Below are 116,719 nucleotides of genomic sequence, written 5' to 3'. Positions count from 1 at the left end.
TAAAGGGAATCTTTCTCCAGGCTGCTGCACAAAAGAAATCCCACCTGTGTGTACAACCCTCCTCCTGCCTGTTCCACTGGGATGCTGCAAAACTTCCCATTTAACTGTAGTGTTGACTTCATTGTGGGGAATTCAGACCAGAAGGAGCTGGAGGTCCCCATCATCTCTTGGAAAAGTCTTGAACTCTCAGGCAGAAATCCTCTGGCATCTCCCTCCTTCTCCCTACATTAATTTTGCCAGTATTTGGGATGTCAGGTGTTTGGGATGAGCCAAGGATTATTTGTGAAGCTTCACAGATCATCACAGGGTTCTTTCATTGCCAGAATCTGTCCTTATTTATGGCTTCTTGCTGGTCCAGCTCACCTGCCTGGTGTCAGAAGTGTTTCCTGCTCTGTTCCTGAGCCCTGGGCAGGCTCTGTCAGTGGTGGCAGCTCTGGCTGTGGCTGTCAGGCAGCAGTGACAGCCTGGGGACATGGGGCTCCCCTTTCTTCTCTGGGTATTGATTTTTGCTCTGCTTTTCTTAAGGTTGATATTGGCAGCTCTGAGAGGAGTCAACAGCAAGTAATAAGGTGAGTTATTAAACCTGGTGATTCCCCTTTACACACAGAGGGAAGTTATTTTACAGCCCATGGGTGTTCCTGCCTCCTCCATGCATGCCAAGCCTGTGTGTTTCTGGCCATGTTCTGTGCAACAAGATTTCTATATTTGCAATATCTTAGTTTGCAAACTCCTCCTTAGTTTGAAAAACAGCCTTGGTAATACTTTCTTACCCTGCAGGGATCCAGAGGATTAATCAGTAAAGGTGGCAAGGTGCTCTGATGTGGAAAAATTAAAAAAAACCCCAACAAACTAAAGAACCATCTATAACAGGGTGGAAGATGGAGCTGAACCCTGGGGGTGATGAAGCTGAAATCTTAATAAGCTATTGACACTCTCTGGAAAGTTACACCATCATCCCACTGGAGTAGCAGTCCCTCAGTGTGGCTGGCTACCGCTTTAAGATGTATTTCCATCTATGACTGTGAAAAAATTAAAGGAAAATTGAACACAGTGTTCCTCAGCAGGCCAGGGATTGGGGAGTTTAATTGCTTGTGTGCTTCCTGATAAAGAAAAACAGTTTTGTGGTTTCTAATTTGTCATTCAGAACACTCTGACTCAAGAAATCACATTGCTTGCTTTTAACTCCAGGGTCTTTTTGATGCTATGATAGAAGCCTCCTCTAAAACACACAGAACCCCTCTGAAAACAGGGGATGGTCTGTCCTCAGCAGAGACCAGGTTTCCTCCAGCTGAAATCTTGTTTGTGTCCTAAGCTGAAGTAAATTATCTGTAGGATGGCAGAACAAAAACTTTGATTCAATTTCTTTTTATGAAATCCTTAACTGAGAAAAGCAACCTCTTGCCTATTTTTCTGCTCTCTGAAAACACCTGCAGATGTACAAGGGAAGGGTAAATAAATCATTTCCATTCCTACAGAAGAGTTGATCTCTAAGATTTGTGCTGTTCACTGAAGATGCTTACCCAAAAAAAGAGACAAAAGGCTCTTAGACCTGTACATCAGGTTTCTATGTCTGTTTATTCCTTGTTCTGGAGTGGAGTCTGAATCCCAGAGAAGGATTTGACATTACAACATTGTACATATTTCCATATTGTCAGCACCTTCTGTTTCAGCTACATTTTATTACAGAAGTGACAATGCAGTGTCCCTGCATGAGCAGACCCAGCCTCAAATCAGATGAAATTTTCCTGGTGATGCACAGACCCTGCATCCTTGTTCCTGTGAGAGGATGCTGGTGAGCCCTTTGGGGAGAGGCAGAAGAGAAGAGAGCCCAGCTGCCAGGGAGGGCTGGAAAACGAGACGTGTGTGAGTGGGAAGCCCAGCTGTCACTGCCTGCAGCAGGGAACCCACCCAGGGTGGCACAGCTCGCCCTTGTGAGCGCTCTGTGTCCTCTGTGTCCCTTCCCAGCTGTGACAGCTCCGTGCCTGGCTCTCCCTGCCTCGGGCTGTAATTAGCACTAATCAAGGCAAGGTGCTGCCCACGCTGCCACAGGGATGGCAGTGCTGGAGCAGCTGAGCTTTGGGGAGCCTGGGAGGAATCTCCAGGCAGGGCCATGAGCAGGGGCTGCCCTGGTCCCCATGGCCTCCCCAGCAAATCTACTCCGCAACTCCGGCTATTGAATGTACCTGGAAATAAAATCTATCAATGTGTGACAAGGGTTATTTCAATAATCTAAAATCTTATTGCTTCTGGAATGGCTGCTCCTTCATGGAGCAAGAAGATTGGTTTTAATTTCATTGCCATAGTTTCACGGAAATAAATTTGAGAAACTCAAACTCCGCTATCAGTTAGAAAAACTGCATTTTCTTTTTCCCCACCTGTAACAGTGCTCATAAAACTGCATGAAATATAAAGCAAACAGAAATACTTGCAACTAATTTCCCCCATTAGTAAAGTAAAAACTTGATCTGGTTTTTAACTTTGCAGGGGAAATCAGTGTTAGCAAGAGATGGTTCTTTTGAGGTGATGGAAGATCTTGTTACTCAGTCGTGTTCCTTGCTTAGATAGAAGCAGATACATTCCTGATGTATTTTAATTAGTTCTAAACCTATGCAGGTGAGGAGTACAGAACAGTATTGTTATTAAAATTCATGCTTCATAATCAGAACAGTTAGTGCAGTCTCTGAGAACAGCAAACCAAAGAGCTTTTAACTTTGGTTAACAGTGGAATTATCTAACTCCTGCTATCATTTAGCCCATTGCTAAGTTTTTAAGTAGATAGAAAGGTTGTGATCATAAAGTGAAATTGCTGCATTAAGATCATAAGGAGAAAAGCTGTGATCCTTCTCAAAGACTACATCAGGCCAGCCATTAATTATGAATGCTCATTAATTATAATGGATTTTCTGCCACAAAATCTCCAACTGCTCTCTTGAACTGAACTTCAGTAGGGCAGCTGTGACAAATGTAGGAGGATTGCCCCCTTTTAAAAGGCTGGGGGTTTCTCTCTTGTGGCATCCATGCTGAAACTGAAGCAAAATGACTAATGAAGTAAAGAACCTCATTCTTTAGAAGATCAAAGTCATAAAATTCTGTTAATTCCCTTTGAGACAAAACTATCAATTATAGCAAAGAGATTTTTTTCTCTGTAACTTTTTGTTGCATTTTAAAACTCCCTAATTGTTCCCCAAGCCCATCTTCCTTTGTATTCTGCTACAGACTAATTTACTGCAGTGTCAGGAATCTAAAAAAGGTATCTCTAGGACAAAACATCAATTATTCTTCTTAAGAACAGAAGTAAGACCCAATTCCTCTTCAGCAGAACCCAGCACAGGCTCTTCGGTTATCAGGGAGTGTTCAGGTACACAAGATCCATGTTCCTAGAAAAGGGGGAGTAAATTTGATATTTTTGTTTAGTGTTTAAGCTTCTCATTTTTCCTTCCTATCTGAGCTGCTTCCTCCTTCTCTTTTTGGGGTTCAGGAATTTTTGCTGAATTTTTGTAGGGTAAATGTCATCTGAACTTCTTCAAATCACCCCTCCCAAGTGTATTTTTGTGTCACTATTCAGTTTTGGGGGAAATCCTGGAAGGTAGGGAGGGCTAGAGATATTTAACTGCATGATTCCAACACAACTAAATTTGGCTGCAGCTTTTAATCTCTCTTTAACTGCAGTTTTTAACTCCTCCAGTGCCAGGCTGTTCCTAGAGCTGCCACCATCACTTTCCACTGTCTTGTGCTGCATTTGGCAGAAATATCCCAGATCTGTGTAGTCCCCACTCTGTACCCTGGGGGTGCTCATCTCTTCCGTTAAAAATTTCCACAGAAGTGTTTTTTTCCTTTGATATTTTAGAAAAAAAAACCCCAAATGTAGGATGAAAATGTTGCATCAATATTTTCAATGGTTATTTAGAGAACGAGGCGTTTGGACATGCTTGAAAATACTGCTGGGCACCTATTTGCATGTGTAGGTGCCTAAATATCTGAGAAAAACAACCATCTGGTGTCTCTGGACTCAGATCCTCAGAAAATATGTAGTCTACTCAAACAAAGAGAATTTAGGCACATACATTTCCTTTGATGATCTGCTCAGCTCTTAATATCTCCCTCTCTAATGTGCAGAGGAAGAATACACAAAAGGCTTTGAAAGGCTCTGATGCCTTTGCACTGCCTGTATGTGTTTTACAGATAACATTATGGAAAACTAGCAGGAAACCCCATATATTTTATACAAGTATTCTGCTCTCCAATTTCAACATCCCTTAGAACTCTTACTTTATAAAATGAATAATTGCCTACCTGGTGCCTAGATAGCATTGCCAGTTATTTCAAAAGGCAATGAATTTCTGAAATTATTTTCAGCTACCTCAAATTGCTTCTCCTTAAACACTCATTTTCTTCCATCCTGTTCAAGCAGAATTCCAGATTTCATATATTAATTTCTGTAGAACTCCTGGGTTGTCTATAAGAGAGAATTTGGCCTCAGCATGCCAGAACAGAGCAAGTACAAACCTTTCTGCTGCACACTTTACCTGGGACAGAAGACAGAAGCATCAGCAACTGAATGCAGAATATTTTCTGATCTGTGCATGGTGGAAATCAACACAAAATCCTGTAATTCTGAGCAGAAGACCATACTGTGCCAGATTTGGGTTGAAGCTCTTGCTGACATCAAGATAATTCCCAGTGGGTGACTGCCAGCAGTCAGTTTTAGTTTGATCACTATTTTAAGTGGACACTGAGAAACACTGGTTTAAAAAACCCCAATCCTCAATATAAGAACTGTTCCAGCTTCCACAGGGCAAAGGCTGGGACAGGGAATTAGTAAAATTATATTAATTTCAATGCTGATTCTTCAAATATAGGGCAATGTCTTGATTCTGAACCTGTTACATGACTTTCTTCCCTCAGTGTTGACAGTATTTAATGCCAAAATTAATGAGATACTCATTGATGCTGGGCCAATTCCCTGACTTGCACATTGTCAATCAGGTAGAAATCCAAATGTTCACCCACTCTCTAAACCATTTAATGTCTCTGACTCCATCAGAAGCACATGACACATCTTGTGGATCATGTGGAATAAAATCAGATATTCTTTCCTTTTCACTCTGATGGAAAAGAAAGCACCCCACGATTCTCAACTGTGTAATCGTTTCCTATGAAATAAATTACTTTATCTGTCTTAATGCTGTCACACTTCTGTTCTCCAGTGATCTACTTCTTCCATCTGTGTGCATAACTGCAATCTTCTCTACACCTACTCTATGTATGCTCAAGTGTCAAAATCCAGGCTCAATCATTGCTGTCATCAGTCTCTTGTTCCTGCTGGGGTAGTGGGTAAAATATCACTGCCCCTCAGACTTCTCTGGGAGATTTCTGCGCTCCCCTTGCAGAGCCTGCATGAGCTATCTGAAACACAGTGTGACTGAGTTTTGCTTTGGTTTTTGTCACCTGAAATTTTCCACTTATGGAATGACAGGGTATTTTCACTGCTGTGTGTCTTGTTTCCATCATGACGGATGCTGCAGTGAAGCATAATTTCAGGAGATATCCACATCACCCAAATCCTCTGAAAGTTGACTTGCTGTTTCTTATTGAGTAATTCTGTGTGACTCATCCTTTGTTCTCTGATACAAATTTTTTTTCACTCGTTTGCAGAATATTGTTCAGACAATTGAGCTTGCTTTCTGAAATCACCATCTTTTCTGGTGAGGCAGCGCAATCACCTTCCCCTTTCACAGAGCCCTGTGAGAGAACGAGGCAACCCATTTGTTACCACCATCTTGTTTGCCTTAAAATACAGATTATACTTGGCTAAACAAAACAACTGCAGGAAAAATGAAAAAGAAACCCTCCTGGAAGTTCTGCATCTCCATAGTTTGACATGACAGCGTGCCTCTCCCGCTGAGCCATGACTGGCTTTGCTCACAAAATGCTCTCATTACCTTCCCCCAAACATGAGGCTGTGGGAGCCCCAGGAACTCTGTACCCCAGGATCTGGAGTGTCAGGCACTGACAGTCCTGCAATGTGGATTTCTTGTGAATCCTGTGCCAGGGGCCGTGCTGCTTATCGTGTCTCATGTAAATAAAATAACCCCTCTTCTCCTGCTGCTGTTGGTATAATTTCCTGTCTCTGGCCCAGATTCCAGGCTGCCCTCAGCATCCACTCCTCAAATTCACAGCTGGATAAATTTTGCCATCTCATGAAAGATTTTGATACTTCTTTGGACTGATTTATTCATCAGCCTAATTAAAATGTTTTGCTCTGGTAGTTCAAAGCCTTTTTTCTCCTTTTCTTTTCTTTTCTTTTCTTTTCTTTTCTTTTCTTTTCTTTTCTTTTCTTTTCTTTTCTTTTCTTTTCTTTTCTTTTCTTTTCTTTTCTTTTCTTTTCTTTTCTTTTCTTTTCTTTTCTTTTCTTTTCTTTTCTTTTCTTTTCTTTTCTTTCCTTTTCTTTCCTTTTCTTTCCTTTTCTTTCCTTTTCTTTTCTTTTCTTTTTCCTTTTCCTTTTCCATTAATGGAAAGGAATCCTTTTTCTTTTACATTGTAAATACAAATTTGTAAATATTCCAAATATTGGGCAAATAGATTTTCCCAATCTATTGTGTTCATCAAAACTTGGTAGGATGCCTGCTCATGGAGAAACAGGAGGCAAGAATTTAAGCATTAACAGCTGTGGGAATGACCTACAACATATGGGACATTTGGTAATTATCCAGTCTGTATTATGTAAGACATAATATCACACGGTTCTGCTAAAACTTGAAAGTAGAGAGAATGAAAATGATGGCAAATGACTGATTGCAAAGATAAAGATTCTCAACTGCATATTCATATTGTTTGGATCTTTTAAAAAAGCCTAAAATTTGCTTGTTGAATTCAAGTTGGTTACAGAGCAAAGGCTCGGCTTTGAAGGATGTTTATTGATAGAAGAAGAAATGTCTGAATCATAAATTTCCACAGCTGAGAACGATTTACAAATGCATGACTGCAGGGACAGGCTGTGAAGGAAGGCTGTGCTGTTTCTGTGCTGCAGAGTGAGCAGGGAGGGTTTCTGATGCGTGTCAGGAGACAGAAGGGTGAGCTTGGACTTCCCAAAGCCCCCCATCCCCAGTGTGTGGTGTTTGATGGCCAAATGAGGCAGCAGGCGTTTCTGCTTCCAGGGGTGAAGTCATCAGAGCAGAACCAGCTCAGAGCAGGGAGAACTGTGCAGTTGTGTGCTGAATAGATCTCAGTAATGAAAAATTAAGTCAGTCTGTCCTACCAGATATGGATGTTGAGTTGGACACTACAGGGAAAGACTCTGTGTTGGAAAGGCTATCCACTCCTGGGATTTCTACAGGGAACTTCTTTCCCCAAAATTATTCACTGTTGTTGAGCCTAGTAACATACTGGAAAACCAGATCACATGCACAGTGTTTAGGGACCCCAAATGAATTTACAAACCCTCTCTGGGAACTGGTCCAGTATGTAATTTCCTCCCTGACACTGGAACTTTGAGTAACATTAAGGAGTCTCACTGCACATTTATCTGCTTGGAATTTGGATACCACTACTCTTGGGAAGTAGAGCTGTTCTACAATAATATATATCATAATTTTTGAAAACATGTGTCTTTGTAATTCTGTACAGAAATGGCAGAGTGAGGGCCAAGGTATTTAGAGAACCTGTGTTTGACACTACAGCCCAAATGATGAGTCTTGAAGAATTCTGTTTCATTAGGGCATAATCTTCCACATTTAAATGCTCAGAAGTTGCCATTTGCAGTAGTTCTCAAACTCTTTGCTTAGTACTTACAAATTCATTTTGTGTTGTATTTTGCCTCCTTATGGAATTGCTTCACTTGGATTTACAGAACTCACCCTTGCATACAGAAGGAAGCTGTTTGTGCTGTATCTTGTAATCTCTGTAATCTGTGTACTTGAGTAAATACATCTTTTATTATTCACAGTTCCAGACATTCTGCTGGTGAAATGTACATTCTGAAAGCAATGCCTGAATCAAGGATGGAAATTGTCCTCTGAGTTATGAGAAACACACACAGCCCAGCCCTGCCTTCTCAAGAAACTCCCTGACAGCTGCTGAAGCCTTGCTGTGCTGTCCCTCAGTGCCACACACTGTGTTGAGAGAACTTTATAAAAAATAAGTGACATATATAGTAAATATCTCCTCTCTGAGCTTGCAGGCTCCTCCAGAGCCAAAAGATGATGATGTCCTGTGCTGTTCTTACCATTTGGCTGAGGTAAAAATCTGCTGTGATACGGAAAAATATAAAAAGGAGAGGATTCTGCTTTATGGCTGAAACCACAGCCTGCCACTGGAGGATATTTATTAGAAGTGGCTCAGACACTGCTTACCCTCCTCATTTTGAGTTGTCCCTTTCTCTGCAGTAGAGTTCATTGATTTCATCAGGCCTACTCACATCCTTAAGTACAAACACTTCTAAGTGAGGATGAGAGAATTGTACCTTAATCCCTAGACTGTTTCAGACCTTTTTGTCCATCCCCTAAAATTTTTATGCCACCAGAGTAAAAAAAATTATTTGCATCAAAAGTCTTCATCTTAGATAAAAGATTTGAGTTGCTGTTTAAAAAAATAAGTGACACCACCTCTCAAATAGCTGCAGATTCACTTTTCAGATATGCAATTTTTGTTCTATTGAATTTTTTGACATATGGTTATGTAAAACATCTAAAGCAAACTCCATCCATTTACACCCTCCAGAAGGCAGAGACTTCAGGAGTTAATGTGGGATTATTTTTAGCATGTATTCAAGTTTATTCATGCTGAAAGGTAGTACTTATCTTTTGTAATTTTAGAGTAGTTATTTGAATAAAAACATGAGTATAATTCTATTTTAACTGTCATGTGACATCTGGGAACTGGTTCAAACCTCTCTCTTTTGAAGAGGTGGAAATCTCAGCAGTTTTTCCTTCCAACATCTCTGTGGTACACACAATACCTGTGTATGTGTTGAGACCTATGTCTGTAAATAATATGAGTAACAAAATATGAGTAATCTTCTATATGCTGAGAGAACATTATACCAGAAACAAAGAAAGCATCGACCAGAGAAAGTGCAATTTTCAGTGTTCTTTGTAGGAAAAGCTTGTTGAAGTTAAATTATCCCTTAGAGTACAAATTCCATGTTAAGCTGTCACTAGAGACACTGTTAGATAAAAATCTGTGGCTGAGTATTTTCCCTTTAGCTGGGTAAATATTTCTGTTAGCCAACTAACTGAGCCCTTTTGCAAGTTCAGAGATGATCTGTGCAGAGGTTGAGAGTTTCTCATGTTTTGGGGTCACTCCTTATATAACTCTTATGCTGTTTCCACTCTGTAATGGAATAATGAAACACAAGGGGGCTGCAAATTTAGTTTGTAATTTTGGTGGAAGGACTTGGACTGTTTGTCCAAGAGGACACACAGGGATTTGGCTGGGGCCAAATGCGGAAGCAACAGCAGGAGGTCAACAAAATTTCACAAAATTTTATTTGTTCCAAGTTTGATCTACAGGAAGAGGAATATAAACCTCTTAGAGATGATTGTGGGTCTAACACTGGGAAAAGCTTTGCAGTAAAAGTAATAATTAAGTTACAATGATAAGAAGGCTGCAGTCACAAAATGTCAAGTGATCTTTTTGCCTTTGCAGGAGATGCACAATTGTACATTTTGATATTCAAGATAATCTGGGTTGCTCCAGCCTTGGGACTTGCATTGATAGGTCTGTGCTGTATCATCCTGCAGAAAAAATATACCTATATTCACAGAATAATGCCTTTCACAGTCTCTTTCTCAAGTAAACATGCCATAAAAGTATTTGCGAGACTGGGTCTGTTGACAGTGATATTCAAAATGTAATTTTTGATGTATTTTGTGGTATATGGGTAAACCTGACAAGAGAAAGGGATTGTAAAATCATGGTTCAGGCCTTGCTGCTTTGGCTGGGTACAGCTAACAGCTAGCCTGATAAGTTCCTGTGAGAAAGGAACTGAACAGTGAGAATCAGCTTGGATATCAATCTATTCCTGTGGGAACCAATTTGCACCTGTGAGAAGAAAGAAAGATTCTACCCGTGTGAAGCATCTTTTTCCCAGGAGATAAGAGTGTAAACATCTCTGGAGAGGAAAGTTTTTGATGGACACGTACAATAAGCCGTTACTAACCAATGAACTGAATTGCCATAAGTTACTAACCAACTAGAATTAAACATGATGCCTTAGAAAACCATTAAAATATGAGCTGTGAAGAATAAAAAATGGATATTCTGGATGAAGACACAGGTGTCATTTTTCCATCCTTACTGTGACAGTATTTCTTCTACTGATCTATATTTCTCTTCAGTGCAGTTTGAAAGCATTTTCCAGCTCTGAGTCCCAGTGACCCAGCCCTGAATGTGCCACTTCCCTGGATGATAACTGAACCCTGAGGCAGTGTTTGTCACACAGCTCAGCCCATCAGTGGAGAGCAGGTTCCTGGCAGTACCCAATGCACAGGAAGGAGGGAGTGTGCTCCGTTTTGCCCTCACAGCAGCAGAGAAGTTCAACAGAGCCATTCCTGTAGGATCCCCCTGTTTCCTTCTGGCGTGAGCTGTGTGTGGGGCTGGGGTTGCTCTGGCAGGGGAGGTTGGAGCTCAGCTCCTTCCCAAGGGCTGCACCCATCTCCTGCTGGGATCCCGGCCCCTACATGAGCCTTGAGATCTTCTCAGCATCTGGTCTGACCCCCAGCAGATGTGGGCAGAGTGGGTGACTCCTTCAGCTCCCATAAAACATGAACCAGCCCTTAATTTCAGCTGCTTGAACCCACAGCTGGCTGCAGATTTGGTGGCAGGGCGGAGAGGAAATAATAATTTTGTTCTCATGAGCTGCTAATTTTCACACTGAGTGTGTGTATCTTCTCCTAATCCTTTGCCTGAATGGAATATTTCCATCACTTGCTATTGGAACTAATTCTAGAAGACTGTAAAGAGATCCTGAGCTGAGTGATCTATTGTAATTCACTGAGAAAAGACTCAGCAACCTATATGGATACAAAAAAAACCTGAAGTAAATCCTCTTTGTCTCAGTTACAGGTCTTTTCTCTCGAGTTTGGAATTTCTTAGTGAGAAGAAGCTCCAAGAGATGTTCTGTCCCTCTTAGCAGTGCTGCTGCATAAGAAATAAACTTTGGTAAAAGAGTTATTTAAATGAAGGAGCCATTTTGCATGGATCCTGTCAGCTTTGTTACCATTTCTGATCAAATTGGTCTGGTGGGAGCTGTCCCTGCCTGTGGCAGGGGGTTGGAACAGGATGATCTTTAAGATCCCTTCCAACCCAAACCATTCTGTGATTCTGTGCTCTTTAACACTTCTCTATCCTGCCTCTCATTTGGAGAGTGGCCACTTGGGCAGGCTGTTCCTGGGAGTGTCAGGATCCAGCCCTCTAGGTTTTACAGAGATGGATTGAAAGGAAACAGCTCTGTGCCCAGCTGTCCATCCCTGCTGCCAAGCCAGGACAAGCACTCCCCTGGCCCTGGAGAGAAATCAGACCAGCATTTCTCCAGTTGTTTTGGGAATAACTACTGGTACAATAACATGATGGAGTCTAATAACTCTTTGATGTGATAAACAGTTGTTTTGTGTTGTGTCTGTCTTCCTTGGGAAGGTGTCAGTGCCATCCCTCCTGCCCCTCCAGGGTCCAGAAATGCCCTTTCATCCTCAGACAGAAAGCACAAAAGAAAAGGTCTGTCACTGACCCACCCTCCCCAGCATTGGTGTTCCACCCTCACAGGTCCACCCTCCCCAAAAGCCAGAGCAACACCCCATTTATCTGAGAACTGCACTTTTGATCCCTCCTTGAGAGCATCTCTCCTCTCCAGCCATCCCTCCCCATCACCCACCTGTGCCCTTGCTGGGAGCCCAGCACCCCTGCATGACCCAGCAGGACCAGCAGAGCTCAGCAACAGCCAGAACTTTATTTCTTTACCCCCAGGCCTTCCCCATTTTGGTACTCTGTTCATTGCATCAGTAACTGATAAACTGAGGCAATCTCCTTTCTCCTCTTTCCACCTGCATCCTTTGCTTCCCTCAAGGGCTGCATCACTGCTCCTGCATCGCAGAAATTGCTCTGTTCCTACTGTTGGTCTCTGCATTGTTTTTCTGCATTTCTGAAGCAGAGTTTTGGGTGGAATTGCCTAAATCTGAAGAAACACCCCCATGAATCAGACCCATTTTATTCTTTTGATTGACTTCTTTTATAAATGCTTGGTGGGAAGTGACATGGTGAGACAGATCCAAAACCCAGCAGTGACTTGTCCCCAGAGGAAGCCCTGCTGCAGCTTGTGACTTACACACCCTGGGCCCTGCCAACCCCTGCACTTCTTGCTCCTGACAATTTTAAGTCTGTCAGTACTGAAAGTAAGGCAGGAACTTGTCCCTGACCCTGTTAAAAAAGTCTTAATACAAAAATTCATCCCTGGTGGGCTCCAAGCACATGGCAATTGGCAGGAGTTGCTGGCAGCAGGTGGATGGCAGCTCTGGGGCTTTGGAGACCTGTGTTACACATTACTTTTGGTGTTTGGCTTCAAGAATCAGGAGAACAGCCCAACATCTGCTTTTGCAGTGAAAATTATGTAAGCTCCTGGCAGTGCCAGGGTGTTTCTAAATTGATTCTTCCTCGCTCTGTTTTCTTGTGTGAAATAAATTGATATAATTTGTTTGTGGATTAACATAAGGTGGCTTTAGAGATACACAAGGTCTTTGCCAGGCTTAATCCATTTACAGCTCATGAGCAAATTGTTTAATTAGTGGGAAATATTTATACTAAGTGCATGTGGGAACTTCAGACAGGATCTTATTCCAAGCTATGGGCAGCCCAGAGTGAGCCCAGGATAAAGAGCCACGATGGATCAGGTCCTTCCTTGGACATTTTCACTCCAGATGAGATCTGGTGTCTGGTATGTTAGACACAGGTCCTTATTTCAAAGGTCAGGATGAAAAGGGATTTTTCTCCACCTTCCTTGCAGTGCCTGGAGTGCTGGGCAGGGATGACCCTGGGGCTGAGCTTGTTGGCTTGAGGATGGGCAGAGCCCACCAGGGGATGGCTCTGGCCAGAAGGAACAGGGCTCTGTGGTTTGGGCTGGCCTCAGTGGCTCCCAGTCTGGTGTCCCAGGGCCATCCTGGGATAAGGAGGGGACTGCTCCAAGAGCCCTGGGACCCCCCAGCTCCAGCCTCACCCCATCCCCTCCATCCTCTGGCTGCATCTGAGACAGGACATGGGGATGTGGTAGGAAGAACCCCAAAGACAAAGCAGATCTGCAATGATCTTGCAGGTGGTGTCTTTTCTTACCTCTACAAGACACCCAAACACCTCAGAAGTTTTAGGAAAAATAGAGCTGTTTTATTTATTGACCTGCATCTTTGGTAAACTAAGAAAAACAAGGAAAAAAAACCTAGCCCTTGGTGTTTTTTTAATCTCTCTATCTGGCTTTATTTATACAATCCATCAAGAGGTACCTCATCAACAACATTATTTAAGCTGAAATAGGAGACTCACTATTAGACTTAAAAATTCATAGAATAAACAGGTTCTGACATTTAATTTGTTGTAGCCAGTAAAAGAATAATTACCGGGCAAACATTATGCAGAAAATATTTAAGCAAAGTAAAAATCAGTGTTCTTTATATGGGGACTTAAACCAGAACCATATATTTTGTGTGTTGTGTTTATTTTTGTGTTGGGCAAGATGAAGTGTGCAGTTTGTATTGTTTGCTTAGGGAATAATTTAAGCATGGCTAAGAATGGAGCATCTGTCGAACAACTCTTTGGTCAGTAAACAGTGTAAGATATTTTTTATTAAACATAGCCCTGCCCTCCCCCTTTGCAGGGATGGATGGGAACTGCAGGCACATGAATTTTCTCCAGCAGCAGGACCAGGCTGAGCTGAGCAGGAAGAAATGGTTGCTCTGGTTCAGAGCTATGCAGGCATCAAAATGATTTGTGCTGTGAGGAAAAGAAATGAGGGGTAGAGCCAATGCAGCTGGGCTCCAGAAAAAGGAATGAATGGCAAATTAGTGAATGCCTGAGGTAGCATCCTCCAAAAGAAAACAGAGTGGAACTGGGCTGGTGGATGATAGGATTTCCATTAGTTCGCCCAGACTCATCATTTCGCTGAGTTGATTTTGGTACAGAAAGGACAATCATGTCTCATTCAGAGATCTGCTGAAACCCATGAATGGCCAATGCAGAGGGAGGCCATGCAGGACAGGGTGTTCTCAGGGGCAAACACATGGAGAGAACTCAGGAAACAGCTGGCTGTGGTGTCAAAGGGCAGCTTGGGGCTGGTGGGACTTCACCCTCTTCATCAGAGAGTGTTGGAACTGCCTGACTGCAGTGCTGCCTCCTCCTGCCCTGGCTCTTGTGCCAGAAACCACCCTGGCCTCAGTATCTGTAATAAATCAAACATCATGGTTATGGTTTTAAAAGCATCTTCTTTAAAATTTATGAATTGTTGAGAAAATCTGTTGTAAAAAACAGGTAAGACTGCTGGAGGTAAACACACTGCTCTGATTATTTACTTCTGTTTATATTTCAGTAGCTTTTAAAAAATGTTAATAATGAAAACCACACTCATATAAGTGTGGTTCTTATTCAAAGGGACACATGGTATAAGCCTTGGAATTTTGCCTATCTTTCCCTGTTTTGCTTTCCCATCCCTCTATTTATTCACCTGCATCTCTCACTTGGTTCTGAGCTGCAGAGATGATCTCCCAGGGTGAGCTGGGGCTCCTGGCTCTGCTGCCCTGCAAAGAATGACAAGACATGGCCAAAAGGTGTTTCCATAGAGAGCAGAGCTACTTTGATTATTTCTAACCATGTTATTTCTAACATTTATTTAAATATGTTTCTCAGTGAAACTTCCAAGTTGAGGTACAAATTAATGAATGTGTTCTTGATTTGGTCTGATGGGAGCTGTGGTACAGGCAAGAGAGAAGAGGCTGGGGCTGAGCAGCCTGGGCTGGGATCCCAGGGTGGGCAGCAGATGCTGGAGGTTGTGCTGAGAGATTGGATTCAATTTGCTCTTCTGCACTGAGTGCTCTGAAATTGGGAGCTGGGTGAGCCAGACCAAAGCAAAGAGGTGGCAGATGGGATGAGGGCAAGATGATTAATTGAAATATACCGGGCAGCCCTGTATCAGCTCCTGCTGCGTGTTCTGAAGTGTGAGATTGTGGAGATCATCTCTGGTTTAGGGGCAAATCTGCTGCTCTGTGGTGGCAGTTCCTCTGTGGCCTTCAGAAGCACCTGGCTGTCCACATTGCTTATCCAGCTGGGAAGTGAAACTGGAAAAGGAAAAAGGGAAGAAAAGAAAAGAAAAAAAGGAAAGGGAAAGGGAAAGGGAAAGGGAAAGGGAAAGGGAAAGGGAAAGGGAAAGGGAAAGGGAAAGGGGAAAGAGGAAAAAGGAAAAAGGAAAAAGGAAAAAGGAAGAAAGGAAAAATAGGAAAGAAAAGGAAAAAGGAAAAAAGGAAAGGAAAGGAAAGGAAAGGAAAGGAAAGGAAAGGAAAGGAAAGGAAAGGAAAGGAAAGGAAAGGAAAGGAAAGGAAAGGAAAGGAAAGGAAAGGAAAGGAAAGGAAAGGAAAGGGGAAGGTACACAGGAACAGTCTCCAGCTCTCTGAAGCAATCTGAGAAAGAGGGACAGGAGAAGAGGAGCTGCAGTAGGAAAGCGTTAAATAGAGACCCAGACAGGCATAATGATAGAGACAGACTTTTAAATCAGTAAGAAACTGTGAAGAAAAGCCTGTTCAATAAAAAAAACTGCCATCAGCGAACCACAGGGACAGTATCCACTAAATGACATCATTTACCACTCTGCTTGTTATCACTCATTATGCTGTAGATCCTATTATGTGCTGCTTGATGTGAATCTGGCCCCTGCTGTGTCAGGCACAACACACAAAAAGAGGGGAAAAATGATTTCTTGCCCCAAGGGTTTCATGGTGGAGAGTAAGGAGTATTTCTATGAAAGGTTGCATTATCAGTTCAGTGCTGGAGGTTCTGGAAGACAGTGACAGGTGGACAATATGCTTCTCAGAGTTTTACAACAAAAGCAAATTATATATATGTAAAGTAGAAATTAAATTGGCTGAGTGCAAGAAAACCTTGGAGGTATGGCAGTTTCATTTTGTTCAAGGGAAGTGATACATTTAGTGGCACAGGGATGCTGGAGATTTCATTAGATCTTAGATTTTAGTAGGCTACAAATCTTCACTGCTCTAACTCCTGTGGGATTTGGGCTTTCATTTGGAACCCAACAATCCTTGGTAACCACTCTTGCTTTTATGTGGTTGCTGCTTCTAATGAAGAATTCAAAAATTCAGCAAGTGATAAGCGCCATAAAACACAAGAATTCAGGAAAAGTCTTGTAATTCAAAATGATCTCTTTTTAAAGAGCTAATAGGAAGGCTTTATAACACCACTGCAGTCTCAGGGAGCAGCAGGAGCCACCAAGAAGGATTGGCCAGGAGGAGGCTGCAGTCAGCCCAGCCCTGCAGTACCCACAGGTTGGCTGAATTTGGGATAAATAAGGCTTAGCACCTCCTATGAAAGTCCTTGACTTGTCCTCCTTAGGAGGGGGTTTGAGGGTATGTTGTTGGTTTTAAGCAAAATTTGTTTGGGTTGTTTTTCTGGGGTTTTTTCCTATTGTTTTATTTTGGGTTTTTTTTGTTGTTTTTTTTTTTTTTCTGTTTTTTGTTTGTTTTTTGTTTGTTTGTTTGTTTGTTGCAGGGAGCTTCATTTCAGTTAACAGGGATCTATTGATGACAGCAGGGAAGTGAATTTGTGAAGGAATGATAGCCAGCAGATGGCTTGTAGCTGCAGAAGGATGCATCCCAAGGCTGAGGTGTCCTTAACTACCCCAAATGACAAAATTATCCTGAGACCCAAGAGTGGCTTTCTTCTAAATTCATCTACTATGGTAAGAGGGGTTGGGTGGTCTTTGCAAGAATGGCAGGGTAAGAGACAAAGCTCAACAAATTTCAGGGTATAAATTAAATTCCACAAAGCTTTGTCAGGCTTCTCCATATGTAAATGTATGTTTAATTCATACATCTAACTGAACAGATTCAGGAATGTGTAACAACGCAGGACTTGGCTGCCCTGGACTCTGCTGCCAACTCCTGAAAGGAAACCCAAGCCTTAGGCTCTGCCATTTGCATAGAAAATGTATTTTGGAGTCGACCACTGAATGGGTGTGAAGAAGGTGCAAATATTTCAGAGCAGAGGACTTCAGAGGGAAATTCACACCAGGACCCTCCAGCCTGGTCAGAAGAAAATTCCTGCTCAGGAGAGAGAGGCTGAGGCCAGACTAAACCCCAGTGCTTTGTTCAGTCATAGGGACATTGCTCTGACTCAGTTTCCTTGATTTAGGGTTAATTTGATTTATTTTGAAAAAAGCACCTTTTTCCATAGAATTTACCATATTCCATTTATTTCCAGAAGTCCCCATCCACTGCAGAAATTTCCTCCTTTGTTTCACTGCATTTGACAATAGAACAGAATTTTCCTCTCTCCACTGGCAGATTACCCTTTGTAGTTAGTGAAAAATACTGTCCAACAAGGTTAAGTCATCCCACTCAGATGGCTTTGACTTTGCCATGCCAATTACTAATTTCCATTAAATTCAAAATATGTTTTATGCTGATAAAGGGTCTTAAAGCAGTTTCTCTAAAGCTGCATTAAAGAAAGTGACGCTTACATAAGTCCTTTGGAATACCTAATGTGCCATGACTTTTGCTATAAATATGTGCCAGTTCATTATTTTCACTAAAGTTCACAAGTGGGTAGGTATAGATTACTTTACAGTTAAAAGAGAAAAATCTTGGATACTTGCACATGGTCTGGATAAGCTCCCAAAGCAATCTGCTGTTTTCAGTCTGGCCAAGTGGGTGATTATTTTCCTGGATTTCCTACTTTCTGTTTCCTCTTGGGTTTTTGTATATTTTTTATGCTGGCCAGTAATTTGCTGCCTGTAAAAGGTGCTTTACTGTTAGGATTCAACTAGAAAACTCTCTCCCCAAAGTCCAAATAGGTTTTTCACACCAGGGAAGAACTTAAAGAAATGTGAGGATGAGAAGAGCTTTACAAAAAATGTGAAGATGGGGTGGGGAGGGCTGGTTGTGGGTAGAGCTGCCCCACAGTAAATCCCTGCTCTCTGGGATGGACTGGATTTATGGCTCCATCTGCACAATGGAGCATCTCACACTTTGCCCAAATTTGTCCTTGTTTGTCTCTGACTTCTCCCTTAAAGCTCCTGCAGCCCCAGGGTGATGGCTGGTCCAGCCTCCACTGTGGGCTGAGAGTGGCTTTGGGGTGTTAGTCCACAATATATATCACTTAATTAGCCTGGCTGCTAATTGATTCCCTGTTCCTCTCACTAACAGGCCCAATAAAGCCGGTGGAGGGCTGTCAGTCTGCTGTGTTTGACACCTTGGAGCAAACGCAGAGCCTGGCTGCTAATGAAGCTGTGTCAGCTGAAGGACACTGTGCCTGCTGCTCTGGGGTGAGCCATCAGCTCTGGGGCACTTTGCTTTGCTGCTTTGCTTTTCCCTGTCATTTTCTCACACAGAAATTATTTCCAAGGTCTCGTGTTTTGTTATAAAAGTCTATAAAATCATCTTTCTCTGACAAAAATGATTCAATGCTGTCCATGGTCTTCTCACCTCTTCCCATGGTTCAGGGGGTTCACAGCCATGCTGGATGTGACCTCCAGTTAATCCTGAGATTTTAGAGTGTAATATGTCCTTTATTTCTGAATACCAGAAAGGAATTTGCTAATTAGGGGGGAACCAAGGTCTCTCACATGGGAAACATTTTAAGAAATCAGAAATGTCATTCTGCTATGACAAATGACACTTAACAATGATAAAATAACATTTCATAGCAGCAGAGGTTATTTGCTGCTGATATTGCAGGAGTCTGGAACTTTGAAGGACTCAAAAAGAAGGAAAAGTAAAGCATGATTCATTACTTAAAATAAGAGAGGGGTAGGAAGTGAAGAAGATGACATTCCCACCTCCACAGGGAAAGATGTCCAAAGACCAACCTGAAATGTCTGAAGGAGCAGCAGAGCTGATCCTGCCAAGTTGCAGCTTTTACACTAATTTCCATCACCACACCTTCCCTCCACTCTGAAATTGCCTTTGGGTCCCTGAGCCCAGTTCACTGTGTATCTGGGTTAGGCTGAACAGGGAGATGTTAATTTTGGTGGGGAGGAGGAGGTCCTAAGGCAAAGGCTTGTGGCACTGGTAATTCACATCCTGGTAATTCACATCCTGGCTGTGTTGTATTGGTTTCTCGGTGGAGGCAAGCCCTGGGGATGTGACTTTGATTATCTGAATCAGGCAGCTCCAGATTACCTTAATGTGGGGCTGCCTTCATCTGGAGTGCTGTGCAAAAGGGTGAATAACCACCCAGCCCAGCTGGATCAGCTCCAGGAGCTTGGGGAAATGCTGGGAGATGGCTTAGTCTGCTGTGAAACTGCACCAGGGCAGGCTGCAACAGCAGCATTTGCTCTTGATGGATGAGCCCTAATTTATTTCCACTGCAAGAGGCTTTGGTGACAAGTTTACCCTATAAATAATGCTTAAATTGGAATTTTGTTAAGTACCTTTCTCCTGTAGGGAAAAAAAATAATTGCTGCCTTCTTTGATTATTCCAGGTATTCAGTAACCCATCCTCATGCCCAGTGCTATCAGTTATTTTATACATGTGGCACAGTGGCTACAGACTTTTCTCTGTTGATCCTTGAGAGTGATGGTTTCCCCAGCAAGTGGCTGAGACCTGACTGGTGTTTGGTTTAAAGGTTTAATTTTTAATAGAAATTTGGCACTTGATTTTGAGAGCAGCTCATTGTGAAATGCCTGCTTATGTTTTAAAATAATTTTTTCTATTTAAGACCTTTGTTCTTCTTTTGTAGCCTCACTAGGGATGTGTCAGCCAGCAGAAGGCTGGCTGATGTCTCAGATTCAGGCTTTTTGCCTTAAAAAAACGAGAAAAATTAACATAAAATCAGGAAGTAAAAAGTGTTTAATTTAAACAAAGTTGGTGGGGAGGGGGAGGATATTTGTTTAAGTTTGTCTTCAGCACTTTAATAGACAGGTTAGATACCTTTGTGCCTGTGAGCAGCTTTGCTGCAGCATGATGTGAGCTTGCAGCAGTCCTGCCAAAAGCAGCATCGCCTGTTTTACGAGTGGGGGTATTGCAAACTCGGTCTGGAAAAACTGTTCAGAAAAAATGTCACTGGGGGTGTTTCAGCCAGGATGACACCTGGGGTGGCAGGGTTGGGGACACACCAGGATTGTTTCCTGGGCTCTCCCAGAGGGCTGCAGCCCCCTTTGCCTGAGGCTTGCCCCATCTGCAGCCTCACACAGCGCTCACACAGCTCCAGGCTCTGCCAGGCTTTGGGATCAGTCTGTGGGGTCATCTCCCCTCGGGGATTTTGGCAGCTGCAGCACACACCGTGCCTTGCAGTGAAGCAAGTCTGTCTGCTTTTCCCAGCCCGGGGCTGTGTCTGCTCTAGGATCAGACTCTGCCAATGATTGCTCCTTCCCCAATGTCCTTAGAGAGAAGCACCGAGGGCTGGATGGAGATTTCCTGAGGAGCACCAGGAACTGGCAGCAGCAATTGCTCAGCATCTCCTCAGAAGCCTGCCCAGTGCTCAGGGGATGTGGAGATGCACATGGCATGACAAAAGCCAGCAATAGCAGTGGGACATGGGGATGGCAATAGTGGGGCACTCCAGATACCTACTGGGAATTTATACTGGTTGAGGGGAAAGCAGTGTGCTGATATTAACAGCCATTAACTCCCTTCTCAGTGGGAAATATTATTTACATATTTACCTCAAAAAAAAAAAAAACCAACCAAAAAAAACCAAAACCAACCCTTTCCAAACAATCAAAAAACCTTTGTAGGGAAACCAAGGAATTTCTAAGGGGATGTAGCAATAGGGCAAGGGGGAGTGGCTTCAAATAGAAAGGAATAGCTTTAGATTAGGTGTTGGGAAGAAATTCTTGCTTGTGAAGATGGTGAGACCCTGGCACAGGCTGCCCAGAGCAGCTCTGGCTGCCCCATCCCTGGCAGTGTCCAAGGCCAGGTAGGATGGGGCTTGGAGCAATCTGGGACAGTGGAAGGTGTCCCTGCCCATGGCAGGGGGGTTAGAACAAGATGATCTTTCAGGTTTTTTCCAACCCAAACCACTCTGTGATTCTACACTTCTTTGAAGTGCTGGTACTGACAGAAGATGCTTGCAAAGGTTAAACAAGTGAGTTGTCTTGCCCTAGAGAGTCAAGGAAAATTCAGCTGGGTCATGATTGATTTTTGTCCATGGAAGAAGTCTGAGACAGACCCTGACAGACACATTCTGTCTACTCAGACACCAGGGAAGGACTCGTTTCAGTCTCAGGGAAGTGACTGCACAGGACTCACAGCACTGAGGGCTTGAGCTCCCTGATTCACTGCAGTTGTCTAATGGGGAGAGTAACGTGAAAGGTGGGAAGGGTTCTCAATTATCAGTTTATAGAGCTTTAAAGTTCAGTCCTGCCTCTCTGGAGCCCTGCTGCAATGAGACAGTCACCGAGGAGCAAAGTGCAGAAGTTTTGGTTCAGCAACTCCCATCATTGCCTGGTTAGAAGGCTGGAAAATCACAGGTTGCAGAGGCAGACTGCCCTAACCTAACTACAGATGTGCTCTGTAATTACAGGGCTGTTCATGTGCAGAGCCAAGTCTGCTGTGGGACACCTTTCTTGGCTGGAATCAATGAAAGAATCCAGCAGTCTCATTGACTGAGCAAATCAGGAGCCAGGTAAGTGCATTCTGTCAGCACAAGGAGATTTTAATGCTAGGCTTTGGTCTGTCATTAATTAAAATAAACATCTATTATTTGGGTTTGAGATTCTTTCCAAGAAGGAAAATAGAGTCTGGAAAGGTTTTCAGAGCTGATTGCTGTGCACAGCCTGGACTGTGCTTGAGACAGGCACAAAGAGGATCTGGGGAAGGAAGACAAGGATGAGGAGGAACAAAAGGTGTTGAAATCAATGTCAGAAATTAGAGAAAGAACAGGCAGGGAGGGAACAGAAAAAGAAGCAGAACAAAGCCAAAGAAGACAGACAAAATGTGATTGATGGGGAGGGAGGGTGGCAAGAGACGGCTGAGTGACTGGTGGGGGTGACAGCACAATGTGAGCTGGGGAGGTGGCTCTGGGACATTGTCCCTGGGGTCTCTGAGGGCAGGCTGGGCAAGCCTTTGCCAGGCTTGGTGTGGTCCCTGAGGTGGAGATGGATGAGAGGACCCTGGACTCCTCCAGCTCTGGTTGTGCTCAGGCATCCCATGGCCCCTGTGTCTGCCCTCCCCTCACCCAGAGGGGCTGCAGGTGGAGATTCCACAGGTCACATCTTCTCCTGGGTCCCTTTCCAGTTCACACAGGAGGCAGACAGATGCAGGAAGGGCTTGGAGACTCCTGCCTGGCCAGCATCACACACACAGAGCCCAGGGCCAGCTGCAGCATGTGCTGCTCCAGTCCTGCAGGGGTTCTCTGGCAGCAGACACCAGGTAAGCACATCATTCTGCTGGGAGTGGAGCAGAAATCCCTGGCAGCTCCATAAAACAAATTCATAAAGCATCTGTGTGTGCAGGGGCTGTCAGGGGAGTGCTCCAACCCCAAACCCTCATCCCTCAGAGGCTTCCTTCACTGAGCAAATGAGCTGCTGTGGTCCTGCAGGGACCTTGTGTCTTCTCCTGTGGCTGCAGGAGAGACAAGCCTGCACTTAGCCGTGGTTTCTGCTCTCTGTTTAGCTCCCAGCAGAATAAAGAGCTGCTCTTTTGTGGGAGGCATAAGGCAGATTTGAGGGCAGAAGGAGGAAAATGTCACAGAGCTTCACACCATCTCTGTAGACACACACACACACAAAAAAAGCAACTCCCTAAAATCACAGTTTTTGTTACTGCTTGATGCTACACCTATAAAAATCAGAGGAGAATCTACCACTAAAACCAGATTAAAGGCTGATATTGTAATTTTGGATTTTATACTGACCAATAATCAAGAGTAGACCGTATGTAGAGACTGCAAGGCCTGTAGGCAGAGAGAATTTTTTAAAAAATTTATCTGGTATTATGAGAAAATTCTGAGGGCTTTTCACCATCCCAGTGCTTGTGAGTAGGAACAGCAGCCTTCAAAATGAAATAGGAATAGAGAAGATTTATTAAGAGCTTACCTGATGTCTCTTAGGCCATGGTGGGAGGGGAAGAAGCAGGGGTAGCACTGGGGAGCAGTGAGAGCAACATCTCATCTCCATGTCTTGTGTGATCTTCTGAAAGTGCCTCAGGCTCCTGTAACCTTGTGCCTGCTGGGAGAGACAGGCAAGCTGGAAATGGGAAATTCAGGTGTGACCTTGGGCAATTGAGGTAACCCAGAGGGGGATATTCCAGTTAATGGGATGGGCATGGGATCCAGCCTGGACTGCTGCCTCCTGCCTGCAGCTGGGCACAAGATGTCCTGAGAGAGTGAAGGGCTTGGGATGTTCAGGTGGTTGGAGGATTGGAGATCCCGTATCCAGGTGCAGATTTCATGGACTCACAACCCCAGAATGGCAGGATATTTCATGCCTTCCAACTTCCACCTGCTCATTCTCATTCCTGAACCCCCTGGGACCCTCAAGCCCAGGGAATCCCATGCTGTGTATGCATCCATGTCACAACTGAGCACGTTTCCAACATTTTCCACTGCTGCAGAAAAGCCTTCAGGGACGCCTTGAGATTCCCAGGTGAGTAAAATACAGCCTGAGCTGTGTGCTCACATGCCATTTGATAAATTCTTACATAAATTCCTTAACAGCATTTAACTCCCATGGGGTTTCCAGTCTTTGGTGTTGGAACTAATGGACAACAGTAGCAAACCACAATATCAAATGTGACATCAGAGATGTGGCATTTCTTATGTGCTCTAAACGAGTGACTAATTTCAGAGCATTTGCTCAGATGTCCTGTTGATGGGGGAATGTTTTCCTTCCTCCTGTAACTATTTCACACCAGAGGGAAATCAAAAATCTGCTCTCCAAACAGCTACAGACACCGCCTGTTTTCAAGAAGGTGTGAAACAGAAAAGAATAGAAAGATGCTCAGCACCTCCTACGTGGTTCCCTGCTCTCCTTGAGCAACAGCACCGTGCAGGATGAGGCCCTGTGTTGGCACCAGTTTCTGAGTAAACTGCCTCTGTAGAAATCGAGCATCTGTTTCTATTAGCAACAGCTGCTTCTGCATGTAAGAGTGTGTTAGTGCATTTAAACACCTCATTATTAACTGGAGTTTGTTTGTGGGTTTGGAAGTGGTGAGGAAGGGGCTGGTACAGGTTACCTTTGGTGGGAGAGCACCATTCCTACATTCACCTGTGCAAGAGCATCCTCTGCAAAGCTCCAGTAAAACCACCTGAAAACAGGCTGTTCTGTCAGGCAGGGATGTGCCTGACACACAGAGGCTGAGCCCTGAGCCCTGCTGTGTGTCCTGCTCCCCCAGCCAGCCAGGACAGACGGGCACCATGGGTAGCAAAGGGAAAGCACTGATGGGGCAGTTCTCATTCAGAACAACAGGATGCTGCTGCCAGGGTGTTCTGCAGCCATTCCCAGCAGGTCCAGGGGCACAGAAATGCTTTGTGCCATGGTGACTAGAGCACCAGGAGAGGAACTGTGCCTTTCCCTGGCACGGTTGTCGCCATGATATTTTCTGAAAAATCCCTTTGCCAGGATTTTTCTCCAGAGAAGTAGGGAAGCCTCAGAGGAAAAGAAAAACAATAATTATCTGCTGCTGTGGAATGCAACAGGTGCATCTTTGATTGGTCCATCTTGGTTGTTTCTAATTAATGGCCAACCACAGTCCAGCTGGCTCGGACTCTGAGAGTCACAAACTTCTATTATTGATACCTTTCTATTCCTTTAAGCCTTCTGATGAAATATTTTCTTCTATTCTTTTAGTATAGTTATAATATATAATTTTCTTTTAATATAATATATACAATAAAATATATATTTTTATTTATTTATTTATTTGTTTGTTTATTTATTTATTTCAGCCTTCTGAAACATGGAGTCAAGATTCTCGTCTCTTCCCTCGTCCTGGGACCCCTGTGAACACCATCACACACGGTGCCTAGAGCAGCATGGAGGAGCTGTGCCTTTCCCTGGCACAGTGGCTAAAGCAGCACAGCCGGGCAGGGTGGATGGGACTGAGCCAAGCTCCTTATTCACTCAGAGCAGGGATGGAGCTCAGCATCTGCTCTGCCCCGTCTGCCGCCTGCATCCTCAGCAGGAAAATAAACACACCCTGGGGACAGGCTGGGTGTGGGAGGTGGGAGCTGCACAGCAGGAGCAGCTTCAGCAAAAGCAGCTCCTGTTGGCAGAGCAGCCAGCCCAGCCAAAGGAAAGGCTGGAGAGCAGCCACAAAGCAGCCGGAGAAGTTTTTTCCTATTTAGCTGCGGGGATTTTGTTGCAAGTCTCAAGGCGACTTTTTCATTTCCTTTGGAAAATAGGTTGCGATCCCCCAGAGAAATGGCATGTGACAAGATTAGGGCAGGAATCACTAGTGAGATGAGCACCCAAAGTGAGCTAAAGGCTGCATGAGCATGCATCACTAAATGTTTCACTACAGGTGTGAATATTTCATTCTGCTGTGCTAAAGCATCTCTTGCAGTATCAGTATTCTCTCACTGAAAAAACAAACCCGTGAAATTTGGAGAATGCACAAGGTGAAAGTTACATTGAGGTTCCTCTCAGGCTCTGAACTTCCTTGCAGACAAGCTTGGTCCAAATGGAATTTATAATTTTCTGCCACAGGAACACTAAATTCTTCTGACTCAGAAAGTTGTGCTGGAAGGAGTAAAACTAATCAGACAGGGTTGTTTGGTAGCTTATAACAAACCTTAAAAGCTGGGCCAAGCTTATAGCAAATTCAGCTAAGTAGATTAACATGTATGGGTCCTGCAAGCTGTCAGTCCCTTTGGTAGGATTTGTGTTGGGCAATTTGGAATCCTTGGCGAGTCCCTCCTGGCTGACACTGCCTGCTCACTCCAGATTCACTGAGCAGGAAACTTTTCTGTTCTGCTTGGGCTTTTGTACCTCAGCTAGTTTCCCTGAGAAGGGGGAAGGGAAGCACATTTACGTATTGCCATGGTTGCAAAGTCTGGCATTCCAAAGGAAAATCAGCTCCCTTTGTGTGTTATTGGGTCAGCTGTGATGAAATGAGGGGCAAAGAATGTGTCTGAGCCCTTCAGCTTTTGAATGTTCAATGAGAGAAGCATTTAAATGGCACCAGGAGGTCGGCTGTGATCTTGCAGAAAACATCTCCACTTGATGGTCACATCTCCTCAGCTGATAATAACCACTGTCGCAGCCAAAGGTGACAAAAAATACATAAAGGCTACTGTTTCTGCACAAAACCAGCTGGTTTATTTTGGCAGCCTTCATTGGTACAGTTGGTGACCATAGCCTGCGAGCTGAGCTCGGATGGAGGGCTGGGAGGGGGGAAGGTGTGCAGGCAGTGTCTGCATCTCCAGGTCACAGCAAACAGCCCTAGGGGTGGGCTGGGAGGAGGCAGGAATGCAAACTCCTTAAATTCCTCCAGGCAAGTCTCCTCTGGAGAAATCTGGCACAACAGGGATGCTTTTAAGGTGTTTTAGTCATCTTGTAAAAACAGCACAGTGGTGAGTGCCTGGAGAGAGCAGCACCTCTGCTCTTTGGGAAGAGGTGGCAGCTGACTCCTGTGGGTTCCTGCTCTCTGAGGTTTGCCCAGCAGGCAGCTGAGGGAACTTTCTGATATGGTTACTGAAAGATCTTGCTTTTGCATGATGTTAAAAAGATAAGAAAAATTGCACCTTTCAGGTACTCTGGCCTTGTTGCTGGTTTTCTCTTCCAGCGCTAATCCTGCGCCTTTCTACTGACTTTTATCAGCAGTCCCTCTGATGGATCCTCTGCCCAGTACAGCAGGTGATAGCCATGAAATCACACTCCTGTGAGACCCTGCTCCAGAAAAATACACCCGGAGGGTGCTGCCCTCTCTGCTGCTGTCCACAGCCTTCCCCAGGGGTGGAGGACAGTGATGCAGGCTGGGAGCACAGCTGGGATCACTGCTCCCACGTATCCATCTCTAATCACCCTCCACCGTGGGAAGGAGCTGATGTTGGAACCCTTTTGCCTGGAAATGAGCTTTTCCTGAGCAGCCTAATGCTCAGCTTCTAGGTGAGCTACTATAAATGTGTTTTTAATGATTTACCTAATTGCAAGTGCTTTCACAAACGATTTTGGTAGCACTTACTGGGACTACAACAACATCTGAGGTTGTAGTAATGAAAATGTAATGTGATAGCATGATAACACCACCAAAAGGACTGATTTGAGAGGGATTAACAGCAAGATCCTAGTTGTGGGTGCTTAGTTAGGAGCACTCAGTGCAAGGAACAGGCTAGAGCCATGGGGAAAAGGGAGATGGTAAGGATGTAGGAAACCAGGATCCTTTCTTTGAAGCATTGTTAGAGGTCATGGGCACTGACAGAAAGAAAACATTTTTTTTAAGTGACTGAATTAGGCATCCTGGTTTTCCTTGTCTTTTTCTCCTAAAATGACATGAGATTGCAGGGTGGTTATTGCTGAATAAAGACAGCTTCAGTCTAGAATGCAGAGCCCATAGAGGGGAGTTGTGTGCAGAAGGTGCAGAGGAGCAGGTATTGAGCATCACTGGTGTGTGACAGTGTTCACAGGAGTCTGAGGGAAGAGATGAGGATCTGAGTCCATGTTTCAGAAGGCTTGATTTATTATTTTATGATATATATTATATTAAAGCTATGCTAAAAGAATAGAAAAAAGGATTTCATCAGAAGGCTGGCTAAGGATAGAAAAAGAAGGAATGATAACAAAGGCTGACTGTGATTGGCCATTAATCAGAAACAACTCTATAAGACCAATCACACATCCATCTGTTGCATTCGACAGCAGCAGATAATCAATGTTTATATTTTGTTCCTGAGGCCTCTCAGCTTCTCAAGAGGAAAAATCCTAAGGAAAAGATTTTTCAGAAAATATCACGGTTACACTGGTGCAGGGCACAGCCCTTTGCAGGTGCCCCTCCCCAGCTGGTAAGGCTGGAGCTTTGTCCTCTGTGGGACACATTCAGAGGGACCATGGAAGGTGCAGAGGTGACATTAACCAGGCAATGAGGACATTTGGCCTCTGCCTGGGAGTGCTTTTGTTTATAAATGTGTATCCACTTCCCAGGAAAATATTTTTGATGTTGACTTCAGACATCCTCTCTGGGAGACGGCCCAGCCTCCTGCCTTGCCCCAGAGACAATAGAAGGAAAACAAGCACAATAGGTGCATGTGCTAAACACTTTAATGAGCACTTCCACACCATTCTCCTGCATTTCCCCACATGCCCATGAGTCAATAAGCACCTCATGCAGCTTTCTAGATAGTGTGCAATAAACTGACAGAGCCACGGACCAGCCCCACCATCAGCTCTCGTTCACTGAATAATTGATGGAGACGTGAACTGATTTTGTGCTGTGTGTGTTGTCTCAGTGACTATTCCCACTAATCCCTGTGCCTGTGTGAGCTTCCTACAACGAGATTATGCTTCAAATATTTCAGATACAATTATACCCATTTGTGCAAGAGGCACTGTGATAATTTTTGCACTTGCACAAATGCCCAGTTGGTTGATCTGCACCTGCAATCAGAAAAGGGCCCTTGAATTTGTTGCCCTGTGGCTCTGGAGGATGTGAGTCTCTTGTTTTCTCTGGTTCATTTTGAATGGTAAGTTAATGATAGAGCACAAATCCCCAGTGATTATGCTCTGGTCTCCATTGTCACCCAACATAATGTCCTCCTGTGGCTCTTTGTGATGATGCTCTGTGATGCACAGAGCATTCAATAGCAAATGCTGTAGGTTCTGTACTAGAAAGTCAGCATTTACAGTAGTTACTTGGGACAATTTTATCTCCTGGAGACAGGGCTTTTAAATTATGACTAATACATGGTATCTGGGAGTCTTTCATCTCCAGCTCTCTCTCAGATATTTAGCCCAGATATACTTGCATTACTCCCAAACCACTCAGCCTTTCTCTTTCAATGCACACAGGAGAAATTTTTATGATTTATGTAAAAGGAAAATTATCAGGCTTCAGAAAATTTATTTATTTTTAAATATTGTTTTCATACAACCAGTGGCAGGATCTGGACTGAGGGACATGGATAACAAAGTCTTGTAAAGAGAAAAGACAGCAGAGAGGATTTACTTTCTATTCATTTAGACATTAATAAATAATAAAAATGCTGGTTTGGGATGAAATTCTGCCTCCATGTGCACCAAGATCAGCTGTTTCAATAAAGTTGGTCTGACTCTGATCTCTGTGTTGGTTGCACCAGCTCAAGAGCTGTTCTGATTATTCCTGCCTCTCTGCTGACTCTCTCTGACAGTTTACCAACAGCTTTTCAATTACCTGAGCCTGTGAAAAGCTCATATAAGTATCTGATTTCATGTAGTGTTTTCCATCATGCTCTAGGTTATGCTCAGTGCTCATTATCTTTGCATGTTTTGGAATCATATGACTACAAATATAACTTAGTGTGAGTATTCAGAATGAGGGATTGTCAGGAATTTTTCAATGAAATAGCTTCGCAGAAGAAAAAGAGTTCTCAAACTGGCAATGCAGCACTAAACCCAAAAATTGTACTGGGATTGCTCAGGGTATTGGAGAATGGGATGCATTTTACAAACTGCCTCCAGTAAACACTCTTAACTGGACCTTTGCACACCTGGGTTGGAATCTAAATCAGCTGAACCTGTTGGAACAATTTTATTATTGAAACAGGGATTTCAACCTTAATCTCTTGGACTAAGCCCATGCTAATATAATCAGCAATGCTTCCTTGCTCTGGGCACCCCACTCTAGCAATATCCTTCCTCCTCCCCTCTGGTTGTTTGTTTTCTTGCAAAGGCAACCCAAGACTGAGGGCAGAGTTTTCTGCCCTCAGTGGCTGCTGTGATGTGTCTGGTGCACTCTCAGCCATGTCCCACAGCCTGCTGGCCTGGCCTTGCTGCTTCTGATGCAGGGACTTTCCATTAATTTCTGTTGGGGAAAAAGAAAAAAAATCTGGGGAAGTCCTTCATTTCATCCCTCTGCCAAACCAGACCTTTCTGAGTACTTTTGATGGTCAGAAGACTTTGGCAGAATGAAGCTGTTCCTCACTGCCCTTTGTAGCTTTAATCACTGTTTTCCCTGTTGTTCATATGATGAACTCCGAACCATAGCTTGGTTGGCAGCTCAGTATCTCTTTAAATCACTACTGGTTTCTCCTATGTCATTAATATTTTATTTATGTTGTATTAAATTTCGCATCAGTCTCCATGCCAACAGTTCATGCCAGCAGCAATGTCTGACAGAATAATTTAAACCCTCAGAGATATGAGCAATTCCTTTTTGAAAAGCATCACAAAGTTGGATTCATTTTGTCCTTGTTTAGCAGTGTCAAAGAGTCAGGCCTGGACATAGAGTCAGAGTGGTTGGGGTTGGAAGGGACCTTAAGGAACATCTCATTCCAATCCCCTGCCATGGTTGGTCCAAGCCCCTTCCAACCTGGCCTTGGACAATTCCAGGGATGGGGCAGACAGAGCTGCTCTGGGCAACCTGTGCCAGGGCCTCACCACCCTCACAGGGAAGAATTTCCTCATAATATCCAATCTAAACCTGATCTCCTTCAGTTTGAAGCCATTCCTCCTTGTCCTAGCACTGCAAGCCCTGTACGCAGCCTCTCTCCAGGTTTCTTGTAGCCTCTTCAGATGCTCAAAAGGCCACAAAAAGACCCCAGAGCTTTCCCTCTCCACACTGAACAATCCCAATTCTCTCAGCCTTCCATGTTCCTCCTCTGGCCCATGTCTGGGGACACCAACAGGAGCATCTCCTCATACAGGAAGAGTTGAGGATTAACACTCAACCTGGCACCAAATGTCATCTACAGCTGACACCAAATCTTCGGGGAAAGGCAGAGTTAGACCAGATGGTAATTCTGGGAAATCAGAAGGTTTTGAACAGAAAGTCCCTTCCTCAGGGCACTTGCAGATTCTTGCTTGTGGAGTTGCACTATTCTATACACCCCTGTTACTGCTCTCATTCCTGTGTAAATGCAATCCATGCAATTATTTTTATTGCATATTTATTGTTCCCATCTGCTTGGCTGCTGTCAAGCAGCCTTTGATGCTGGCCTGGAGATAAAGCCACTGAGAGGGAAAACCAGCAGCCAGCTTAACTCCCCCTTAACCATGTACAGTATGGTCTCAATTTGGATTCATTTATTTATTTATTGCCATTTCAGCCCTTAAGAGATCTCCAGTAAAGAGCAAGGAATTGTCCTCAGTCCCAGAGGTTCTGCAAGAGCAGACAGCTCTGTTGGGACTGCAGGGCATCCATCCTGTCCTCCTTGAAATGTCACACCAGCAGCAGAGAAATGCAAAAACCAATAATAAAACAGTGAAAAATTGAGTGGAAATAAAAAAGAAGAGTAAACTAAAGAGAAGAATATGCAGGAAAGTACAGCCAAAAATGGTTGGAGTCTCAAGGGAAAGATCAGCAAAAAAATGTGAGTGTGTTTCTTCATCTTTTCATTCAAGGGACCCCTAAAGACTTGCTAATTGAAATGCAAAGTCTGGATAAAATAATGTGTAAATGGGGATAATGTAATGCCACACAGGGAAGATTTGACACAAAACACTTTAGACTCCTGGGGCCTGACAAATACAAATTTTCTCCCACCATATTCTCAAATCCCAAATCTGCAAGACTTGGGGAATGCCATTAATCACAGGTGTAGCCAAAGGCAGAGATCCAGGAATCACAACTGCCTTCATAAACCTCTGCACAGAGGGGATTAGAGAGAAATGAGCTTACTGCAGGAACTGTGGAGTTAGCACATATCATCCCAAGGAGCAATTTGTCAATAAACAGCACATCTCTGCCAGGGCAGGGGAAGCAAAGAAAGACCCAGGCAACAACTGCAGCTTATAAACGTGGCTCTATTGATTTTCCGTGCCAATTAATGCCAGCAAAGAATACATCCCTGGAGACCACACAGCACGAACTGTAGGCAAAATTGCTTCTCCTGAGACTGCAGCTGCCTTTGCAGCCTCATGGTATCAACCCTCCTTGTTTGCTTCTGCTTCCTTTATTAAAAATCCACAGTGGGAAAGAGACTGGTGCATCTTCCTGCCCTTGAAATGTAGTTGAGGGAATATCCATCTGTTTCAACAAGCCAAATCTATCCTCTATCTTGTTATTTTTGTGGTTTGTTTTGTTCTTTGTGAAATATAATGAATGGTCTTGCTTATTTCTCCCAACTAGCAATTACTTCAGAGATCAAATCACAAGCAGACCTATAACCTTCTGACAGGGCAGGATTAGTTCTGAAAGACCTGCAGAACTGCCTTGCAGACTCTGCTGTGAAATCTGACAATTTAAGAGGTTCCATCCTGGTCCAGACAGTGATGATTTTTGATACCTTTTTAAAATATCCTTCCTTTTTTTCTGCTCTGTCGGGTATTGAAGAAATAAATGAAATCTGCAATCCTTTCTGCAGATGGGAGGGCATTTGAAAATTCACTGGCTTGGATGGTGCTAACAGCCATCCTTCACATGTCTTGTCTTGGTTTAATAGGTGGTTGCAGCTGTGGGATCATTGCTATATTTCACAGTTCTGTTCTATTATTAGATATTGGAGGAATATGAGAACATGGATAGCTTGTGTTAAACTACCAGTTCCTGTATTTATTGGCACCACCTGGGAGATTAAAACAGCTGCTGTCACTCTGCAGAGTTATCTTCAAAGCAGGGGAGACATCATGAATACATGATCAAAGCACCCTCACTTTGTCCCATTGTGCAGTAATTACAGATGGAAATGTTCTCTGAAAAGGCAGCACTGGCTCTCTGAAACAGCAGGCAGCAGCTTTGCCCTGATGTGGAAAGCAAAGCCAGCCTTGGAGTCACAGAATATCCTGAGCTGGGAGGGACCCACGAGGATCACTGAGAGCACAGGACAACTCCAGAGATCTCACCCTGTCCCTGGGAGGGTTGTGCAGGCACCCAATGAGCTCTGTCAGGCTTGGTGCAGTGACCACAGCCTGTTCCAGCACCCAGCCACCCTCTGGGTGAGGACACCCAACCCAAACCTCCCCTGACACAGCTCCATGCCAGTCCCCAAAGCTTCAGCATGGGGGATGCTCCATGGCTGTGCATGGGGGATTCTCCACAGCAGGAGAATCAGCAGTCCCCTCCTGGGCATGTGAACACCTGGGGGCAGAAAGAGGGCTCCTTATTCACAGTGACCAGGACCACATTTCTAGAAAAACTTCTCCTGTGATCTTTTGGATAATTTCAGCTCATTTTGGCCCAGCTGCTGAGCAAGGTCCTGCCTCTCCAGAGGCTGGTTGGAACCTCCATCCCCTGCACCCAAGGGAAAACATATTTACCTTGAAAACAGCAAGGTGATGTGTCCTTTGGAGGAGGATGGGAAGGAGCTGTTGGAGCTAGGATGGGGTATGAAATCTGTGGCTGAACCACTGGCTCATGTTCCTTGCGTGTGTGGGCAAAAGGGACTCAATAAATAATGCAGCAAATGCATAATAAATAATTTAGGCACCATGAGGCTTGGATGAGATACACAGGAACCCCTCCTAAATTTAAAGTGCCTCTCTCTTTTTGCATGGCAGGATGGCATCAGCCTCTGGGACCTGTGTTGGTGGCATCCTGAACCTGCCCCTGCCCATGGTGGCTCCAGTGCAGCAGGTGACACACACTGAAAGGCAGCACAGGCCTGAGTGAGCAATTTGAGTGGTAATTTGCATTTATGTAAATTAAGGCTCTGTCAGTGGCTGCAGCCCAGTGCAAGGCGATGAGCTGGAGGTGTGTGGTGGCTCTGGGTCAGTGAGCTTGTGGTGGGTCAGCTCTGGCACCTGCCTGGTGCTGCAGTTCAAAGTTCTGATGATAAGAAACTGTTGTGGTTAATGATAAATCTGATCTTCCTCCTTCAGAAACTGTGGGAACCACTGAAGGGATTCCGAAGCTGGAGGCCAGTGAGAGAAAAGCCAGACACAGGCAGGAGCTGGGTCCCTGCAGCCCCTGTGTTCTAACGGAGCCCTCAGAATAATTATGAATAAAGCACTGTTTTCCAAATCACTTTCTAAAATAAACCATCCAGATGGCTGTAAGGGAAGACCTAGTCATCAGTCTGAGTAATGCTTATTTTGAGTACATTCCCCATGAAATGTGTACAGTTGTGCTGGATTGTGCACAGTGAGGCTCAAAGGGATGCAGAAGCAGGAACATCACAAGTGACAGTGCTGGTCCCCACTGTCCTTCTGGGCTTGGTCTATGGGACAGTCCTGAGAGCTGTTCCAGTGTCTCACATGGAATGGTGGAGAGGAAGAATGTCTTTCTTTCCTACAGCTTTAGAGGTTCCTGGATCACTCAGAAATAGGGATGAGGAGATACTCGGGGCAAAGAAAAGGTGAATGTTCTCTCTGTCCTTTTTGGGAGAGGTGCACAGGATACAGACATCCTCTGATGGCCTGTGTGAACGAGGTTATTTGTCTTTTCAGCCAGTGCTGGCATTCTTGCCCCTCCTTTCCCCCAGGGCGTCCAATTGAATTTTGATAAAAATGCAATCTGAAAAGCAACACTGACACAGAAAGGCAAAAGCCTGGTGCTGTGCTAGGGCTGCCTGTGTCTGCTGTAGCACAACAGAGCATAAATTCACTATAAGTTCCCAGGGGTGTTTCCCAGCTAACACCTTGTTCAGTGCTGTTCTGCAGTGCCTGGGCTGTGCAGAGCTGTGCTTGGATGCTTTTTATGGGTGCACTCAGCAGGATGGCTGCCAGCAGCATCTGTGCCTGAGTGCTGAGCAGTTGTCACCAGGGCTGCTGGAATTGTCACCAGCCTGGGGAGTACTGGAAGGGTCTTGCTGGCTTCTGCCATTCCTCAAGCCTTGAGTGGAAAGCTCTCCTCAGAGAACACCCCATGGTGTTCTGGGGGCTGCTGGAAAAGTGCCCCCAGTGCCAGGACAGGTGGAGGGGCTGTGCAGAGCCCCCACCCCACTGGGTCCCTTTCATGGGGCCCACCTGCACATGGCTGAGAAAAATACCACCTGAAACTCGGTCTGGCCACTGCACATTAATTTGCATCCCCAGACTTTGTGCTAAATTGCAGCCTGAGTAATCGCAGCTGCTTTATTTATTTTTTTTTCTGAATACAATTTTTATTAGCTGTGAAATCAAGCCCTTTCTGGAAGTATGTGAGCAGCCCTTTATGTATAGGAAGATTATAATGGTATAGCAGAAAAACCAAAGCATTGGAAGCTCTTGAGGCATAAATTCAAACCCTCATTAATCTCTGTGGGCTGCATCTCAAACCTGAATTTTTACAGAACGTGGGTGGTGTTTTCTAAGTGAGTTGCTGGAATTGGTTGGCTGGGAGGATTGACTTAGATAACAATATGTTTCTGAACCACAGCCCTGTGCCTGAGCAAGATGCAGGCTGTGGCTCAGGCTGAGCATGTCACATTCAGGGGGTGGGAGCACTGGGAGCACTGGGACTGACACACAGAGCTGCTGATGGACTCATCCTGACTTTTCCGATCCTCACTAATTCAATTACGGCATGCTTTTCTGTCTGTTTTTTTAATTTTTTCAAGAAACAGCTGAACTTCTTTATCTGGGCCAGCTCAGCTCTTTTACTGTGACTACCCAATTTAAATTGATGTGTGGTGGATGTGTCACCCCATAATTCTGTATCACTCCTGCCCTGCACCCCAGCCCCAGAGGTGTCCCTTTGGCACTGCTGGAGACCTGAGCACCAGGAATAAATTGGTGCTGGCTTTGGATAGCTGCTCTGGGCTCCTGAGCCTTCCCCTGGCTCTGGTGCCTCTGGGAGCACCCAGGTTTGAGCTGTTCTCACACTGCCAGGTCTGAGCCACTGCTGCAAGCCCAGCAAGAGATAAACTGCTGCACCTAGGGGATCCAGGCTGTGACTGGAGTGCTGGCTTTAATTAAGGACAGGCTTTGTGTCCTTACAAAAAGGAAGGCAACAAGAAAGGGCAGCAAGAAGGAGGCTTAAGGCTCAATTCCAGCTCCAAGAAGGATGCATGCTGGAGGGATTCCCCTCAGATTTTGGAAAAAATGTCACTCATTCTGCTATCACAAAAATCTTGGTACCTCAGACTTAAGAATTGTCCACATTTTGTTAGAAATACTACTAAAATTGGAAGAATGGGTTAAGGAAACCTTGCATGTGAGATGATAGCAGAAACATGCATTTTTACTTTCTAATTTAAATTAGTTCGGTTGGTTTATGTAGGTACAGATTGAAAGAGAACCTAACCTCTATATTTTAAATCCGTTCAAGCAGCAGAATCCCTATATTAGGGAAGCAGCAGCTCTGGCCACAGTAGGTACTACAAAAAATTCAGCTGAAGAGGGAATTTTTTCTGGAGGTGTATATCTATATTTTGTGCAGGTACAAATGAGAGATACTGAAAGGTGTGTTGTCCTCTGGGAGCCAGCAGACACTTAAAAAAAAAGAGTAAGAGAGTAAAAAGCAGGAAACTTCTCTGAGTGCATCAAAGCCGGCTGAAGAAATATCGGCTTTCTAACAAGAAAACATCAGTTCATAATTTCTTTTTTTAAATAAGAGAATTTAATAAGTGCCAGATCCTTGTGGCTTTACGGGCTGTTAAAACACGTAGATTATAACGAGCTGGAGAAAAACCCTGCAGAAAGAGGAGTTGTTTTTATCCGGTAGCTTTGCTTTCACTGCGGGGCATCCCAGCGGCAGAGCTGCGCATTTCTTGTTCGTGAGCACAACCTGGTGGCTCCCACTGCAACCAGCAGCAAGAGACGGATCCATCCACCTCCCTTCTCTCCATCCACTGCAGTTTGTGTCTGGGAGTGCTCTGGGCTGTGTTTTCCCCTCCTGAATGCACATGCCCACTGAAATCCCCGTGAGACAACCGCAGCTCATCCTAAAGCACGGAGAAAATATAGAGGAACTCCTCACAGGTCTCTGCAGGCACAGGAGCTTTGAACTTTTACAGTTAAAAGCCAGGAAAAAAACTCCTGAAAAAAAACAAACAGTAAACAGTTTCTTCCTCTCTCAGCACCAGATACTGGGGGGTCTTTGGGCTTACTTCAGGCTGGACAACAACTGAAATTACCAGGCACAATTGTTCCACCACCTTATGATGATGTCTCTGAGCCAAAGCCAGCATCTGGGGCCAGGGTGGATTTTAGCAGGTTCTGCAGCTGTATTCTTGCTTTCTTTGTCCCCAGGGGTCAGCTCTGAGCCAGCACAGCTTGGGAAAAGGTGCTCACAGGCAGCAGCTCATGGTGGTGGCTGGAACTCCAGTTGAGAAAGTGCTATTATTTTCTTTTATTCCTGCTGACACCCACTTTTTCCTCTCATTTAATTATATTTTCAGTTGCACCTTTCCCTCCTCATCATTTTCACTTTAGGATGGGTGCAGAACATGAATCCCATCCCTCACCCCCCAAAATGTTTTTTTTTCTAAATATTTAAAGAAACCCAGGAGTAAAACTCAGAGTGCATGGAGTTCACCCCAAAGGACAATGAGGCAGAGGCAGGTGATGCACACCCCAGCCTCCATGCTACAGCTCAGCTGCCATGAGTGCAAAGTTCCTCCCTCAGTCTCATTCCTCTCCTGCCTGCATTCACCGCTCCCACCTTGTTCTGCTCTGAAAGCAAAACCTGCCCTAAGTTTGTGTTTCACCTCTGTGATACCATCCCTTCCATCCTGCCCTGGAGGACAGTGGCAGCAGATCTACCCCCGGACCCTGCTGGTCCCTGCAGCTCCTGCCACCACACCCATGTCCCCAAGGATTCCTGTCACAGCAGAGTGGTGACTCTTCGGGGCATCACCACAAATGTGGCTCTGCTGTGATGCCTAGATGGCAGCAGGGACCAGCCAGGTACTCCCAGGTACACAGCAAACACTACAGGGTGTTTAACAAGCACAAAAGTCTCCCTCCAGTCGTGTCTCTTCACTCTGCAGTGAGCCTTGCTTCTTCTGAGGTCTCTGTTATTCTCTCCCTGCTGTGCTTTGATCTCACTGAGGCTTTGCCTGAAAGCAAAGCTGGGGTTTCTGCTACTGGAGTAAGTTCTGCTCCTAGGTGTGCTTAGAGGCTGCCTCTGCTGGCCTCTCCTCACCCAAAGACTTGCCTGAGATCTGGGACCAAAATCAAAGTCCCTAAACTTATGGGCTGACTTGGCTGGCTGCAAATGGAGCTGGGAATCCTCCTATTTCCAACTTCTGAATGTGGTCTTCTGAGTATCTTGCTGAAGCCCTGTCTGTCTGTCCTGCCTGGCTCCAGGAATGACTGACAAAACCAGTCAGTGCTGCTTCTATACACACGAGCCCAACAAGCTTCTTTTTAGGATGAGCTCAATTCTTTAATTGTGTTTAGGAATCATGGCGAAGATTTGGCCCAAAGCACATTATTGTACAGAGAGAACGTTTGCATCAAACCAGCTTTTTAATTTCGTGGAAGATTTCATCTTCAAATGAAAACCTGGGAGTGAGTTCCTGCAATCCCTGCTGCAGTGCCTGCCATCAGAGGGGATGCTGGTACCAGGGCAGAGGCTGGGAGCCCTGCTGCAGGGCGAGAGCAGTGCAGGATGCTCTCAGCTGCAGGGCACAGGGACACCTTAGGATGGGTGCAGAACCCATCCCTCACCCCCCGAAATTTTTTTTTTTCTAAATATTTAAAGAAACTCAGCTATCAGCTTGCTTTCAGAAGCAGCTATGAGTCTGTGCCACCCACCTGGATGTACAAGGGAACAATTTTCATCTCCTGCTCCCTCCCACATGGGCTGGGCTGTGCTGCCAAAGCTGTGCTCACTCTGGGGCAGCTGCTGGGGAAGAGCCTGGGCTCAGGGCAGTGACTTCACACAGAAATCCATCTCCTCACCAGATCCCCCATGCTTCTGCTATGCAAGTCTAATTAAAACCTTGCAGCACAATAATTAATCATTAGTAAGGGAATTAAATATTAGTCTGTATTATAGTAAACATTAGTTGTATATTAACAGGATCATTAGCTGTTCATTAACTGTTGAATCCCCTTTGTCACACTGCAGGTTTGTGTTAAATGTCTGTAACAAATGACCTGAAGAGAGTGTCCTTTTACCTGCGGTAAAAAGCATCACAAATTTCAGAACCAGTTTAGTTATTTTGCTCCTTTGGTTACAATCTGCCTTTCTGTTTGACTTTATTTAAATTCAACAGTAGTGAAGACATATAATTGATATAGAGCCACTAAAATCTCCCAGGGATTGAATGGGGTGACTTCCCAAAATTATATATGATCACTGAGGCAATCATACTTTTTTTTTTTTTCCTGTTGCTCTTGTGCTGCTGGCATCAGGCATTGACAGATCCTGTCCCTCACTGAGGAGTATATGCTGCTCTACAAAGATGCAGAACAGGGACAAAGAGAGGGCAAAGCTAATGAGCATGTTTTCATTCTAATAAGATTCAGAACCACAGCCCCATTTTGGGCCCCTCCTTTCAGGTTATTAAGGCAAATCCCTGAATTTCTCTACATCTGCCTTCCTTCACTAGGCAGATGCAGAGAAATAGCTAAGGCTATTTCATTTCCCCTGTGCAGTAAAAATGCATAAAACTCCTCCTTTCTCAATAAAAGGTCAGTTCCTTAAGGCTGTAGCTTGTGCAGGCTGCTGTCCAGCCCCAGATGTGCTATCTGCAGGGTTCACAGCCCAGTCCCAGCCAGGGTGAAAGGGGAATAATGGGACCTGCTGCCTGCAGCACCTGACATTGCAGTGGTGAGAGATGTGTGCACAAAGCAAGGGCAGAACTGTTTATCAGGTCACAGGGGAGGTATTTATAGTGTCTGGATAGAGGAAACACCTGCCCTGCCCACCTGAGCACAGCCTGCCAGCCCTCCTGTTGCTGTGGTTCCCTTCCCTGGCTGTGGGTTACCCAGGGAAGGAACTCAGGGTTACTCATCCTCAGCTGAGGATGAAATGCCCTGTTTGTCAGGCACAGGGGTTATGGGCAGGTTCTGCCTCCTGCCAGGGCTGCAGCCAGACCTGGCCATGGTGCAGCAGAGATCTGCCCTCAGCTGCAGATGTGTTTGGAGCCCTGTCCAGGCTGCTCAGCTCTGCTGCCTTTGTGGTGATGGACTGTGCTCTGGCTTGTCCTCTCTGAGTGATCATTCATTTCTTGTATCTTTTAATTAGGGCAATTTCTTTTGGCCTGCTGGAAATGCTTTCCTCATGTAGATTAATTAAAAATAAAGCCTAGCTCTGACAATTTAATATGAGCTCTGGTCAGGATGCAGGCAGCCTTGTAAGCCATTATTCATTACACCATTCATATTCTTCATAATACTTACTTTTCAACCATGTTTTTTGGGAACTGAGGACAGTGTTTGTTAGTCATCCTCCTCAAAGTTCAAGGCAGAATTAATCCAGCTGGAGAGCAGAGATGAGCATGAAGCATCCCATCTGCCCTGTGGCAGCACAGCCCATCCATCCCTTGGTGCTGAGAGCAGGGACAAGGTGCCCGATGCCCCTGGGCAGCTCCTCTGTTTTGGGACCTGCCCCTCTGGGGTCCCTGGCTTAACACCAGGCACTTCAGCCCCATGAAATATCAACTCTTGTTAATGCTTCCTGCTGTTTTTTTCCTCTCTGTTGGCAGCAGCTGACTGGTTTGGCCTTTGCAAGGCGTGAAACAACTGTCTAGAGACTTGGGCAGTCAATAAATCAATAGTGGCTGGTGAATGACTTTGTTCTGATCCTCCTCAGGGTGTCTGTTCCAGTTCCAGTTTGATTGGCCTGTGGTATTTGCAGAATTGTGACCATCTCTTGGAGAATATTCACTTCTGTATGGAGGACTCCAGACTAGTTTCACTTTTATGTGACCTCTCTTATTTCCTATAAAAATTATAATTCTGTATCTACAAATAATTTGGGTAAAAAGTTCCATCCCTTCACAGTGTGAATTTGTCCAAGGACTACCAAGTCCTACACTACAAACCAAAGGTCAGAGGTGTTACAGACTGGAGGAAATCCAGCTCAGCAGATGTGGCACTGCTCTGCCAGGAGGTCCCCTGGTGATGGGAGATGGGACCCACATGTCTCAGGTCTCATCCAATCTGGGACTCACCCACCTTCATTTTCCCTCTTCAAACTCTCTTAAGTTCTCTCAGGCCTCTCTTTCAGTGGAGCTTCTTAATTTTAATTTCTTATAAATTGGCCTTGGAGAATAAACTCTGCTTCTGCCAACAGCCCATTAATACACAGTGAGCAACTTTCTTGGGTGTGTTACTGGGACCAGATGAGAAAAGTGCTCTGATGTAGTGGGATTTTGCTTGTCATGAATATTTATATAAAGTCTCTGTACTTTGATACTTTCAAGAATGTAAATGCAAAAGAGGAGGAAGCAGATTCTTTTTAAACAATATTTTTAATATTTTAGTCTACTTTTGAAGTCCTAGAGAATACTGTGCTGTTTCTTGGCAGGTTGCTGAGTGAGAGCAGTGAGCTGGAAAGGTGGGGAGGGGACAAGTAGTATTGCCATGAAATATATTCCTTCTTCTTATGGGGAAAACTGGATATATATTGTCAAAACTTGCTGTGGGAGACAGCTCAAAGTGCTGAGTAAATACCATTCCTGAGTTTTTCTCATTTAAAATATATTTTAGTTTAAGTGTTGCATTTTGGCTCTTTCACACTTCAGAATGACTATGGTAAAATTACTTTGTATAATGATTTCATTGTTCACATATTGCAGAAAAGCAAAACAAAACCAAAGGCCATGTAATAGGTAGTCAAAAGATCAAGCAAATATTTCACTCAGTGTACAACAAAATATTATGAGGTAATTTTATTTTTTTCCATTTTTAGGTAAAAATATTACAGTATACAAGATAATTTTATTAAAGGTAAAAATACAGTATTTTTTTCTCTAAACAGATCTACGTACAGTACACTTTTTTATTTTGTTTTCTTTCATTTTTGTACAAATATAACTATTATTCTAATAGGCTATATGTATTCTCATCTGGCACTTAAGAACTGATCACAGGTCACCTTCTGGCTCTGCTTGTTTGTCTCAGCTGAAACCTAGATGTCATGTTCATTTTTTAGGTGTCTCATGTAAACAAACAGTCCAGTTCCATGGTTCCCAAGTAGTAAGGTGTGCTTTAAGTAGTTGAGATCATGTAGCCAACCATGAAAACCCAAGCCATCCATGTTTGCAGTTGTGTTGCACAGACTTATAATTTTCCTGTTGAAAAAGTGTGATCCTTCTATTACCACAGGCTTAGAACACTTTGAATTCCTTTCTCATCCTCTGTAAGAGCCAAAAACATGACAACAATTTCTACAATGATTTTTTTCCTTTATTTCCTTTTTTTTTTGGTCAGAATGTTCGATTGAAACCTTTTTGTACAAATTTCAAGGCTGGAAACTACTGGGCAACGTTCTTTGTGATTGATCTCTCCCTATGGCTTGCAGTTTGACCTCTGGAATCTGAAAGCTGAGCTCAGTTGCATCGCTGTCTCTGGATTAATGTTGTTCTTTGAACTGAATACATTAGCACAAGGTGTTTTATCTCTGGGTATTCCTGGGAAGTGAGTTTCACATCATTACGAATATTTCAGTTCACTGTTGTTGGAGATGGGATCGACTAAAGATAAAAGAGAGGCTAAGTGCATACAAAGAGACCATATCCATCAGCAGACTAGCTAATACAGCTGGAAAAGGGGGACAGGAGTGTTTGGCTGGAAATCCTTTCATCAGGTTAAAGGATAATTTACCCCACAAGCTTGATTTCATTTTTCCAGTGCTGTCAGTGTCTACTTCTCGTTCACTGCCTTGGTCACTTCAACAGATGATTTCTCATCAGCTTTTCATTAGCCACAGTACTGATCAAAGTTATATTCAGGGTTGCCAAAGTTTTATTCAGGGTTCCCAATGTAAACATAAAAGGAGAGTACACACCCAAGAATAGGAATTTAAAATTTTTTGCAGGGAATATGCTTGGCACATTTTTTCTTCAGGCTTCACCCTTTCCTGGTCAGTACAGTACACTCTGTTGGTGTTAATGAGCACAGTTACATTGTCTTCTCTGGAGTCAGGTGAATGAAGATCTGGCTTTTTTTGCCTTTAATTGGAGGTGCCTTCTCTGTGGTGCATCTGTTTCTGATGTCAGGGGCATGGATTTTTACCATTAAGTCACTTTTGTATCAGAAAAGATTTAACTGGTAACTCACCAAGTGCAGGAGAAACACAAAATGCTTCTACCAACCCTTGCTTGTCAACAAAAGCTGAGTGTGCAATGCTCATCTTTCACATGTTTTCTGCCCTCCTTAGATGCTGGTTGAGAATGAACAATGTTTAGAAAACAAGCTGTCTTTCTCTGTATTCTCCATCAAATGTCCTTATTTAAGGTCTTCCCAAACTTGTCACTCAGCTGCTGTATTAGTTTGGCCAGCTCACCAGTAGCTTGGGACTTTTCCTCTAAGAGCTCATAGCGGAGACTGGAAATATCTTGTTTGATTTCTTTAAGTTCTCCTGAAAGAGGAAAATGTTCTTGTTAGCCATACTCAACCAAGTCAGTAATCCCTATGGTTCCAAGACCCGAGAGAGCAATAATTGCAGTGTTTGGTCAGGAATGTGTGTGGAGCTGCGTTTGATCTTCCTGCATTACACACTTAATATCTGTAGTTATAAGGAATAACCTGTACTTGCAGTAGGGGTGCCAACAGCTACAGCTGTTGGAGAGTTGTGGAGAGTTCCTGTTTCTTTCTCAAATTTGTTCTCTCTCCACAAACTGATCTCCACCTACATAGGAGGTAGGTAAGAGGTGTAGTTAGGAGGTGCTAGAGGTTCTTTTCCATCTGCACACAAATCCCACAGGTCACCACAGCAATATGTATCTGGATCACATTCAAAACAGGGTCCTTGGGGCAGGCTTGGGCAGGGCAGTCAGAAAATGCTTCACCTGGACACCAAGGTAAGCTTGGGTGTTGGCAATACCCTAGTGGTGGTAAAGGAAGGAGAGCTAGAGCTACAGGGGTGAGCAGGGCTGGGTGAAGGTCCTGTGAGATGTGTGTTCTGCTAAGGACAAGCAAGGACCAGGGCTGGGTGAAGGTCCTGTGAGATGTGTGTTCTGCTAAGGACAAACAAGGACCTGGAATTCCAAGGGCACAAGGGTGGCTCAGAGTCAGCCCTGCTCACCTGAGTGTGAGCATGAGCAAGCTCTCTCTACAGAGCATCTTAACTAAGCTCAACCCTCCTACTGGCCAGATCAGCAGCAATAACAGCTCATGCTCCTTAGGTGGGTGAATGATAAAATTCCACTTGCCTTCATTGACCTCGTCATTTTCTCGGTCAACCTGAGCCTTCAGCACGTAGCGCTTGATCAGACGTTTCATTATCTTCTGGAAGGAGAACAGAAACACTCCTTCAGTGGGAGGCTGTCCACATGCCAGACTTATTATGAGCAACTCAAACATCTGGTTTCACTAGGGATATTTTTTTTTCCCCCCCATTTATTTTACATTTTATATTGTGAAGATTGCACTACAGTAGTTGACTGACAGCCACTCAATCACTCAGCACTTGGGGGCTCTTTGTGGGATGCATATGAATCTACAGCATGTCCCACAGACAGAAAGAAAACACAGATGATCCAATAAAAAGCTAAGGAAATGGGTTCCAGAGCCTTCTTTTAGCATGTTGCTGTCTAATAGTACTTTACAGGAAGAAATAAGCGGTAATTAATGATGTTAGCAAACTCACAATGCAACTGACCTGAGGTTCACAGAAAGACTCTGTTAGCCTTGTCATGGGGTTTTTAAGAGAAAATAAATTTAGAGGACAGAGAAAATAGAGTCTGAACAAAGGTGGGGAACTTGGCTTAAGGGAGAAAAGTTTCTTATGGATGGTGGATTTTAAGAGATATATATGGGGAAAAATATAAAGCCATGTAAATTTAGAAAATGGAAGATGATTTTTAGTATGGAATAGTAAGTATGGGAATAGATGATAGTTATGGATATGAGCTTGCAATGTGCTATTGTTCCAAGAATATCTAAGTTCCATTCATCTAAAAGGAAAGTAACTTTGGCAGTTTTGGGCTGCACTCTGGGGTACAGCTGATAGCCTTATCTTCCCTGTAGAAAAAACACCCCAGTGGAGGAAAAAAAATCTCATAATAAAAACCTATAAAGGAAAAAAGGAATAAAAATATATAAACATAAAAAGAAGTGCTCTCTAAGAGACAGAGATTTACATACATCCTTTGCAAACACAAGAGAGCTCAGTGTCTTTGATTGACCAGATGTCCAGCGTTAAAGGAGAAGCCTCTCCCAGCATGGACTCACTTTTTCACAGAGCAATCTCTGCTTGGAACATCTGAAAAATGCTACAAAGGGTGTGAAATTAAGAAAACAGCACACCTGCTCTTTTTTCTGCCTAGCCAAATAAGAATTATAGCAGTGCAAAAGGCTAGTGGAGATTAAAGAAGGATCCAGTCATTTGTCTATGCCATGCAGCCATGGAATATGGGATGACTAAGACTGTCCTTTATGCCAGAGGCATCTGGCTAAGCAGGTGAGTCACTAAGGCAGCAGAGATGAGTACAGTGCACCTACGGTGTGCTGGAGATGGCCAAGGTAGTAGAATCCAGAGGGAGGTAGGGCTGTCACCTGAGAAAACATAAATGAAGTAATGTTTGGGGAAAGTAGGGAAATCTTGGATCCAAAAAGAAGTCATTTTTTTCCAGAGCAGAAGTCAGAGGAGATTTAGACTAAAACAAGGAATCAGAACGCAAGTTCTTATTACCTGTAAAAAAATAATACATAACCTCTCCTTACATCAGTTCCCATATTCTCTTTGATAAAGATATTATTTTTCCTGGACTAATTTATTCCCAAATCATGGTAGCTGTATTGACTTGCTCCTCATGCTTTTCAAAATATTACATGTTTAAATTCTGTATATAATTGTTATCCCTCTAGAGCATTGTTCATATGTAGTCTTAAGCACACAGACTGCAGAAATTGCAGATACATCCCTTGATAAACACTGCTAAGCTAGAAACAACTGCTTCAAGAGTTTTCCCAGTAGTAGAAGAAAAGCTTTCCAGCCATATTATCACACTGTTCCTTCTTCTTTATGTTTAGACTACTACATTCTCCTTATATTATTTGGGCAATTTCTTTCCACAGCAACCAAAATGTTCTAAGGTAGTTCGAAGACAAACCTGGCATTATTAAAACAAAATAACAGGTACTTATCTTTTTCTATCTATTTTTCACGGTCACCTTTGGCTTTTTCAATATTGGAAATAAAGGTCTAATTTACCACAATCACTGGGTGATCTCATTGAGAAATAATAGCTACAGGAAGAGAACCAGTTCAGCAGAGGCTGACACATCACCTGTGGGTTTGAATGGATGGGGATGTGTCAGAAGCGCTGAAATGCCACTTTGAGCAGGGCACAGTATCTCATCCCTTTTCCTTTGATAGAATAAAGCCAGCTGACTCCAGATGCCAGAGTGAATGCCTCCCATTTCTAACTTAGACTTTTAGATATCCCTCCTATTTTGGTAGAAAAGCATGAAAAAGTTTCAAAACCAGTAGAAATTGCTTACTGGTCTGCTGAACAGCTTGGGAACCCCTTGTGCTGTAAGGTGTACCAAGACAAGACAAACCATTTCTGGAACTGCCCTTGCACATTTTAGATGATTTAACTATTATTTTCCTCATCTGTCTTTAATGCCAGTCCCTTCAGACACAACACTTGCCATCAGATTCCTTTCCACTTTATGCTAAAAAAGGTAAAAGTCCTGTGGGGCACATTCTATTAATTGTATTGCCCCGGGACATGTTTGCACAAGAAATAACACATCTGCTGGCACCAGACTGGAGCTGGACAGACAGCTGTGGTACCCTGTGCCACCTCTGCAGCCACAGGGGGTTCTGAACCGTAGCACATTGCAGGGTTAGCTGGGCAGGACGAGCCAGAGGAAGCACATGCAGATGTTAATGCAGCAGCTGGAGAGGTGAGGGATGAAATGCTGTCAATGCAAGATGGGAGGAGTAAAGGTTGGGCGATATGTGTTGAGTTAAACACCCTCAGAGGCATTAATTAGCATGACAAATAACACCATGCGTGTTTCCATGGGGTACAGGCTGCCTTGGTTTCCAAAACACCCCAGCCCAGCCCTGAGCCAGTGCCCATCCAGGACAGCATCGCCAGGAGAAGGCAAAGGTGATTCCTGCAGGTGGGAGCTGGGCACGGGCAGAGCTCTCCCCTGGCTCCTGCTTTCATGCTCTGATTACCTGGTATCTCGTGGGCTTGGTGTAAGCGTTCTTCCCAGAAAAACTCTCTGTGTTTTGAATGCTAGAGTGAAAACGAACTTTCTGAAATTATAAAACATGATTAAATCAATGATAGCTTCTCATACCCAGACAGCCTCAAACCAAGCAGAGCTTTAGAAAAACAGTGGGAAATGGTTCTATGTAGAGTAAAAGCCAGAACATTCAAACCAAAAAAGGAAATTTTTGGAAGATAGAAAAACCAAAAAAATACACAAATTAATGGAAAAATCTGGATTCTAAATTATCTAGAGAGAAATGCTATTCACACACATGTTTTAGACAACAAGGTATAAAGAGGCACAAAATACTTTTATCTTAATGAGGCGGATGCTTATCCATTCAGAACACAAGATAACTGCTTGCGTTTGGAACGAACAGGATTGTGGTACAAAGCCAAATTCTGAAACACAATTGATTTTCACGGGTCCTTTTAAAACAGCAGTACCCTTTGCTCTTTCTTTTGGGTCAAGAAAAATATGCATTTTTTAAACAGACAATTTTATATTAATCAGAGGCATGACAGCTCTAGAAGCTTCCAAGGAGACTTTTCTGGACACTACACATAAAATTTGTCAGAGATTTCTTTGACTCTAATCCACCTCTGAGGTTTTTGATCCAATATTAACCAAAAAAATCACTTATTCAAGGAATAAATATCATAAACTTCTGCACCTATATACAATTGTATGTAGAGGGGAGGCCCTGGATAAGGGCTTTCCTTCCATGGTTTAACCAGAGATCCTGATTTTTTTTTCTTTCAAATTAGGATGTTTATAATGACTGAAAGTCTGAAATAATAGTGTAATTTTTAACAAATGTCTTTCTTACTCATCAGGTGTATCATGGGTTTACAGAGACTCTTGAAGATGATACATGAACAAAATCAATAGGCAAGCAAAAAATGACTGATATTCTTAATTGTTTATGCTAAAGCCATGGAAAATATGAATATTGCATGAGTTCCATGAAAAAAGACAAGCCAAACACTTTCCCTCATCAGGCTTGGGGAGCAGAGGCTTAGAGGAAATTTTATTACTTTGTTTTAGGCTTTGAAGCAGAAATTAAATTTCAAACAAAGCAAGCTTAGTGCAGTCTGATTCAAATAACATTTTAAAAGCATTTTAAAATCATTATTTGAGGTAGCTGAAGGAGAAACACTTCTTTCATTTTGAGACTCCACTGTTCTAGTGATTCTTCCAGTAATCAATAGCAGTGTTAAATGCATTTGTAGACATGCTTGTCTATCTCAGCAATGCTCCCCGTGTTGATAGTTAAATTATTTGATAATACAGAGTAAACACCATGGACAGACTTCCCCTTCAATTTAGGTGCTGGCAGAGAGTGGGTGAACACCAGACCTGAGTATTTCTCTCAAACTCCTGGGAGGATGATCCTCTTTGGAGGCTGTGGGCTTTGCCTGGAGCTGGATGGTTCCCCATGAGCTGGGTGGTTCACCATGAGCTGGATGGTTCACCATACTGGGGGGCCATGACTGGATGGTTCACGTGACTGAGGCTCACATGACTGGAGGTTCCCTGGCGATGGTCACCATGAGCGGGGGCTCCATGGCTGATGGTTCACTGTGAGCTGGGGTGCTCACCATGAGCTGGATGGTTCTCCATGAGCTGGATGGCTCACCATGAGCTGGATGGTTCACCATGAGCTGGATGGTTCACCATGAGCTGGATGGTTCACCGTAAGCTGGGGGAGCTCACCATGAGCTGGATGGTTCACCATGAGCTGGATGGCTCACCATGAGCTGGGGGAGCTCACCATGAGCTGGGGGCTCACCATGAGCTGAATGGCTCACCATGGGCTGGATGGTTCACCATGAGCTGAATGGCTCACCATGAGCTGAATGGCTCACCATGGGCTGGATGGTTCACCATGAGCTGGATGGTTCACCATGAGCTGGGGGCTCACCATGAGCTGGGGGCTCACCATGAGCTGAATGGCTCACCATGGGCTGGATGGTTCACCATGAGCTGGATGGCTCACCATGAGCTGAAGGGCTCTGTTTGCTCCTCCAAGAGGTCCAAACAGAACTTAAAGCAGCCTATATGCCCCAAAGCCTACATATCCCAAAGGCCAATTCTGCAAAGCCTCCTCCAGCTTCCCTTCCCTTCTCCTCAGTCTCCCTTCCAAGGTTACAGCTGAGGGTGACCTGCACACATCTCAGCTGGAGAGTGCCACCCTGTTGTCCCCTCCTTGGGCAGTGTCACACAGCTCAGCCGGGAAAGCTGCAACCATGGCCCTGAGCCAGACAAGTTGTGAGCCTCTTTGTGCCTCTGCTTCTGCCCCTCACTCTGACCTTGCTTATTTGGCCTTGGTGTGCCTGCTTTTACAAAAGTTTAAAAAGTGCCTGCTTTTACAAAAATTGCCCTTTCCCTGGTGCCTGGTGCAACGAGATCACACCTTTGGGAGGACACCCTGCTTGCAATGTGATAGAATAATGTGCAGTGAACCCTGAGCACCATCCAACCCTCTCCAGCAGCTCCCTGGCATGAATCCTTTCCACAAAGAAGCTGAAAAGTGGAAATAAAACATACCCGTTTTTTGGAGTTCAGCATCCCCATCTCAAGGTCATTTTCACAGTTTTTGGCCTTAGATTTGCAGAGTTTTATGAGGCACATTTTTATTCTCAGTATGAGATAATAAAATGATTTAGGGCTTGGCACTAGATTAAAAGGAGCAGGTAAAGTCCTTCCTTCATCAAAGTAGGATAGCCAGAGCTTGGCACGTGCAAACTTCCACTCCACATCCGCGTCCTCCTTGGGAAGGGGAGAAGGAAAAACAAATCAACACCCAAATTAGTAAATAGGAAGGAATTTAGCTCTGACCAGGACAAACATACAGGTAGGAGTTAACTACAACCAAATTCTGCCTCCCAGAACAAGGCCCCTGCACAAAATGTGTATTTGTAGGCTTCTCTGTGGTAATTTCAAAACAAGGAAGATTTAAACAAAATGATGCATAAACAGAACACATGTGTGTTCCAAATATTACACTATTTCCTTGTATATCAAAAGGTTGTCTCAGTAACAATCTGGTTTTTTGCTATGCTGACAAATGAATGTGTCAGAACATAGAGACATGGAAAGCAGAAAAAATTATATGAGCACAACAACAGCAAAGACTGTCTGTGATGAACTGCAGTGCTCTGTGCCATCTGTTACCACTGCTCTGGCCAGGAATCCCCTTAGGGAGGCTCAGACACTGCTGGATGGGCATTCTTCTATCATCAGCTGATTTCCTCTTGGATCCTGTCTGTATTCACTACTGTGTATCCCTAAACCCTTTAATTCTCCTACTGTTCACCTCCTGCCACTGATGAAGGTGGAGAAAAACTCCATCATTCAGTGTCTGTGAATGTCCTTTATGAATTGTCAAAGTGGGCCAGGATCACTTCCAAGTAACAAGGGCAAGGTTAGCAAATATTTTATGGAGGAAATCGTTCACTTGGCATTTATACAGGAGGATGATCAGGGCCATGTACCAGGAGCATTTATCAGGCAGAGCAAAGGATGAGATACAGCTGCTGTACTGCTGTGTTCATTGTGCTTTACACGGAGGGCAGAAGGAGCAGAGGTGTGGATCTGCCCGCTCCCTGTACTCGTGTACATCTGTGATCTGCTGGAATTCATACCCTCTGATTACCCTGAACCTCTGGAACCTGCTCAGGAACTGCCATGACACCATGGAGATGAATTCTGCCACAGAATTGTGGCTTCACCAGAGCAGCAGCATTCCCTTCTGCCATTTGCTGTTCTCATGGTTTGGGGTTGCACCTCACAGAATCCTTACAGAACAAACCACCAGTGAACAGTTCTAATGCCTTTTCTGTTAAGCAGTGAGAAGTACTACTGATGGGAGTAGTTCTGTTCTATGGCTAGCAAAAGGATTTCTTTCCATAAATCCAAATTTGTCAGGAAGCACCAATACTTGAGGTATAAACAGAGGAAAAGCATGAGCAGCTAAGAGAGATGTTAAATGGAAGACAGGAAAATATGGTCTTGTCACTCCAGCTAATAGCAAACCATCTGCTCACTGACCATAATGGAATTTAATTCCTCAGTAATGTCCATCCCAGGACATCACTGACATTGCCCTGGTCAGACACACACTTTGGCAATAGGGACTTCCTCTGCAGTCAGTCACCACCCCTGGGAATTCTGAAAGACGTGAGGATGTGACAATTGGGGACATGGTTTGGTGGTGGCCTTGGCCGTCTGGATGAATGGTTATATGATTTTCCAACCTATTTGACTCAGATTCTACAACTCTCTTTAATCTTCACAGAGATTCACAGAGAGTTCTTGAAATCTCACACTAGTGAGTACTGAAATTAATTACTATCAGAACTAGTTTTTCTTCAATTAGAAGGATCTGGGCCAAACTCTCACACTTGTTTTGCTTGCTGATAGTTACAAGTAATCTTTAACAAAATTTAGAAACTTTCCATGCAATCAAGAGGAATGACAAACCATTTTTTCCAAGAAAATGGCTTTCACAAAGTTTAAACTGGAAAGTCAATATGGGCCATCTATTCAGATATTTTCAGAGATCTTTTTTTCTTCAAGAGCATCTCTGTCTACTACAATAAACTGGAAAATGCAGTAAGAGGCTGAGACCCCTTTTGAAGTAAAACTTGTTTCAGGTGAATAGGATTCAGGGAATTGCTTGATCCTGTGTGATTAGAAACCTTTGGAGAAATGACTCTGGTTTCTGCAATCCTGAAAGGTTCTGGGGCAGAGAGCATGTGTAAGGTCTCTCTGACATTTAGACTCAGTTACAGCATGCACAGGATAGAGTTATATTTGTACTACAGTTCATGGATGAATCAGACATTACAGTGAGAAAATATTTTCAGCCCTGGCCTTTTTCAATGTCAGGTTTTGAGGGGAGATTAGGACAAGTAATTACTACAAACGCAACTGCAGAAGTTTGACATTTAACAAATCAGAAGTAAAAGGTGACTCAACATTAGCATTATCCAAATAATGTATTTTTTTCTGCCTTTATTTAGATTAGCAGAGAGTTGTTTATGTCCAAAGCATTTAGCAAATCCACTCTGCTAATAGCCACGCTACTGAACAGGACTGGGTAAACCCTGCAAAAGCCTTTCTACAGAAAACGATTAATATTCCTTGAGGGCTCTGTTTATATGCTTTAAGAGATGGATTTTGTAAATGTCCACAAAGTCATGTTTTGCAGACCCTAAAGAGTCTTCAAAAAAATTGTATCAAGTTTTATGCCTGGTAATTGGACAATATGGAATTTCTAAACATTTTCATGAATGCACATGAGTTTCATATCTACATGGGCTGGAGTGTTTAAGCAGTAGGGAACAGGGCAAAAAGTCAGAAGAAATATTACTCTGTCATAAGCAAACAATGCAGCTAAGGCAACACACATGGATAAATTATCGCAATCAACAAAAGGAATAAAAAAGATCACAAACCACTTTCATTGAATACATGTTAAGGAAATTTGGCTTACTCACAGAGGGTCATTAAAAACAAGGAAGCTGAAGTAGTTATAGAAATGATTCATTGTTGATTATTAATTAAATCATCATTTGGGGACAGACTCAGCCTTAACTGTTATATGATGTATGATATTTTCATGATTCTAACCTTGGATGTAAAGTAAACTACAGCGTCCTTGGGTTTTTAGCATTTTCATTATCAGTAATAATTAGGTTTGAGTTTGTAATCTGATTTATCTTACCTCAATTTCCTGATAGGAGTTGTTGATCATGGCTATTAACATGTTAAGCAGCACAACCACCATAGTCACATTATATACTCCATAGAGTACATATCCAATATTCTCAATGAATTTATGGTCATACTTCAGCACCACAGATATCACTTCAGATAAGCCAAATATTGACCAGAATAAGGTTTTAAAACTTTCTTCTACCCTAAAAATAAAACAAACAATCTCTTAATAGAGTTGACACTGGGTTAGCCAGGCCACATGCTAATAATAAAAGCAGCAATCCACAAATATAAATATATCTTGGCACAGTTATTGCAACCCATTATCCATCACCTAGGGATGTGCCAAATCACATTTCCTGATTTGATAAAGAAATATGATTTCTGATTAATACCACAAAGTTACAGACTGCCCTGATTTGCTCCATCTGTTCTTATCAGGTGCATTACACTTGGGTTTTGTGTCCCTAATAGGGATGACAAATCCATGGGCAACTTGCAGTCTGAAACTTTTTATGTAGGGCTTTTGCTTCTACTCACTCACTGTATTTTCATCCCAAGAAGATAGAACCAAGTCTGACCTCCTTCTCTGCAGTTTCCAGGGCAGAAGAGAAGCATGTCTTTTACCCAGGAGAAAGGATTGAAAAGTTCTGCATTGTGGCATTAATATAAAGAACACAGAGTGCAAATATAGTCAGACCATAGTGTGATTTTCTTCCCATCCTGCTTTGGGACTACAAACATATCAGACACCCAAGCATTCATAGGAAGAAATTGGATTTAAGGAGTGGTAGATTTTGCAGAGACGCATTTTGATTTGATTATTATCCTTGCTTGAAAGTAGGAAGGAGCAAGAGGAAAATTAAAAGGCTGAAAGACGGGAAAAAGGGGAATAAGCCAATGACAAAGAGAAGTGGGGCTGGAAAGAATGAAGCTGGATTGACAGGTCAGAAGGAGAGTCTGACCCAATGAGTTGGGGCTGTAACATGGGAGGGGAGCAGCCACAGCTGAAAAGGACAGAAGGAGGAGGAGGAGGAGGGATGCTGGCACATTTTGAAAGCATTTTGCCTAATATTTAACTTAGAAGGCATTTTGCCTTTGCTGAGCAATCCTTAGCCTGTTAACAGTTAATTGCCTCCCTTCTCCTCCTGCCTTCCAGGAGGGAACACCTTCAAATGAAACAATGCCATAAAAAATTATTTTGATGAAATTTTTCTTACTAGGGTAGTGTTTTACTAATCTTGCTAAATCTGTTTATAAAAACAGCTTATAGACACAAACCATGGCATATTCAACAGGAAAAATAAACATTATATCAATTCCAGTGTCAATTACATCATTCGTAAAAGCAAGAGAAATTAATTTCAACCCTTTGAAAGGCTGGTGCAGAATTCCTGGACAGCTCCTTTCTGCTGCAGCAAACTGGTTTCTAATTCTCATCATAATTTATGGTACTCCACAGCTCATTTACAAGTAGTAGTAAAACTGCAGTAAATAGTATAATATTTACTCTGTATATTGTTTTGTGGGGACTAACCTTGAGTGATGTGATTGAAGGAGCGCTGCTCCTTCAATAGATGTTGTATTTTCCAGTCCAGGAACACATATTACACCAATGATCTTTGGCATTGAAGCCCAACACCGAGGTGATTTCCCAAACTAATAAAAACCTTAACTCCAGCCCTGAGCCCAGCTGCACCCTGCTATTAACTTTTGTTTTTAATTTAGAAAGGTTCGCTCAGTTTTCCACCCTGCTGGCAGATTTTAATACAATGTGTCAGCTCTGCTCCTTTTCTGCAGCTTGAGAATTGACCTCTATACTCGAGCAGTGCCAGATTCTCCTTGAAAAGTAAATTGAGAGCTGTGAGCAGCCTTGACCACCCCGAGCCCCAGAGGTAAAGGGGGGGCCAGGTTCCTCTGTCATGTCCATAAACCTGATTTCCAGTGTCAGGTAAGGGACCAGTGCCTGTGGTGGTGGGACTGGAGGCTGTTGGAGAGGCTGACGTAACCTGTAGCACCAAAATGATGTTTAGCAGTGCCCCAGGCAGATGCAGGCCTCTCTGTCAGAGGAAATGATTTAAGGAGACCTTGTACCAGTCCATCCCTACCCTTCACAAAGGCTGCATGACTCTTTCCTTCTCCCTTTTAGATTATTGCCAGGTTGCACGAGATTTGGCACAGGTTGCAGGGAACATCAGTTGGGCTTTTTGGTTTTGTTTTTTTTTTTTTTTCAAGAACATCTCACTAAAACATGAGAGGAGTACGTCGGGAGCCAAGTTCTAAAGATTCCAAGGTGCCAAGGTGTCCCCTTGTTGCCAGCTAAGCAATTTACCCCCTTCCTGCAAGGTCAGCAGGTGTTTCATCCTTCTCAAAGGCAAACAAATGAAGGATTTAGGAAGTCAGGAATCCTGCCCAGCCTGACAGCTCCTGGCAGCAGGGGGGTCTGGCAGTGACAGATTGGCAGATGCTCCCTGTGGAGGAGCCTCTGCAGCAATAACCCTCTACTGGGGGAGAACTGACTGCACTGGGGAGACCACAGAGATTGTTTGTTTGGTTGGTTCATTACACTTATTTCACTAAAATTTAAGGATTTTGCACTGAGGAAGGTGATTCTTCCTAACAGACCATAGCCAGTTACCTATTTGCAGATTTTCCTCACTTTTGTGTACAGCAGAATGCTTTTCATCACAAAGAATCATGGCAAGGCTCTCATTTCATATCAGTGTTGTGCCCTCCTCTTTAAGAAACCTTAAGGCATTCTTTCAGATTTATCTCCTTAAATGAATTTGAGAACTAACTCTGCCAAAAAAGCAACACAGTCAATGCAATCTACAAAACCATCACATTTTGACAAAACAAAACAAGCAGAAAAAAGTCTCCAAGCCTGGAAGTAGCTTTGGCACTGAGCAGTGAGTCACATTCCCCTTTGGGGAGAGTGAGACAGAAAACCTTGCCTTGTAGCCTTCAGCCTGATTTCTGATGCAGAAAGCAAGATGAACACAATCAGCCTTGCCTCCATTTCGATTTTGTTTGCATAGCATGTTCTTAATTACAGGCTGTTTCAAGAGCTGTGTGCTGTACACAGCATCTGATAAACAGATAAACATAGCTGGTGTGGTGGCAACTGCTGGGGAAATGATCTGCTCTTCAGCATTGAAGAACTTCCAAAAAATTTTGAAAATGTATTTAGTTAAATAATTTCTATATTTAACTAGTGTGGAGTAAAGACAACTGCATCCTTATTTCCTTTGCTTCCTTTGCATCAAAAGGAAAGAAATGACAGAAACTTAGTATAATAACTCAAATCAGAGGCCACTGGGGTGCTATGTGCTTGTTCTGTAGATGAACAGAGAAGAAATTGAGTACACAATTTCAAAGTACAGTAGAAAGGGAGGGCGAAAGTTAAACCAAATATTCACTAGCTATTATCATTAGAACTAAACAAGCAATTCCCTCAGTGTACACTCTTTTTTCTGCTTACATACTGCCCTGGGAAGGTGTGCTTTTCTTAAATATGTGATTTGATGTATTTTAGTGAGCAGCTGTTTGTCTAAGCCTTCCCACTGAGGCAATCCAGGGAGCTGCCAGTGCTGCTTGGAACTGCCCACAGTCAATTATGGGCACAAATCCACTGGGTCTTTTCCTGTCACAACTGTCCAAGTGACCTCTGAGAATCAGAGTTAAATATTCACAATTCTGACTGCCTAACTCTCTGTAAAATTTCAGCTATCCTCATCAGAATTCACAAACATGCTCCCAGGAGATGCCTTCTGTGGTGCTGCTGCAGTCACAGAAGGGTTATGAGGACACCAGAGTAAGCATGACCCCTTTTTGCCCCAGGGATTTTTCAGGGAATGAAACAAAGATAATAGATTGTAATACTTATAAAGCTATAATAAAAGCTCTAATACCCAAGCTCTAATACTGAAATCTTTCTCCTTTCCATGAGTAAGTTAATGGCAGCAGGAGACCGCCACCTTCAGCAAGTCCAACAAGCAGCCACCCAAAATAGAGCAGGAAGCACTGCTACAACTGGTGTCTGCCCATCTGCCAAAACAACCTTGCAATTAGTTTCTTAAAATTGTTTGAGATTGTCTACCTCAGGGCTTCTATTTTTTTGCATGGAATGTCTAAGGAGGATTTTTGGAATGAATGTAAATCTATTCTCTTTGTTTCACATGATGAAAGGGCTCATTTTCACTGATCATCATTTGCCACCTCCTGTGTGTTTAAATAATCAGAAGAAAGTAAGTATTTTTAAAGGCTCTTCCAAATTCTTGAAAGGAAAATTTATGCTCATGGAAGATTTGCTTTATAAGAACATGAAGTCCCCCCAGGATAAGCAGTCAGCAGGCTGAAGTTAAGGAGGATCTCTCCCCAGTCCAAATATCCCTTGGGCATTTAAAGCAATCTTTACTCCAGTGAGTAGTCATCATTTTGGTGAATATTTGATCATTATTTCAATCAAAAGACAGTAACTACTGGAAGATGCACTTAGATAATGAGTGCTAATAACAGAGCTACTGTGCCGAGTTGCACCAGTGAGTGGAACTTGTCTGCGCTGCTCTCCAGGGATGTGCCTGGGGGATGCCACAAGTGAGGGCTGCTGTGCCACCAGGCAGCCAGGGATGGTACAGCCTTGATTCTCATTAAATCTTGTGCTTCAAGGGCATCTTCTTCTTTTCAAATCTGAAGCAAGTCACATCCCACACAGTCAGTTCTCTTCTTCCTAACTACTGAGCACAGATAGATGTAAATGCTCTCAGAAATCCTTCCATTAAAATGCACCCTGAGGCTCCAGGAGAGGTCTAGAATGCAAATTTGGCTCAACAAGGGAAAGTAAACATTGTGTTACAGGTTACATGTGGCACAAGAGGGTGGTGTGGTAAAACTGTAAGGCAGCAGCCACTTGCAGGACAGAAATGATGCTGGAAAGGTAATTTCTCCAAAAGGAGTGATGAGCTTAGCCCCAGGCTCACTGTGTAACACGTTCCAGGACTGACACATCAAATGCAGCATCAAATGTCTGCTGTGCACACAGTCACCACTGTGGGCTCAGGCTCTGTGGCTTTGGAGTGGTTTCCTGAAAGTCAGCTCACAGCAAGGGAAAAACATCATACCAAGAGAGATGTGTGGGAAGGAAAGCCTCCCCTGTGTCCCTAAGGCAAGTCAAGGTGGATTTGTGACACTAAACTGACTGTCCCAGTGCTGTGCTGGTGCCACACTGCAGTGAGGGAGGAGACTTTTCCCTGGATGCATGGGACACATCCCTCAGACTCAGCAGGACTTTCCCCTGCTCTGGAAACTCCTTCAGGACCTCATCTGTCCCCTACAGGACTGGGACTGAAGCGCAAAAGAAAGTAGAAAGGTAGATTGAGGAAGACTTCATTTACTTCCTTATTTTGGGACCCCTCTCCATGAAACAGACCACCAACCTGTTTCAAGGAACAAACTGAACAAACTGCATGCTTAACAGCTTTTGAACTAATTACCATACAAAGCAAGGAATGGGATGTACCAAAGTTATGAATATGTATTTGTATTTTGGGTATTCAATACTTGTATAGATAAAAGGGCTCTGTAATCACCTGTAAATTGCAGTGTGTATTTGGGAGCTATCCCACAATAAACACACACTTTCTAACTTTAACCTTTAGAGAGTTTTTGTCCGTCACAGTTGGATATCGGTACGAGATAAATATCCATATTTTTATAAATAAATCAGTGTTTCCAGTTTCCCTGCCAAAACCTGGGTGTGATTTTCCCCCAGAGCTGCAGCAGGAAGCCCCTGAGCAGAGGGCCAGAGGGGCCAGCCCTGCAGAGCAGCCTCCCTCCCACGGGTACTCACGTTGTAAACGCGGGGTTGTACTTTGCACCAAGGTAGTAAGAGTAAAGGTTGAACATCCCAATCATGAAGGCTAGGAACACCATGATGAAGATGACCATGAACTTGAAGATGTCCTTCACGGTCCTGCCCAGAGAGATCTGCAGGGGGCCGAAGCTTTCGTTGGCTGGAAGAATGTAAGCAATGCGGGAGAAGCTGAGTACCACAGCTATGGCATACAGGCCTTCTGAAATGATCTGGGGATCCGAGGGGAGCCACTTGTTCCTGGCTAAAACAATACATGTACACTGGGTGTTAGTAACAGAAAGGGTTAGCTGGAAGCTGCTATGATAAATGACCCTTTTCCAGACTCAGTCTTGCATTTGGGTGGGAGTTAAAGAGAAAAAAAAAACCAAACAACTTTGGGGCAATTGTACACTGGACCACAATGTGCTGTACAAATATGGTGAATTAGTTGTATTTTTCACATGGTAAAGGTAGGAAATTACGAAATCACTGGGATTTACTGAAGCCACACAGTGAAAAAAAAACCCAGCATGTCTTTAAACAAACTTGATATTTTCTGTTTCCTAGTTGAATATTAACTGTGCTGTGCTTTGTCCATTTGAAGCTCTTGAGATGGAGAACCAAAACCACAACACAGTGGAGTAGAGCTGTAGATTTGGATGCAGGGCACTGTGTCAGTATTTGGAAATGAAACATTAGGGAGACCAAGATCTTCTATCCCCACCATTAGATAAGAAAGTTAGGATTTGTTCAGATAAAGCAGGTATAAACATTGTGTACCATTTTCATATTATGTCTAAATTAAAACCAGTTTCTAAAGTCTAGTTACTCTAATATTTTTACTTTAAAAAGCTCCAGATATGCATCATTTACCTAATCTGCTGAAATGTAAACATTTATATTAATATGGCTTATAAGTGTCCTTGCATCAACTCAGGCTCTTGATGAAAAGATTGCGACTCATTTAAAACATGTGACATCTTCAGGGCCACAGCACTAAACTAGGGCATTATTTGCAGTAATCTGAACCAAAGGGAAAGCAGCAGATGGAGGAATTCACAGCATCTTGTTGGGATATTCTGTTCTGGACCCTTTGCATCTTTGTGTCATGAACTCACTTTAAATGGGTGAGCAGCAAGGCAGAGAGGGAAAAGCCACAACCTCATCTCTGTGGCTCTTGGCTTGTGTGGGCAGGGAGGGATGCTGGAGGCTGAGCTGGTGGTGCCACTCAGATCCTGTGGCTCTGAACTGCTCTGGGTCAGGCTCTGGGGCTGGGTGGGTCTAAGTGGAGGAAATGCTGCCCCAGCTCTCCTCTCCAGCCCAAGCACAGCGCCAGAACAACCACCACAACACCTAGGGAGCCGCTGGTGTTCCTCAGTGCCCAGCTCTGGAGCTCCTGCAACCACTGTGAGCAAAAATCCCCGTGGGTTTTGCCCATCTACAGCTGGCAGAGGTGTGCAGTGTCTCCACTCCCCACAAGTGTGCGAAGCTCTGTTCATTTCTGTATAGCGAAGGAAAACCATTTCAGCCGTCCAAAAGAGCATTTTCAAGGCACTGCTGTGGCTTGCATTTCCCAATGTCAGCACTTATAGATGATACAGACCCTACAAAAATGTAGGTTTTGATGAGCAGCAGCTATTTTTATTGCCATTCTTATTTATTTTTGTCGAGGTGTTAGATGTAACAGAAATGCAGAGTTACTGCAGCCTCAGATTCTGTGTTTGTTCACACATTTCCCTCCTCTCTCATTTGGAAAGCCAAGCAGATTAATTCATCTGTAATTTAAATTCTATTCTGCTCACTCAGAGTTCCTGATTACCTGTTGCTCAAGCTACATTTTCAGCATGTGATTGACCTGAATGTAGCACAAGAGCAGAGGCTGAATGAGGTTTAGATCCTTTCTGACTGGTTAGGAAGATGGCTGGAATGGACAGATCTATGGAAAATAATTTGGTTTATTCAGAAAAAATACTATATAAATATCACAAAAAGAAAGCTGCTTTCAGTATTGCCACACATTAACTTAAAAGAACAGGAAATATTAGATAGCAAAAAGCATCTTACCATAGGTAAAGTAAGCAACTTCAGGGGGAAGGGTGACATTATTGAGGTCATCATCCTGAACGTACTGATCTACGTACTGTTGTGCCTCAGAGGCTTTGAGAAAAGCCATGAACCTGGCAGTGAATGATGCCACAAAGATGGACAGCATCCCAAAATCCAGCAGGTTCCAGAGATGCACCACATATTCACGGGGACCCTCTTCCCAGATCTCCTTGCACTCCGACCATATCATACCTGTGGAGGGATCAGAGCATCTGTAACTGGCAAGCACAGGAGGTGTTTATTCAGACAGATCTGTTTCCTGCTTGCAGTGGCTTCTAAGATCAAAGCTGCAGACTCTTTAATTAAACATATGAATTGAGAATGGCTCATGTCATCTTTTCTTAAAAATTAATACAACCTTTTGTGCTTATGAAGCAGAAATCTCAAAATGTCACTATATAAGTAAATGAAAAAGCTGATTTCTGATGATGACGACAGAAAAAGCACTGTTCAGAGATTCTGATGACAGTAGAAAATTCTACTCCTGATGCAGTTGGAAAAAAAGTAGATTTCCTCTCTTGTCCCCAGAATGACCTTCCTACCCTGAGGCACTGAAGATGGCACTGCTTGCTCTGCTGCTCTTTTCTACCTTCCCGAAGATAGAGGGTGCATCTATTTGGAGAATACAAACAGAACTGTTTAATAGCAATTTTAGTATGATTAAAAAAGGGTAAGACAGAAATTCTTTCCTTCCAATTTCATAAAGCTTTCTCTATTAAATAATGAATTTCCATATAATAAAGTCTGAACTACCACTTTGCAAACACTGAGTTTAGCCCAAATTTATGATTTCTGACAACAGACTTACAAATAAACCTAAATGCCAAACCCAGTGAATTCAAATATTTGACATCCATGTCCTACTGGGAAGAGCTGGAGTGGACAAGTGAATTCAGTCAAAGAGCTCAGGTCAGATTCACCAATTTACCCAACTTTCAATCCCAGCAGGGCTCCAGGGCCGAAATCTCGCTCCTGAATAGCTAAAGTGTTGGAATATTTAACCCACTGATAAATATTTCCTGCTCTCTACCCAGTCCTGTTTCCATAGCAGCAGCAAAATTCACATTTAATCAAGGAGGAGCAGCGCCTGCCAATTTCCATGTGACCTCCTGCAATCTTCTCCTTTCTGTGAACTCCTTTCGTCCTCTCTGCTGGAGGCTCTCGTGGTGTGGCATGCAAATGCTTTTGCTTGGCTCCTTCTGAAGCTCCTGGGGTGTCCCCAGAGGTGCACTGGGGTTACAGAGAGGGAAACAGGTCACTGGGAATTTAGCCTGAGGTGGAGGAGAGGAGAGCTGCTGCTCTCAGTCCTTGTGCATGGGGAAGGATTGAAAGAGAAAAAGGGAAGCTGGGCTCTCCATGGCACCATCAGGCAAGGTCACAGTGAGCCTGTGAGCTCCACAGCCCTGGGAACTCCCTGGAGATGTGCCCTGATTTGGGTCAGTCCTGGGAGAGAGTCTGAGAGCTGCAGGATGCAGAGCAGAGGGCAGGAGAGGAGCATCCCAGCTCTCCTCCTCTTGGTGCCTGGCTGTGTGAAAGCAGGAACTTCATCCCACAGTGACACTCGCCAAGAGTGAGATTTAATAATAAATAGCCTAAGGTAGGAGGTGGAAGAATTGGTTTCTCAGGAATTTTCCTGGAGCAAGGATAAAATATTAAAGAAACATTTCTGCCTTGGAAAAAAAGCATTCCAGAAATGATGGATAGGAGCCATTAGCCCTGTGCATTATATGTGTGCTTTAAAAAGGTACCAAAGCACTTAAAGAAATATCACATGCATGGTAGCATTGCCCAACAAAGCACTTGTTCACTGATGGACAGAAATGATTCCCATCCAAATTTATTTCTAATCTTGCTCACTTAATATACCTAAGCCACAGATTAATGAAGAAGTGTCTAAAACTGAGGAGTCTGACTAAAATAAGAATCCATCTGTGAAAGTAACATGCTAGTGGCCTATAATTTCCACTGTTCTTTTCCCCAGCTTTGTGGCAATCATTTTTTTTTAAAAATGTCTGTCAGGACAAGTAGGAAAGTTACAGCAATTACTTGGTCAGTACTGTTGGGTAATTGTATGTACATTGTGAGAGAGTAATTTAAATCTCCTCTTTAGTAAAAGTATTGAGAAAAGAAAAATCAGCTAAAATTCAGGGGATGGGACATAAGATGAGGTGTAAGAAATAAGAAGTAGTTAGACAAATCAGCTCTGCCAGGTTTAGATTGCAGTGTGGTGTTTCTGAGCCCCCCAATGGCTCTGGCAGGGGGTGTTTCCCTGAGTTTGATGCTCAGGGATGTGGGATGTGAGCACATCCTAGGCTCAGCTCCTGCTTCTCTTGTTCCCACAGCAGGGATGATCAGAAATGTCACCTTGAAGGGCAATTCTGGTTTCAGCAGGGGAAGGAGAGTCAAGATACAGGCACAGCCCATCTGGAAGAAAAATGGGAGTGTGCAAGAAGTGCTGTGCACCACCTGTGCACAAAAAGGAACAGTTTGTCAGATTTTTATATCCTCTGGCCTGGTACATAAATCAGGAGCAGCTGAAGTTGCAGAGCTGCCTTTGAGCCTTCCTGGGTCCACCAAAGGCTGTTTGATTAAGAGATTAATAGTGCTCAGATTGCATCTACCCAGAGTTTAACTGCTACCCTGGCTGCTTTTGCAGTGGGGATTTAGAAATAAACCCCCTGCTTTGAGTGCACACTTCTGCCCATGCTGTTCATGAGGAAAATGCCAGCCTTCCTAATTTGAAGAGGAAGAGATGGGAAGCTCTGGCCACAGGGAAGAGGCAGCCAAGGCAAGCAATGAGCCCTCAGTACATGAGCCAAAATTGCTGTGCACCATGTACAAAGGGGACGTTGGTCTTGTTTAAGATCATGAGATCCCCATGATTGTTTAAACTTGACAATCCATCCCATCCCTCAGGTGTGCCAGCCTCAGCGTTTACCATCTGCCAGCTCACTAAGGGTGCACTAGAACTCTCTTCATTAATGCTGGTAATTAAATAACACTGTCCCCATACAGACCCTGAGGGACACCACTTGTCACCAATGTCCATCAGTGGACTCTGAGCCACTGCCCACACAACCCTCAGCAACTTTCTTACACATCTATCAGCCCACCCATCAAATCCATCTGTCTCTGATTTAGAGAGAAGGATGTTGTGGGGATCCATGTCAAAGGCTTTACAAAAGTCCAGTTAAATGCCATCTGCAGCTTGTCCTTGTGCACTTACACAGTCACTCCATCAGAGAAGGCCACTAGGTAGGTCTGTGTTGGCCACTTTAATTATATTTCTACTTGAATATAGGTATTTATAATATCTGTAAGATTTTAGCACCAAAAGCTGCCACCCTTGGTGCTTTTACAATCGTTGAAGTTCGGGGTCACACATGGGGCTCAACAAGAGCAGGTGTCTGCAGGCCACATGCACCAAACTTTCACCTCAGTATTGCTGAAACATTACTTGAAGCTTTCTGGAGGCAGGCAGGTAAAATGGCCAGAGAAGATTGTCAGTGCAGATGTAGGCAGTCATTAGAAAATCTCATTATATTCAGGAGTCTGTACAATGAATCACCTTTCTACTCCCAGAAAAGTGAAAACCTTCTCTTTAAATGAAATGTTTTCTTCTTCATCTCTCAGGAACTCAACAAGCAGACAGATACCTACTGCCTATAAGAGAAGAATACCTAGTTTAAAATCTAATCATCTTGTCCAACTGCTTTAATATAATTTTAAAAATATATCTTACAGTCTTACTCTATCCAGTCTGGCATCTATTCAGCATTTTCTAGCCTAATATCCTGTATGGGATTCTGATTATCACAGGGACAGGGAACAAAGAAACACTGGCCAGGAAGTCATCAGATAGAGCAGCCATATCCTATTTTTCAGGGGAATTTAATGCCATCAGTACTTATGGAACAGTGGAATTATTTGCTGCAAGAAGAGAATCAAAATCATGGTGGTGAACAAAAATAGGTTCAGAAGAGGTAGACAAAGATTCTCCAGAGTTGATAAGCTCAATTTCCCAATAAATTCTCCTGAACTTGTTTAGATTAGTGGTTCAAACTAAGTGACCTGCCAGGAGTAAATGATGCCTGTAGGAAACGTGAGACATCTGAATTTGTCTGAAACTCCTTAGAAATTTGACTTGTGGATGTGGCACACTTTCACACTCAAAAGGTTCACCCACATAAATCCTTGCTTTGTAATTGCTGAATACTTTAATTTCTTTTGTACAATTTGAGCACTGCACTGTCCTCTCACTGGTAAAAATTTCATACTACAAATTTCATAAAATCTAGCTCTTACTTGCCTAGAAGGTTTCATCACTAGACCTTGGAGTGCACTACAAGAAAAGCAAATGACATTATACTCATTTTGCAGGCAAAGACACTGAGGTTCAGTGAATTACAGTAGGATCCCATGGCAGGGCAATAAATCAGACTCACCACACTTCTTTCTGCTCACTTTGTCCCAGAGTGAAGCCACAAGTTTCTATTATAATATTATCTTCTTTAAGATGCAATGATTAAACCAACAGAGATAAATGGGCAACATCTGTGGCATTTATGATGGAAACTGGAAAAATCAGGTAAATGGGAATTTGCTAAGCACCATTCAATGTTTTCAAAAGTAGTGGCCACGATCAGTCTTCTTCACTCCTCTTTTAATGAAAAGTCTTGACATCAACTTCTAGACTCATAGTAAGTTGTTTCAATTTTGGGGAGTTTTCTTGGTTTGGGTTTTTTGTTTGTTTATCTTGGGGTTTGTTGGGTTTTTGGGGTTTTTTTTGTTTGTTTTGGGGTTTTTTAAAATTTTCTTTTTTCTTTGTCTTGTCATTGTGTGTTATGCTATTCCTAATGAGATTGAACTTCCACAGAGCACTTGTGGGCACTTTGGTTTTACTTACCCAATACCCACTTCATGATCAGCAATTCTGTCCATGAGAACTGGGTTGTTTTGACTCTGAATATTTGCTTTGGATGATCCGTGATGGTCTCGTTGGGGAGATTTTTGACTCCTTCAAACCGATCAGAGGCGTTCACCACTAACAGTCCCAGGAAGATTGTGAAAGAAACTGCATGAGCCACAAACTTCATGAAAGGGCTTCGAAGGGTACGTCCCAGCTGCAATGCAACATGCACAGTCAGAAGGTTTTTATTTACCCACCACAGCTAGCCTGAAAGCAAAGCTGAGTTAATAGGAGAAATATCAATTGATGATTTTTGAGTGTATCCATAGCAAAAAAGAAGACAAGGCTGTCAGCATGGAAACAAATTAGAAAAGATACATGAAAATTTTTTGTAAGCTAAACTATGTGCAGAAGTAAATGTGTATACGTGCCTTATTAAGTTTCTGTAAAACTTTTGCCAATTATATTGACACTAATTGCTTGCACCAATTAATAAGTTATTGTGATGTAGTTAATGACTTAAGATCACACTTTTTTAAGAGTATATATGCTGAAGAACACACAGAATAAAAACTTTCTTAGACCCTGATCACATGTATGTACGTCACATCCAACCTAACAGTGACATTTGATGTGATGTCCTAGATGTTTTTCACTATAAAATTTGAAACCTTTTGCCCAGGGTGAAAAGGATTCAGTAATTGATTCTGGATCATTAGCTAAATCGAGTTTAGATTTGTTCAAGTTGTTATTTGCTATTACTAGACATTATGCATTGAGTAATTTTCTATGCATGGCAATGCCTCTTTAAACCCACATGTAATATCTAATTGCCCTGGCCATATGGTGAGTAGAAAATGAAGAGCCAGGACATTTATATGAGAGACATGTTTATTTGTCTTATATGAATGCACTTGTGTGTCAATATAAAGACTAATGATGGACACAATTCTCATCCTGATATGTTAGAATCTTTTATTAATAGTGAATTCTCGGTTCATTATCAATGTGTAAGAAACAGCCTTCTGGTTAAATATGCTTTAGTAATGCTTTTCAAATGCTTTGCTATGATAGTCTTCTCTCATAATTAGTACCAAAGCTGGAGAATTACTCCCAGAATACAAGGATTTATTTCAAGAAACTAAGCCAAGAACAAGAGCAGCACGTCTCTTCCCTGCAGATAATTGTTCTGCTCTTCTTGACAAGCTTTCTTGGTTAATGAATTTAAATATCACTCTTTAAATTTCAAATTTTCTGTGACCCAAGAAAACATTACTCCAGAATGATGGAAGGAGTAGAAGCATTTTCAGGAGCACTAGGGCCAAAGCCTGTAGTGTTGGACACAACAGGGAGCAATGGAAGAGCTGACCTGGATGGGATCTTTCCAAACTCCCCTCAAAGCCAATTCAAAATATTTTTTTCTGTTTACTACTCATTGATTCCTTCCCTTTGATGCCAAGATATAATCCATTGTTTTTAATATCCACTGATTTGATAATAAAACTTCATAGGAAAGAGAACATAAAAAGGAAATTACTTATTTTCATATTTATCTCCAATAGCAGATTAATTCCAAGGAGCCCTGGTCTCTGCTTATGGCAGAACAGGAAATATTTCAAAAGCAGAGGTCTCTAGGTCTAGCAGAAATTCAAAGGAATTACTAGGAATCAGGGGTTTATTTGTTTTTCTTTTCAGAGTTTATAAAATGTCAATAAAATATTTTATAAAGTTGAAAGAATAGGAAATCCTATTGGAAAATGTGCATGCTTCTAAATACTGAAAAGACTTTCCATTAAAGGAAATGAAAATATCTGCTCTTTCCTGAGGTCCTTATTAACATTCTCTGAGGTCAGTAAGGACATGTTTAGTTGGGTAGATATTGCACTAGCTTGAAACCTAAGTTTATTTAATCTTGTATAGGAATAATATGGCAGACATAGGAGTGGATGAAGTGTTAAAACCAGTCTCAACCCTTACAGTTCTGGTTCACTTCCTGTGCTGTCACTATTGGTGTAGTTCTCAACAGTTTTTATGGTTGATGTTGTGTAGATTGATGCTTTGTAGAAGAATTTATAATTTCAGTACTGAGCTGCATGAGGTGATGGGATAGGTCTAAAGTCACACAGTAATAAACTCAGATGTTTTCCCCCTCTGATCTGAGAGAGTTCAGATTGCAAGAGTAAAGTGGAACACCAGCCATGGATCCTTAGCAAGAAATTTTTAAGAAAGTGCATTTGCAATCTGTATGAGACTCATTTCTACCCTGAATTCACTAAAAGAGGAAAAGCAATCCCTATTGAATCATGAACCCTCTCCACACAGACTTACCCTGCTATAGAAATGTAAAATAAAAAGACCTTAGATTAAAGTAGCATAGTCTCAGTTATCAGAGAAATAATCCCATGTATTACAGAACCAAATGAATTCCGTGGGTAATTTCCCTTACTTCTCTCATGATTTAACAAAAATCTGCATTTAGTTAATGCTACTTCAGCCATTTGTCCCATTTATTACTTCAGAAAGCTTACCATTATTTTTTTGAGCTGATGCTTTTTATATCTTCTCAGAAATCTAATTTTTAGCTTAGAGCTAAATAAGATGTAGACTAAAATGTTCTGTAAAAAACTTATGAAGTGTGAATTCCTCCAACCAGTCTAATGCTTTATGACAATAAGAGTTTTCAAACAACATGATATAGCTAAACTCAAGGTGTGTAACTGCATGAGTGTATCAATTTCTTGATTATTACTGTGGAAAAATTATTTCTTTGCCCTGTTGTGTAAGATCAAGATTGCTCCATCAGTAAAAATCAAATAAAATAACTGTAAAGCTGACCAGGACAAAACTGGGCTGCTCAGAGTGGAGATGCTGCCTGTGTAGAATTTTCTGCAATAACACTGTGAGAGGATAGCAGGCTCTTGGATCAACCTGCAGCCCTTGAAATTAATAGTGATGATTTTGAGTGAGGTACCAATTCTTAGGGATAAAATTGTGTTTGTGATTCAGTTATTTCTATCACAGGCCCCAATCAAAAATCAAGACTACATTGTTCTGATCAAGGCAAATCCATGCATTAAAAGACAATACCTGTCTGAAGGAAATTTCAACTGGTCTTTGTGCTAGAAGGTTACATGTGGTTTTTTAAAGTCTAGGGGGGTGAAAAGGAAGGAACATTGAAAAATGACAATGCATGAAAGGTTTAGGATAATGAAATCAAAGCTGATGAAAAGTTAAGTATCCCCCTCCCCCCATTTTTAAATTTTATTACACCTACCTCAAGAAATTAAAACTAAGTCACTTTCTCAATAATTTCTTACTTCTGCTGTAAAACTGACTCAGTTTCTTTTCTCTTAGTTATTATGTTCTTTAAATTCTCCACTTATTTCTAGTCTAATTGTTCTTCCTACCTATTGCCATATTGAAATGTGGCCTCTATAATTCTGAGACTGCATCACAAATGTTGCTGTTGGCTGGTGTGCCAACTCCCAACACATTCAACAGAGGTGAAGGAAATTAAACAGCTTCATAAATCCCTGCTAGACTGGGGTTTGACATGAAGAGATCAGGGTGGTAATTCCACACAATAATTCCCTCTATGAGCCAGCCAAAAGCACCCACAGCACAGCCTGGATTTCACATGAACTTCTCTGTGAGCATTTCTGAGTCCTGGATGGTACCCATGGAAAATGAGGAGCTTTGTGTTGGTACAGACCTCGAGGAGATGAAGTTACATCTTCACATCCTCTAACACAAAGTGCTCCTCTTGGACCTATTTTGGAGGAGACCAAGGCTTAAATGTGTTTTATTATCTCAGATGTACTGAAGGACTTTCTCTGGTTGTATTAAGATGTGTTTCAAATTATGGTCTTTCCTCAATACTAATTGATGGATCTATAACCTCTTGAGTTTGAAATATTTAGAAAGGATTCCTCACTGGTATTTAGAGGAAGTGGAAGAAGATACTTTCAGGACTGAATACCAGTGCCAGGGGTCATTTTTATCAAATTTAAGTACCTGTGACAAGCCTCCTGCAGAAGACATCTTCCTTGTAAGGGATGGTGTTGTTGGCTATTGCTGAATGTGAAATTATCTTCTCCCCTGCCACCCCTTTTTCTGTGGCAAGAGCAATGACAAAGCTATTTATCACTCAGCCACACACTTATTTATCTCCACTTGTTTGAGCAGATTCCTTCAGGATGAAACCTCTACAGATTTCATACCACAAACTACTTGAGATTTTACCTAAGCTAATGTTTGGCTCTGGTCCTTTGACCTCTAGGTCTCAACAAACTGTCTTCCACCATCTGATCTGTATTTAGGTATACAGCTGTATTCCAAGTTTCATCATCTCTTCCCTCAAAACCATAAAGATTTTATGATTAAGTCTAGTCCTTGCTGCAACACTAAGAAGTTTCCTGGGGCTTGCCAGAGTTTCAGGCCCATGTGTCATAATAGCGTTCCACTAACTAAAACTACAATAGTGCTCTATTAACTAAAACCACAATAATGCCTCACTAACTAAAACCAAAATTATGCTCTATTAACTAAAACCACAATAATCTTGCATTAACTAAAACCACAACAATGCTCCACTAATTAAAACCACAAGCTCAGAAAGAAGGAGGAAAGGTAACAAAGGAGACCTGAAGAAGGGAGGAACCCACAACAAAAAGTGCATAAAAGAACAAGAATTTTAACATCAGAGTTAACTAAAACAAGAATCTTCTTTAGTTACTTCCAGTTTTGGCGGCTCTTCTATTTTTTCTTCATTATACTCTTATGTTGTTATCTCCTTCACATTTCTTCTTCCTTCTGTTTTCTTGTCACCCATTCCCTTACCCTCTTTACCCACTGAATCTCAGACCATGACAGTTCCATTTGTGTCTGTCAAGCAACACCCCAAGCCTGCTCTCCCCATGGTATCTTAGAGGATACCATGAATCACTTCCCAACATCTTTATGGAAAAATCTGGGGTTTCACTGCAGGCCCTGGGTAAAGATGCCTGCAAAGAGCCCATCAGGAGTTTGTACCTTGCTGCAGGGAGCAATCCAGTAGGCTATGGCAAGGAAGGGCAGCCCGATGGAGACTCCAAAAACAGCCAAGAACTTCACAGCTATGGATTGCTGCCGTAGGCCTGAGAGGTTTTCGTACCACATGGTGAGCAATTGCTGCTGGCAGTTGGGGTGAGCAACGAACTGCAAGAAAAGCAGAAACAGAGACATCAGTAGCATTGTCTGAAGAGGAAGAGATTTCAGGGAAAAACCTTCTGAACTTGCTGGTGGATCATGACAGGTCATGTCTTTGTTGTCCAACAGAAAAACAAGCAAATAGAAAACTGCAAACCAGGCACAGAGGACCCCCAGGTGGTGGCAGAAAGTGCATCACTTCTGCTCCTTGTCTTCTCTAGAAAAAAGCTATTTTTGTGTGGTTAAAAAGCAGAATATCTGAGCCAAACCCCAAAATCCATAAGTGGTCAGCACTGACACAATGCCTCTGAGCAGGTTACTTCTTGGGGAAAGAGAGTGAACCCTGAAATTCAGAAAATACAGAGAGGGGCTTGGAATCAAGCTGGAAAACACTGTGATGACTTTGCCAAGGCCATTGACAGAGCAGCTTAACACAGCACTAATATTAAATTGTTCTATTCACTTTGTAAAGACCAAAAGGGAGCCATTCTGCAGGGCTCTCCTGCAAATTATGAGATCTGGCTGGTATTTTGCTACTTTAAATGCTTTATCTCAGAGTACCTTTCAAAATATGACAGCTCATTCTTTACTGATAGGACAAAGAGACAAATTCAAAAGCAGCAGGGAAAGCTGTGGTGCTCTGGTACAGAAAGTACCTGTTTTGTACCCTGTAACTGGGACTCTTCAGTTTACTGTTCAGAAGTTAAAAAAAAAAAAGGTAAAAAAAAAGGTAAAAAAAAAAGGTGAATGGCAGAAAAGTGGAAAGGGCAGTTTCCTAATGGCAAAATTACAGCACCACCAGATCCTACCTAAGAGTTTTATAATAAAAGATTAAACTTTAGTTCATATTGTTCTTTGAGGTTATTGAATTTAGAATGTGGCTATTTTAATCACAAAGAATTATAATTAAAATGCAAAAGAATAGAAAGAAAAAATGAAAAATAAATATGTTGCTGGTGCAGCTGATTTCATAAGTAGAGCTGAGGGTTTCATTTATTAGTTCTGTGGCTGAATAAATGTTCCTGGGAGGGAAATGTAAAATGCTCTGCTCTTTCAGAGAATAGAACTTTCTGGAGGTGAAGGGGAGGAGGAAGGGGGTCAAGAAAAAAGGAGAGGAGGAAAGAAGAGGCTGCTGAGGGCTTGGGGGCCACAGGGAGGGATGGGACAGGGACCACGCCTGGCAGCCACCCCTTGCCCTGGATCACCCAGCTGGAAGATTTCAGCTGCCATCTGTAGATTTCTTGGGACTGAAAACCAGAGAAAATTCTAACTGTGCTTTCATCTTCACTACCTGTGAACGATGATCGATTTGGGAACTTAATGGACTCTTTTTGAGATGTTTGCTTAACAAAACTGTTACTGTTCAGGTGGAAATACAGTTGCACAGTAATTAGGATTGCTTTGCAGTACCACTTTTCCTTCGTTAATAGCACATTAGCAGCTGTTTTGCGATGAATTAGGCTTTGGGGTCTTCATTTCTCAAAAAGAAGAAGAAAAAAAAAGAAAATGAGACTCCACCCTTCCACTGAATAAATCAATCAGAACAAAGAGAATTGATGGGTACTTTTAACCTCCTTTGTCTTTAGAATTTTTTCCTGGAAATATTAACATTTAAATATGCTTTCTCTTAAGCTGCTTTCATGAAAAAGAATGCTTTAAAAAAAGGTAATTATTAGTCATGAGTCTTAATTTAAAGTGTAAGGTTGAGGTGATGACAGCAGTATTACAAGGAGGCATTTCCTAATGCCTGGTGTTGATGTTTGTCCTAATGCTGCTTGGGCTTGTAATCTTCCTGACAAATGGACAAAAAAACAAAGTGGGAGGAAGCTCAGTAGAGAATTGATCCCTTTTGCAATTTTTATTTTCAGATATCATGAATTCAACCACACTTGTAGTGACTCATGGGAAGGGAAATGACACTGGTGAATGTGCAGACTTTGGGATGAAGGGCCCAAGCAATACCCAGACCTCCTCCTCCTGTTGCAATTGTTCAGGATTCACTCAAACAAAGAAATTCAGCTGTCCTTGGCAATGAGACAGTCAAAGACTTTCTGGTTGGCATTCCAGAGACTTCATCAGACATTTTAATCTGTCCATTTTTTCAATGTGTCTGGAAACAGCTACAATAAAAATACAAGTATAGGAAAATTGAGAAGGAATTGCCATAAAACCCAGTTCAGTGGAACAATTTATTTTGTACAAGGCAATAAAGACAGGCAGAGTGCCATGGAGCCTAGATGGTGTTCATCTGTCATCTCTTTGGCCCAAACCCTCCCATTCCCCACAGAACTCAGGATTTTCCATGGCTGGGTCCCCTCCTGGGTCAAGGGCCTCATCAGCCCCCATGGACATCTCAGCCCTCACTCTAGACATGCTGCAGACCATAAAGAGAGGAAGCTTACCAGATAAAATACCAGGAGAGTGGTCTCTTTAACATTCAGGGCAAACAGAACATTCTCAAAAAGTGACTTAACAGACTCAAAGGAGAAGAAGGAAAGGAAAGGCTGAAAAGCCTCATCCCCTGCTCCTCCTCTAACAAACTGGGTGCAATTACTAATAAACCCCCAAAGCATGCTACTGGAGCCAGGACACAGGGCAGGATGAAGAAACCACAATCCATACACACCTTGAACAAACCCCAGTACCTTTGTAAACTCCCTATAAATCACTATCAGCCCAGCACAATTGCTATACTGATCCATGTCCCTCTACTGTAAAAGCTGCATGTTAGGGACAATACTGGAGCTATCTCCAGATAAGAAAATAAGCCCAGGGACTAGAAAAGTGTTAAAACCTCAAAAACCCCAGGGACCAGAGAGACACATGAAGGCCTCCACCCAGAGAGATGTTATGAATTCAAGCAGAATAGCTGCTGACTGCTTTATCCCATTACAAAGTACAACTAAAATGCAATCAGTACAGGCTTTTTCCACTTTCTCAAGCCCCATGTTGGGCACCAAGAGAGTTTTTGTCCTGGTTTATGGGAAATGTGGGAAAAAACCTCCAAAGGAGTTCCTCTAGAGAGCAAATTCAAGTGGCCCCTCCCGCCCACTGGTTTGGGAAAAGATTTCCTTGGGGAAAAGTGGAAAACTCTATTTATTTACCAAGCAAAGTGCTCACAAACATGAAAAGATTAATAATATTGAACAATGGAACCTCTTGTTGTTCTGAAGAGATGGCAAATTCAGAAAGTCCTTCTATGGATTGGAGAGAGAAAGAGAAGAGAGAAAGAGAGAGAAAGACATGGGTATGTCCTTGGATTTTCCTGGTCTCTCTGGGGCCCAGGTCTGGTGTCCCAGCTGTAGTGCAGCCTGGGGAGCCCTGGATGATGTCCTGGTGTTCCCAGACTGAACAACAGCTGAACAGCTCCAAAAACTCTTCCATCCTCAGCTAACTTAATAAAAACCAACTAAAATCAAAGGTGAGTTCTCTCCTGCTCCCTGTCCATGCTGCAGACAACAAAGACAGGTGAAGCTCTTTGTTTTTGAGTATAGACACAAAAAAATCATTGCTTTTCCTCTCCCCTCCTTTGTTCTTGGATCTAATTTTAAGGGCACAAAATTTATTTCTGGGCTAAACAGATGAATGGAGATATAATTCAGCATCATTAAGTCACCCCAGGACATCATCTTACTCTGATTATTACAAAAACAAGGGAAAAATAAGTTAAGGATTAGAGATGATAAAATGATAATAAGTTAAAGATCAGAGCATGAATGAGTTTTAATCTGTTAGTTGCTTGCAGAAAGCAATGCAGTTTTCATTGTTTTCCCTATCAGACATTAATGAAACACAGAGTGACCCCTTGGGCACTGCCAGTCCTCTCTCTGTCAACATTTCAGAAACTGGTCTTACATCTCCTCAGAGATTTAACTTTCTCTCTTCCCTGGGAATGGGCACTGACACCAAGGTAAAGATGACACTAAAAATGCTTTGGTTAGGCACTTAGGCATGGAGAAGAACAGAGCTTGAGACAAAAGCTTCAAGGCAGAAGGCTTCAAAGCATAATGACAAATGGTGATGTGTGATATTGAATTTCAGAGGCCTGAATGCTGCAGTGCTTTTTCAATGTTCCCATTAAATGCTCTTTTTCCTTTCCCCAGAGCTGGAAAATGAGGCAAGGAGGCTTTTAGGGACAAACCATGGGTGCTCCCGAGCTGCAGACAAGAAAGAGCAGGGTGACCAGGGCTGTGCAGAAGGACAGGAAATCTCTGATTGAAATGGAAGCCCTGGCAGTGCAGGGGATTGCCTGGCTCCAAAACCAGCCACTTAAAAGCATTGAGTGCTTTATCTCCTGGGCAGAGTCAGGAAGGTAATGCATCAGGATCTGCGGGCTCAAGCAAAATGTTTTGCAGTGCTTCTGCATTCAGAAACCACAGGGGGAGCTTTGCTGGCCCCAGGGCCCTGGGTCCCAGTGGATGGCAGCGGATTTTCCTGTGCATACCTCTTGATATAGGAAGGAAATAGTTCTTCCTCCAGCCTATCACTCACACAGCTTTTTAAGTTAAAAAAGGCTTAAAAAAACCCATAATAAAATCACACAGCAATCAGCTCAAATAATGAAGGCACCAAAGCAGAATTTTTTGAGAGGCAGTTGAAGACTCAGGTAAGTATTGACACCTCCAAAAGCCCTATCCTGTGCTACAGGGGATTAAATAAAAGACATGAATATTTGTCTGGAATATGGGAAAAATTTCTCAAAGAGTTCAGTAGGAATTGAAAGGACCCAAAGGAAGAGTTTTACACATAGGAATAAAGAAGGTTTTTCAGAGACCAAAGTGGATACCACATTGAGTGATCACTTTTCCACATTTCTATTTAATTTGATGTGTGACAGCTCTCTCTGGTAGCTTAACATGTTATATGCATTGTGGGGAAACACTTCTGAGCTCTTATGACAGAATGAGAGGTTTTCCTTAGCATAGTGGCTCAAAAATCAGGAGTTTCACTCCAAGATAAAATACCTTTATATTATATAAACATATAGAAAATGACTTCTGATAAAAAACACTGCAAATAGTGAGAATTTTATTTTTTAATATTCTATTGTATTGATCAGAGAAAGAGACTGTAAGAGAGGAGAGGAGAGGAGAGGAGAGGAGAGGAGAGGAGAGGAGAGGAGAGGAGAGGAGAGGAGAGGAGAGGAGAGGAGAGGAGAGGAGAGGAGAGGAGAGGAGAGGAGAGGAGAGGAGAGGAGAGGAGAGGAGAGGAGAGGAGAGGAGAGGAGAGGAGAGGAGAGGAGAGGAGAGGAGAGGAGAGGAGAGGAGAGGAGAGGAGAGGAGAGGAGAGGAGAGGAGAGGAGAGGAGAGGAGAGGAGAGGAGAGGAGAGGAGAGGAGAGGAGAGGAGTCTTATCTTGGACAGAAAAACGGTGTCAGCAGAAATAAGGAAACTTATGGCAAGACAGCTAAGAGACAGAGGTCAGCCTCAGATGATTGGAATTAATTGTGCAGAAAGAAACCAGTATCTCTTTTATTACTGAAATAATTCCATTTCCCTTAAAAGTACAGAAATCTACCACTGAGGCAAGAGAATGAACCACTCAGACAGGATCATCTCCCTTTGCTAATGTGCTCTACACTGAACAGCCAGGGGCTGTGGCAGGAAGGCAAAACCCATCAGTGGAGCAGTGAAAGCAGATAAAACCCTGCAGATCAGAACCAGCACCATGAACCCGGGACTGCAATGTCCTGAGGTGCTCCTGTTGTGTCCTCAGCCTGTGCCTTCCCTGTCAGCCCCATGGCAAACTTCAGTGTGTTTAATCACTGAGTGTGAGCTAAAAAGGAGCTGCATAAATAGACTTTCAGGAGAACATTGGGGATGTCAAGAGACACTGGCAGGGGCAGAGATGAGCAATTTCTCTTTCCATCATGTAGCTGCATTCATGCCCTTGGAGCAACCTTTCTGGGTTCATTATTGAGCATTTATCTTTTGATGTAGCTCTTTGCTTCTGCAAACCTTCATTATTAACACATTTTAGGCTGCAACACCTGCTCACAGGAACCCTGGGCTGGGTGTGCAATGCTTCAAATGCCAGAAATCTGTTAGGAAAAATGCTGACTCAATGAACCATCCAAAGAATTTCAATTGGCACCTTGTGCCCCTGAATTACAACTGGAAAAGAAGGGGGCATCAAATGTGTTGCACACATGGCTTTTCCCATTTTGCCAGCCCTGCCCATGGCAGGAGGGTTGGACCTGGGTGATCTTTAAGGTCCCTTTCCAACCCAAACCACTCTGGGGTTCTGTGCTGTCAGGAGCAGAGGGGCAGTGCTCCTGCAGGGATCCACACATTGGGAAAACCAGGTGGGATCTGGACCACACACATTGGGAAAACCAGGTGGGATCTGGACCATGTGCATTGTGTGCTCTGGAAAATTAAAAGCACATCAGAATAATTACAAAGATCTCCTGACAGCTCCCAGACAAACCAGCCTGAGCTGAGCTTGCCGTGCTCGTGCTCCCAGCAGGACCAAAGCCAGGGCTGGGCTGGAAGGGGAGCTGAGGTTTCCTTGAGAGCTTTGCTGTTCTTGAGCAAAACCAGAGGGAAGGAGGAAGGAAGGAAAGCCGGGCTGGCTGCACAGGCAGTGCTGTGCTCCTCCCAGCAAAGCCTTCACCGAAGGAGCAATGAAATCATCCTTTCTCAGCAGGGCGCTGAACACTGTGGGAGTATCAGCAAACATTGGCAGGGCTGGGAAAAACTCAGGGAAAGGGCAAAGCAGGTTATTGCTGCTCTTCCCATGAAGGGTGAAAAATACACTGCCATTTCACCAAAGAGGATCAGAGGCATTAAGAGATAAACATATCCCCACATGCAAATAAGAGGGAAAAAATCACTGAATGTATCAAAACAAAAAAAAAAGTTTCTTTGCTTTTATAACACTTCTCCCTTTTGAAGATTCCCTTGATATTTTAGGCATTTTTAAGACTTGAAGCCTAAGTAAAGGGTCTGCATTTACACTGAAAAAAATACTTTTCTTGAGCTGAAACATACTTTTTTTGGGGGGGGGTGCAGTACAAAAGGTCAAAAATGTGCCAAAACATTTTTGTTATCCAGTAAAAGACCCGTTACAGGTTTTTTTCACTTGATGCAGAGCAGCTGACAGAGCTCAGAGGGAATGACTGAAGTTTGCTGGAAAACACACAGAGCAGGGAAAGACCAGCACAGGCAGAAGCCTTTCCTTATCTCTCTGCTCTGTGAACTTCCCAGTGAACAAAGAACCCTTTGTTTTGCACAAGCTATTCTGAGACCTTAGCAGAAGCAGGTGGGATATTCAATATATTTTGTATTTATTTCATGCTCTGGAATGTGAAAAAAAATTGCCTTTAGCAAATGCATGTGCTATTAAATTCTGGCAGCTGAAATTGTCAGGGGGTAAATAAGGCTGGAACTTGGTTCACTCTTTGCTGTTGTGGCTTCAAGAGAGGAAAATAAAACTGCAGAAAGTTTAAGAAAGAAATAGAAAGTACATGCCCTACTGATAATGAATTAGAAATAACAAGTAAAGTTCCATTCCAAAGACCCATGCTGTGACACTAGGACCTTTTCACAAAAAAAGATCTGCTCTAACTGTAGTTAAAATCTATCCATGGCCATGGGCCCTGTTTTAAAAACACTTTGCACCAGACTAACCTTACAAGAGAGAGCAAAACCAGGTCCAGATTCCTTTGTCCAGATGCAAAAGAAAGATTTTCATGGGTGAGAGAAAATTCAGCTGATCAAGTCCCATTTCAATGGGATCTAACCACAGCATGAAAGGAAACAGTGCGTGACCAGAGGTGCTCTGAGGAATTGCTGCAGACACCCAGAGAACAGGGAAATGTCCCTGCCCTGAGCATTGCTGCAGCCTTCCCTCTGTCCCTGGGGCTCATTTCACTGTCTAATGGCATCACACAAATATTCATGAGGCTCTTGCTCATCCTGCAGATGAGCTCTGTGGCAGGCTTGGTGAATATTCAGACCTGCTGTCTGGAGTCTCACTTCAGTGTTTTTAAACCTGCAGCAAAGGGAAAGGTTTGTGTTTGTAAGCAAGGCCCAGATGAGCCAGGATTATCAGGAAGAAAAGCCCAACTAATTGTGCAGCTTCAGCCTCTGAGTTACATTTAGGGCATAAACCCACGAGTATTTAGAAGAGTTTTAGTAATAAACTGCACCTTTACAAAACTTTTCACATTGATTCCTTCTGAACCAAAATATCTTTGTTATTAGGTCCACTTGGTAGAGGGCAAATACACCAAAAACCAGGATACTCACACATTCCTCAGTTTTATTGAAATCCAATATCTTTGCCCATTGACATTATTGCTCTTCAGCACTGACTGGAAAGGCAAAATTAATGATAATACTGGAAGGGACTTGTGTTGTTCTCCTGTTAATTTTAGACCATATGAAATGAAAAGGCAAGTCTGATCTGTGTGATGTGTTTAACTAGAAAATGTAGTGTTTACACAAATGCATTGATTGGTTTAGTTTAAACCTTGCTTTGCCTTTAAGTTTTTTTATAATTTGACTTTTCTGAGATAAAGATTGAGCTTTTTTGGGCTCAGCATTCTCCTCTAGGGTAGGGAATAAGGTGGCTGGCTCTGTGGAAAACCTCAGTTTCTTCTTCTAGTGGGCTGCATGTTTTCTGAAGAGATTTATTGTTACTGTCTGATTTCTCCTCTTTTTACATATATGAATAAAACTTATCACTGAATTATTTATCTGAAAACAAGAGACTGAATTGCAAGTCCCAGCCTTTAACATTCCAGGATTTTCATATCTGTGCAAAATCAAAACCACTTGAAAATCTTTAGCATTGAATTATTCATCTGAAAACATGCCACAATAAAAAACTACCAAACAACAATGTCCCTTTGGTGTCTAAAAAAAGTCACAGAGGGCACAGAAGGAGAGATTTAAAACATTGTCTATGGGGATTTAGGCAAAGTCAAAATTGGAGTCAACTAAGGTCAGGTTTGTAGCAAACCATATTAATTGCCCTTTTCCATGGGAATTTTATTATTAATTATTAATAAAGGTAATTTAAAGCCCTTTCATCAGTGATGTACATCCATACAATGATTTTGATGTGTTCTTGTGCTCACTTGTCTGTATCTTGATGGACAAGACTCTGTGACACTTTGCAAATGAAAATAATTAAGTCTGCATATTACAGTGAACTGGGAATATTGCAGACAATATTCAGGATGGAGAAATGATTCATTGAAACCTTAAGAGGATGGATGTATGTGCAGGAAATAACAAAATGAGATTCGTCAAGGAAAAGAAAAGAAATTAAAACATCTGGGAAAAAGGAAATTATCAGAGTCACAGATTTTAGTGGGAGGAAGGAACCTTGCTAATGAAATACTCAGATATAGAAATGCATTTTGTGGGGAAGTAACTCCTTCCCTTTCCAATCTCTGTCAAAACATCTGCAACATGCAATTAAAAATGTAAAAAGAAAAATTACATGGATAAGCTTGAGAGTCCAGAATGACCACAGTGCTTCCACTGATATTAAATTATATTTTACAGTATATTTTACATTCACTCGCTCTCCCCTGACAGAAGCAAGAGATACTCTTCTTCCCACCACCACTGTCCAGGCCATCAATGACTTCACAAGACCTCAGTCACATATTCTTGAAACTAAATTTGGGGAAAAAATTAATGAGGGATTGCAGAAACAATACCAGAAACAAGTAAAAAGACAACTTTCTGAAAGCCCTTTTGATTGAGAGGTTCTTTCCTTGAGGCTTCTCCTCAGATGGTAAACCATAACCCTGTCCTGTTCAAAGCCATATCTGTGTCACTGGAGCATGGAAAGGTCAATGTTTGTCCTGTGAGAAATTCCTAAACTGAAGTTGTGGATGTGAATCATTCATCTGGGTTGCCCAAACGTAGTTTTCCATGGGTGTTCAGGCTGGTGTGCAGGTGTGGCAGTGCCCAGAATCCTGCAGGATAACTGAGAGCAGAGAGATCTCACTCACCATGGCATGTGGCACAGACCCTCCTTGCTCCCCTGCTGCCAGAACTTCTGGTCACTTCTGGATCTCTCCTGCCCTCTGTTCCCACCTTACTTTCCTGTGTTTCTTGGGCAAAACCCAGGCTGTCCCAGGTAACCTTCCCGAGGATGCTCCAGTGGGGTGGTGTCTGATACTGCACATTTTGGGGGCAAAGCCCTTCAGCACAGGCAGGGCTGGCTCTCCTGGCCTTCTCCTGCTCCCATCCAGGCTGCTGCAGCAGTTAATGAGAGCTGGGACTCCTCATGCCCTCAAGTATCTGAACCATGTGACCAACACAGTGAAAAGTTATAATCTAATGCAGCCGTGAGTATTCTGCTCAGAGCATCCTCCATATGTTAATTATTAATAATATAGTTATGAAAAAAGTTCCTGTTCCAGCTCTCTCTTAAATAAGATTTACACAGCCATCTGGTGTTCTGTTTAATTCTTATTTTTTTTCCCCAACCCAATTTGTGTGTCTTACTGTTAATTCAATTAAAACTCGTGAAAGAGAAAGGTGCTCTGGATTTGTGGTGGTTATGGACAGAGCTGCTGAGAAGACAGAGGTGGGCACTCAACATTTGCAATTAAAAGAAAAGAGCAATGATAATTTTGCCACTGGGAAAGAAGGGAAATGAATGTCCCCTCCTACAGAGGAGCAATAGCTTTACACCTACAGAGAAGCCACAGCTTTGTACCTAAAGGTAAATGTTGACACAAGTCCCCTGCTAACATTAAAGAGAGGCAAGAAAGGATCATATTGGTACAGACTAAAATGAGAGCATAAAATATGTGCATCTGTGCAGCTGATATACAGCAGCAGAATGGTTTTGTTGTAAGACATCAAAACTTTAATTTTCTCACCGTTGGCTGTCCAGGGGTACTTCCAACCCCTGAACCTCTGCCTCTCAAAAGCAGGAATCATATTCTGGCTTAATTAGAAATGAGTTCACACAGAGGAAAAATGTGTACTACCCTTACATTTCAAGCACCTGGGTGAAAACAAATTTGTTTGAATGTTCCAAGAAAAGAAAAAAACCATCACTGTAAAATTTCCAATCAAGAGCACAGTAAGCTTTCAGATGTTGTAAACCTGCATGAGCAGCAGCTGAGGATATCCATGGCCACAGAGCTCATGGTCCTTGGGATCAGAACTTAGCAACTCGAGCCACTTTTGGTTAAAATCCACCAAACCCACCTGTCCCACCTTAATGCTGCTTTTTATTTTGCCACTTCTGTGAGCAGCTGGACCCCCCCAGAGTTTGGTGACACTGTGAGAGCTCCCAGCCTCTGCTCCAGTGTCCAGGTGAGCACTTGGGCAGTCTGGCTGCAGCATCATCAAAGTGCTTGGTTGCTCCTCCTGCTCCCCACCCTCTTCCTCCCTGTGCCCCAGACCCTGCAGAGCTGGAAGAGAAAGAAATCTCTAAAAGCATCCCTAAACAAACCAGGGGAGACAATGGTACATTTGCAACAATCCCATAACATGGGCTAAAAGTTCAGTTCTTGGAAAGAATCCAGGACTCAGTAACTGCTTAAGTGTTTGAAAATTGGTTGTTTTGCTCTTGAAAAACTGTTTCCATTTTGATAAATTTCAAGGAATCATTAAGACAGCTGATCTAAATGGAAAACTTGGTCAGAGGATATTTGAGTGATTTTTTCCAAAAAATCTTGGAGTACAGAGTGATTATTTAGTTCTTTCAAACAGTGTGAAGAATAACAGCAATACACCATTTTTATAAAGACTTTATAAAATACTGTAATTTTGGGTTTCTCCTTGATGCAAAATATGTAAAAGCAGTGTTTCTTAATTCTTCAAATATCTTTCTATTGTAGAAAGTCCTTGAATTAGAGCCTTAAGCTTTTCACCATCCTCTCATATGTGTTAGTAGGATGCTTTGCAGAAGAAAAGAAAAGAAAAAAAGAGACCAACAAATGGAGCCTATAATTGTTGATGCTTTCTTGAATGACTTTACAAGGTTCATCTCAAACTTTGTGAATTAGGAAAAAAGATAAGGATCAATAAAACCATGTCCTTTCACTTGACCAGAGAATTGCTTTTTTGAAGTTGAAAATGAATGAGGTAACAGGGGACTTTGATTGGAAACACAGAAGGAAAAATGCAGAGATATTTCCATTAATATAGAAAAAACCTGCTGTAGGTACCAGCTGCAGATTTACTGAGCAAAGAAGGTAAGAAGGCTTCAGCTCTGAGTGAACACAAGATTTTCCTTAGACACCATAATTGCAGTAACTGCACTGTGTGAGGACAGTGAAGTAACAAAGAAATTTGGAAGAGCTAGAAAGATTTTAAAAGATTTTGCAAAGGCCTGATGAAACTCTGCAGATGCAATTGCTCATCTGAGGGTGGGAGTCCTTGACATCTTTGCCAGACTCTAGAAATGAAAATGTGATGAAATACAGGCTGCATCAGCAGCTGTAAAAGTAAAATAATGGACATTAAATAATAATTTTCAATGCATTTCATGGTTCTCTGCAATTTTTCATCAAAGAAAGGCTATTGTAGTCACTAAGTATTAATATGGAAATGGGAATTAAGAAGCTAATGGTAGAAATAGATTTTTTAAACATCAAATATTTCTCAAAATTTCCCATGCGAGTGCAAATATTTAGTCTGGATATGAACTTAATGAAAAAATAACTCATAACCACTAACCCCTCTTTTTTTTTTTTTTTTTTTTCTTTGTCAGACCATTCTGAAGTCCCTGAAGTTGTTTTGTGTAAAACTCCTGCCCAGGCAGGGTCATCCCAGAGCACATGGCACAGGATTGTGTTGGGATAGTTCTTGAATATCCCCAGTGAGCAGACTCCACACTCTCTGGGTGATCTCCTCCAGTGCTTGGTCACATGAACAGTGAAGAAATTCTTCCTCACATCCAGGTGGAACTTCTTGGGCATCAGTTCCTGTCTGATGTCTCTTCTGTTAGTTGTAGCACTGAGCAGAGCCTGGTCCATCCTCTGGGCACTCCCTGCAGGCACTGACAGACATTGATGGGGAATCCTCTCAGGTGTGAGCAGGACCAGCTCCCTCAGCCTTTCCTCATAAGAAAAGTTCTCCAGTGCCTTAATTATCCTTGTTTTCTGCTGGACCCATCAAAGGAGCTGCACATCTCTCTTGTACTGAGGAGCCCAGACCTGGACAAGATCTAGTCATGATGAGTCATTAGCTTTGGAAAAGTGACTTGAAATTTACAGAATCTGTCCAAGAATCTGTTCATTAAATATGTATAATACTTCACCCTCCCTCTGACCCCTCTCTATTATAGGATTTCCTTAAAATGGAAATGGATTTCAAAGCACAGGATTTGTACACATAAACCTAAATATCTCTTAACTGAATAAAAAGCTTGCACCTGAAGTGCATTGCCTCTTAAAGAATTAATTACTGTGTTACCATAACGCAATGTCTTTGTTCAGCAAGTGTGACCAACATCCGTCCATTATCATGTCACTGCCAAAGCCAAACCCATTTATCTGAGTGTGTCTGTGTCTCCCACAGACTGAACTGCCTTGTTTTGGAGTCGGCAGTTAACGCTCATCTTACACACACCAGCTGCTGAAAGGAATGTGCTGAAAAGTGCTGACCTGAGAGCCATCCTGAAATCCTGCAATTAGTTTAACTGTTGTTACCAGTGTGCAACAAGTTGCTGTGATCCACAAAGGATGCTCAGCTTTCCTGGGCCTAGGAAGATATTTATTCATTAAAAGATCCACTGTACATGACCCCCACAGGTGCTTTAGGTCAGTGTTCATGCATTGTGAAAAGCTACATACAGACAGGGTAAGAAATGGGGGAATGTCCCTGTGGAGCCAGGTAAGCCAGGGTGGAAGTGCCCAGAGCAGCACAGCAGCTCCAGCTCGTGGTCTTGGTAGCAAAAGGATGACACAAATTTTTAGGAGGATAAGTGAGCAAAGTAGCACAGGAGAATTCACACATTGAAAAGGCTCAAGGTCCCTTGCAGCTCAGAATGTTCTGTGATTCTGTGACTGATGATTCTCAGGTCATGGATCACTGGGCACTGTTCCATGATGAGGCACTATCTGTGTCTTTTAGATTAGTTCATTTTCTGAAGGAGCACTAGAGCAAGTTTGGCCTCCTGTTACCAAAGCAACAATTTCAATAACTAAGCTTGACCCAGCTTGTTGAACTGAGAGTGAACTGAGATGTTCAGCTTGGTCTTGGTGATGGAACAAAGCAGAGACACAACATGCTAGGAGAGAATATTTGGCTCCATGCTACGTGCTCCTGCATGAAAGCATTTAATTTCAAATATGTTTTAAGATTCTCTTTAATTAATGGCTTTCATAACAGGAAAAGACCTTGTCCAGCCAGCACAGTCAAGAGGCAAAATGGAGCAGGTGGTGGGCTTGGGAGGGGAATGAGAGACCAGATGTTAGCTCAAAAATTTGGAATGCTCTTCGAGTCCCGTAGCAGGAGCCCAGTTTCCATCAAAGCATATTGTAGGAGCAATTAATTGGGACCACCCAGGCCTAGAATTTGCCAGAATGACATTTTCCATTCACACAACACACTTCTGTAAGGCTGACTAGTTGTTTCAAATACTTCTAGAAAAATTTATTTTTCACTTTGCAGATAACCTTCTCCATATTAAAGCATGTGAGAAAATACAAATCAAGCCACAAGTTGCTAAAATTCTAGGGACAGTCCTGGTCTCACTAAAATCTATCTTTTGTTTATTTTTCAGGTGGTATCAAGAAAGCATCATTAAATGTGAAGACATATGGGACCCAAAGGAAGAGCTTACCTTTTTGACCTCGTATTTAATAGCAAGTTTAATCCTGCTCAGACTCGGCCGGTGGTGCTCAGGGCACAGGTGGATGTTCACATCTCCATTCAGAATGGCCTCCACCTCTTCAGTGTCTCTGCACAGGTCCAGCACCCCCACAACAAAGTCCTTGCATTGCATAGATAACTTCCTATAGTCATTCTGAGGAAAAACAGAAAGAAAATATATTTAACTGTGTGCTGGAAAACTGGGCTGCAAACAGCAAATGAAAAAAAGGAATAGAGAGCAATTGTGAGCAAGGTTACTTCTGCAAAACTGCTGCCTGGAAGAGTAAGAAAGCATTTGATTTACACAGCATGTTGATGGCTTTTCACAAAAGTACAGGAACTCCTCCAGACTTAATTAGCAATGTTTCTATCAGCAGCATAGTTTGCATGATAATAGAACAAGTTTTACAGAACAAGTAAATAATTTCTAGGGAAATTTTGATTTTAAGCAATCAGTTGATGTCTGCTCTCTGTGTGGTGTATCTCTAGGAATGTAAAAATATGGCCAAGAAAAAGATCCTGCTAACTGGGTAAAATATACAGCAAATTTTTTAGTTTAGATTCTTTCCTAGTAATCCTTTCTTTCGTAACTTTCAAGAAGTTTCAGACTGGCACAACAAGCTGGAGCATCACACACACAGATGTGTTCAAATGAATTATATAGTTGTAAAACCAACTTCAGCCTCAGACCTTAGAATTTAGTTAAACATTCCTGAAAGAGCATCCAGATGAAAAGTGTCATAACACCTCACCAAGAAATGGAACTTCAGAAACTCAACATGATTTCCTGTGAAATAATTTCACTTTGAAAACCCAAATTACACTTATGGGGGAGGAGATAACATGTACCTGACTTGACAGAGGACTAGAAGAGCAATTTCCCTGCCCTAAATTAAATTATGATCGATTTTCACATGCTGACACTTAAAAAACAAGGAGAGTGCCACCGAGTAAATGTTGTAAATTAGAACACAATTAAGGCTACCATTCATATCATAACAAAATGGTGATATTAAAGGCTCCATGCAACAAATAGGAATAATAAGCACAAGACAAGCTCTAACTGATTTGAGAGGTCTTTTCAAATTAGGTTTGATGAGTTAATTAAATTCAGAACCTTATCTAATTAAGTCAGCAGCCAAAAGAAGAAGATAGTTAAACTTGGCTTTGATGAAGTGATAAGGGTAACCTGGCTTTGTGCTTCTGTATTTTCTAAATTATCTATTCTATCATTTACACATAGCAACATATTAGCCTTCCTTGTTACACAAAGATCTCAAAGCACTGTACAAACATTCATTAATTAGTTGGAACAGCGCTGTCTAAAATACTTAATTAGAGGCGGCTTAACTTCTTTGGTCAGTTTTTCCCCTTCAGAACTGAGATGCTAATGAATTTTTAAAGTCAGTTTGTTTAATGACTTTGTCATGGGTTTGAGGTTACTTCTACCATGAATGTGTGTGCATGTCCCAGCTTCACTTTTCATGCATGGAAGAGCTGGGAAGAGCACAGAATAATTGAATAACCGCAGAATAATAATCACAGGGAGCCAGAAAGCCCCTCAGGGCTGCAAGTGGGGCATTCTCACAGGAAGGGGAAGGAGCCATTTCTGATCTGAGTTTAGGAGAAGGGGCTGAAGACAGCTGGGGAATAGCAGGGATTTTACTGCTAACGCCTCATGCAAGGTGAAACTTGTATGTTTACATCCTCTTATGTATCAAAAAACTTTAGATCTGAGTTTCTCTCTTTGTCCTTTAGTGCTGTAGTCAGACCAGGTGTTCTAATTGTGTTGTTAATGGAGGGGAGCAAGAACTTCAAATCTTCATTAAGAGGAGACATAAAGAGCACAACCAGCAGATCTTTATCTGGGTGAATGCCCCATTGCAGAAGCTGGGGCACCAAGACTTCCATAAATGTGCCAAGCTAGAGCACTGAGATTTAAGATGTTCTTATGTCTGAGGCAAAAGCTGATGGTCCATTTACATCTAAATCTAGTACAAGAGCATTTTGTGGAGATAGATAGGATTTGTGGAGCAAATGTTTTCAAATACAGGGTGAGGTAAAGTCTGAAATGTAAATGAAAGAGATTTTACTTTATGGCTTCAAAGCACTCCTCTCAAATCAATTCCATGCTTTAATCTTCCCCATACCAAGATGAATTTCAATAAATTGAAAGCTTACCTCTTCAGTGAGAGAATAGATGGCCAAACAAAAACATCAGCCTCAAAATAAATACAGAAATAGTGAAGGACAGCGAATATGGATAGATCTGAAAACACATGTAGGGTGGGAATGAAATGCCTTGCTGGCACAGGTAAGGGAGATGCCTAATTAGCCCTGCAGCTTAAAAAAAAACAAGGGTAAGAACTCTGCTGAGCTTTAATACCATTCTCTATGTACTATTTGCAAAGTTCACAAGCTTATCTCTTAACCAGCACATTTTAATACTCATCACCACTTCCACATCATCTGGGCAACTAGTTTGTATTAGATTGCATTATTTCCCTCTTCTCCTTTCTTTAAGGAAAGATATTTAGTAGCAACTAGAAAAGTGCTTCCAAAGCATCTGCAAATGGCAGGTTCCCAGCAGGCAAACTCTATCAAGACCCAACTTTATATGCACTCTCCAGCCTTAATGTTTTTACTGGTTCTGTACATTTGTAGAAACTATGGATGATTTCCTCAGTCAAAGTTTTTACTCTGATTTTTAAGTAGACACAAGCAGCCATACATCCTATCCTAGGTACAAGCCATAGAAAGAATAAAATAAAATAACATAAAATAAAATAACATAAAATAAAATAACATAAAATAAAATAAAATAAAATAAAATAAAATAAAATAAAATAAAATAAAATAAAATAAAATAAAATAAAATATTTTCCCTCCAGCAATTCTGCACCCAGGCAGGCAGGCAGATTACATCTCTCAGGAGACTGCTCATCTGTTAAAACAAGTGTCAGAGATCACTGAACCTGCTGTGTCTTCTGATGATCCCTTTTACAAAATCATTTGTCATCTTTGTTCTGGGCTCCTTAATGCTCACAGTCATCATAGAAAATCCTGATCACCCTGATGGCGAGGACACGCTCAATGACTCTCCTCATGTCAAGGTATTTCTCTCAAGCACACATTATTCTTTACTTAAAAACTGAGATTAACAGAGGTCTGACAGCCAAGCCTCTCCTGATCCTGGCTTGCAAAGCACAGCTTTGGTGACGCAAGCAGAAATTCTGTACCTGCACCTGAAATCCTGAATTGTGAGTTCTGACGCACGGGAAAAATCCCAAGGAAGACAAGAAGATTTATTTACAGGCAGCATCCCAGCTCTACTGGTGTTCATGCCAGCACTGTTTATTTCACACATTTGCCTGTATTTCACACATTTGGAAGCATCCAAGGTGCTGCTTTCCCTGCAGGAAGGAGTGCTGGGACAGTGGATGGGAGGCTGCACCCCAGGGCAAAGATTAGACAGGGGTGGGAGGAGGAGGTGAAGAAAAACAAGGATGCATTTCCAGATACTTCCAGACACTGGTGAGCAGTCACAGAACTTGGGGAAATGGCCTGAAGCTGTGTCAGGAGAGGTTTAGGTTGTATATTAGAAAAATATTCTTCACCCAGAGGGTGACTGGGCACTGGAAAAGGCTCCCCAGGGCAGTGGTCACAGCACCAAACCTGACGGAGCTCAAGGAGCTCAACACTCTCAGAAACATGATGGGATTCTTGGGGCTACTCTGTGCAGGGCCAGGAGCTGGACTTTGATATCTGCGTGGACCCCTTCAAACTCAGAGCATTCTGTGATTCTCTGTGATTCTTGTTACACCAAGGTTTTTGAAGATCACAGCCCTGAGGCTTCCCCTGACTCTGCCAGAGCCCAGAGGGGCAGATGGCCACTGTGCCTTGGGGTGCAAAGGGACAGTCCCCACTTCATTTCACCACTGCCCTGCCAGCCGGGTCCTACCCCTAAACCAGGCACTTCACGGCCCTGCTGTCTAAATAAGCTTTGTGGAGAACCATCCTGGCTGCAAGCCTGGCCAGGCAGTGGGGTCAGACTTGTACCACAACAGGAAACTCAGGGCTGGGGACACAAACCCAGCTCAGCTCTCCTGGCAGGGCAGCAGAAGCACACACAGGCAATGACAATAACCCAAACCTTCCCAAGCTCCCCAGTCAGGTGCCACATTATGGAAGTCTGAGGATTAAGAGGTTCATAAACCAGATGGATTTTTACAGTAATGAAAATTGCAGATCACACATGAGAGATGAGAGGCCTCATCCTGACAGGCTGAGTGCTGTCAAGCCTCAGGGAGGAAGATGAGGGATACAACCCAGTAGGCAAGAGAGCCAGTCTGTTTCAAATAACACATGGAAGAGAATTTTATTTCCAACAGAGGCAGTGAGCAGAGCAGGATCAGGATAATGCCTGAGAATGTTACAATATCATTTTTTAAAAACTAGAATGTAATAAAAGGATTCCAAATTAGTAATTTCCTGCTTCTTCTAACACTGTTGTGCATGTGGAGTTAAAAATGTCTAATTTTGCTGTTTTGAAAAGGCTGATGGTACTTGTCATTCACTGCAATTTCTCTGAGTACCCTATTATTATCTGTTGATTATGTTCTAAATGAACTCTGTCATGTCTCCACATCTGTTCAAAACCAACCAGATTTTTTCAGAAAAGAGCTGTTTCAGGTCAGAGGGATGGAGTTTGAGTAAAAAAGTTAAGTGAAATGAGAAAAACTAAGATGAGGAACCTATCTGACCTTTCTGGGTAGCATTAAATTTGCTGTGCAAATGAAAGCTGTAGGCACATTGCACAGAGTCTCTTTTTATGTTTCTTTGAGCTCTTGGCTCTTTGTATTTATTCTACATCACGCATACACATATATCAAGGAGAGAAATATTGCATTGCTTAGATTAGCATTTTGAGAAGAGATAGCGGGAAAAAAAAATGGAGAGGCAATTCTGTAAATATGAACAGAAAACTCCCCCAAGTAAAAATTATTGCAGAAAGAAAACAAAGCTGAGAGAAAGGAGGGGATAAAAAGCAGAAATATTTCATGCAAGATTTGAAATGAAATTGTTAAATAAACCATCATGTCAAATATTCAAAATGCTTATAAATATTTACCAATTAGGTACCACATGAAATATGCACAAGCCTGTACAGAAAAGTTGTGGGGCAGATTTCCTTGTGGGTACTTACAGTGTCTTTGGCTGGCCATATGTTTGGGAGGGAAAAGAAGCACAAGGCCAGTGGCAGGAAATGTGATGAGAGAAGATGCTGAGGAAGGCCCTGCACTGATCCTGACCATGTAACTTTGCTTTGCTCTGAAATGCACTGAGCACCCTCCCAAAGAGCTTTGCCAGCTGCTGACACTTCTGAATACAGTTGAGTGCATTCTTATTGTTTCCAGACTAAATGAAATGCCTACATGCACAGTCTATGCCAAGGCTGTACAGTTAATTCTCCAGCAAGCACATAAACATTGGTTTATGTTCTCTTGCTCCATAAGTGGCAGCACATCAGAGAATCATTGGAGCTCTGGGTACGTTGTGCCATAGCCGTGGGCATGTCTCTGAATTTAGACCCCAGTGCTGCTATAAAACATTTCCCCACTCAGGTACAGGTTGCTAAATGTTTCTAGAGGTAGGAACAGATGCCTCAATTCATTTTCAAAATGATCCAGACCTTGACTTCCTAATCTCCAGCGTGCATAATATAATAAGCAATCTGTTCATATACAAGAGTTTGACATTTCACAAGTGTGACTCTGTTGCTTTCCAAGCAATTTGGACCCTTCTAAATGGAGTCAAGATAAACATGGCCATGGCTTGTCCTCTGAGCAGGGCCAGGCTGCAGCATGGCAGAGCAAAGGGGGATTTTAGATTCTGTCAGGAGACACCAGGAGACACCTATATGTGGCCAATATAGGAGCCCAAGGACAAACCAGAGTGTGCCTGTGTTGGTATTATTCTTCTCCAATGAAGCCCAGAAAACAACAGGATCATTTGACTGAGGACCAAAAATTTTCTGACTTCCAACAAGCCATGGAAATAACATCCCTTTCATCATTGCAAGGATTTCAATGGCAGCTGCACTGACTGATTTACAGTAAGACTGGTTTTTTTGGTGTCTCTTTATTCTCCTCAGCTTTCTACCTGCAATTCATCTCTTCATATGTGCTGCATAAGGTCATCTCTGAGAAAGTATATCCCTCCACCAAGGGGACGGAGCATTCAGGAATCCATCAAAACACTGACTTTGGATTTCATCTCATACCTATTGACTGGTAGATACATTAAATACTTCAAGAAGCTCAACAAGATGGTGGTAATAATTCTAGTTGTGGGGTTGAAAATCCTTTAGAATTGCTACCATGCTTTTGAAGCAGCAGGTCCAGGTATATGTTTAATCTTCAGCAATAACATTCCAAGAACTTTGAAGTGTGAACTGTCAAAAGCAGCAGAAAGGACAGTTTGCACCTCCCCTTTCTACTGTTTTGCACTTTAGGTCTTTTCTGCTCTAGTTCTTACAAATCTACAAATTCTACCAATAATGCCTTCTGGGAAATTATTAATATTTTTGATAAATGTAGCTTCTCTGGGACCAAAACTAATGAATAAATTTTGGAAGCTGTTTTTCCATCAATAAAAACATTAGAAAAGGAAAAAAAAGAACTTTGCTTTGACTTCCCCTTGGAACAATTCCTTTAAAAGGTGTCTGGATGCTTTTTAAAATCTAAAATTAATGGATGTATTATTTGGGGAAGCAAACACAGGAATCAAACATAATCCTTATAGTTAAGGACTGAGACTGAGCACAATTCCTGACTCTTCAAAGTTTTAGATTCCCTAGCATAAGAAATTTCAGAATCCACTCTCAGCCTTTTTTATTACTTCTATTGATTTTCTTTACTATCTGAAACTTGAAATAAGTTTCCTGTACACGTGAACTCCCTCTACACTGAAATTAAAGGATGATTTGACTTATCCAAAGTTCTCATCCTGAACAGAATACAGTCTTTCTTTTCATACCTAATGAGTTGCCAGAAAAACACCTCCATCTCCGCTACTCCTTTCCCCCAAAGTCACCTTCAGCCTGACAGGTACCATTACTGAGCATCCCTGTGCAGGAACACCAGTGCTATTCAGCAGAGAGCTACCACCCCATTCCAAGTCTCTGAAAATATTTGATTAACCTAGAACAGAAATTATGTTGGTCTAAATTTTTTTTTAAAAATGAGAATATCTAAAGTCTTAAGGTTAGCATAGCAGCTTTTCAACATAAGATGGCATTTGATGCTTGAGGTACTTCTCTTTCCTATCACCTCAGCTCGTTTTCAAACACGTATCACAAATAAGCCACAGCTTTTGATTCCTCAGCTAAGTGAAAGGTGGATTTTTCTTGCAGATTTTCCCTAGCTCATTTGAATGTTTATGCTGAAACACCTGTTTTCAGAAGATAAACTATCAAGTCCCTGGGTGTCTCATAAACAGGACAGAGGTATTAGTGAGATGTGCATGACAAATGTGGGGAATACACAAATGTGGTCAAGGAGAGGGCTTGTCTCCTGTGTCCTGTCAACAGCTTCTCTTTAAATGCCCACTTTGCATTTCAAAATAACACTCTGATGGTTTTGTGGTTGAAGAGGAGTTTAGGATCTGCTCATGTCAGCAGTAAAATCAAGCTCATGAAGATGCAGCACATTGCTCCAAATCCATCTTCATGACATTCAAACATTTGTTCCCTCCTTGCGTGGGGATATGACACTGGAAATCACCTGGGAGAAAAGGCCATCCCCCACCTCATCACAGCCTCCTTTCAGGTCATTCTGCAGCTGTGATGTGAGAGATTTATCAAAGCACAAAGTTACCTCTGGGCCGAGCTTCTCATTCCTCATGCCATCCATACTTTTTCTCTCTGACATTTTCCCATGTATATTACATTCCTGATCTCTTTCTTGCAAGTTTCACTGGGGAAGATTTCTATTTCCTATACAATTTGAGATGAAATAACTTCCTTGCACTAAAAGAATTAGCTGCTCTTCCTCAATTGTGTGGCTCTTTTCAGCTCAGCTGCTTGAAATCTCTGTGTTTCCTGAAAATCAGATGGCAAACAACCATGAGAAAATAATGTATTTAAATTCACAGTAATTGTTTGCTCATGACAGCTTCATTTATCCCTTAGGCTGAGGTAAACTTGGCGCCTTCAACTTGCTTTAAAAACACATTTGTATGTTCAAAAGTGCTATTCTCTCACAGGAATTTTGGCTACAAGCAGCACATGCATATCAGGAAAAAGACTCCTCCTAAATCCATCCTGCAAGTCAATGTTGACCTAATTGCAAGCCACTGCAAATGATATTAGTAATTAAAATAACCTTATGTTTTCCAGGTCTCAAAGAGCCAACTACCACAGTTCTCAATGCCCAGCAAGGAGAGCTTCTAATAAAACTGGTCACAAGCATCAGAGTGGGTGAAATTGTAGTTCCCATGGCACATAAACAACAACCAATCACTTTGGAAAAATGTGATTCCAGCTGCTGAGTCCTGGCACAGGGCAATCTTGACTTTATGGAAATTCTCTTCTCTTTGAGAAGAGCAGACCTAGAAGTCATGCTTCAGAACCTCCTTGAGCAGAAATATGAATATAAAAAGTGCATAATTACATCTCTTTGTTCTGAAATGAGTTCAGATCCTGGAGTTTGGACAGTGAGAATGAAATGACACCCAGTGGGTAATGAGCTGTTTCCATGCTGCACTGGTGACAATTTTCCTGCAACGAATTAAATTCCAGAAAATTGTCATTTTTGATCATGTGAATGCCAAAAAACATAGTTTCTACAGTACTTAGCACCATTTTAAAGCAATATGAAATTGTTTGTATACCATTACTGTTTATCCACAATTCTCTGAATAGTCTGCCTGGACTCAGTGAGGAAAAGTTCATCATAATTATCTACAATAACAACAATTAACAACATAATGAGGGATAAACTAAATCACTGCCCATCTGCATCCTATTTGATGTCAAACTTGAGATCCCCAGAATGTGTTACTTCATTTACATTCACTAATATGATATTGATTCCCTACAGTGCCTTGGATAAACGTACCTGACTCCATTCTCCCATCTGCTGATCTAACACCATTATTCTATTCCGAGCAATCATCCTCATTATGCTCATTTGTATTTCCAGTAGATATCCCTTCCCAATGTGAATAATGAGCAGCACTCTTTGGAAAGCAGTCATCTTCCTCATGATAAACCTCCTGGCTCCTAACTATTCCCAAACCCCAGTGCTGGTACCAGCTGAATGGTTGGCCATTTGCTGGCACTAATTAAACGCAAAGCTTACCAATGTTGGATTGGAATGATATCACAGTAGTGATCACAGACTTTTCTGTGTTTTCCTCAACAAGAATTGGATTTTGGCTTTCTGAAAAATATCTTCACCTTTGGTGTTCTAAGGTTGACCACTCTTGGTACCACTCATTGATGAGCGGAGGAAGAAGCGGGATTGTGTTGCTGTGCCATTTTATATCAGTTAGTAAAACAGCAGAGAAACCCTGATCAAGGGAGAAATGATGAGGAGAACTCCATTGATATCAGAAGGCTAATTAATTACTTTTTATGCTATATTACACTACATCTAAAGTGAACCTGCACAAGCACTCAACTCTACTGACTAGAATTTTGTGACTCTGCTGACCACCAATCTGCACATACACTTGGCCCTGATAGGCCAAGGAAACCAAACACCATCACTTGGGGGAAACAATCTCCATATTGCATTCTACTTTTGCACAAACACAGGCGCAGCAAATGAGATAAGAATTGTTTCTTCTTTCTCTGAGGTTTCTCACTGTGATTCCAAGAAGATATCCCTAGGAAGTGGTGCCTTGCTTTTCTCTGTGAAGAGAAATGTGGCCACAAGTAAGTGTGCTGAGAAAATTCTCTTAGATAAGTGGTATGTAAGGGCAAGCTCAAAGTCAGAGGAGCTCTGAGCTCCCTGCAAAGGACCCAGTGACTGGGATGGAAAGGCCCAATGAGTCTTTCCTTTCCAACAGCAGCTCAGGGCAGCAGGAGCCCTCTCACTGCACTGCCACTGACAGCACACACCAGTTTGAGCACCAGGACTCATTTTGTCTTCCACGTTCAGTGAGCAAGAAAGGAAAACACTCTGTCACTGTTAACTAAACACAGGCAAGTGGCCAAATCACTGTCCCTGCTCCCAGAGCTCCTGAGCAGCTGGCAGCAGGGCTGGCAGGGAATGTGGGATGCTCTGCTCCAGAGCGCTGCGAGGGCTCCAGCCCAGCCATGGCACAGGGACAGGGCAGCCAGGGAACAGCAGGACGTGGCACACAGGGGTTTGTCTCACCTTTATTTAGAGGCTGGAGAGACAAAGGTTCATCCTGTGGGAGAATCCAGATCTTTGGGAGAGACTGTGCTAGGGATCAATCCCACCTACTGATACACCAGCCCATCACGCCTTGCTGTGATGGATCCAAGATGTGAGTTGCTACTCCTCATTTGTATAAAGAGAGGAATCCATGAGCAGGTTTCAGCCTTGGATCAGACCTGCTGGTCACCTCAATGCTTCATTGCATGTCATTCTTTCAAAGGATGAGGAAAAAATCATGGCTTCAACAAATCTGAAGATGATGGTCAAGTGGGTCATGATTTTGCCAGCGACTGAGTTTTCCTCCCATGTTAAAGCTGTTATAAAGATCATCATGTAACAATAATAAGATTGTGGTAAGCTGAACTTTTTACATTTAAATTTTTGAAGTATTTCTAAACTATTCTTATAGGGATTTTCCAGCTCCTCAGAAATGGGCTCTTGTTGGAGGATGGGCTGCTTATTTTTAAGAAAACATTGAAATCCCAGGAGGAAAATTACCTTAAAGCCATTTCAGCTGGTTCCAGATTTTACACTTATTTCTCTACCTGGCTAAAGCATCTCAGTGATTGGCTTAAAAGCTTTATATGTTAAAAATGCTTCTGAATTGCTTGGCAGTGGTGAGGCAACTGCTGTGCTACTTCCTTATGTGACACTATTCTATTGCTCTCTGCTTCCCAGATGTTTTCTCCCATTAATGATCATAAGAGAATTCCATGTTATTTTATATTTTTATGATCATGTCTGTTGCTCACCTAAACTAAAATCCTGCTCCAGGGACGTGTTCAATCAAGCTGGAAGCAGTAAGATGTGAGTGCTGCAGTTGCAATGTTGCTCATCCTTAACTGAGTAGGACTAAAAACGACTTCCCAGGGAGCTGTAAAGGGCAATAAACATTGCACTGATGGTGTGCACATTGGCATTGCCAAAAATCTCACTTGCAGTAGCATCACAGGGAACAAAAGTATTCCAGCTACACTGTCTGGGAGAGTCAGATACTTCCAGGGTTACATCTGTCTTGCCATCCTCAAATGTTGAAAGTTTCCTTCAAGTTTTGGAGATTATTTTTAGGGGAGAAAAATCCTTGAGGCATTAATTCAAATATTCTATTTTCTTACCCTGATGCATTGTCTATGCTTTGATGTGTAGAAAGAACCTTTTTTCCCTTTTCACTCTTTCAAAAGGGAGAATGAGCTGGTTCCCCAGGAAAGTAGAGAAAAGTTTTTCCTGCTTATAAAGTATTTTGAGAACTTTAAAGAGGTTTTCTTTCAGCTGGGAGATTTTAACAACAATGTCACCTCCTAAGGTGGGTGAAATAACCTTGTGGGCAGTGGACATTATCCAATTTTATGTGACTGCTCAGTGGCTTGTGCTGCCAACAGAGTTACAACTTCCATGAAAAATGGTCTTCATTTTCCCAGGTACAGGTGTGGGTTGTAGATGACTGAGTTAAACCCTTCACTGTGAATCACAGCACCTACTGCTCTGCTTGACTGTGAGCAGACACAGACAGATGCTAACACACCTTCACACACAGAGATACAAATCTGGGTTTCTCAAGGCAGCTCCAGACATCCCAGCTTTGGCAATGGCTCTACACCACTCTGAAAAGCTTTGAAGATTTGCTTCTCATGCAACATTTTAAAACCATTTTCCTTGGGCAATATGCCAGGCAGAAAATTATTTAATCACAGAACCTAAAAAGAGCACTCACCAAAACAACTCTCAAAATATAAAGGATATTTCTTGGTTTATAAATACGTAGAGAGCAACATGAGAATCACAGATTTGGTGGGTTCTAAGGGCAGAAAGACTATATATATCCTTTTTCCACAGTTTCTGCTACATATCCTTAGAAAAATGTAACCACGATTAATTAATTAGCTATTAAGACAAAGCTGGTGAAGCAGCTATCATTAGTGAATTTGTCTCTGAAAAAGAACTGCATAGAGAATGAGTTCCTTCTGCACAGAGTGAATCCCACTCAGTGAGCCAAACACTGATTTCACTAGAAGGCTTAAATCTATTCTCCTTCTCCCAGGTTATTTCCATTATCACTTCTAATTTCCTCTCTTATTTTAATACCTAATTTGTTCCAACAAGAAGTTAAACTTGTAACAATAGGAAATTTGTTTTCCTGCTTTACTGGGACTTGATTCTTTCCTGTACTATGAGCTGGGTATTTAATTGGTTGTACCTGTTTATGCATTTGCTTTGCACAATGAAAATTAAAATAAAAATATCATAGGTTCTAAATGTGCATGTTTTCATGGCAGTGGGGAAAATTGGCTTATAGGTGAGAGGGGGGAAAAAGGATCAGTTCTTTTTAAAAGTTAAAAACCACCAAACCACATCCCTGACTCCATCCCTAAGAAAAAAATTATATTCTCACTAAATATTGACCTAGAAAAATTAATATTAAAAAAATCACTTGGGAGTAGTGATATTATTATACTCATTTGTACTGGGATGCTTAATTTTCAAAACAGGCAGTAGGTAAGACTGAGAGCTGTGCAAGAGAAATAAAAACAGTAATAAAAGGCAATGAGTACATTCTGCCTACCAGACCAAATTTCTGAAGTTCCCTGCTGCCTTCTCTTCTTAAAACCCAGCAAAGTGAAACATAAAGAAAAAGAAAAGAAAGCTGCTTTAAAAATCCCTCTCTTTAAAATGCAGCTCCTGTCTGGAAGAAAAATAAAGAAAAGAACAGAATGTCTGAAAAATTAAATGAAAACTTAAACAAATGCCGTATAAACACACTAAAGCCTTTAAGAGCAGCTTGCTGAAATAATAAATATGAGTCATAAAAAGTATTCCCAAACATAACAGAAGCAAGATGTCTGCCAGAGAATATGTTGAGGGCAGAGATTAAGAAAAGATGAGAAGATCACTGAAGAAAGAATGGGTCAGAGCGGAAATATGAAGTGATGGATTTACAGGAATGTTCATGAGGCTAATGAGAGAGGTTCCCACGCCAGTTTCTGCTTTCAGTGGGAGATGAGTTGCAGGCACAGCTCCCATCAGTCAGTCCTGAGAGCAAACAAACCCCAGAGTCTGTCCAGCCTGGGTAGGAAGCAGAGTTTATAAGTGCAGCCTTGCTGGTTTACAGTCTGAGGGTTTTCAAGTACTTTTCTCTCTTTCCAAGGTCACTGTTATCCTCCATTCTCTCAAAGTATTTCCCCATCCTACTATTAGACTCTTCAATGTTTTATGCCATTTTCCATCTTTTTATCACTCATTTCAAAACACCAAGAGTCTAATAATGATTTTTTAACTCCCTGCTGCATGGAGCTAGAAACAACAAGAAAATGGACTAAGTCATTTCTCTTTAAAGTTTAAGTTAAGCATATCCTGTGAAGTTAACAGTTTATAGTTAGGCAGAATAAAAGCTGGAGCTGACTTACTGAGGCAAGAGGAGAGCCAGATCATCCTAACAAGTCACAGAGTCTCAAGGGCTGTTTTTCACTCTTTCAGCATCATGAGAACAGAGGGGTTTGAGGCTCAGCTGCTCTGCATCACTGCAGCCCAATGGAAGCAGAGGCAGCTCAGGCTCATCCCTGCAGCATCCCCACACTGGGCTTGCTGCCCCACCAGCCTCCCATCCACAGCCTCTCACCGTCCCTGAGCCTGCACCTGATGCTCACCTGCACATGAGAGCAGGCTCACTGCCAGGACCTGCTTTTGAATCCCAAAAGCTTGTAGACAAAGTGTTGTAAAGGAAGAGAGACAGGAAGAAACATATAAGTGAGAAACAAAACACGTTCTGCTGTAGTAATTGCACTGACAATGTTGGTGGGAGCAGTAAACAAAGACCACACACCATATGTCCTCCAGGTGGTGATTTTGATCTTGCTTTTAGTAACATTTTAGTCAGGAGGAGCTGAGCTCTGATTTACTGCTTATGGTTGGTGAGATCTTTTCTAAGCCTCCTTTGCAAGGCTCTAATTTGATTTGTCTGGATTGCTAAATGGAATGATTTGCCTGATTTACTTCATCACAAGGATGCTTCCTGACACACACAAGCATGTGGTCTAATTTGAGAGCATGCAAGGCTGTAAAAGAGTGCTGGCTGTGGAGTGGGATCTCACCAGAAAAAGGAGTACACAGTCACTGCTTCAGGAAAAGTAAACAGAACTATTATTCTGGGATTCACTCAGTTTCCACATCGTGGACAGTAGCATTAAGCTGATGCTGCTGTTAAAGACAGTTGCAAAGGCATTTCCTGCAGGCTGTTTGCTAGAAATTCAATCTCCTAAGGCTTTTGATAGACATATAAAAACAATTCTGTTGACACTGCTTTTAATATTCCAGTCTTGGAAATGAGTCACCTGGCTGTGAACAGCTGGTAACTGTGCAGACACCTGCATATGCTCTCACACCAAGCTGCCACGAGGGAGATGGATTTTTCTGGACCAAAGAGGAGAGAAATTCTCATCAGCCTGGCTCAAGGGTGATGCTGCTTTAGATGGACAAACCCTGGCCCTGTTATTCACACTGCAAGTGACATCAGACTTATTTATATGAACAAAACAAAACAAACAGAATCCTCTGTAGATGGCACAAGGATTATTTGCTTTATGACTGAGGTCCAAGATCTGCAAGCTTTTAAAGATATTGGAATGTACAGAGATGGGGCTTTTTTGAGTAAAAAGGGGAGAATGAGAGAGGAGAATTCTTCCTGTGTGGACTAGAGAGAACCTAGCTCTGCTAGTTTGACAATAAATGCTTTCTCCCTCAAAACAGCTTCAGATATAAATCATTAGCCTAATATCTGTTTTCTTCCCTTCATGGAAAATGACAAAGCACTTTAACTTTGTCCTATATTTGTTTTAATTGTAGTTTTGATATTTTAAATTGAGGTGCCCCTCAGTTTCCTACCCAGATTTTCCTACATTCTACAGAGGCAGGGTCACAGGGAACCCTTCAATCCACACGGGATCCTCTCTATCTCTGTGTTTCCAAGGCCAATGCAGAAGGGACCTATCCACTGGACTAAATGAGGCCCCCACTGGACTAAATGAGGCCCCCACTCTGTACTGCCTTTGCTCCATGGGATGTTGGTTTGGCTTTTTAAAACACAAGATTAAAACTAGAAAGAGAGAGAAAGTCATGAACTGGTTCTTAATTTTGAGCTTTCAAGTGGGATACACAAATATGACAAACCACTTAATTTATTATTTTTCAGCTTGGGCTGCCTCCACTAGAGGAGAATATCATTGCTCAAAGACCTGCAAACATACTCAGGGGCTCTGATGTTTGCTTCTCTCTCTTCTGGAATTCATCTCTTAGGGGTTTCCCATACACCCCACTTCTATATGTATTTTCATAGAAACAACTGGTTCCACACTTTTCATTTTACTTTGGGGAAGGGGTCTTATTTATTTCTAGACTAATGGACTACATCTTTCATAGCAATTTTTTTTTCTACAATTAACAAGAAAACTTGTTTTTTGACAAAATTTTGCGAACCTGTTTCATCAGATTTGCAGCATATTACCAAATCTTAGCAATTTAGGGTGATAGAAATCTATTCAGTTTCTGCCACAGTAAAAAACTAGAGAATGGATAAATTGGCCTACCACAGGTAACACAAGTTTTCTTCTTTAAAGTGGTCCACATGGCTGTTTTGCTTCACATTTCTCTGTACAAAGAGGCAACTTGCTTAGAACATTTAATGTTCTTTAAAAAATAGCACATGTATTGGCTTCTCATTTTGATGTACTGAAAGGTGTTATTGCATAAGAGATTTGGGGCAGCAAGCAGCAGGAGAGAGGCACTGCATTTATATTTTAATTAGCTCATGCTAGCAGTTTCTTCAGAGGTTACTAAATTACTATTTGTCCACCTACATTATTAAAATTTTGTGTCTTTCTGTTTCAAGGACTCTTTGTACCTCCTGAAAACTGCATTTCTGCAATCGCACATAATTTTTAAATAATGTTCTTAAACAATCCTGAGTGATAATTTTATAAATCTGTTGAGTACCAATTTTAATTATAGAACTTTAGGAATCAAACATTTTAAGTTTCTGGGAAAATTCTATTTTAGTCACAAAAAAAGCCCTCTAGAACTTGTCTAATTTCATAAACTTTCTTCATTTGCGGACTTCTTAAATACATTTTCAGCAATTGTGTTCTTTCCTCAAAATAAATTCCTAAGTTGTCATATTCTGTGAAAAACCCCCCACTGTTTTATTAATACCCTATTTCACATCACACTGATTATGTTAATAAGAATAAATATTTTTACATAAGTACATACCTCAAGGGGTATTGGGTTTTTTTTGCTACAGTGAGAATAGATTAGAATCTTGAGAGCTTTCTCATTTCTGGAAGAATTAATATAGCAAAGGAATGTGAAATCTTTGAAGCAAACTGATAGTATGGGTAGGTACTTCACTAACATTCATGGATGTGTGCTGCACAGACCCTTCCAACAAGACAATGAACTTGGAAAACCTGGAAATGCATCATTTGGCAAATGGTTTCTAATGTTTTGGGGGTTTTTTGGGTATTGATTTATTCCCATCTATTTGCTAGTGCAGAGATATAACCACCATGGAGCTCTTCAATACTGGATTGTTGGTTTGCTCCTGGAGGATTTGTGCAAGAGAAGATTCTGGTATTTTTATATCAGAAGAGTAAATATATTTATTTTCTGCAGCCAGACACTTATCAGGACTGACAGACACGCAATGCTTGGGGCTGCTCATGCTCCTCTCAATACACAGCTGTCTATGAAAAGAAGCTGGAGCATTAATGAGATATTATTGTTGTTAAGTGTGGGCATGAGCCTCCAGTGCCTTCACACTGGAGCAACCCTCACTCAAGCACTGGGATTCACTGAGCCCAAGGAGGTTGCTTCAGTCAGACTGAATCCAAATAAAACTTTCCCTTCAAATTATTGTGTCCTTGCATTCTGATGCACATGGGGAAAAAGAGATTGCAAAATTTTACCCTGATTTTATTGCCCAGAAGATCTCAGCAGATTGCGATTTTTTCAATTACAAAGCCTGAGAATACGTTTTCTTCTTACTTTTAAATTGGAGAGCACAGATTCATAGACCCATTTAGGTCAGAAAAACCCTCTAAGATCCAGCTTTAAACCCAAGAGTGCCAAGGCCACCACTAAACCATGTCCCCAAGTGACACTTCTACACATCTCTTAAATCCCTTCAGGGATGGTGACACAGCCACTTCTCTGGGAAGCCTCTTCCAGGGCTTGACCCCCTTCTCTGTGAAGAGATCTTCCCTGATATCCAGCCTGAACCTCCCCTGACACAGCATGAGGCTGTTTCTCCTGTTGCTTGTTATCTGGGAGAAAAGACCAAGCCCCACCTGGCTACAGCCCCCTTCAGGGAGCTGTAGAGACTGAGAAGGTGCCCCCCGAGCCCCCTTTTCTCCAGGCTCAGCCCCCATCTCCTTCAGCTGCTCCTCATCAGACTTCTGTTCCAGACCCTTCCCCAGCTCTGTGCCCTTCTCAGGACCTGCTCTAGAACCCCAAAATCTTTATTAGAGTGAGGGTTCAAAACTGAACCTGGGATTCAAGGCAGCCCCACCATTGCCTGGTGCAGGGGGATGATCTCCCCAGTCCTTAGTAGTACAGAGCTACAAATCCTGAAACAGATGCTTTAACACATGAATAGTTTTCTTAATTAGAAATGATGGATTCCTGGTGAGCATCCTGCCCCAGTGTACTCACAATGTGGAATTTATTACCCCAGAGTCACTGATCCTGATTGTAGCTGCACAATAGCCATAAGTCAGAAAAAAGGCTAATGTTGATGGCTGAGCCACTGAAAATGAGGGGTTTAATGACTAATTTATATTAGAAAGGAAGACAATGCTCTTTACATCATGTAAATGACATACAGAAATACTGCAAATGGCAGTGGACATTTACAAGCTCATTATGATAATGGAAATTTCAAATAACTTGTAAGAGTGTTCCACAAGCTCTACTCTTATGTTTGGCATGATGATAAACTTCATAGCTATTTATTGATTGTTTCTCTTTTCTTTTTTCATGCAATTCATCATGTATAGATGCAGCACCAAACCATTAAGATGCAATGCAGTTTAAATTATTTTACAGAGAACCAAAATTTCTTGATTAATCCCTTTTATCATTGTAGCAGAACTAGATGTACTGGATTCTTAAAACAGTCTCTAGAACTCTGCCTCTAAAATAGATTGCTCAATTAAAAGACTTACCTTTCTTACAAAAAACGAGTCTCCATTTTTTGAACAATCTAATTTTTATTCCTGCTGCAAACTAGAGATTCTAAGCAATCACAGTGTGCAACACAGAAACTTAAGCTTCTGCTGTAATATGCAATGTTCAGTTCCAAGCATTTATTAACTGGAGATTGACAGTGATCTGAATCTATGCATAGCTAACACATCTGGCACTTTTGCCAGTCTTACTCCCCCACCTCTCAAACAGCAGCCCAAAATTTGATCAAACTTGTAAACTACTCAATAGCCTGAACACTCTCAGCCCAAGGAAAAAGGCACAGTGGTGAGTTACCTTAAATTCAGTTTCAATGTTGGCTAGCCTGGCCAGTTCATTGCTAAGCTCTAGAGCAGTAAGGACAGGGTCTTCACTGGACAGAGACAAATAAGCAGCACTGGCTAATCCTTTGTAGGCATTCATTCTTGAGCGAGAGTGGCTAAAGGAGTCTTTCCTCTGCTTTTCCATACATTCATTGCACTTGCAAAAATAGTCATGCGGCCTTTCAATCCGTGCACCTTTGAGAAGTAGGATGTGAACAATTTCATACTCCTGGCAGTGGGCAGCAAGGATGATGGGGGTAATGTCGTGGGAGAAGCGAGTTCCATCTTCGTCGTAGGCGTAGAAGTCATCGTCCCTCAGCTCCTGCTCCAGGGGGCTGAGCGTGAGGCGCTGTCCCTGCGCGAAGGCCGGGTGGTTCAGGATCGCCTCCACGATGCGCACGTACCCTTTGCTGATGGCCAGCAGAAGGGCATCCCCAACTCGGGCCAGGTTCTCCTTCTTGAGGAGCAGCTCTGTCACTTCCAGGTGCTCATTCCCCACAGCCAGCTGGAGGGCGTTCTGTCCCATGTAATCGACGCAATTGAAGTTCAAGGTTTTGGATTCCTCCAGCATTTTCCGCACGACGGGAATGTTGCCATACTCTGCAGAGTCCAGGAAATGCTCCTCCTCTGCAGTCAGGCTGGTGCCTTTCTCGTTGAACATGTAGGCAGGGCCCCGGATGGCCTGGCGCCGGCCCTTCTCCCGAAGGGTGGCGTGCCTCCGATGCATGTCTTTAGAATTGCTGTGTCTCAACCTGCAGAAAACCACAGAGGAACGTTGGTTATATCCTAGCACAGCCATGATTTCACAGAACCTGAAATAAGGTTGGAAATGTGTCATTATGACCACATCTAGCTAGCTTTCTGTGGCCTGAGCCAGTTACTTAAAATCATTTAGGATATATGTGGAACAAAGATTAGCTTCTGAACAAAAGACAAGTGATTTGCTAACCCTTCCTGATTGCAACATGGATGCTTAGCACATCCTTGACTTCATAAATAGGAAAAGAAATGCATAATTTTATAATATATATAATTTTATTTATTACATATTATTTTATATAGGATATTATTTTAGATATGATATGATATGTGATATTCTATTCTATTCTATATATATAAAATATATAATTTTATATATTATATTCTTATAATTTATAATATATATAATTTTCCATTTGTATTGTTTACATCGTATTTAGGAATAATGTACATAAGACAATATTTCTCTGAAGTACTCTTCTTGAATTTGTCCTTGAGGGCACAAGCCCTAAAGAAAGTTAGCAGGACTCTCCCTTGGCAATAGACCTAGGATCAGGCCAATAAACCATGTTCCATAAAGTTTATATGCTTCTAATTTTAAGCACATGGTAACAAGGATAATTATATTGCATGTTCTGATAAGATTCAGTTGGTACAAGCAAACCATCTATTAATTCCCTTCTATTTTTCAAGGTACATAATACCATTTCTCTGTTTCCTGATCTAGAGAGTTTAATAATGAACTGTCTAATTTCTTACTGAAATACAGTCAGCCACTACTTCAAATACAAGTACCCAGATCCAGGGGAGACTCTGGGAAAACACAGGAATAACTCCGCATATATCACATCAGTCCCCAGTAAGCATGTTTTAGAGAGCTATTGCAGAAATACAAGACACAGGTCTCTCATCATAGAGGGCAGGAGAAAAAGGGTCATAAATTTCCTCACTGATTATGTGGCTGAAATGCTCTTCACTTGAAGCTGGTGAGATGATAAACTATCCTTATTCCACCTTCTCTGGAAGTCCCAAAGAAAGCAATGTTATGTGCAGTTTGTCTCATGGATGAAAAAATGCACTTTTGTATGAAATAAACATAAATCCTAAATGTATCTGTGCCTTTAAAACATTCACATTTTGCATTCAGAGCTGTCTCAATGTTGCTCTTTTAAAAAATTTTATTGCAGCAGCATTTCAGCACACTCACAGTGCCTTTTAGAGTCTAAGCATGTGGAGTTAATTGCCATCCAAAGCCCACAGAATGTCCAGCCTGATTAAAAAGGTAAAAACAACACCTCTTTCACAGGCAGCATTTGCACTCAGCCCAATAGAAAGTCCTAAATCACTTGGGGAAAATCTTCAGGAGCCTCTGAGCTGCAGTGGACAGATGTAAAAAATAAGCAGGTGTTAATGCTCAGTGGGTGGCAAAGGTTCATCCTTCCGCACTCCATCTGTTCTCCAAGTCAGTGCTGACCTTCAGTCAGTGAAAAGTTCATGTGTTGCTCTGAAAAAATACTACAGAAGTTGGAAAGTTCTGCAGTGAGGATGAGAGGGAACTGTGCCAGGAGACAAAGTGGAGAAGGTCCATTGCCTTCAAGAGTAGGTAACAAAGGAGTAAAGGAACCAGCAAGAACCTGGCAAAACACAAAGTATCAGAAACCCAAAATATCTAAAGGTCCAGGACACTGAAATTCTCAAGGTTGCTGTTCTTATGGAACTAACATATACATATGTATCTATCATTTTAATTCATCATTTTTGTGCTGATATGGACTGAAGACTTTCAAACAAATTTTACAGCATTTTCTTAAGAGTTACATTAAAATTTAAACAAATCCTAGGGAATCAATCAAGGTTGAAACAGATTCATAATTGAGAACCTCTCCCCCTAAGCTTTGATGCATAACTGTAACATCTTAATAAAAGCTAGTAGGAACTGAACATATCATCCCAGGCTCCACTGAGAGATAAAGTGCTGTATGAATCTCAAAACTATTTCCTTCCAGCATGGTTTGAAGTTGAAGAAGCACACAGAGATGAGGTATACAAGAATAATGAAGGCAATATGGTTAAGTAAATGAATTCCCTAGACTGCATGAAATTTATTATAAGAGAAAACAATAACAACTAAATAAATAAAGTATGCAACTAACATATTTGACAGAAATATAGAGTTCTCTAAAGCCAAAAAAATGCCTGGGGTAAAATTTGGGACCCTTTGAAGTCAACATTATAGGTTTCACTGATTTCAGTGGAGTCCAAATTTTGGAAACATATATGCATACACACAGATATTTCCCTCAGCAATTAGCTTTCATCTCAGAAGCAGTTCCAGCAAGGCCAGGACGAGTAACATGTGGTTAAAAAGAAGTGTTTAACCATATGCACAAATGCTTTTTTAAACTGGAGCTCCTGTCCTTAGCTATTCAGGACAGCATTTACATTTTGAACATGTAGTGGAACCTTGCTGAGTTCAAGCAAGGACGGCACATGCAAACACTTCTGAGTTGTGACTTTGTTAAGTGGGGAGTTATAGAACTAGAAAGCAATTTTAAAAATTTACAGCCTTGGGAGTTCCTGAGTGTTGAAGTAAATCTCTTAAAATGTTAAGCAACTTGAAAGGATGAGCTAGTGATGATTTAAGCCATCATTGCTGGGATCAAGGGGAAACCAGTCCAGCCCAGGTAGGTGCTCAGTGATCACCCACGAGTGCAGCAGGATTGAACATGCCTGAATATTTTAGGACAGTTGATTTTATTAGCTGTTTCAAGCTGGAGGAATTCCACTTGTCTTTTTTGATATTCAAAACCCATGTATGGTAAGACATTGGCAATCTTATATTTGTTGTTATAGTATCAGTACTGGAAGCAACTCAGAAATATGTATAATTTCCAACAGTGAGAAATCTATTAGATATTTTTCCTGATGTAGAAATACAGTTCTTGATACTTTACATTTTTTTTTGTTTGAAAAACTTTTCAGGTATGTTTTTGCCTCTAAAGGACAACCCAGATAGATGGGACAGATAGTCTTATAATCACACCCAAAGTAAACATAAACCACAAAATATTACTGTTGGCCTAGTTAAGATTTTTGCCTGAAAAAGAGGTTAGAGTTTGGCCTAGAGCTAATTCACACCTGTTTGTTGTATATGTGAAAACATGCCAGAAAAAGAGGACCTTCATTTCACTTTCTTCAATTCAGAGAGAACACTGGTTTCATACACAGTTTCTAACAACAGAAATTGCATCAGAAAAAGAGGAAACAGGAAAGAACACCTGCTCTTCACAGAGATAACGACCATCCAATATTTATCTTGCCATAAACGTTCTGCAGGGTTGTCCCTACAGCACAGAGCTGATCTCCACTCCCTGCAGCCAAGGGCAAGAGCACCATCAGCCAGAGGGCTTCACCTCACGTGAATTATGACCCCCCCAATCCCTTGCTCATCAGCAGAGAAGATCAATATCTCAGCTATCACACTTTATCATCTTTATAGAGAAGTAGAGATGAATAAAAAATTACACTTTTAACTTTGAATAATTTCATTAGACATGCTCAGCTGCCAAACCCCCTTCTGAAAAAAAGTTATAATTATGCTTGACCTGAGCATTGAATCATGACAAGAGAAGCAGTAGTGCAAAGAGCAAAGGATGCAATAGCTGAAGCTCTTGGAAACTGAACCCTCCTGCAATGTCACGACTGTACTCAACACCTTGTTCTGTTCTGCTTTTCAGCTGTGTGCAGGCACATTTAGAACTAATCATATTTACTGAGCCTGTGTAATGTGCTCACTTAATAAAAGTAATTGTGACTTGATTGCATTTATCTTATCGTTCTTCTTCAAAGGTGCTTTGGATTGAAATGACTCTGTATTTGCATATTTTATTGAGACAGCTAGTGATCAAACTCATCAGGCACTGCAGTTAAATACTGTGTTTTTCTAGGAAAAGATGCCAATGCATGCAGTGCTCTTGGAGAGAAAATGGTCCAGGAAAAGAAAATTAAAAATTTCAGAGCCTGAGTACTGCTTGCAGCAAAGCACATCCAGCTTTCCATGGCTGAGGGAGCCACAAGATATTTGGACTCCTGTGGGGAGTGGAGAAGAATAGCTCTTTCTGAAAGGTGATTTAGCTGGTAACAAATCTTCCTCTGGGAGCATTTCAGTTTCTAATTAAAGTGACTGAGAGCAGGGACTTGCAATTGGCTCTGATGGTGCTGAGGCACTCAGTGTCTGAGAGGGAAACATGGCATAACATGAGATTCGTTCTTAATGTGGATGCATTAGAACCACACTGAAGCTGAAACTCTCCTGGTTTTTTTTGCAGCCACACTCTCTTAACTGATCCGAGTGCTGACATGGAGGACAGGGTGGGCATAACAAAGGAGTTGAGCTGCTTCACATGGAGCTTATGCCAGCAAATGGCCTCTCCTTGACCTTCCTTTCCACAGGGCTCCAGACTCTGCCATTCAACACCCTCTGCTGCCTCTCTAGTCCCACACAAAAACCTATGGAAGGGCAGGGCCACCACCTGGAGCTGGGGCTCGGAGAAAATGTTCAAAGACCCAAGTGCCTTAAAAGGCTGAATTGAAGTTTTTACACATGGCTTTGAACCAGAGCTTTAAAAGTGTGTAGGAGAGGCTGAATAGTACCTGCTTGAGATTTCAAAACATCCAAAGTCTGTGGAAGGTATTGAAATCAATAGGTATTAGGAACTGCACCAATTCTGGAATTCTCAGGTGATGTCAACCTTTACCTGTCTTTAAGCCTAGAAATTGAGCAGGACATTTACAAAGGCAGCTTTAGGGACACTTGGTCTCTGCCTACACTTTGGGTTTGCCTTCACTAAGTGGGGAGAGGCTGGCAGGAGTCTCCCTGTGCCCTTTCAATGCCCCCTTGGTCCAGAAACTACAGAAGAGACTTTGGATATGCAGCTTTTACTGTGCTCTATAAGCTCTGTAGCACCCATCAGAGCAGGCTTTGATGAGACGTTAACTCTGCCTTGTTGAAAAGAAAATTTCAGTTTCTGAAAGCCATTTTGAAAGTACTGCCCTCAGTTCCTACGGAGCCTCAGAAACTGTCAAATTGACACTTTACTTATTATTTTTCTTTCTACTTACATCAATACTTCTGAAAAGAATCAGGGCACATAAAGGCTGCAGACTCCCTGAGGCCTCTTTGGAATTGACACAGCTCTTATATATCAAAGGACCATTTTTCTCTGTTAACCCTTGGTTCCACACAGAAAACCTGGCCAGCCAAGACATGCTATAAACATGAGCAAAATAGAACAAAGTTGGGTTCTAAAAGCAAACAAAAACTGATATAAAAGTCAATCAATTTAAAAGAATGATTCAAATTTTTTAGACTAAAAATAGTAGAATGTTTTATCTTTTAATTAAAAATTGCAACTTATTTTGAAGCATACTCCAGACTTCAGTCAAGGAACACACTGAACACAACTGCATACATTTATTATCCTGTATACAACAGGCTACTCTGGCATTCCAGATGCTTCACAGACTCATATTGACAGAGTCCTCTGATACCCCCTTCTTCTCCAAAATCTTAATCAGCCTTCTAAATCATACCTTAAGTCAAGCTTTTTCCCTGTAAGACAAAAATTTTAAGTATCCTTTTTCACATATTGATGATTTACTATGTAAACAGACTCATTAAAATTTGGGATGCTGCCTTGATTGGCAGCAGCTTATTCTGAAGTTTTCTATGCTTTGAAAAGCTGATGTGCCACTTTATTTATTCTTGGATTGTGACCAACATTGAAAACCCCAGTTCAATACTGTCAGCAATGTGGTCATTCTCCTACATGTAAAGTTGAGTACATGTCCAGGATGTATTATTAGGTTTTTCATTAATAGATTTTTTGATGTAATTAATAGAAATGTTTAGCCCATGCAGGCAGATATTAATTCATTTGCAGAGTAGCCCTACAAACCAGATCCCCTCCCCATCATTCCCACTGCTCATACAAATAAAAGAAAAATTTGGAAATAGGTCTCTCTCATCATGGAGCAGTCAGCAAAACCACACCTTTGCAAATCTTTTTAGGGAATGGCAGCACAAGAATGTTCAGGAAGATAAACCAGGCCTCTGGTGCCATTAAAAACTGCTGATCAATGACACAGATGAACACTTTTAACATCTTTGTGACGTGAAGCAAAAGGTCTGAGGACAATAGCCTAGAAACATTTAGGATGTACCACCAAATCTTTAACAGCATCTACATTTTCAAATCCTCCCTGTTCTCTGTTAGAAAGGAGGCAGCTCTGTCTTGTGGTTTGGAAAAACAAAAAGGAAATGGAATTTGGTTTTCTACCAGCTATCTTGCAGAAAAAAACATCCGCTGCTTTTCAGCTGTCTCACCCTCCTCTTTCTTATAAACTAATCATCAGCATTTTCTTCCCCATCCCATAGAAATGTTGTGCACCAATACAAGACTTTTACAGCAGAAGAGACTGACAAATAAGGTTCTTTTCTCTTTTATTCAAATTCTTCTTGTGTTATAAAACAAGTACTAGGTTACTTTTTTCCCCTTCCTTCCTTGTTTCCCCTTAATCTCTGGTTGTGAAGTTGGCTAATTATTACAAATTTATCACAGAACACTTGATATAGATGTACCAAAATTAAGGCTATTTTTACATTCTCTCCCATTGTTCATTAATGTGTTTGACCACCAAATGAACTGTCACAAGAAGAATGAGTTCTACTTTTTTATTTTAAATCTAGCTTTAGGAACTAAGATTAATTCACTGTCACTGTTGAAGCGCTTCAAAACTCAGGCTTGGATCACACTAGAGAACACAACAGAGATATACCTGTTCATTCATAAATTTTTACTAGTGATGAGAGAAACGAAAAATCTCTAATTGTTCAAGCAGGGGGCAGTGTAACGCTGATTTTCAACAAGCAGTTCCATTAAAAAGAGCAAGAAAAGCTTTGAAAAGAACTAGTAATCTCTGTTCTGGCTGCATGTCATTTTCCCCTGCTGATGCACCCTTTTCAATGCTCACTTCATAGTTATCTCAAGACAGGAAACAACGTGCAGAGAAGGACCCCTGACAACCATTAGCCCTTGCAAGCTGCAACAGGCATGATACACGCAGGATACAGCATCCCCTTTCACTTTTTCTTTTTATTTTTCACCTTGCCCAAACTGTTTTAACGAAAAACAAACTCTTGACCATTTCACCCAGCTACCAAAGAAGACAACAGCGTGCCTCCAAACCATGTGCATGCTAGCAAACAACAAACCCTTTGTGTTACACTGACAGCAAGAACAAATTCCAAGGGTGAAAAGGCAAAACACTCATGAAAAGCCAAACCACTTGTGAAAAGCCAAACCACTGGTGAAAAGCCAAACCAAACTGATTGATATAAAAATCAATTTTATCACACCCAGCCAAGCCTCCCCACTCCCACAGCCCATCCTCAAGCTCGCAGGAGACCGTGTCACCCGGCGACCTCTCCAAACCCCACAAAACTTCCCAGTGCCTAAGTGAGGAGCGGCATTGGAGCCAGGAGCAGAGAGGAGAGGGGCAGGGGCACCATCCATCCACCCACCCATCCCTCCATCCCCGCTCAGCCTCTTACATGAGCGCGTCGGGCGGGCTCCGTTCAGCGGGCGGCCGTGGCCGCGGGGCGCTGTCCGCGGTGCCGCTCGGTGCTGCCGCTGTCCGCGGTGCTGCAGCCGCCGCCCCAGCCGCTCATCCTCATCCCAGCCTCGGCTCTGCCGGGGCTCGGCTCCCCGGGAGCGCCCGCGGTTCGCCTCCTGCAGGAAGAGCCGGCTGCGAGGTTGGCATGAGAGTGGCGTTGTCCTGCCCGTCTTCCCTCCCCCTGTTGGCACGCCGCTGTCCTCCCGGGGGTGTGGATTCGATGCTGCCGTGGGCGCGCCCCCTTCTCAAGCCCGGAGCGCTGGCAGGGGCTGCCCCGGAGCAGGCGGGGCGAGGGAGCCTTGCCGGGGAGGGCAGGGCTGCCTGGGGGCTCCAAGGGGGCTTTCCCCTCGCATGCCGGGCTCTGCTCACTCCGCTGTGCTGCCCCGCTCCGGGAGGGGCTGGAGCCGCTTCTCTCCCTCTGCCATGCCCAGGCTGGGAGTGTTTGATCCCGTACCTAGGAGACCCTTTAGGAAGAAGGGCTGTGTGTATGCATGTGCTAGGCGAGGAGGGAAAGGAGAGTGAAACCAGCATGCAAAATTATCAGTCAGTTCAATCACTCCCCTCCCTTGCGTGGCAGAGGAGAGCTGCCAGAACAACTTCAAGCTGCATCCAGGAGCACAGGGGTGTCATTCTGCACCCCATTCTGAGAGGTAACAGCAGATGTTCCTCCCCCAGTCATCCCCCTGGGATGCTCCCTGTGCCTCCCATACAGCTCCAGTCACACAGGCTGTCCAGGTGCATGACCTTCCATGTCCTTCCCCACTGGTGCAACTCCCCTCCTTTGCCTTACCTGGATGCAGGGATCACCACCTAATCATGCAATTACCAAATAATGCCACCCTGCCTCCCCTGCCGTGTCTCTGGGAGTTCAACCCTGGAGGAACCCCTCTGCTTGGAGGGGTGATGGTGGGAGGCAGGCCAGGGCTCTCTGAACAGCACACATGGGAGGATGGCACAGGGATGATTTGCCCCAAGTTCTCCCTCTGCCAACCCCTCACAGGACTGCAAGAAGTGGGAGCACTGATTAGGAGTAGATTTTTCACCATCTTTCAGTCTCAAACCTGTGCAATCAGCTGAGGATGTTATTTGATTGAAACACCTGAGGGCACTGACCATTTTGGCAAGGACCACAGAGAGCTCGCTGTGGCTTCTGCTTCTCTCTTTTCTAAGCATCCCAGATGATGTCTTTGAGAAACATTTAAAGGTGCCTGATGCAGGACTTCCATCCCACATCTTTGGGCAATGAAGTTAGTTTTACCAGCCTGAGCTGTGAGGAGGGGAAGTCTTTTCCTACTGAGAGTTTTTGTCTTGAATTTGGGGGAGAGAGTATTAACCTCTAAGGATCAAGGGCAGCAGCCAGCTCTGCAGGATTCTGCATTCTGTGTTGACACTGTCAGCACCTCCTTTTCTGTAAAATGCACCCATGGCTTTGGTCTTTCTCCATTTAGGGACTCTTGAAGTTCACTTTGAAATTAATCAGGTCTTGTATTGGCAAATATGAGAAGGATGTGGATGTTGCCAGGCTCGTGGGAGAACAGCATTGTGTAGGAAAAGATAACCTGTGCAGATAGGAAAATAAAATGAAAGAAAACAAAAGAAAGACTCCACAGCTACCTACTCACTTATGCTGTTGAGATAGTTTTGAAATGCATGCACTACATTTCTGCTCCATGTATCTGTACAGTTGCAATTACATCTCCCGACCCTTTTGAGTTGTAACTTCACTGGAAAATATTCACAATTTCTATTTCTGTGCTCTTATCTTTTCCCCACCTTTATTTAAAAAAAACCCAAAGCCCAGCCATAAACCCCTAAAGCCCCAGCAATGTCTAGCACTCAGTTATCAGGAGGACCTTCTTAATAAACTTAATAATCAACATCTTATCCACTCCATAAATCTGCAGCTCATAAAATACTGACAGCACTCCCAATTGCAATTAATTATGCCAGATTAACATGCAAAGCAAAAAAAATGAGAGGGAAAAAGGGGACTGGGGATGTCTCTAGTCTGTTATTATCAATGCACATTAAACCTGTACAAAGTGCTGTTGTAGGTTTTTGGTTAAGCACAGCTCAGAACCAGAGGAAACCCACAGCTTCAGAACCAAGAAATCTTACACTTGGTTCTTTTAAAAGGCATTTATCAGAAGGTTCTGAACTTCTTGCCATTCATCATGATTAACTTTGCATTTTGCTATTGCAACAGTTTCATATGAAAAGAGTGTGCTGAGAAATCTATTTCTAATATTATACAAAACTCTTCTGACTAAAGTTGTATTGAGTAAGAAACCATAGAAAACTTGTGGGTTTTTTCCCAAAAATCATCAAATATTTGCACTCTTGTAGAGTATACCAAAAATGTTCTTGCCTCACTGGCAAGATTCTTTTATTAAAGAATCAAGTTGTTACTTTTTTCAACTCACCTGTGCCTTTAACTAAAGAAAACACATGATAATTGTTGCATCCTCAAAAACCAAGCAAGTGCACATTTCTCTGCAGAATCAGAAGATGGAAACAATTAAGCAATTTTATAAGTCATGGAATTGCATGGTTATGTCATAACATTGAATGAATATTGAGACTTCGAATTTTCTCTCAAGGTTTGTAGTTTTGAAAGTTTTCAGTTCTTATTGGGTTCATTATTCTGTATCCTCAAATATTATTGTATTCCCAGACATATTGAAGAAAGAGAATTGCAACTTCTTAATGTAGTCATGTTAAACAAAAGTCTATTTTTGTTTATGTCCGGAGTTTCAAGCAGTTATATGTGCACCACCACTAAAGACTAAAGAAAGATTTTTTGGGAGAAAGCTTAAAGCAAATGAGAAAAAAAGTTTAGAAATTGTGATATTAAACTTTTTTATTGATTTAGGAGTAGTTAATTGCACAGTTACTCATCAGAGTAATTTCTCTTGTCTCTTAATGATTTCCACCACTTAATTGCTGTTACAACCAGACAAAACAAGAGGACAAATGGAAGTTCAATGATTTTTTCGAAGAATTTTTGCTTCTGTTGATAAACATTTTGTCATTACCATTGATAAACCATTTTGTCCAGACACTTCTGTACTGTTTAGTCACTGAAAAACTTGATTTGGTCCTTCCTTCAAACACATACATTTATCACCAACATTTCAAACTACTTCAGCTAAAATATAAACAGTAAAGAAAAGAACATTAAGAAGAAGGTTGGTAGGATTCCATCTCTTTTTCCCTGTTCTTTTTGCACTGCTCCTGACCTGGAAAAACAACCGAAGGAGCAGGAGAG

The 116,719-nt window shown here is 42.3% G+C and overlaps 1 protein-coding gene across 8 annotated transcripts; it reads right to left on the bottom strand.

Annotated features, from left to right (window-relative positions):
• Nucleotides 1-42,106: 42,106 nt before the first annotated feature.
• Nucleotides 42,107-114,034, bottom strand: TRPC7 (transient receptor potential cation channel subfamily C member 7). 8 transcript variants are annotated; one of them, XM_064725152.1, is made up of 13 exons: nucleotides 113,390-114,034; nucleotides 104,993-105,770; nucleotides 86,029-86,211; nucleotides 71,102-71,266; nucleotides 66,068-66,284; nucleotides 61,120-61,353; nucleotides 59,053-59,317; nucleotides 53,212-53,407; nucleotides 50,031-50,252; nucleotides 47,443-47,523; nucleotides 45,750-45,803; nucleotides 44,459-44,534; nucleotides 42,107-43,665 (listed from the first exon to the last, which is right to left on the bottom strand). In XM_064725152.1, coding segments are annotated over exons 1-13 (2,616 nt in total). In that variant the 5' UTR covers nucleotides 113,392-114,034; the 3' UTR covers nucleotides 42,107-43,522. The 8 variants fall into 8 exon arrangements, with proteins under 8 accessions (XP_064581222.1, XP_064581224.1, XP_064581225.1 ...); XM_064725154.1 differs by having other exon boundaries at nucleotides 44,459-44,531; XM_064725155.1 differs by having other exon boundaries at nucleotides 50,031-50,249.
• Between the last annotated feature and the right edge of the window lie 2,685 nt (nucleotides 114,035-116,719).

This window comes from Zonotrichia leucophrys, chromosome 13, assembly GCF_028769735.1.
Source record: "Zonotrichia leucophrys gambelii isolate GWCS_2022_RI chromosome 13, RI_Zleu_2.0, whole genome shotgun sequence".
NCBI classification, from domain to species: Eukaryota; Metazoa; Chordata; class Aves; order Passeriformes; family Passerellidae; genus Zonotrichia; species Zonotrichia leucophrys.
The sequence above is the reverse complement of the archived record's forward strand: the minus strand, read 5'-3'. Positions and strand labels throughout refer to the sequence as shown.

Excerpts from the sequence above, each read along its gene's own strand:
- TRPC7 (XM_064725152.1), bottom strand. Across the intron at positions 71,267-86,028 it reads TTAAATACGAGGTCAAAAAG|TTCGTTGCTCACCCCAACTG; the intron begins GTAAGCTCTTCC and ends CTTTTCTTGCAG. Across the intron at positions 50,253-53,211 it reads ACTCCTATCAGGAAATTGAG|GAGGACGCGGATGTGGAGTG; the intron begins GTAAGATAAATC and ends CCCCTTCCCAAG.